Genomic DNA, 140638 nt, shown 5'->3' with positions numbered 1-140638 from the left:
CCTCTCTCTCCCTCTAGCTCTCCTCCTCCCCCTCCCTTTTTTCCTCCTCTCTCTCCCTCTAGCTCTCCTCCTCGCCCTCCCTCTTGCTCTCCTCCTCTCTCTCCCTCTAGCTCTCCTCCTCTCCCTCCCTTTTTTCCTCCTCTCTCTCCCTCTAGCTCTCCTCCTCGCCCTCCCTCTTGCTCTCCTCCTCTCTCTCCCTCTAGCTCTCCTCCTCGCCCTCCCTCTTGCTCTCCTCCTCTCTCTCCCTCTAGCTCTCCTCCTCCCCCTCCCTTTTTTCCTCCTCTCTCTCCCTCTAGCTCTCCTCCTCTCCCTCCCTTTTTTCCTCCTCTCTCTCCCTCTAGCTCTCCTCCTCGCCCTCCCTCTTGCTCTCCTCCTCTCTCTCCCTCTAGCTCTCCTCCTCGCCCTCCCTCTTGCTCTCCTTCTCTCTCTCCCTCTAGCTCTCCTCCTCACCCTCCCTCTTGCTCTCCTCCTCTCTCTCCCTCTAGCTCTCCTCCTCCCCCTCCCTTTTTTCCTCCTCTCTCTCCCTCTAGCTCTTCCTCTGGCTCTCCCTCTAGCTCTCCTCCTCTCCCTCCCTTTTTTCCTCCTCTCTCTCCCTCTAGCTCTCCTCCTCGCCCTCCCTCTTGCTCTCCTCCTCTCTCTCCCTCTAGCTCTCCTCCTCTCCCTCCCTTTTTTCCTCCTCCCTCTCCCTCCAGCTCTCCTCCTCGCCCTCCCTCTTGCTCTCCTCCTCTCTCTCCCTCTAGCTCTCCTCCTCGCCCTCCCTCTTGCTCTCCTCCTCTCTCTCCCTCTTGCTCTCCTCCTCCCTCTCAATTTATTCCTCCTCACTCTCCGTCTAGCTCTCCCTCTAGCTCTCCTCCTCCCTCTCCCTTTTTTCCTCCTCTCTCTCCCTCTAGCTCTTCCTCTGGCTCTCCCTACAGCTCTCCCTCTTGCTCTCCTCCTCGCTCTCCCTCTTGCTCTCCTCCTCTCTCTCCCTCTAGCTCTCCTCCTCTCTCTCCCTCTAGCTCTCCTCCTCCCTCTCCCTTTATTCCTCCTCACTCTCCGTCTAGCTCTCCCTCTAGCTCTCCTCCTTCCTCTCCCTTTTTTCCTCCTCTCTCTCCCTCTAGCTCTTCCTCTGGCTCTCCCTACAGCTCTCCCTGTGGCTCTCCTCCTCGCTCTCCCTCTAGCTCTCCTCCTCGCCCTCCCTCTGGCTCTCCTCCTCTCTCTCCCTCTAGCTCTCCTCCTCGCCCTCCCTCTTGCTCTCCTCCTCTCTCTCCCTTTTTTCCTCCTCACTCTCCCTCTAGCTCCCACTCTGGCTCCTCCTCTTCCTATGGCAGTTCCCTCACTGTTTCATCTGTTAACTCACATTGCTCCTCTGTAAGCTTTTCCCCAGCTAGGTTGTCGGGATCCAGCCGTTGCTCCTCCCCCTGCCTGCCCCCTATGCTGACGGAGGAGGAGCAGTGGCCTGGTGTGGAGCCCGAGGATCCGGAGGACATCGCCAAGAGACAGCAGCGGTGGACGGTATGATTCCCTCCAAGCACAAGCAGACACAAAATAAAAGCACTACTACTTATACTAACAAAATAATGAAAGACAATGTATGCGTCACATAATACCAAACTTAAATACCAAACCAAATCAATTGTCTGTTTTTACATGAATAACTTAAACAGAACAATGTCAACAATTACAGGCGGACCCCCCTCTGAGGACAGAGGAGCCCAGCCAGCCTCCTGAAGATCCCCCCATCCCTTCATCCACCTCTCTTGGGCTCATCTCAACGGGTCCGGAGCAGAAGTGGGTGAAGAAGGTGCGGGGACTTCTGAGGCTGAGGAACCAGCAGCGTGGAGGCTCCGGTCGCAAGCGTCCTGCTAGGAAGGCAGAGGGACCCCCTCCACCGAAGCGTCCGAAGAGCTAAGTGCCTTCATATAGATAAGAAATAATAGGTTAAGTTAGTATAAGTTAAGTTAGTATAAGTTAAGTTAGTGTAAGTTAAGTTGAATTAAAGGTATAATAAGTAGGATTTTTTCTTGCATTTTATCAACACATTCAAACTGGGCCCCTCCTCCTGGGCTCTTGGTCATCAGAAGCTCACTCTCACTCTCTCATGCGAGAACACGCCGCCGAGCAAACACCGACTGCATCACAATTACCTTTTGCGCTAGCATGCTAACCACCAGTTAGCCTGTCCTACCAGAGGCACCTATCTGTCCAACAAAAAGAAGGCCTGCTCTGCATCGCTCTTTCGCCATGTTCGCCGGTCTGAATGGGGCCCAGTTGCTAATTTGAACCACTCGCACACTCACCTATACACACTCACCTGTGATTGGCTCAGGGAACTACAACAGCACCCCACCTGAAAACGTCCTGTGCAAAGAAAAACAACAGAATGGATGCAGAGGGAAGGGTCTCACAAGGGTCTGCACACACACTCACCAACACACATGTATAGAGGCCCATAAGTGATGATTTATATTATATGTGTAAAAGTCCATATTTTACTTTTCTCGGAAAATCCTACTTATTATACCTTTAAATTAGAATAAGTTAAGTTAAGATAAGTTAGTTTTGTATAAGTTAAGTTAGTATAAGTTAAGTTTGTATACATTTAGTGTAAGTTAAGTTGGGTAGACGGTAGCTCAGTCTGTACGGACTTGGCTTGAGAACCGGAGGGTGGCCGGTTCAAGTCCTGATACAGACCAAGTAAGGAATTGGGGCTGGTAGCTGGGGAGGTGCCAGTTCCTTTCCTGGGCACTGTCAAGGTGCCCTTGAGCAAGGCACCGAATCCCCCAACTTCTCGGGGCGCATGTTCACGTGCAGCCCCCTCACTCTGACATGTGCATGTCCATAGGGTCCCGTTTGTGCATGTGTGTATTTCGGGCCTATGTTTGTGTAGCATGTTTGTAATAACGGAGTGAAAACACTGAACTTCCCCTCGGGGGTTAGTAATGTATCTCAAAAAAGAAAAGTATAAATTAAGTTAGCATATGTTAAGTTGAGTTAAAGGTATAATAAGTAGGATTTTTTCTTCAATTTCATCTACAACACAATCAAACTGGGCCCCTCCTCCTGGGCTCTTTGTCACCAGAAGCTTCCTCTCACTCTCCCGTGCGAGAACACGCCCAGTCCCCTGAGCTAACACCCACAGCATCACGGTTACCTTTTGCGCTAGCATGCTAACCACCAGTTAGCCTGTCCTACCAGAGGCACCTACATGTCCAACAGAAAGAAGGCCAGCTCTGCATCGCTCTTTCGCCATGTTCACTGGTCTAAATGGGGCCCAGTTACTAATCTGAACCACTCCCACACTCACCTATACACACTCACCTGTGATTGGCTCAGGGAACCACAACAGCGCCCCTCCTGAAAACGTCCTATGCACAGAAAAACAACAGAATGGATGCAGAGGGAAGGGTCTCACAAGGGTCTGCACACACACTCACCAACACACATGTATAGAGGCCCATAAGAGATGATTTATATTATATATGTAAAAGTCTATATTTTACTTTTCTAGGAAAATCCTACTTATTATACCTTTAAATTAGAATAAGTTAAGTTAAGTTTAGTTAGTATAAGTTAAGTTGTAAGTTAAGTCCACTACATGTGGTCCATCAGAGTGGAGTCTGGGTTCATTCACCAGGTAAGATTGTCTCTTTGTAGTGATCAATTCCCTACGCGTGCTACTGGATGCAGAGGAGCGTAGGAGAGACAGGATGTAGGAAAGCCCCAGGATGATGATGCCCGGAGAGCCAGAGACAGCTGAGGGAACAGGCCCGTGACGAGAGAGATGAGGACAAGATGAAGGACCGCTCCGAGTAACCATGGTAACTTGAAGATGAATGGCTCTATACTAAATGCACAATACACTTTATATTTTAACTTATATTTGAGTTGTTTTTTTGTATGTCTCCAATTTTCCACTGTATTTTTGGAGCCATCTGACACTTTCATTTCATTCAGGGTTGATAAAGTCCTATCTTATCTCTTATAGTACTTTGTTTCTAAAAAAAAAACAACTGCTATTACTTTTTCAGAGAATCCATGAAGTGCTCAAATTCACATCTGTCTTCACGAAACTTCAAGATGGAAATGATTGAGAAGAGCCCAGAAGAGCCCAAAGACGAGGAGCGACCCCAGGACGCAGAGGGCAAGAGAGACGACATGAAGAGCAAGGTAAGGAAGAGAAGTCATTTTATCATGCATCATTATCATCAATTCTCCTGGATCACTGCACAAACCTTAAAGATGGCTCTTTAGAGATTGTCGTTTCTGCTCTTCCTTGTAGCTCGTCTCCTAACTTTACTGTCCTTTCTCTTCAGGTTCAAGCGGCCCGGCCTCATTGTGCAGTCTGAAAGAAGAAGAAGAAGAAAAAAAAGTCTAAACTGCAGAGAAGATGCTCCGATCCAGAGACACTTTTCCAACCGTACGGTTGCCCAGCTGATGAAGAGGACATCCAGGAATAAATGCAGAGGAGCAGCTGAAAGACACAGGAGAGCGACGTGTCGACATGCAGGCTACGCTGAGAACACAAGTAAGTGAAAGGTCCCTTTCTCTTCAGGTCGCGGGCCGAGATCAGTTGTCCCTTCGTCGTCTGCAGTTTGTGCAAAATGCAGCCGCTTGTCTTTTAACTGGAAAAAGAAAGCGTGATCGCATAACACCAGTACTGGCCTTGTAGTTTCTGCTCTTCCTTGTAGCTCGATTTCTAACTTTACTGTCCTTTCTCTTCAGGTTCAAACAGCCCGGCCTCATTCTGCAGTCTGACAGTGAACACAGAGGGAACAGCACAGTGTCTCCTCCCTGGCCTCAGCAGCAGAACGCAGCAGAAGAAACAAAGAGAGATGCTCCGATCCAGAGAAGTTTCCAACCGTACGGTTGCCCAGCTGATGAGGAGGAGATCCAGGAATAAATGCAGAGGAGCAGCTGAAAGACACAGGAGAGCGACGTGTCGACAAGCAGGCTACGCTGAGAACACAGGTAAGTGAAAGGTGAATCATTTGTGCAGCTGTGTCTTAAATGTTTAAAAACTTTGCTTATAGACTTTGTCTGGGTTGTTGTTACAGAATACTTCCAGAGTGTCATGTGGTAGATGCAACTGATTGAGAAGACCGCAGAAGAGCCCAAAGACGAGGAGCAACCCCAGGATGCAGAGGGCAAGAGAGACGACATGAAGAGTAAGGTAAGGAAGAGAAGTCATTTTATCATGTATCCTGAGTTTTCAGGCAACCTTAAAAGACACAAGCAAACTGTATATACATATACATATTTTTGTCTGCAACATATGTGTATTTATCCAACTAACCTTTGTAATGTTGGTCTGTTTCAGCAGAGAGCACGGAGCAAAGAGAGGACCAGACGAAACAGTCCATCCAAAGAGGCAGAGGGACGAGTCAGGAGACAACAAGACAAGACGTGCACAATGTTTCGCACAATGAGGCTGCAAAAAAAAAAAAACCTTCTCAAATAAATGTCAAAGAACCTGAAAACTCTTAACAGGTCACTATTGGTCTTTTACTATTACCCTGAAATAAGAGCTTTAAAAACATTTGGTTTCCTTAAACATGTGGAACAGTGTAACATGTAGACTCTGCATTACTGAAGGTATTCAGAACATGAATGACTTATCGAACAATCTACTGCAGATACCAAACTCAAATAACTTCAGATCTTAAAACAAAGGAGTGAGTCTAACTTAACTTATAGAGACGGGTTCATTAAAGACCCAACGAGCATTAATGGGAGTAAATCATCATTATTTACTGAGTTCAAAGCAAACGATGAAGAAGATGCTCCTACCTTACAGCTTTAAGTGGTAGTCAGCACTGATCCTTCAGACGAGCAGTCCTGAAACAGAGCAAAGCAGAGGATCATCCACTAGAGGGAGCTACATGATCAGTAAAGTATGCTTTAAAGCAATCTAACTGGTGGGGAAATTATCATATTTCCTTCTAAGGGACAAACATCATCCTCATGGCTGTTATTATAGTTGTTAAAACGTATCTCTATCTGGGAGATCAATGCCGTTTGCTACCTGTAAAACAGCTTGTATTTCCACTTTACTTTAAGTTGACCAATGTTGTTGTGTTACTAAAGTTTTACCCTTATACCATAAACACAAATCAGCTGATGAAGTGTTCAGTTTAATTATTTTATATATATATAATATTGTTTAAAAGGCATCATGTCTTTTCATTCTGAAAAAAGCGATGTAAATGACATTAGAAACATCTTTATATAAAGCTTGCTGAAGTCTGTTTTAGGATTAGGATTCAAGATTTAGACACAGCAGATGGTAGACAGTCTGTGTGAGCATCTGAGGGACTCTGAAAACAACACAAAAACACATGACATACAGTTAAATATGGTTCAAATATTCAGTTGTCCACCACATTATGACAACAGAAAAAGCACACAAGAGTTCTTAGGGCTTTCAAAATCTTAATATAATATGGTACAGATGTAAAGAAGCCATGGAATTCCCTACTCTGTGTGTAATACAAAATATACTGGACTTACTGCACAGCAAACAGAAACATAGCAAGTTGACCATCATTTTATCAGATCCACAGAGGGTAACTTACAATCAGCCTATTCTCCAGCAAACAACAATGACAATAAAGCAATCTCAAATTAATTAATTTATGTCATTGCCATAGCCAAAGACAGTCAAAAATTATTAGTAAGCCTGGTTGCTCTTAATGCTCTTGTTTCCAGTTTTATGGGGGGCAGAAAACACTCTCTTAGGTGGCCTAAAAATTAAGAATAAAAATGCTAATATTTCTGTGTCAGGACAATGAAAAACTTCCTAAGTGGACTCATCTTTATCATAGCGGGTTAAATCAAGACAGCTCGGGAATATTATCCCGTTTTTATCATCCCAATGCTAACTTATGAACAAATTAATTAAGTTAGCCTACGTTACAAACGCACACACAAGCTATGACATAACTCCGCTCGTTTTGTGGAGTTAACTGTGTGTGGAGCTTTTGAACATTTAGTCGACATTACTGAGCTAGCTTGACATCCAAGTTATGTTAACCTCTGTGTAAACTAGCATTAACATTCGACAAATAAATGAAGAAACAAGACCCTAACACATCCAGCTAATGTTAACACACACAGCTAATGTTAACACACACATTTTATTAACTTACTCAGGCTGTAAGCTGTACCTTAATGCAATGTTATTGTTAACATTCGGTAAATGAATGCGAATGCCTGGCATTGAGCTGTCTGCTAACACTAGCATAAACAATTAACTTAACGCTATCACTTTAAGCGAGCGTCTATGTTAATGTCAGTTACCATAAGAACTCCCTGACTAAATATCACAAACTTTGACAGATATTTTAAGCAGCATTACCTCAAACTAGTGATAAAAGCTAACTTACCGTTGGTCTTTACATTTTCTTGCCTCAGCTCCCGCTGCCACAGTCAACAACCTTTACGTTGGGGCAAGTTTACATTTGACATGTAGTGAGGGGAACTATTGTCTCTCCTCCAATTTGACCTTTGACACTTTACTGTGTAACTTTAGGGCTTAATTTTTCTAAAAAGATGTGTTTGTCAAGGAAGGTTGACACAAAATCCATTATAAGTTAAGAACATCAAGTCTTTCAATTAGATTTACAAATTCTACCAACACTTTCTTGGGATAAATATCCCAAGAGCATTGTTGGCTGCAATCTACAGTTTAATGCCCATAAAGGGCAGACTCAATGTTCCTCATGTATGATAGTAAGAATATGTGACACATGGAAAGTCACTTTCAGAAAATAGAGAGGAAGATCAGTTCAGTAGTCTGTTTCTTTTAACAGGTACTTAAAACACAAGTCAATATAAACCCTCAAATAATGATGAAGTTTTCAGGAAATTAAGTTCATGGAAAAGAATAAATGACCTAAGTATGGAGAAAATAATAAATAATACAAATAATATTTTAAAACTTACATCAAAGTCCTGGCACTGTAGGTCCGCAGAAAATGATCTCTCTGCCTCTGCACAGTATTGTTGAATTACTCTGCCTAAGTTCAAACTCTGTTATCAGGTGCACAGTTTTCCTCCACCGGTGGGAGTAGTCCACTTTAGTTAGAATTTGAATACAGGGCTTATATTAACTGTGTAACTGGTAGTTTAAACTTTATAGCACACGTCAACCTTGCCATAGTTAAAAGAAAAGAGTTTTTGTCAAAGCAAAACGCTGCCGCCATTTTTGTTGCTTTTTTTTTAAATGTAAAACTTGGGGCTCTTTGACAGGGACAAAGGACAAGGAAATTAAGATTCAAAAGCAAAGCATCAAAGTAAAGGGGCCAAGAACACTTGAATTTTCTTCCCTAACATGTGTCAAGCTAAAAAAAATCCCCATACAATTCCCATAATGCAACAAATTCGTTTCTTTGGTAAGCCCATCCTGCCTGACAGATGGCCACATATTTAATACTTCTAAAAAGTTGGAAACTGTGGAGTAAAATTGGCAGCAGCAATCTTGCCTTAGAGGTACCTTGGAGGTAAATCCAGCTCTGCCTTTAACCTGAAGTAAACTATTTTATATTTACAATATATTGTTGTAATAAATATTGCTCTGTGAATTAAGGTTTAGAGAACTACTTTATCCACTTACCGGGCGTCATGTTTCTCCCTGGCCGGAGTTGCTAGCTTGAATTGTCCGGCGTGTTCACGGATTCCGCTGCAACTGCAGGTGTCACTGCTGACAATAGCTGGCTAGCTGACAGCACACAGTGCACTGAATGGATACAAACTGTGTGCAGTTTAAGTTCGCTAACTGTGTGGCAAAGTAGAGTGTGTGGGTTTGTTATGTGGGCATGCATGTCCCATGTCCATTGTGTGTAAATGATCTGGAGTCCGTTTGGTAGGATTTGGGTATAACTAAATGATTTAATCTAAATAAATAATACAGAAAATTAAGGATTTCTATTTATAGATAGCCTATTATTCTTGTAATTTGTATGCAATATATGTATTTTAAAATGCATTTGGCAATGATAGCGATGCTGTTAGATTTTAAAAGCTGTGTATATGGTTTGACAAGGGTACATTCTGAGTTCTTGTATTGGGCTGGTTTTGTCACACAGACCTGGCAACCCTGGCCGTATTCGTCAACAGAGCTGTCAATCATCCTTTTGACAGCATCAAATAATATTAATATTAATTAGTTATTAATTATGAATCCTTTTAATCGCTACATTATCTAAATATTAAAGGGGCTCCATTGTATAGTCTTTATAACATATCCCCTTCCCAACAGTCACAGTACACATTCTCAAAAGGTTTAAAGAGTAGCAGTGATTCTTCATTGAATTAAAAATATATTGCTCAAGTTTGAAGTTTCAATGTCTTCAGATGTTTCCTAATTATTATTTCTTGCTGTCATAAAAATCCACCATGCTGCAGGCCGCACCTCGCCTCTACGTGTTGGAGTATTATTCAAAGACACCTGCTGTGCCTCCACCTAGTGGCGGTAGCGGGTAATAACGTGTAGCTATATTTGACAGTGGACACAGCTTCATAGGTAGTGGACCATTGCTCCAGGGCTCTTTGTAAAAAAAATTCTGACTACCATACAGGCCTGCCAACATAATGAACATGTAACATAAAAGTAACGTGTCCTAGATTATGAGCTAATGAAATCCTTGCTCCTGAGTGGTCAAACGAAACTACACTCAGTGACGTTCTGGAACTATCTTGCAGCACTTGTAATTTACATAAATATTTCAATTTACCTGCCTACCTTTTATTTGCTAACTTTAGTTACTAATTAATGTGCTCTTATTTAATCACAATGTTTATTCAATACAGAATATTACAATATATAGCCCTTTATAGTTTAGGAAAACACCGTATTGATCCCAGGAGATACACTATCATTTGTTCATTCATTTGTACACATTCATCAATAATGTTACTCCTATGTAATGATTTATGTTATTCAGAGTACATTTCATATTTTTGGAAGGGGTCTCTACATTGACATATTTTAAAGCCTGAGGCCACTAAACAAGCTGCTGTAGACTGATGGCTTGTGAGTGAGAACGTGTGGATTGGCAGTGTGCTGATGAAAACAGAAAAGCCTTTGTGATATACGTTGTTGTACACACTCTCCCATGTACCGCAACTCCACGTACATCCACCATACCGTAATACAGAAATAAGTCTGACTTTTAACGATCTTGTTTCTTCATAAGATTTTGTTAATGTAAAGTCAAATCCTTACCAGTGAGGACAGTGAAAAACCTTGAATGTTACATTATGAAGCCCCTTTCCTTTTTCAGACTCTCACATATAAAGAAGTCTGTTTGGTTATTACAGAACAGCATTAACATTTATTACAATGAACGAGCAAACTGACAAGAAGTAAGTGATTTCTTCTTTTATTGTAATGCAATAAGGAAACATTACTTGGACCAAGATAATCTCATGAGACAGATATAAAACAACACATAACAAAACTCCATTATAGCTTTCCCCAAATGAATGGGAAAAAACACTATTGTCACTTATAAATCGTCATCTTTGCATTTCTTTTTGTGAAACAAAAATCATTTCCATACTGCACTAGGCCTATGTGTCAGAGGTGACTTGGTTTGAGGGAGAAAGAAAGAGGGATAGAGAGAAAGAGGGAGAGAAAGACAGAGATATACCTTACCATAGCTCAGCTCCTCTGAGAGGAGCCTATCACACCGATGAGGGACTGAGTAGAGCCACGCTGCTCCGGGGGCCTGGTTGAAATCGTCCCCCGGAGCAGCGCGGCTCTACGGTCCGACCTGGAGGGTCCAGGCCCCCGGAGCAGCACGGCTCTATACGGTCCGACCTGGAGGGTCCAGGCACCACGGCTCTATACGGTCCGACCTGGAGGGTCAGGGCACCCAGGGGCAGAGCGGCTCTATACGGTCTAGGCCCCCGGCTCTATACGGTCCGACCTGGACCCTCCAGGTCTCCGGAGCAGCGCGGCTCTGCGGTCCGACCTGGAGGGTCCGGGCCTCCGGAGCAGCGCGGGACCTGGAGGGTCCAGGCCTCCGGAGCAGCGCGGCTCTATACGGTCCGACCTGGACCCTCCAGGCCCCCGGAGCAGCGCGGCTCTATACGGTCCGACCTGGACCCTCCAGGCCCCCGGAGCAGCGCGGCTCTATACGGTCCGACCTCGACTCTCCAGGCCTCCGGAGCAGCGCGGGACCTGGAGGGTCCGGGCCTCCGGAGCAGCGCGGCTCTGCGGTCCGACCTGGAGGGTCCAGGCCTCCGGAGCAGCCGGAATGGACAGGAATGTCCTGGTCCACTCATCAATAAGCCATCCGTCAGTGTTTGACCACTTTGAGAGTCAACACATCACTGGGGAGAGACAGCAGGTTTCCAAAATGACTGAGAGTCTGCGGGGGGTAACAGAGACACAAACCTCACAGACAAGCCCTCAGTGGTTAACCATTTAAAGAGGCCAAGTTAGTCGGGACCCAGGAGGGTTAACATTGGTGACTTATGCCCCAGGACAATTCAGCTGAGCTTTCATAATGAGGAATAGAAGATGTTAAAGTAGCCCATGTATATTACAAATACTCAAATGTGACACAAAAGGAAACACAAGCTAAATAAGTTGTCATACAGTTATAGCCTCACAGACTTGTATAACTAATGCCGTTTAATTATTGCCTCAGCACCTTTGCTCACCACTTCAGCGAGCATGAGCTAACAGAGCGGCCTCCCACTATGTTTAATGAAGGTATCAGGTCCCAGTGGAGTCTGGTCTGCAGGGCAGTTCCTTGCGCCTGGTCTAATATTAGACCAACACACACTAGTGGCTCACAGTGTAACTGGCTCTAATATCTACATCATTCATCTGACACATGATGCAACAACCAGAAATGGACAACAGGTAATACAGGTATATAACAAGAAGACACCTGGACTCACCACCGCAAGAAAAACAACATTAGGACGGCCTTGCTCCATTCAGGTAATACTCTTATTTAATCTTATCTAATCATATTTAATGCTCAAACATAAAAAGTGCATCAAAATAGAAATCAAAACAAGCAAATATTGTCTTACATTAAAGATATGGCACCTTTATTGGATTCCCTTTTTGCAGGGAGAGGGTCACAAACTATACAGTTAACAAATCAACTATGTTATTTGACATCAATAAAGGTTACAAGACTTTCAAACATTAAAATATAAATGTAAAAGTTTACAAAATAATCCTTTAAACTGCAGCAATTAACTGCAGGCTGTTAAAACAGAACTGAAATATTCACCTTATATAGTTGATGTGGTTTGTCTTTGAATCCAGCAAACTATTCCTGCTTTTAAATCCTTGAATTTCAATGATTTTCTTACAGTGTGATTTCAATTCCTTCTACTGATTCATAAAGTATCAAGTCTGTGAGGTTTAATGCTGAATATCATGAGTCGCATTTGCTCCTGCAGAGTGTGTGAGTCCATGCTCCTCAATCTGTTGCCAACTTATTAGGCGAAAACATGACAAGGGCCGTTTTGGCTTCAATTCGGGCTTTGAGCAATGCAATTATTTTAAAGCAAACAATTCAACATCGACTGCATCATTACAGCACTCACTATAAACACAGTGTCCAATGTGGTAAGAACACGTGCCCTCTCCATGAAAGACTGCTTATTGTAGGCCTTCATAATAGTATACAGTGTCAATGCTTATTTTGTGCTTGAAAACTGCATTTTTGCACAAGGGCAGATCAGAGCAGATTTTTAGATATCTAGCAATGTACTCTAGGTTTTTAGATGTTCGCTGCCACTCACTCTGATACAATGATCCCTAATGGGGGAATGGCTGTGGTGCTCAAAGTCATTTCTACAATGGCCAGGTTTTCAGTGAAGTTTCTGTCACTTTCCACTGATATCATACCCGGGTTATGGGTGCCATGATGGTCTTTATCTTTCTCCCTTGAACTCCACCTCTCTTGGCATACGCCTTTATCAGGTTTGCAGAGTGAATATCCAGATCGGAGAAGAACTTTGACTGCAAATGGATTGTTGTGATTCTCTTGAATTCTGCAATCACCTACAAAAAACAAAACAATGGTAGACAAAACTTAGTTTGGCTATTGTGATGTCACTGTTAGGTACACGTTTGAGCAGTTCAGCCCGTTCAAGACATGTAAATGCATAATACATGTATTTATCTCTATATTAGTTTCCTGCATTCAAATGCCCCCATTTATCAGAGTGCCAGCAAAGGCTGCTGTTGCTGGCCTTCAGTAAATCCTAATCAGTTTGAGTTACTTCTCAGATTTTGCCAATATGTATTTTACATGACACATCCAGTGCACTCCATAAATAGTATATTCCAATAAAAGTAAAATGGGGATGTTCTTTCACACATTCATTCACTTACCTCTCGCACATGGAAGAGAGCTGGCCACCTCGTTTTGAAATCAGCCATCATGGGTGCCTCTCGAACTACCTCTTGCCTTCGTTGTGCAAAGGTCTTGTCAATCATTGAAGGCATTCACAGTAACTTCAGGGCATCCAAGCCGCCTGAGCTTTGTTCGGTAGTTACCAAGTTTATACTTCAGGCTTGTCTTCCATCAGCCATACCCGGTGACCGAACCTGGCTCTTTCAAACACGGATGTGTTGTTACAAGAGCTTCTGCTACCTCATCAAACTCCCCGTCAGAGAGGTACACTTTGTACTGGACGATCGCTTCAGCTAAGCCATCAAGAACGGCAGATTTAAGTTTAGTATCAGGATTCAACAAAGCTCCAGTTTCTTTGAAAGCAGCGTTGGCCCTGTCCAGCTGTAGCTGAGTATCGTAAGAGAACCGGGGCATGGGGAAGACAATGGGCCATGCAGTGGATCTTGAGGAGGTGGACTCAGGAGAAGACAATATGTCTGTATCAAATGAGCTACCAGCAGATGAAAGGGATGAGGAGTCATCTAGAGGGCAGGAGGTGGCAGCAGCTGAGTAGGGAGGGAGCAGGGAGGTGGCAGCAACTGAATAGGGAAGAGGCTGGGCAGGTGCAGCTGAGTTAAAGATGACCTTGATGGAACTTTTGTCCTGGATGTCTGATATTGAGACCAAGTTGGTGAATTCATTCCCAAACTCAGCATCCACGAATTGAAGCCTGAAGTCCCCATCTACTCCACACTGTCTCTTTATTTGCTGTGCAAGTTCACTGACAGACTCTGGCATCCCATCTGGAAGGATCAATCTCCGGGAATCGTTTTCTCCAAGAATGACTCTGAGTTTCACTGGAGCAGCCATCTCACGACAGTCTGATTGAGGAAAGAAAAGATTCACTGTTTTAACAAGGGTAGATCTGATTTCAACAGAGCAATGAGGGCAAAAGTATGGAATGCCATGTCCATTAAATATGGCTATGAAATAAATCCTGAAATAAACGAGGGAACTTTGATTTCATAATGCCACATTTATTTCCCAGCTGTTTTTATTTCCATTTCTAATATTCAAATGAATGGGGCCTGGTTATCACAGATTCAGACCAAAGCAACAAGAGTGGGGCAGCACTACCACCACCAGTTGGAGGAGAAGGAGGTGGAGGAGAGGAGAAGATGAGAAAGAGGAGGAGGAGAGGGAAAAGGAGGAGAGGAGGAGAAGAAGAAGAAGAAGAAGAAGAAGAAGAAGAAGAAGAAGAAGAAGAAGAGGAGTGGGGAGAAGATGAGAAAGAGGAGGAGAAGAAGAAGAAGAGGAGTGGGGAGAAGATGAGAAAGAGGAGGAGAAGAAGAAGAAGAGGAGTGGGGAGAAGATGAGAAAGAGGAGGAGAAGAAGAGGAGAAGGAGGGGGAGAAGAAGAAAAGGACGAGGAAAAGCAAGAGTAGAAGAAGAGTGCTGCTGTATGTGATTCAGTGCCATCCCTCTGCTGTTGCTATGGTCTGAATCTGTGATAACGCCCCATTCATTTGAATATAAGAAATCAAAATAAAAAGAGCTGGGAAATGAATGTGGCATTATGAAATCACAGTCCCCTGAAATAAAAGAGTCCTTTGAAAAAAAAAAAAGAAAAGAAGAAAAAAGTAGTCATTTGAAAAAATGTCCTAAAATAAATTTCACTTTAATGTAAATGATGTGTATTCATACCTGTGATTGGAACCAGTTGAGGATGACCCTTGCACAGTCACTGCTAAGCTGGAGGGACAGAAGATACAAGCAGTAATTAACAGGATGCCTAGAAACTGTTGGAAATATGTCATTATCAAATGAATAAACCAGCCTGTCACACTCCAACATCAAACTCAAGGATTACCCCCAATTTTTGAAAATGGCATCATAGTGTAGCAGGACAAACTACTGAAATAGCTTATATGCATTTCACCTGTTAATAAGTAAGCCGGAATAAAAACCAGCAGGTAACGCCACGCACAGCTCATGCATGTAATGTGAACAAGCCGTTGCAACCTCGGGAGCCTTGCGAGCTTTGACGCACCTGTGTTGCGTAGCGGCAACACAAAGCAGCACATTCAATGCAAACTACTGATGTGCAAGTCATGAGTCCATCGAAACTGGAGATTCACTTCAGTAAACCGGGAGTGCCGATTCCTCATCCCAGCTAACTCGTTCACTGGGCTTTTACACTAGGGGCCCGGGCACGGGTCTGCCCCGTGATATACGAGACTCCCTCGGCACTTGTTCGCTCTCCCAGCTCAGAGCATAAGACCCGCCCGGAGCGGAGCCTCTGCCTCGGGCTGCAAGAATCACTCACTCACCCACAAGTTCCATGCAACAGTCAGTAAATATCCATGAATGAGCATCACAACCCCCGCGAAATGACTTATTTCGCACTTATTTCGGTCCGATAACATTTGAAAAGTCTAGAAGAGCTGCACTATTTAAAATGAGTCTATCCCATTTAAGTTAGCAGAGCGCGAAACCGGAAGCTAGCCGGCTCAGCATGTTAGCATGCTCTATGGGCGTTGGGGCCGGAGGGACACGCGTGACCAAATATCGCTGAAAATGATGGACAAAATGCTGGTGACTTTATGCACGTCATTTTGCATTCAGATGGATGATAAAAGATTGTATCTTACCTTTTCCAAATGAACGCAACGCACGCCAAGTGTGTTATTCTTCGATACCGTCCTCTCGCGATGACTGCCGCGATATTCCCGGGCACGCTTGGAAACCTACCTGACACGCCAGATGGTTTGTGATCTCGCGTGATCTCGCGAGTCCATCAAGGAAATTAGAAACCACATTCTGACTACATTGTTTCACGTTATCTCAACATGACGGAATCTAACAAATGTTAAGTTGTTGAATGTCATGCAAATCCTATGTGATTTCATCACGTTCACCTTGTAAATAGGAAATTATCTTGTACAAAATACATGTTACACTTTTGTAAATGTAATAGCCAGCCAATTTCCCCTTTTTGAGTGCAGGTGCTGTGGCCAGCACGGAGCCCTACCCATGCAGTTGCGCTTATACTCCACCGGGTGGCGACAGAGCAACATCAATAATACAGTCACATCAATTTTGCATAAATTGAACATAAAGGGTCCAGGCCCCCGGAGCAGCGCGGCTCTACACGGTCCGAGGGCCTGGAGGGTCCGGGCCCCCGGGGCAGCGCGGCTCTGCACGGTCCGAGGGCCTGGAGGGTCCGGGCCCCCGGGGCAGCGCGGCAAGTCATGAGCGGCAAGTCATGAGCGGCTCCACGCGGTCCGAGGGCCAGGACCCTCCAGGCCTCCGGAGCAGCGCGGCTCCGCGCGGTCCGAGGGCCTGGAGGGTCCAAGCCTCCGGAGCAGCGCGGCTCCACGCGGCCCGAGGGCCTGGACCCTCCAGGCCTCCGGTGCAGCGCGGCTCTATACGGTCCGACCTGGAGGGTCCAGGCCTCCGGAGCAGCGCGGCTACACACGGCCCGAGGGCTGGAGGGTCCAAGCCTCCGGAGCAGCGCGGCTCCACACGGCCCGAGGGCCTGGACCCTCCAGGCCTCCGGGGCAGCGCGGCTCCACGCGGCCCGAGGGCCTGGACCCTCCAGGCCTCCGGGGCAGCGCGGCTCTATACGGTCCGACCTGGAGGGTCCAGGCCTCCGGAGCAGCGCGGCTACACACGGCCCGAGGGCCTGGACCCTCCAGGCCTCCGGTGCAGCGCGGCTCTATACGGTCCGACCTGGAGGGTCCAGGCCTCCGGAGCAGCGCGGCTACACACGGCCCGAGGGCTGGAGGGTCCAAGCCTCCGGAGCAGCGCGGCTCCACACGGCCCGAGGGCCTGGACCCTCCAGGCCTCCGGGGCAGCGCGGCTCTGTACGGTCCGACCTGGGTCCAGGCCCCCGGAGCGGCGCGGCTCTGTACGGTCCGACCTGGGTCCAGGCCCCCGGAGCGGCGCGGCTCTGCAGCATACGGTCCGACCTGCGTCCAGGCCCCCGGAGAGTGTCTCCATCGTTGAGGATTTCCGACCTGCACAACTCCTACTTATAACCTCGGTTGGGAACACATCGTGACGTCTTCGATGAGGTCACGAGCCGAACATGTCATGACGTGTCATGACGTGTCCGTACTCGTCACTATATGATGGAATGTTGTGGAATTTGTATAAAAACACTCCGTGTCTTTTACAAATACATGTCATTTTTGAACGATAACATAATTTTGATAAGTTCTGGATTTAAAAAAATCTAATCCATACTAAATATAACATAGTTAGAAATAAGCTTTATGTTCAATTTATGCAAAATTGATGTGACTGTATTATTGCTGTTGCTCTGTCGCCACCCGGTGGATTATAAGCGCAACTGCATGGGTAGGGCTCCGTGCTGGCCACAGCACCTGCACTCAAAAAAGGGAAATTGGCTGGCTATTACATCTACAAAAGTGTAACATGTATTTTGTACAAGATAATTTCCTATTTACAAGGTGAACGTGATGAAATCATATAGGATTTGCATGACATTCAACACCTTAACATTTGTTAGATTCCGTCATGTTGAGATAACGTGAAACAATGTAGTCAGAATGTGGTTTCTAATTTCCTTGGTGGACTCGCGAGATCACGCGAGATCACAAACCATCTGGCGTGTCAGGTAGGTTTCCAAGCGTGCCCGGGAATATCGCGGCAGTCATCGCGAGAGGACGGTATTGAAGAATAACACACTTGGCGTGCGTTGCGTTCATTTGGAAAAGGTAAGATACAATCTTTTATCATCCATCTGAATGCAAAATGACGTGCATAAAGTCACCAGCAGTTTGTCCATCATTTTCAGCGATATTTGGTCACGCGTGTCCCTCCGGCCCCAACGCCCATAGAGCATGCTAACATGCTGAGCCGGCTAGCTTCCGGTTTCGCGCTCTGCTAACTTAAATGGGATAGACTCATTTTAAATAGTGCAGCTCTTCTAGACTTTTCAAATGTTATCGGACCGAATTTTGATTGCGAAATAAGTCATTTCGCGGGGGTTGTGATGCTCATTCATGGATATTTACTGACTGTTGCATGGAACTTGTGGGTGAGTGAGTGATTCTTGCAGCCCGAGGCAGAGGCTCCGCTCCGGGCGGGTCTTATGCTCTGAGCTGGGAGAGCGAACAAGTGCCGAGGGAGTCTCGTATATCACGGGGCAGACCCGTGCCCGGGCCCCTAGTGTAAAAGCCCAGTGAACGAGTTAGCTGGGATGAGGAATCGGCACTCCCGGTTTACTGAAGTGAATCTCCAGTTTCGATGGACTCATGACTTGCACATCAGTAGTTTGCATTGAATGTGCTGCTTTGTGTTGCCGCTACGCAACACAGGTGCGTCAAAGCTCGCAAGGCTCCCGAGGTTGCAACGGCTTGTTCACATTACATGCATGAGCTGTGCGTGGCGTTACCTGCTGGTTTTTATTCCGGCTTACTTATTAACAGGTGAAATGCATATAAGCTATTTCAGTAGTTTGTCCTGCTACACTATGATGCCATTTTCAAAAATTGGGGGTAATCCTTGAGTTTGATGTTGGAGTGTGACAGGCTGGTTTATTCATTTGATAATGACATATTTCCAACAGTTTCTAGGCATCCTGTTAATTACTGCTTGTATCTTCTGTCCCTCCAGCTTAGCAGTGACTGTGCAAGGGTCATCCTCAACTGGTTCCAATCACAGGTATGAATACACATCATTTACATTAAAGTGAAATTTATTTTAGGACATTTTTTCAAATGACTACTTTTTTTTTTTTTCTCAGGGGACTGTGACTCTTGGGGACCGGACCGTATAGAGCCGCGCTGCTCCGGGGGCCTGGAGGGTCCAGGTCAGACCGCAGAGCCGCGCCGCTCCGGAGACCTGGACCCTCCAGGTCAGACCGCAGAGCCGCGCTGCCCCGGAGACCCGGACCCTCCAGGTCAGACCGCAGAGCCGCGCTGCCCCGGAGACCTGGACCCTCCAAATAGATGTCATTTTTGAACGATAACATAATTTTGATAAGTTCTGGATTTAAAAAAATCTAATCCATACTAAATATAACATAGTTAGAAATAAGCTTTATGTTCAATTTATCACAGCACCTGCCTCGGGCAAAGGGAACATGTCCTGAGCAGAAGGTGGGTGAGGTGTTGCAATGCTGCAGTCGATGTTGAATTGTTTGCTTTAAAATAATTGCATTGCTCAAAGCCCGAATTGAAGCCAAAACGGCCCTTGTCATGTTTTCGCCTAATAAGTTGGCAACATATTGAGGAGCATGGAGTCACACACTCTGCAGGAGCAAATGCGACTCATGATATTCAGCATTAAACCTCACAGACTTGATACTTTATGAATCAGTAGAAGGAATTGAAATCACACTGTAAGAAAATCATTGAAATTCAAGGATTTAAAAGCAGGAATAGTTTGCTGGATTCAAAGACAAACCACATCAACTATATAAGGTGAATATTTCAGTTCTGTTTTAACAGCCTGCAGTTAATTGCTGCAGTTTAAAGGATTATTTTGTAAACTTTTACATTTATATTTTAATGTTTGAAAGTCTTGTAACCTTTATTGATGTCAAATAACATAGTTGATATGTTAACTGTATAGTTTGTGACCCTCTCCCTGCAAAAAGGGAATCCAATAAAGGTGCCATATCTTTCATGTAAGACAATATTTGCTTGTTTTGATTTCTATTTTGATGCACTTTTTATGTTTGAGCATTAAATATGATTAGATAAGATTAAATAAGAGTATTACCTGAATGGAGCAAGGCCGTCCTAATGTTTTTCTTGCGGTGGTGAGTCCAGGTGTCTTCTTGTTATATACCTGTATTACCTGTTGTCCATTTCTGGTTGTTGCATCATGTGTCAGATGAATGATGTAGATATTAAAGCCAGTTACACTGTGAGCCACTAGTGTGTGTTGGTCTAATATTAGACCAGGCGCAAGGAACTGCCCTGCAGACCAGACTCCACTGGGACCTGATACCTTCATTAAACATAGTGGGAGGCCGCTCTGTTAGCTCATGCTCGCTGAAGTGGTGAGCAAAGGTGCTGAGGCAATAATTAAACCGCATTAGTTATACAAGTCTGTGAGGCTATAACTGTATGACAACTTATTTAGCTTGTGTTTCCTTTTGTGTCACATTTGAGTATTTGTAATATACATGGGCTACTTTAACATCTTCTATTCCTCACTATGAAAGCTCAGCTGAATTGTCCTGGGGCACAAGTCACCAATGTTAACCCTCCTGGGTCCCGACTAACTTGGCCTCTTTAAATGGTTAACCACTGAGGGCTTGTCTGTGAGGTTTGTGTCTCTGTTACCCCCCGCAGACTCTCAGTCATTTTGGAAACCTGCTGTCTCTCCCCAGTGATGTGTTGACTCTCAAAGTGGTCAAACACTGACGGATGGCTTATTGATGAGTGGACCAGGACATTCCTCCAGAGGCTTTGTTTGAGCAAATCAGGTTTGCCTGAAAAGTCAGAGGAGGGGGTTTGGGAACACTCAGATGATCTCAGGCTGGACTCGAGGGGAGCTTTGGGCTGTGGTTGCATCTGCGTGTGTCACCCTGAAATTGATCTGAAGAGCTTGTAACACTGACCAATCTGGATTTATAGAAGGGTTTAAACAGTGAGACTCAGGTTATCAGTATGGATACTTTAAAGAAGAACAAACATCCATGGATTCTTTATGAGAAAGAAGCACCACACAGCAGGTTTTGGTGAGTTTGCTTTACATTTTTCTTATTATCCTGATCTTGATCATTTAATCTTCACCTCTGTTAATAAATTTATATGGCCTTTTACTGCATACGAAGCCTGTATGTGGCATCTATCCTAAAATTTTTCTTCGGTCTCTTATTTCTACTATGAGGTACGTCTGCATCTCTCTGCTTCAGATTCACATATTTTCTCCAACATGTCTTTCAAACACAACAGCCTTCACTTTCCCTTTCTAGCACCTAATGCACTTTTATTACTTAATTATTTTACGGTTCCATTATTCCCCTTTGATTGTGACTAATGTGTATGATGTTAAAGAACCACTCATGCGTGTCCTGATGGACCAGGAAAAGAGCTCACAATGCTGAGACATGTGTAATAGTTTCCCTGAGCAACACAGCCACACAGGAGCTGCTGGTGGAGAGACACTTTGATTGTTTAAACACATCGACTAAATCCTAAATAACCCTACATTTCTCATTCTTCATATGCAACATTTACCAACTGCACGCATTAATATCCACTGTTCAGTTTAGATATATTGCTAGGTTTGTTACCGATCAATTTGCATCAAATAGGACTTCTTAATGTGATTAAACATTCTTGCTGGATGATGAGTGTGATGTACCAGTGCTGCCACTAGGGAGCGCTGTTTTCATTCTACATTTAGTCCACTCAAGGACAAGACATCAGTGAGCAACAAACACTAAGTAAGTGATTCTATATGACATTAAATTGTACCCTTTTCCCCTCATGATGCGGATTATGACTTCTAATAGTATAAACCGATACCGAGTACTCCTCTAACATAAGTGCAATAAAAAAAAATATAACATTAAACTACAAGTATTGTACTGATGTGTTGTTGTATGGTTTGTACACTGACAAGAATCTGTACCTCAATACAAGCTGAGTACCGAGAAACGAGCTAAGCTAAAGTTAGCGGTAGCTCGGCTCGCAGCCCTTCTGACATGCTGTGTCCACCAAGTAGCATTGGAGAAAAGCTAATTTTAACAAAAATATCATCTTTCTTTTGCATTTTTACCAATACTTATTATCCTGATTATATATTTAAAAAATACACCAAAAATGTGTGATTGGAAAATATGGTACTGATAGCTGACATTATGCTAGCTTGGACAAAAGATTCGCTCTCTGCTAGCACCAAACTGTTGTTATTTGCTATCGCTGGATTTGACTGAAATTAGTTCCTCTTTGTCACTCTTAAACAATTGTGGCAACTAGCAGCTATAATACTGTATATAATAATGCAGTGTAGGCTAATGTTTGGGATAAGAAGAATGGGCAATTTTTTGGGAGAGCTACTATATCATGGTATCAAGTTTACCGATACCTTATACCTGTTACCCCAGGTTATAGGCCTTAACAGAGAGATTTACAATACAATACAATAATAATATATTTGTCACTCTTTCCTACAGTGATCCAACCTGTGGAGTCAGCCCTGCAGAGAAGCTGACTACAACGCACCTGCAGCTCCTGAGAAATGCATTTACCTGTCCGAAAACTGGAGTACAGGTCCATGAAAACTCACCAAATAAAAGAAGGGGAGGAAATGAAGAGCGAGGAATGAAGTTAGAAGAGTTTCAGGAGGTTCTGAGGTCTGTGATGGGTCCTGATATTGAAGACACATGGGTTAAACGATTCTTCAGTGAGGTAAGAGAAACAAAGAAATGTCTATGTGAAATTACAAAAGGATGATAAGGTCACTGTGGGTCTATTTTAATGCACCATATCCAGGTAGATATCACCTGTAGCAGGGAGGTGAAGTGGCAGCAGCTGTGTTCCTACCTGCTGTTGGAGTACACTGAGAGACAGCGAGCATCCATCCCCAGAGCAGCACTCCTGGACACACAGCCGCAGATCACACACTGCTCCCATAACAAGGTGGGAATCCACAGGTTCAAATCTGTGCCTGGGAATGAATGGTGGATCTTCTTTGGACTCTCCCATGTTTAACAATTACACTGAGAAGCATATGAGGTTGCCAAAATTAGTTGTAGACAGTAGTTGTACCCACTCTGAGTTTACCAGCCCAGATTGAGATTAGAAAATAAATAGATGAAAAAACAAATATATTACAATTAAAGTTACTAAATAAAGTGACTACATTTAACTAAAAAAGAGTCTTTCATGGTGAGTATTTTCACTACAGCTCTACAAAGCTTTGTAGGATCTTTTAGCTATTTTCTAATTTAATCACTTTAATTATAAGTCCCACCAGTCTGCAGTAGCACTAAACACTAGTCCTTGTCTCATTTTCTAATCATAAGCAGAAGATTTTGTAGAAAAGCAAAAACTCTTCTAACACTTTATACAAACTGGGCCAGCACCAAACCGCAGACAGAGGAAGTAGCAATTAGCTATCAATCATAGGTCCGGTGTTAGCAACCTGAAAAGGCAGTTATTGTCCTCAGAGGTTAGCAGGCACTAAAAGAAAGCTAAAAAAGATAGTGAATATTGGATTTATTATGGTAGGGTGATCAGAAACATGACTCAAATGCAGAAAAATTGATGTTTTGTGCGTGCTGTACGGGTACATAGTCAACTGTTTTGCTAGCATGTTAGCTAGCTGCTTGTCTGCGAGCTTTTGAAAGTTCTCTTGCCCCTAATCAGTAAATAATTACATTTATGTTTCCCATTTATTGCTCTAGATTGAATATGTAGTCCTGGGATAGTATAACAGTGAATATTTAAAGGGGGGAAGTTGGTGGTGGGGGTTTTAAAAGGGGAATCCTGTCTGATTATTAGTTTTTATCGTAGCCTCATGGCTAATCACAGTCTTACAAATAGGCCTACATCACATTGGCTTTTTTTCACACCTTTTTAATAGTTTTCACTAGTGATATGGAAAAAGATGTTGCTTAAACAGCATAATGAAGGCTGTAGCATCAAGTTTTTTGCTTAAAAGTAGCCATAAGCCTTTGTGTGAGGTTATACTAACAGCATTTTTCCATCCTTCTGCACTCAGTTTTCAATACTCTTTTCTCTGGTTCTTTTTTCTTAAAGTAACACTTTTATTTCTCCGTTGACCTTTTTAAATTTTATTATTCTTAAACTCTTTCCCCTGCAGCGGGAGTCGACAGTGCGTGTAGTTACCATTTCCCATCCTCCTCCGCTCCGCTATATTAGTGTCAGTAAGGGGGGTCAGGTCACCGTCTGGAACAGCAGCCTACACATCCTGAAAAGTCTAGGGGTGAGTGACATCATCCACACTCACACAGAACACACTCGCACATTTTATTTTACACTTTAATTAATCCAGCTTGCAGGAGACCCAATGGAGGAGATGGCCAACACGAGGAGATTCAGAGGCTGGACCACGGATGCTGTCTATATGGGCAATGTCCACAAGGTTGCCGTAGCAACTGACTGCAGGGACTTGCACTTTGTTGATGTTTCCATGGCCGCTATTTTTCAGGATGTCCACTTATTTGGTAAACATGATTGCTCACATTGTACAAAACTAAAATGAACTAAAAACTGTTCAAAAATGTGAACTTCAGAAAATCAGAATCTTTCTCTCATCATTGATCACAGGGTTTCGCAATGTCCCGACTGCTCTTTGTTACTGGCACGATGTTCAGGTAGGACCATCACTCATAGGACATATTTTTGTAAAGTGGAAAACTCACCCTGACAGAAATAAAATCCTTACTTTATTTCTTTAGTGTCCAGAACAACCCTCTCTGCTGCTACTGGGGGATGAAAAAGGAGGAGTCCACCTCATGTGGTTCCTGAACCCGTCTAAAGGTCTATTCAAGAGTCCATCGAAGAGAGAAAGATGCCCACAGAGGATCTTTTTCCCAGTAAGCTGGACCTTCATTTAGTTGCTGAGCTCAATCTTCCAGATACATGTTTCCTTGAAGATTATTACGCTCCATTTGACAAACAACACTTGTTTTATCGTCATCCATCATAACAGGACCTCTGCGAACACAGTGACATGGTCTCCTACCGTCACATCCCCAACGTCCACCAGGAACCAATCAACAGAGTGATGTTTGAGCCCAGCACCAACGTCTGTATGACATCATCAGAGAGTGACGACACCTCTGTGGTCTTTATGAATGTGACAGTGAAGCGAGAGCCTTATGTTTGGAAATTTGAGCAGGTAACTGACCACACCAAGTGGCTTTACCTGATCTTATGTGCAATAGTAGGTGTGTAGAAGACCACAGCTCTGCATTTGATTGTGGTTTAAAGCCATTGATATCGACTATAACTTTGAGAGTATGTTTTGACTTTAATTCAAAATTCAAAGCAAGAAAGGCGGTGTTATGATACTTGTGATGCTCAACCTTTGATGTGGATCGAGGTCAGATGGACACGTGTGGGTCACAGCACTCTGGTCAGGGTGACACCGACCTACCAAGGAGGATCAAGCTTGAAAATCAACCATCACTCTATTTTAATCAGCAGCTGTAGAACAGTTGATTATACAGCACTTAATGTCCTTACAGGGCAAATGCTATGTTACAAAACCCTTCAGTTATTTACAGTGTTTGGGAGGAGTGAACTAAACATTATTTAACTATTAGTTCAAACCATAGACTGTATAAAAGACGGACATGACAGCTCCCTAAAAGTGAAGCCAAAACGTCTCTATCGCCCCCTGCTGACTGGCTGCAGTATAGTTCATAAAGCCCGCCTCCTCCATGTTAACAGATGGGACATGAGTCAAACTATAAAATCGAAAATACACGTCAAATAAATGTTTGTCAAACATTATAGTTAGTTATTATCATTCAGATGCATGTCCAAGTTTATTTTTAATCAGTTGTTTGATGCTGTCGTTGATGATTGACAGCTCTGTTGACAAATATGACTCCTATGACTTTTTTTTAAATAATATTTTTTAATAATTTGTTTTATATATTATCGTGAATTTAAACCTTTTTTAACAAAAAACTGGATCTAAAACACTTCATTAAGCACAAGAGTAGCATTGCTGTAGTTTAACTTCTCAGCTAGCTCTTCACCACTTATATCAAGAGCACAAATGAGATGTAAGTCACTAAGTTCACTCCCTACCCTGCAGTGGCAGACAGTACCGCTGACTGTGGAAGAAAGAAGTAATGCTTTTGCACAAAACATTATTAAAGTGGGCGGTGATGCTTCCTGTTATTCACAAAAGCTTTCATAAATGACCACACTAATTTTATACTGCAGTTAACTGTCTGGAAATTTGAACAATGAACCCACCCATAAAAAAGTCCCTATTTTCTGTTAACGCAAAGCTCATATTCTCTTCTCAGGGAGCTAAATGCTTTGACTACAATGAATCTCTGCAGCTGCTGGTCACAGGAGGTTGTGACCGAGCAGTCAGAGTGTGGACTCGTTTTGTGACCTCCAGTCCTTTGGCGACACTGCTGGGTCACCGCACCACTGTGTTGGATGTTGCAATCTACCAGCCTGTTGGGCAGATTTTCAGCTACTCCAGAGATGCTGTGAGTCATGAGAGTGCATCGTTGACCCTGACAATTTGTAGATTTTCGTTTAAGCGAATTTAAGCTAATGAACTGATGTTTTTTTTCTCTCTAAGGAGCTGAGGGTTTGGGACATTTCCAGCCATCACTGTCTGAAAACCATCACCCTGCAGTTCCCCTGCCTGCAGCTGGGTCGAATCCCAGAACACGGCAACTTCCCCTTCCTGCTGCTGAGCCCTCCTCTTCCTCAGCAGCCTCATTTAATAGTGGGATGCAAAGATTACCTGGCGCTGCTCAATCTGTCTGAAACAAGAAGAGGAGGGGGCGGATGGTTTATGGATGAAGGACCAAAAAGTGGTCCTGCCCTCTCCTTTGCTCTGTATAACTCCTCTCTGAGACAGGTGGTGACCGGACACGTTGACTCATCTGTGTGTGTGTGGGACGTAGAGACAGGGAGGAGGAGGCTGCAGATCTTAAACACTCATGGAGAAGAAGAACTCACCTGCATGGCACTGGACTCCTCCCACAGAAGACTGATCACTGGGGCTAGCAATGGCACTATCAAGGTTTACCAGCACATCTTCTCAGTGTCACTTTGTATAAAAATAATGTGAATTCAACCATAATTATTTTACATGTACTAGAAATTAAGTGTTGTACTCCTTGTGCAGGTGTGGAACTTGCTTAACGGTCTCAACCTGCACAAGCTGGAGCCCGTCACTGACTCTGAAGTCACCGCGTTGACCTGTCTCCATGAGAACCAGCTGCTGGCTGTGGGATGGAGCCAGCGGATCGCTCAGTACAACATCGCAGCCGCCAAGGTAAAATTAAAAGGTGTTTCACAAAGAGGAGCTAAACGGCAGGAGAAGTGGTGCACTTTCCTCTCTGTTTGGAAGTTTTTGCACCTGTAACCACACTGATCAGTGATGTCACAAGATCATGGGGTACATATACAGTAAATGTCACTGCAACAAAGAAGTGTGACCCCTGGAGGTCAGCAAAAAACAAAATCCATCCATCCATTTTCCTTTTGCTTATCTGAGGCCGGGTCGCGGTGGCAGCAGGCTAAGCAGGGTGAACCAGGCGTCTCTCTCCCCAGCAACGTTTTCCAACTCCTCCTGGGGTCTTCTGAGGCGTTCCCAGGTCAGGCGGGATATATCATCCCTCCAGACGGATGGGAAGGAAACTAATTTCGGCCGCTTGTATCGGCGATCTCATTCTTTCGGTCACTACCCAAAGCTTGTGAACATAGGTGAGGGTTGGAACGTAGATCAACTGGTAAATTGAAGGCTCAGCTCCCTCTTCACCACGACAGTCCAGTGCAGCATCCGCATTACTGCTGATGCTGCAACGATCCGTCTGTCAATCTCACGATCCGTTTTACCCTCACTTGTGAACTTAACCCAGAGATACTTGAACTCCTTCACTTGAGGCAGTGACTCACTCCCCACTCGGAGCAGGCAAACCACTGTTTTCCGGCAGAGAACCATGGCCTTGGATTTGGAGATGCTGACTCTCATCCCAACCCCCGTCACAGTTGTAGATTCAAACAAAAAAAAGGGAGAGGACCCAGATGCAGACAAAGCATTTATTTAGTTAATAAAAAAGCTAAATGCAAAACAAAAGGCTTACCGAGTTTCAGAGTCCAAGGGGTGCAGCCAAACACTGTCCAAAGGCAAAACAAGGTCCAACAAGACAGGTAACAAAAAATCCAAATGAAAACACATCAGAAGGTGAAACACACAGAGAGCAATGAGGAAAATCCAAAAGACTCCTGGAAACATGAACTGAAACTGAGACAGGGGAACACAAAGACTAAATAAACCTGGGAGGTGAGGCTAATCAGACACAGGTGAGACAATCAAGGAGCAGGTGAAAACAATTAGGGCAGCGCACGTAATCAACATACATTGGACCATTCCACCTCGCCTACTGTGTCCCACAATGCAAAGCGCTGGAACGTCACAACAGCAGTTGAAATGACAGACAGCAGCAGAAGAGCAGGAGGGGGCGCTATAGCTAAAGAAGCAGCTTTTTGCTATTGGCGAGCTCTTGTTTACTTCCGATCTCCAAACTGGAAACTGACGCCTGGCGTTGCACACTGCAAAATCAATTTGAACAGCTCCGTACTAAATACTACCGCTGAATGCAGTATGTAGTATGTAGAATATAGTATTTTAAACTCAGCCAAGGTGACAAAGTAGAACAGGAAATGATCGAAACAAATAAATGTAACTAAACAAGACTAAATTATGGCAAGAACACAGAATAAATCAAATACAAAACTAAACGATAATAATAAGAACTCATGACAAACCGCCCCCTGTGCCTGCTGGAGGTCCCAGTTTGATGAAGCCAACACATCTGCAAAAAGCAGAGATCACTACTCTTAAGCTTTCTGGTTGTAAATGCAACAGCAATGATATTGTTACCTCACATTTCAGGAACATTCAAGGTACACAGTGAACTTTTCTTTTGGTAAACAAACAAAATTATGTTTCACCCCAGAATGCATTATGTCCTTGACACATATTAAATGTGTTGAAAGCATTTTTTTCTCTTGAGATATTCTCATTCTATTAATGGAAATTGAAATTCCCTTTGTTTGTTTTTTATAGATTGCTAGCTGGTAGTTTCCTTCTTCCTTGCTTCTCTTTGGCGTAATGAACTCAGTGGAACAGCATGAAACCAGCAGCAGTCATTATTAAAACATTGCTCTACAGTGCAACCAGTGGTCAACACCTCCACAGGGTACATTATATTTAATAAACTCGAAGTAGTGTGGAGAACATTCAGGGTGATTTGTACATGGAAAACACAACAGAAATCAGACTGTTCAGTGAGTAGAAGCGTCAGCAGAGATCTTTACCTGATGGACAAGCAGGAAGAACCGCCCACTTAAACAGCATTAAATACATCACAGAAGCTTCTCACTGACAGGTAATTCTGGGAAGTGTCGCACACACATCCACTAATGACCCAACAGCTTAAATATATCAAGCCGCGCACGTCAACAGTCTTAACCCTCACACTCGTTCTGGTCCACAAGTTCTTCCCCAGATGTTGGATGCTGGATGCTGAGTCCCAAACAAACAGCGGTCCCCATAGTGACTAATCTGGTCGAGGCTTAAAACGCAGCGCTTTTCTTAAGCCTCAGAAAATATCCTGCAAGCAAATAATTAAATCTGACCCCTTATGTCTTTTTAATGCAAGAAGAAAAATGTCTGGAGCTTTTCAGAGCGTAAAAAAAGATTCATTACCTCCACCTACACACTTCTACACGCTGACCCTCAGGTCTGAGGAAATAAAGATGAAGTATCTCACTGCCAGGATAAACACCAGTATGAACCGCAGTGTGAGACAAAAGTCTGGGTGTGCAGACGTACATATTTTCACACCTCAAATTCTTGTGTTACATCTTACCTCTCGACCTTTAAACACCGTCTGCTCTGCGGTTACATTCATCCCTGCAAGGCGACAGTTACCTCGGCGTTCATGCTGCTCCAGCACATTCTTGTTCCTGTTTTTTCCCCCACTCTTATGTTTCTTATTGTAAAGCTCTCCGTGTGGGCACAGCCAGGCTCCTGAGGAAACATTTTCAGGCAAAGGAGGAGTAAAAGATATCAGCCAATGATCTGATTAAAACCTGCACCTGGTGAGATCAAAGACATCCGCGCTGTGCAAGAATTCTGCATGAGTATTTCTCTGACGTCTTTGAAGGATCTGACCACAACACTGTAGCCCAGGGGTGTAAACAAAATCAGTAAACCAGAGCAGGAAATAGAGCTGCTTTCCACAAGGAACACAAACAATTACCCGTTCTTTCAGAGCATTTGTAAACTGTCACAAGATGGGATGTGGAGTGCACTTTCACAATCTTATTTGCACCTGTCTGTCTGCTGTGTTGAGGATTTGTACGTAAGAGCAGACATGTCCTGGAAGTCCTGCGGCGTCCATAAGTCAGACATCCTGGCTGTGTGTCAGTGCTCTGCTCTGGGCGTCGTTGCCACATCGAGCCACGATGGAGAGGTCATCATCTGGAGGCTGGAGACACAAGGACCGCTGCTGAAGCTACAGAGGCCGACGCAGAGAGGGTGAGAAATCACAGCAGTGTGTGTTAAAAAAAGCATTGTTTGCATGCTGACATCCCAATATAAGCTCAATTTGAGTTGTCTCCTGACTTTGACAATCACTTACAGAAGTGTTTCCACTTAATTCTTTCTTATACTTCGACTTAACCACACAGCTGAGAAAATATTTGACGTGTTACTGCATTAAACATGCTTAAAGGCTTAAAATAAACTACAATGCATTGTTAAAGATTAACCCAGTAGTCTCTAATCTTTTTGGATTGTGGCTGGCAAATGTTATGTTTCGGGTATAAACAAAAAGGAAGGATTTATCAAATAAAACAAAAGACAAAAAAAGGACAAAAACCAAAATGCTTACTGTAAAAAACCACAACAAAAGTCCAAAGAAACAACTTAAACAAGCTCCAACGAAGATCCAACACAACAGGTAAAAATCACAGAAAGCCAGGAGGAAAAGAGGATCAGGTTTGACAAAGGTTTCAAAGAGATAGACGATGATGAACTGGCACAGAGACATGGGAAGACAAGTGCTGTTTTCGAAATCAGATACTACATACTACATACTACATACTGCGTTCGGCAGTAAAATGTAGTGAGAAGCTTTTCAAATTCATTTTGCAGTATGCTTCACCAGGTGGAAGGAAACAATCAAGGAGCAGGTGAAAACAATAAGGACGGGGCACATGATCAAACAAGCGGGAAAACACACAAAGGCAGGAAGTGGATCAACGAGAGACAAAGTGACAAAGTAAATAATATCTGAACTAGAGTATAAACTAAATACAAAACTAAAGAATAAATCATGACAAAAAGGCGACACACACATTGATCCTGTATCAGTCTTACTAATATTATAACATCAAATAGCCTATATATGTAACAGTGGGCATTTTTCTCAGTAAAGTTTGCTGCTAGTATCTTTGTTCTTTTATTTAGGTCGGGTTTTGAATGTAGGCTTTGAATGCAATAGAATATATTGTTGTTACAGTTGAAGGATCTGAATACTTCCTCATACTAACAAGGAAACTATCACAATAAATACCCAAATATCAACATCAATGACGACACTTGTAGTTAAAATTGTGGCCACTCTTTATTTTCATGTGTAAAGTTACTCATTGTTTTTGTTTGTTTGTCTTCCCTCTGATTGTCACACGTAGACCTCTGCCCTCTGTGGACGGCCTCTTGTTCCTGCAGCATCGGGCCGAGAACAGACAGCTGAGAAACAGAGGCGTCCTGGTGTCGTCGCAGGCCGGCTGTCTCTGCTTCTGGAGCGTCAGTGGACAGACGCACGTCTACGGTTAGTCTGACGCAGGGAGCATCGTTAGGAAGAACTACATTCAAAAGTACAAACACAATTTTATGAGGGACATGGAAGCACCAAACTGCACAAGCCTTTGACAAGCAGCTGTCAATTGTAATGACCCTCCCCTCAGCTGGATGCACAGACAGGCCGAGCAGTGACAGTCAGGCTGAACTGTCGACTTGGCCTCCAGCCTGTACCATTCCTGGCAGCCCACAACTATGTCTCTTTCCAGATCCCATCTGTGTTTAGTGGTGAGGGATTCATGCCCTGTGACCGCTGCATATGTGTACGAGCATGCATGTGTGTACGAGTGAGCCACATGCACTTGTGTCTGTGTGTATAGGTCTGTGTACAGTATGTATCCCAGCATTTTTATAGCAGTTCTTTCCTACTTATTCCAGGCCAGTTCTGTGCCCTGGAGCAGCCAGGTGAGCGTGTGCTTTCCCTGAGCTCAGATCAGTCTAAAAACACCATCCTGGTCTGTGGAGACACGGCAGGCTGGCTCCATATCTCTAACTATGCACTGGAGATCCAAAACGAGGTAAAAAGGCTTTGTCTTTGTCTTTGCAGAACTGATGTGAATACGTTTAAAGAAGTATTGCTTATTAAAGAATCTCTTCCTACGCAGCCTGTTCGTGAGCGTCCTCCTCTGCTGCAGTGTTGGAGGCCTCACATCAGAGCGTTAGTAAGTGTGGAAGTCCTCGAAGTGGCTGACGGGTTTTTCGTCCTGACGGCTTCAGCTGACGGCTCCGCTGGACTGTGGACTGTGGATGGAGATCATGTGGGTTCATTTGGGCAGGAAGTGGTGTGGAACATAACTGAGGCGAGCACCTACCAGAGGTGAGGTTTAGATACTCGTTTCTCTTTCATATTACGAATAATAATAATAATAAGAACTTTATTTATATAGCACCTTTAAAAACAAGAGTTTACAAAGTGTTTTGACAACCAAGCAAAGGAAAACACAAAACCCAAAAGGCAACAGGAGAACGCACACAACGTGGCCAGAAGCAAGACCAAGGACAAAAGAGGAGGAGAGAGGAGACAGAAAAGAAAGGCTAAGAGCAATAAAAAACAGTCAAAGAGAATAAATGAAGCAGGAAGAAGTAGACGCAATAAATAGAGATAAAAGACGTAAAAGCAATAATAGAAATAAGAGAGATAAAATAAAGGAAATAAAGAAATAAATGCACTAAAAAGATATAAAGTTCAAAATGATGATTTAAAGCCAATAAGAAGAAAAGGAAAGTGTTTAACCTTGTAAACATCTCCATGTGGTGTTTCTCATGTGCTACAAGACACATCAGGGACAGCATCAGCAGTCATCTCCATGGCTGGGCCTGACTGCTTTTAAACTGCAGTGTACCAAGGACAGGCTGAACAACACGTTTTCAGATTGGCAGGTTTGAGATGTCACAAACCTAAGGAGCCAATCCCGTTTATGGACGGGGTGACGCTATGTGTATCATTATGTGCAATCTATGGCAACCACTTCAGCGATGAGCGAGCCAGCTTTAACCCCCATCGTAGCTTTTGCAAACTCACTGCTGACTACTAACGTTAACGTCAACATATTGCCAGCTGACTGAAAACGTAGTTGTGCCGCTGCGTTCCTAACGGTAACGATGTAACAAGTTAGAGAGCGATACATAAAATACATCACCATTCTGACACGTCCACTTGTATGCGACCCTGTCCAATATGCTCCTCTTCTTCCTAATCGCTTTCTTGTTCGAATATATGAGGCTGAATTACCGCTATATTAACACTTGCCATTGTGTCGCGTACAGAAGCTAACGTAGCAAAATAGAAAAATCGAAACAAGCATTCAGCTTTCTGAGTTTGATGGGCAGAGTCGAAGGTGAGCTACATGTGCGAGGGAGGGGCCGGTTGGAAATGTGCATAGTGGGCGGGGCCTATGCAGATTCGTGATTTTTTAATGAGGGAGAAGGAGGAGATGCCTCAGGAGGATTTTTAAACGTATTTTGCAGAAAAAAACATATAAGACACAATTAATTATTTTAAGCAGAGCATTTTATATGTCGTGACAGGAGCTGGTCTTTAAGAAGCGATTTAAAAGATGTCACTGATTTTGCGAGCCTTATCTCCTCAGGCAGGTCGTTCCAAAGCTGAGGGGCCCTGATTGCAAAAGCACGATCTCCTTTGGATTTAATCCTCGACTTTTTACAAAGTATGAGGAAGAAAGAGGAGGTTGAGAAACAAGTAAAGCTGATCAGTTTCAGGATTTGGTTTACCCACTGAGGGTTAACGTTCGGCTCGCTGTGTGGCTAACTTTTGAGCTAACTCTTCCGTGTTCGGTGCATTAGAGGCCGTAAACGCTAAACATGTCTGAACCTACGCTGCCTGTGAACCATATTAGATTATAGAGTCCAAATGTGAAGGATGACGTGTGTAAACATGGCAGACTTTTTCAACATCTCTGCCAACACATAGTAGAGCGTGCGGGACACGTCCAAACAAGTTATGATGTCAACTTTGAGCCCTGAGTGCTTTGGGCCCAATCTAATATAGAGGACTACGTCATGGTTGAGTGTGTCCTCCAAAACAAACTCCCCTCGTTGTTTCCACTGACGCTGGAGTCTTTAACAGAAGCTGCAGTTTGGTTAAAGGTCATAAACTCTGGCGTGGTTCAGGCTCTTTTCTGCGCGCTTCACTGCGTTTGTGTCACATGTTGGGTAACATGCAGCAGAGAGGAGAAGACTAATTTAAGAGGATGAAAAAAAGTGCAGTGAAGTGAAAGAGTCAGCACATGCTTCGATACATAAATACACGTCTGCATGTATGAAGCTCACTGAGGAGCAAAATCATAACAGTTTAAAATCATAGTTTGGCTCACGTAGAGACTCGTGCTGATGGCTGCCTGTGGTCCCTAAATGAAGACGTACCACCTGGAGGACTGTGTTTAGATTCTAACGATTGTTTTTGGTGATTTAGTGCGAATGTGTGTTTAAGGAAGGTAGTCAATTATACTTCTGTCTGTTGCAGCCTCTGTGGCTTCTGATTGGTCAACCAACCAGACCAAGCAGAGAGCTACACAATATTACAACGTCTCTGTTGTCGCTCTCAAATAAGTGTTTGGGTTTTTGTTCTAGGATGGCTGAACATGTTGCTCCATAATTAAATATCTCAGCTATTAGGGGGGCCTGGAGCCTATCCCAGCTGTCAGTGGGCAAGAGGCGGGGTACACCCTGGACTGATCACCAGTCAATCACAGGGCTGACGCATAGAGACAGACAACCTTTCACGCTCACACTTACGGGCATTTTTAGAGTCACCAATGAACCTAGCATGTCTTTGGACTGTGGGAGGAAGTCGGAGTACCTGAAGGGAACCCACGCATCCACGGGGAGAACATGCAAACTCCATAATATACAGTACAATGCATTTTTCATGGCTTTTTAACATAAATATGTGCCCCTTTGTCCCCATGTCTAGAGAAAATAACATAATCTTTTTTCCTTTCTTTCTCATCTGTTCCAAATAAGGAAGTACAATTGGTGGCTGCAAGAGCAAAAAACAAATTGAACTGCCATCATCTGAGGATGGGAAGACCCGGTGCAATGAATTTAGTTTTGAAAATATTTCCACAACGGCTGCACGTTGGTGCAGTGGTTAGCGCTGTCGCCTCACAGCTAGAAGTTTCCTGGTTTGAATCCCGGTTCGGACGAAGGGACCTTTCTCTGGCTTCCTCCTACAGTCCAAAGACATGCTCGTTAGGTTCAGGGTGTACCCCGCCTCTCGCCCAATGACAGCTGGGATAGGCCACAACCCTTCCGTGACCCTGAACAGGATAAGCAGCATGGTTGGGTGGATGGATAGAAAAATATCCACAATGGCTGCACACTGGTGCAGCTTTTAGCGCTGTTGCCTCACAGCTAGAAGGTTCCTGGTTCGGATTCCTGTTTGGATGTAGAGTTTGCATGTTCTCCCCATGCATGCAAGGGTTCCCTCTGAGTACTCCGACTTCCTCCAACAGTCCAAAGACATGCTCGTTAAGTTAATTGGTGTAAATGTGAGCATGAAAGGTTGTCTGTCTCCGTGTGTCAGCCCTGTGATTGAGTGGCGATCAATCCAGGCTGTACCCCGCCTCTCGCTCAATGACAGCTGGGACCCTGAATAGAATAAGTGGTAAAAGATAATGGATGGACGGATATGAACAGTTGGAAAACTCTCATACTTAGTTTAATATTATAGTTTATGACCAAATACAAAAACATAGAAACTTCCCATCAGCCCAAGCTTCTAATATGCGTCTAATGTTAATAAGCAAATGCTAGCGGGCTAAAAGGCTAAACTAAGATAGATACTTAACATCGGCATGCCAGCATTGCTACTGTGAGCATGTTAGCATACTGACATCAGCTGTATCTCAGAGCTGCTAGCACTGCTCCAGACATTTGTTCTGGTCATACCTTGCTCTAAGCACTAAACACTATGCCCAAACACATGTTTAATAATGCAGAGGTGTAATCTTCCAAATAAATCTGCATCCAAGAATTCCAGATGAGCATGAATGCACCAAATGTTCTCTCCGACAAACATTGTTATGGTCCTAATTGTACACACATTTCTTAACCCATTCAGATGTCTTACAAACAGCTAATCAGCCTCTTTGGGTTCTTATTAGATGAACATTCATGTTTGCATTATAATCAGCCAGCTGTTATTTAACTAATAAAACAGTCACAGGCTCATACGTACACGCAGAGTGCAGGCCAGCTTCTCCACAGAAATGAATACCAGCTACACTTCTGTTTCAAATCATATCGAACAACAAACACTCGCAGATATCGGACTCTGTGACAGAACACCATCCAGCAGAGATCACTGATCGGTCGAGTTCAGTTGCATGAACAAAATTGCGAAACGCGTCCTTTCTAAAGTAAACAGCTTTGTGTTTGCACAAGTGAATCCCCTGCAGCAAAGAGTAATACCGTGTGACATCTGCAGGAAAACGGAGAAGAAAGTGAGAGAGGGGAGGACTGAAAGTGAAGAGATGAGGCTCAGCGGGGTCAAAGGTCAAGTACCTGACCTTGTCATCAGAGGTCAAACTTCACAGGGAGAATGCTGTTCAGAAGGTAACTATTGCAGGCAAACAGGTGTTTTAAGGTGCTTCAAACACACACACACACACACACACACACACACAGCCTCTCCTTGACCCAGAGTCACATTGGGCCGTGCTGTGGGAATGTCCCATCCAGTAATTACAACTGTCGTCAGAAGCCTTCGAGACATGCGTACGGGTGCTGCTGCATGAAAACAGGTTATAAGTACTGGTCAGTTTGGCCTTCCAAGCTAATTAAACCCGATACTCTGATTAAATTATGTCCAATTTCTCCACATTATGAAGAGAAGAGCCAAAGCATTCCTCACATACTCCTCCTCTGGAGTCTGGAGCTCGACTCGGGAACATTCGGGCAATGTTCTGCTCCAGAAACGCAAGCCAGATTTAAATTTTCTTTTCAAAAGCTCACAAACGCTCAAGGTCTTTGTGTGTGCGTGTGTGTGTGCGTGTGCGTGTGTGTGTATCTGCAAGACATTTCCTACACTTTCCTTCCACCGTCTGCCCGTTACTCAGAACCTGCCAAAATAAGCGATTAGCTGTGCTTTCTCAGCAACCACACCCAGGCAGACACTGTTATGTACACACACACACACACACACACACACACACACACACACACACACACACACACACACACACACACACATTAACTAACATTGTCTCCTCTCATCCACTTCAGCTTCATCCTCCAGCCCTGCAGACAGTGCCCACGAGCAGCCTCAACAACCCCTGGTAACCTCCAAACACACAATCAGCAGCTGATGAGTGTAAACACAGCGCATGGTTACATCACACTCGTCTTTCTCATCTCTATTGTCTTCCCTCCTTCCTTCCATGCACTCATATTCATCCGACCATCATCTGTAATCTATGTGTCAGTTTCTGTGTGAGGACTTTCACCAGACGGGAGCTTCGTGTCACAAGGGGAGACGTCTGTGTGATGAAATTCGCCACAGCAATCACTGCTGATTGGATGTTTGTGCGCCGTCAGACTTTTGTCCTGCAGGTGAATTTCACGCCAAATACTGACTCTGATTACCTGATTTTTATGTTCTGTTGGTGCTCAGAGGCTGCAATAACAAATAATTCAACTGTCTATTTCATCCTTTTTCACTGCACTTCTCTGTTGTTCAAAAAGACTCAAAAATTGTGAATTAAACGAACCTAAAAAAGAAATAGTAGGACATTTTCAACAGTTACATGGAAGGATTGTTATCTATATGATGTTTGTGTGCTCAATATGAAGCTTCAGCTTAGCTTAGCACAAAGACTGAAAACAGATGGGAACAGCTAGCCAGGCCCTTTCCAAACATCATTTTGTCATGTCACTCTTCCACTAAAATTACCTGTGGTGTACCACAAGGTTCACTCCACTCAGCCCAGCGTCCCTACGTCTCTTTTCATTGTTATGCAGATGACACACAGATACACCTTCCTTTGCGACCTGAGGACTCTAAAAGCCATGATACTAACAGACACTCTGCTGCGGTTTTTACATGTTTACATCTTTTGTCCTATTACTTTAACTTCATATTGACTGTACATTTGTATTGTCTTGCTGTGTCAGTCATGTTGTTTGGGTTCTTTTGCTACCCATTAACTGTGTCCCAATTCAGGGGCTGCATCCTTTGGAGGGTTTATTTGAAGGCTAACTGCGTCACAGCGGCGTTTCAAAGGCTGTCCCACTTTGAATGCTCCTTCAGATGCGGCCGACAAATGCGTCCTCCTGGAAGGTTACATGTGGTGCATCCTTCGCGGCCCAACGTATCCTGAGATTCATTGCACGCCAATTCAAACGAGATGGCAGACTCTTAAATGTCTGGGGAATATATTTTTAAATATTAGTTTGAATAGCTAGTGATACAAATGTTAGAAAAGAAAGGGTCCCTGAAACAAATTATCTTTAAAATAATAGGTTAAGTTACGTGACGATAGTCATGATAGCTAGTTAGCCCGCTAGCTACCTGCTGCTAGGTGACAGGAGCAGCGTTTGGTGAAGCAAGGTTAAGGGTGGTAACAGCTGGTGATGCAAACAGGAAATCCTCCGAAGACCAGAAGGTCACATTTCAGTTTGGCTTTAGTGGTCTACGCAGACTACAAATGACTCATCCTTTGTAGACCGCGGCCTTTGAAGGATGCAGCCCCCTTATTGAGACACAGCTATTATGTCCACAATTGCTTGTTTGTCAGCAAGCACTTTGTAAACTGTTGTTTTTAAAGCTGCAATATAAATAAAGTTATTATTATTGTGATGTTGCTAGCCAAACAGTGAAGACAACACAAGTGCTGGTGGGAGGATTTAGCTACATTTGGTCGGAACCAGGCTAGTTGTTCCTGTATTTCTAGTATTTATGCTAAGCTAAGCTAATGTCCAACTTCAAAACTAATCGACAGACATGAGAGCGACATTTATTAACTATCAAACTTTAAACTAAAGCCCTCACAAGTACATTTCCTGTAAATGAGCTTATTAGCATCATGAAAGATGTAGCATCTTAAGCTAGTATGTAACTTTTGTTACATGTTTTCTAACAATTTAAACACAAAACGATGTATCCTTGTCCCTTATATAACTCATAAAAAGCTGAAGTGCTGCTACAGTCTGACTTTGATTACGCTACTTGTGCTACTATAAGCTACATTTTAGCTTCCCATTTTAGCATCCCCTACCCTGTTATTGTAGCTTGTGGCTTCTTTTCAACTTTTAAAAAGCTCTGCTGCCGCATTGAAACATTTCTGATATATTTTCATCAACACACATTTTGCCTTGCTAGTGCTGCACAGCCAACATTATTTTCAATGCATTATGTAAACCCTCTATAGTGGGAGTGTTTATTATCTTTGTGGTATTGTAGGCTTGTAGACATCCAGTAGTGGTCAGTATAAAAATACTGGTCAGCACATGCAACTATAAAAAGTTTGATCAATGCTGGAAGAATGTGAGGGCGAAGTTTCACTTCCGTTCGCCCAGTGCTGTGGCTGCAGGGCTGCATGGTCAGGATGAAATTGTCCTATAAATGTGATTTATGAGGGAGAATGAGAAAGGGATAAAAGAAGGAAACGGGAATATTTCTATTTCGGACACATCTGTTGAGAAAAATTTCTTTCATCTAAGTGTTTGGGTTTTCACACTCTGACCACAGCCCCTTACTATTGTAGTTTGCTGCCACACTGCATTTTTAGCTGCCACTTCATGTGAACTGACTGCTGAGAGGTCAGACAGGAAGTTAAAAAACTTCCATGGTTTCATCTCACTGCTTTGGACGTTTGTTGAAGGAGGAGTGCCTCGCTGACTCTGCTCCATATTTATGAAACTTTTTTCCTGAGCCTGAAAAGTCTGTTCTTCATTTTCTTCCTTTTTCTTCTCATATTCCTTTTCCAGTAGATGCCTCCGCTGAGGATTTACCCACAATCCCCTGGGTGTGGTAGAGGAGTTTGACTGGCAGCAGTAGACTCAGCTCACAACAGCTGGGAGGAAAAGTGAGCCTGCTACCTGTCCAATCAGATATGAACTAAGACTCAGACATGGATGCATTTTTTCTGCCTTCCTCTTATTTTATGAAGTCGCCTTGAAACTGTAAAGTGTGTTTGTTTAAATATGTCATATGAATCCTGCTCTGGCAGAATTTCCTCTTCAAAACAACCTGTCAGTTACTGCACTGACTTTGTTTAATGTATTTTCTGCGCTGCATGTGCACTTTTTTCCTCTACTTTTTCTCTTGCATATGGCGTTTTTTCAAAATGTTATCTTTTATCTCATCTTTTATCTCTTTTTTTAACGAGTAGTTTTGTTTTTGTGGAATAAATATACATGCTGAGACTAAGATGAGAAGCAATCTCTGAACCCACCCGCTATCGTCGTCAGTGACGGGGAATTTTGCAGGCATTCTTGTTTAGCCAGCGTTAAGCAATAAGGACTTCAAGCCAACACCGTGTGCTGCTTTGTTTACAGTCCAGTTAGCAACTTGGGAATTTGAGTAGCGACCATGTGTTCAGAAAAGTGAAGCGTAATTCGCCCCTCAAGACTGCCCGTTCATCTGTTTCAGGTGAGTCTCAGTTTCACTGTAACACAGATGCTTCAGCGGTATGACCCCGAAAAACAAACGTTTTTCTTGTGATTTAGTTTAATTAACTACCTTTGCTGAAATTACAACATCATGCAGCAGATTAAATGAAGCTTTGTCAGGTCCTCACCTGAAGGTTGAACGGAGGTGCGTTACGTTCCTCCTGCTTTTGCTCTCCACACGGACTGTTTTTCCTGCATACGCCGCAGCCTGCTGATACGTGATTGGTCAATACAACTCGGACTACAAGCTTACTATAAATGGAAACCTGAACACTTCCCGTACTAAAAATCCACGCCCCTGCCTACAGATTCTACATTTCTACTTAGAATCTGTAGAGATTAGAAATTAGATGAATATTGCTGAAGATGAGTTAAAGCCAACCCGACTTTAGTTTAGCTCTAATCTCTACAGATTCAGCTTAAAAGTGTAAAATATGGAGGCACGGGGCGAGACAGGCTTTTGTGTGTGCAGGAAAAACAGTCTGTGTGGAGAGCAAAAGGGTCTGAATACAATCTGTCGTAATGCCATCCCGACGACCACCAGCGGTTATATGATGACGATTTAGCTTCTTATTAATCTCTATAAACAGAAATATGCATGTTAGTGCAGCTAACATCTTTAACATCTCTAATCATCATATAGTTCAACTCCAACAACATTCACGCTTTTAACGTTCCTAGTCGGACTGGAAACAACGCAGTGCACGGAAAATGAAGTCTTGGCTGGAAGTCCTTTACATCGTCATCAGAGGATAGCCGACGGGATCCAAGTTGAACTGTTGTTGAACAAGACTATGTTAAAAACTAGTATGTGGCTGACCGCATTAGGTCAATGTGGGCAATGTGTTACAAGGACAGGTGAGGACAGCGGTCGAGCAGCCCCACCTAGTCCCCGAACAAAGTATCCAGAGCCGTATGGACAGAGAGCCCCGTCAGTGGAGGTCCAATATGCTCCATGATCAGCCATTGCAATGTCGCAACTCTCTCTCTCTACGGCTGTGAAAGTACCGTCACTCAGTCACTCAGTCAGTCACATACAGACGCGTGTGTAGGGCTGACCCTGGCGGTCAGCCAAAAATAATGCCAAAAATTGTTACTTAAATAAATAGCTTGACATGATGGTCTCAGCTAGTAGCCAATTAGCCTAGCTTGGCACCAACGTTGGAAAATAGGCAATGGCTAATGCGGCTCTATTCAAAGGTTAAGAAAATCTACCAACCAGCTCCTCTAACAGCCAATAGTAACCTGTTTATTTTAACACTTAGTGTAAAAATAACTGGTTGTGATGTTAAAGGTTGTTATGCGAGTTTCCTCTTCCTGGAGTCTCCTCACTGTAAGGAGGAGTCAAGCTAGCTGCTTCCACTGTTTCCAGTCTTTGTGCTATGCTAAGCTAAGCTAAGCTAGAGGTTTTTTCCCTGGTTAAGTGCTGTTTTAAAAGCATGTTTCCACTGCATGTTCTTCTTGTGTTTATGGAAAGGCAGCTTTTTGTCGCCCGTATTGTTGTAGCTCTTTCATCAGCAGTGTCAAATGTCCTGATATTTGAGACTTCTGGTTCATCCAAGCAACCATCAGGACATCTGAGCCGTCAACACAACCGACCCTGAACGCATCATCACAGGTCCGCTGAATTGCACAAATTGGCGACACAAGACTCAAGGCTCTTGTTTCTGCTCGTCTTCTCTCCCTGCTGGATGTCTTTGCACCCTCTTTTGCATGTGCATGCCCGCTCATCCCTAAAAAGCGGGTTATTTTAAGCACCGGTCTGGATGTTTTAGCGGGGGAGGATGCCAGCGCCGAGCCTTTTCTCGAGTTTGTGTCTCAGGGATAAATACAAACAGACGCAGCTGCATCAAGTCTGCACTTTTGCCCCTTTAGACATCTGTAAGATACTGAAGTCCTCCTGTTGGACACTAAGTGATGACTCCTTTTACTGTTTTTGTGCAGTGGAATAAAAACTAAATTACATATTTATGTTTCCCATTAGGATTTACATTAGAGCCTTTTTAGATGCGGGGTAATTTGCCTTACAAGTCAGTGTGAAAATACAGCTTTAAGAGAGCATTGAAAGCACATTCAGTTGTGAAAAATGTGGCCTGTATTGAGAAAAGCAGATATTTTTCAGAGCGTGCATTTAGGTCAGGAGAACAACAAAAGCATCTCTTTGTTTTTGTAGCTGTGGTCTTTGAAAAAAACCATCCAGGAGGCAGACACACACTTTGCGTGTGTGTTTGTGTGAGGATGCAAAACAGCAGCTTCTCCACAATCCGGCTAATTATCGGGTTAAACCGTCATTTTACTCATTTCCAACATCAGCAACAGCTTCTCTCCTTCTCTGAGCCTGTTACGTCTTCAGAGCAGCTAAAACACCCTGGAGAACGACTCCCAGACAATGATGCGTAATTTCGCCAGACTTCCACGCACACACACACACACCCAAACAGACGACAGATGTTTCAAAATACCACAGTAACAACAACACAGATGCAGGCTGGGAAATGCCCTGCGAGGTCTTCATTTGCTCCAGAATAAAGCTGCTTTAAGCTTTTAGAGCGTGTGTGTGTTTTCACAGGATTCAGAGAGGGGAGGGGAGGGGGGGGAAGAAAAGGTGGCCTGTGAAGGAGGGGAGGCGTTAGTCCTCCCTGCGTGTTTCCTCATTTGAAGTTGTGCAAGAGCTTGGATTTTTTTTCTCCCCCAAAACATGCGTTTCTCTGCAGATCAGTGTGACAGGGAGAAAGTGAGGGATTCATGTGTGGGAAACTGCAGCAGGAAGGAGAGCGCAGCTGGGAATTTTTCGCCTGGAGCGAAACAGACCGGAGCCCTTCTGTGGCGCAAGAGGCAAGAGATAGAGGGGAGGAAGGAAAAAGAGAAGGAGGAAATAAAGAGGTAGAAAAGTTTAAAGACGCGAGGATGTGAAGAGAGAGGCGTTCGGAGGAGGCTCGATTAGATGAGGGAGGAGTGAAAGAGAGCGAGGAGGAGACGGGGAGATGACAGAGGGAAGGGAATCTTGTCTCTGCGGCGGCTTGGAGGAAAAGCAATGTCAAGGCAAGTCTCACACACACACGGAAATCCACACGCACACACGCACAATCTTCATGCCAGGAGCAGCAAAACACAACGACTTTTCCAAGTGTGTGTGCGTGTGTGTTTTCTCCCCTCGTTTTGCCCTCGCTCTCAATCTACTACCCTGTCATTTGAAGTCTGTGTACATACCTGCACACACACGCACACTCTCCCTCTCTACTATCTCTCTCTCACGCTCTCTCTCTCTCTCGCCGTCTCTCTCCAGCAGCAGGTCCCTGGAAGCAGCCAAACTGTCAGTGACTGTTGCGAACACATGCTCGCTCTCAGCTCGGCTCTTTCGCTGCCAAGGAAGGAGGAGGAGGAGGACGAAGAGGAGGAGAAGAAGAAGTGAGGCTGGAAGGAACAGACAGATAGAGGAGAGAGGGAGAGAGACTTGGATGTGCTTCATCTGACTGTGTGAGAGACTGAAGGCAGGGCGACAAGTGATGCCATAGCATCCAGGAATTAGTCAGGACCTATCTTTTATTCTCTTCCAGTTTCAAACATGAGGAGAGACCGTCTCTTCTTAGCCGCGACCCTCACTGCCATCTTCTCCGCCGACCTCTACTTCATCCTCCTGCCGAAGTTAAGGAGCGTGGGGAGAAAGTCGGGTCACTTTTGCTCGTGTGGTCCTCAAAACTTCAGCCTCCCCAGGCACGGGGGTCTGGCCACCCCTCAGCTCTCAAACTGGACTTCCTTGCCGCCCCTGTACGACACCACATCTGGACCCGATGATGGCATGTCGAAGCTGGAGCGGCTGTTTTCCCACCCTCTTTACAACATCCAGACTCTGGAGCTGGGGCCGGAGGAGAGGCTGCTGCAGACGGAGCAGCTGATGGAGTACTACAGGAGGAAGGCGTCGCGCTGGGAAAGGTCAGATTGAGGCGTCACTTGTCTTACACATTCAGATTTGGCTCATTTTGGCCACAGTGCAGCTGATTTTGCAACTTTATTGTGAAAGAACAGCACGTTGGAGCGCTCTTACTGTGTAAGCACGTGTTAGGGCTTGACTGTGGTCAAAGGGCAGGTTCACTGACATTACAGACAAACACACGCACACACACACACATAAACACACTTGGGATTTGGCCATGATAACGAAATACACCCACACACACACACACACTCACACACACATCAGGATGTGCTCAGACAATTCCGTGCGTCATTAAAAAAGAAGAAGTCCAAATGTCGAGTGGGCCACAAGCGCCACAAACATGTCATCCCCGAGAGCTCGCGTCTGAGGCGCTCTCTTTAAGGTAAACAGGGATTTAAAGCTGCTAAAGCTCGTGTTAATCTGTGGGAGACGGCGCTGTCTTGGCTTGTGAGGCTGTCTGTCTATCCCGACACTGGGAGATACACGATTTGGGCTCCAACGGTGGAAAATGGGAAGAAATATGAGGGTTGGATCTCCTCTCGCTGTGTTGTAAATGTGCATGAGGCTTGTTTGAGGCTTGCAAAATGTTGCAACAGCATCCAGACACTGACATCTAAGAGATTTTGTTTTTTTGCATGCTCTTAATCAACCTGCTCTTTTGTGTGTCCTCCCGGGCCAAAAAATCACAAGTAAAACATCCACTTCCTGTTTGCTATCTCCTCTCTGACTCTGCGCTCTGTGGCCCACACTTGCCCTGATTACTCTCCTCTGTCACTTTGCCGTTGACCTTTGACCAAACTCTTATTTTTATCCCTTCGCACCATTATCGGAGCGCTTTATCCAGCCCGTGATGGAGCTTGTTTGGGTCGTTGAGATGACCGTCCCACTCAGTGCGGTCGGCTCTGGTGATGCGGTCCCCCTCTCGCCGCAGGCTTATTTGTTTTGGTCTCTGATTATTCCTCCTTGGGCTTTAAGTACAGCCGAGAGGAGAGGAGAGGAGGCTGTGGAAACTAAGAGCTGTGTTGGAAGCAACAGGGAGCCCGTGAGATGACCAATAAAGATGAAAAGTGAACGAAAAAGTGGGCTACAGTTTTCTTAAGAATTCAGTAAAAATCACTCACCTCCTGTAGCTCCTTGTGTTTCCTTTTTTTTTTAACACATTCTGTTGCAAAGAAAACCTGTTGAGTGAACTGTGCAATGGATCTGGCACCAAGTGCTCTCGAGTCTCTCCAAAATAAAATACTGCCTCTACACGATGTTCTTAGAAGTGATTCCCAAGGAGCGAAGCTCTGCCGTCCAAGTGTATCTCGACCGCAGCCAGAGTCTATTTCAGTCAGCCGCCGACATGCCATTCAGAACGACTCGACATGAACGAGATATTATGTGAACTCTTTGTAAAGTATGTGTCAAATCATAAGCATTCACCTCCCTCCTCAGACATATGAAGATCTTCCGCGAGGCAGCGGCAGAGTCCAACATCAGTGTGACCGAGCACAAGGTGACCTTTGACCCCGACGCCAGCTGGGTGAAGTTCCACCTGGGAATAAACCGCTACGCTCTGTACTCCCGCGACGACCCCGCAGTGCCAAAACTCCTGAAGGAGATGCAGAGCATGACGGTCATCAGCGCAGGTGACGGATGGAGGGATGGGGTTCTTCTGTATGTCAGTCTAACAACAACACAGGAGACAAAACATTCTTTACTGAAGTGAAAACTTTTTTTTTTTTTAAATAAGAAAGTATTGTTTATCTTCTTTACTGAAGTCACAGTGACAAAGTTCAGTCTCTGATATGAACTCGGTATCAAAGTAAAAGTAGCTACAGGCTGATTCTGTGCAAAGCTAGCTGAACAACACGTCAGATGTGGGAAATGATTAAACCTAAATTTTTTTTTTTTAAAAACCAATACATCGAATACAATGAAAGTTGACATTGCTCCAGCGTACAGTTGGACGCAGTAACGGGAAAACAGAGTAAATAAAATGTATGAATGCATGTCTGCATTTAAAAACTAATTTTGACGCCTTTAATGGAATCAATCAATCTTTTGTCTCCTACAGATTACACTCAAGATGAGAAGGCCCTGAAAGGAGCGTGTGATTGTACCCAAGGTACGTTCAATGCACCACAGAACGACACGATGCTTCTCTATCTGTCCACGTTTCGATGCTCTTCATCTCGTCTGTTCAGCGTGTAACACCCCGGCTGTTCGATCTCTCACTGGCCCCTTTGTTTCTCTCTCTCCTGCCGTGTTCGTCGGTACCGTCAGAGACAAACACACTGCCGCCTTTGTGATACGGAGAATTATATTTTCATTCGGCACCAAAACTCAGATTTGACTGTCTGTATGAGACGCGTGCTCTGGGGCAAATTAAACAGGCGTTTGTTGGTGTTTAAAAGTAGAGCTCTTAATGAAATGTTTGATGTGTGTTCGCTGTGAGAGGAGCCAACGTTTCCAGGCTTTAACCTGCAACACCTACGCTTACCATCTCTTACTGTACCTCTGAGCAGGTAGCAAGACAAAGCTGCAAATGGATGGATAATTGGAAAAGTGACGCAGCTGTCTGCTGGCTTAGTGTGACTAATAAAGCTTTGGACACAATTGCATGTGTGAAAGCCGTTTTACACCCTTTTAATGGCAGAGATATACACACACTTGCTATAGTGGTTTTATATTTTATTTTACTGCTCTCGTACATGTTTGTCCTCTCTGTGCCTCACCAGCACGCTGAACTATCTGACCGCACAAACATCAATTAGTGAGGAAACACGACAGAACAATCCGTCTCGCCGGTTTAAATTTAACCTCAAAAGACTTTCTCATTATTCCAGTGACCGAAAAGCGACAGTTTTCATCCTCCAAAACCCAGTTCAGTCCTCTTTCCCAGTAAAAAGTAGTGATTGTAAAGCTTTATATGGTTGTTAACTATTAATATCCTCAAGTTTCACAGAGCACAGCAGGAGGGAGGCGGCGCTGCGGTTACTCTGGCCTCATGCTGCGACATAATATACAGCCAGACAGAAAAGAGCAGGGCTCAAGCTGTGCGACCAAAACCCCCAATTACTCTATCACAGGGAACTGGCAGATCGAGGAAATATTCCAGTTTGAACTAGCCTCTGGGGTGTTACGATGAAAACCAAATACTGACTCAGTTACCTGATGCTCGCTGTTTGCTTTTGTCAAGCTGACATTCAAAACCCAGAACCTGCCACAAAGTAAAGAAGGTGTGACTGTCTACATAATGTCCCTGTCTCTCTCTGCTGTAGTTGTGAAGCCCAGCGGACATCACCTGAAACTGGCTCTGAAGATGCAAAACTTTGCTAAAGCCATGTTCAAACCAATGAGGTGAGGACTGAACTATGATGTGTTCCTTCTGGTCGACATGAAACACGGCTGCTGGGGCTCGGTGGTGGAGTTGGTCGTTGACTACTACAGTCTGCATGTTGAAATGTCCCCGGGCACGACCCCAAATTCCTCCTGAAGGCACGGCCATCAGCGTATGAATGTGCATAGATCTTGATTAGAGATTGGTATACCAGCCTCTGCCATCAGTGTGTGAATGTGTGTGTGAACGGGTGAATGTGACGTGTAGTTTAAAATGCACTTTGAGGTCTGAAGACTAGAAAAGCACTATTTAAGTACAGTCCATGTACCATCAGTGGATTTTATGTGGGTGCCAAATAGGCTTAGACAGATTAATAGAGATTTAAAGGAATCTGTTTGGAATATAACATCCATTGGTATAAAATCATTATTGTATAAAATAGACTGTATACTATAAAAATCGAGTTTGCCATTATGGACATCTCCATGTTGGTTATCTGGAGCTATAGTCTGACAACGATATAACCCCTGGGGACAACAGTGAGCATGCCGGGCGTGTTGCCAGCGGTTAACGATAAACGACTTCCAGTCAAGACTTTCTTTCCTGCGTGCTGCATTGTTACAGAAAAAGAACTTGTTTTTCTTGTGATTGACTTTAATTAACGGGTCTTACGTTTGCTGAAATTTCAACATCACGATGCAGATTTGTAAAAAGTCAAAGTGAAGCTTTGTCAGGTCTGTCCTCAAGAGGAGAAGAAAACTACTTTTAAAATGCTCGTTTGTTGACAGAGGTCGGACTGATCATTTCCGATGCATTCGAGGAAGTCGGGAAATCTAAACGCTGAACGGCTTTTGTGACACAGCATCAGAGAATTTATTTCAACTTGAATTTTAAAACTAGAACGGACTGTTAGCTGAACTTGCTGCAGATGTCTGTTTATAGAGATTAATAAGAAAATAAATCGTCGTCAGATCACGCTGAGCCGGGATGTCATTAGGGCGCATTACGTTCCTCCTGTTTTTGCTTTCCACACAGACTGTTTTTCCTGAATAAGCCGCAGCCTGCTGATACACGATTGGTCAATATTACTCGGACTACAAACAGAAACCAGAACACTTTCTGTCCCAGAAACCCACGTCCCTGCCTACAGGTTCTACATTTCTATGTCGAATCTGTAACTAGAGATTATTTGGAGCCAGAAGTGACCATATTAGCAGGAGAGGATGTAGCTGCAGAGGAGCGAGGGGTTGGCAAAGCTATGGAGTCTACACACATGGTTGTTTCATTAACTAGCTACACAGGGTCAGCGTTAGATTATGTGTATGCTTGACACAGTAAGAGAGTCTGTCCTAAGTCCTGTCTTAATTTACCTCAGGCTAAATCATCTAGTATCCTCTCAAATGATGGTATTTGTGATGTTGATTACATACTACAGGCTATTGTTACTGACAGCTTGATCACTGTTTGTCTTGACTGTGTGTCTGTGTGTGTGTTAGGCAACAGAGGGACGAGGAGACTCCAGAGGACTTCTTCTACTTCGTTGATTTCCAGAGACACAACGCCGAGATTGCTGCCTTCCACCTCGACAGGTGCACCCCCCCCTTTCTCTCATAAAAGGACAATGAAATTATAGTTATTATTTTTTATTTGTTTTACTATCATTTCTTATCTCTGTGACACTGCTCTCTCACTGATGTAAGTCGGCGGGGTGCTTCCGGGTAATTTTAGTTTGTGTTACACATCTGTCTCTTTATTGCTCCCAGTATTGGCTCTGGTGCACACTGAAGTGCGACAACTGTTTTTTCTTTAGGCTCTTTTTTTTTAAAGCCCAGTATGTGATGCAAATATGAAACTAAAAACAAAAATAATAGCTGTTTCAAAAGCTAATTGTGTAGCACACTCATTTGAGCTTGTTAGTCCACTTCATGGGTCCCGACTAAAATATCTCAAAAATGATTGCCTAGATCAACAGTAAAATTTTGCACAGACGTTCATCGCCCTTAGAGGATAAACCTACCAGCTTTGGTGATCACATGACTTTTCCACTAGCACTATCATGAGCTTAACGTGTGGTTTTGAGTGCAATGTTTCAACAGTTGCTGTTAATACCAACGTTCATGCTCCCCACAGGGTGAATCGTAATAACTTTGATGAGTCACTGACTTTTAATCTTGTGCCGTCATCAGGTCATGATGACGTTAGTCTAGTGGCCAAAAGTTGTGTTTAGTTAGCCAATTAGCACATGTTAGCATGCTGATGCACTAGACTAACATGGTAAGCATGGTAAACAAACCTGTTTTGCATCGGCATGTCATGTGAACATGTTAGCATGCTAATGATCTGATCTCAATGATGAAGCGCTGAGCCAAAGAACTTACTTAAAGTGACAGTAGCATGGTGGTCAACCCTTATGATTTAGATATACAATGTATATGGCAAAAAAAAAACACTTAAAGTTGTAATCTCGAAGACTTCAGTTTCGTTCTCTTTGGCGGCACCTATGGTGATAAACGGTAATTGCGGGAGCACACCAGATATCCAGACAGTGTTGCATGTGTGCCGTCCACGGTTGGCTCCGGTTGTAACTCTTGATTTTCCTCGCTGATGGTCACTTTCCTTTTCAGACTGTTTGCTTCATCTGAGCATCAAATTTGTTTCCTTTTCTTTGGATTTTCATTTATTGTTGAAGTTGTATCTGTAGTCATCGATCTTTTCTTTGTTTGTTCAGCCATAGTAGATTACTGTTTACTCGCAAAACTTGCAGAGACCGGAAAAGCAGCCGCTTAGCTGCGCCTACCCTCTCTGGCAGACCAACCACTGCTGGGTGATGGAGAATGAGTCACTAACTGGGCGCCGCTTGTGATTTTTTCCGTGAAAGTCACACCAGACACCCAGTCTGTAATAATACTATATCTGCAAGAGCAAAGACTTTCATCAGTGAGCCATAGGCTCAATCACCATTGTGTTACCTCATTCAGCGATAGATAGATAGATAGTGACTCAACAGACTGTTATTCAAATGAAAATCTTTGAGATTATCACTTTAAGTTACCAAAAACATTCTAATTTATTGTTTCCTCGAGGAGCAACGCAGCGCAAAGCTATAAATTAAACTTAATCTCCTGGTGCCAACAAGTAAAGCCTCCAGCCTACACATGGATTGCAACATGTTACCAAACCCAGGATTTCCAAACTGGCCCGACCAGCACAAACCACACTCTGTGGACAAACACGAGAACACACACGTCTTTCATGAAATCGCACATAAGCTGAGGTGACCTGATTCACCCTGAATCACAGTCATCTGAGCGAGACGGTATCATTAAGAAGCCACACACACTCAATCATCGTTTCACCACGCAGACCAACAGGAGGGAGCGACGTCAACAACTCAATCACTATAATTACACACAGATATTACACTGAATATCTGCTCGTATTTTAAGTATTCATTAGTCTTTGAAATGTAAGAATCAGATCAGAAAACAGTTTCTATCACAGAACACAAACAGGAAGAAACTTTCCTGTCTGCTCTCGCCTATTTTTAATTCCTGCTGTTGTGTTTTTAATCATGTGGCTGTGTGTTTTCTCCTTGTGTTGTGTCTGTGGTGGCTGCCAGAAGCTCTCATTATCATCGCCAGCAATCAGTAGTTGGGGAATGCCGAGGATTTGAGAAACCGCCATTCAGCTCCACACTCTGATTGTGGTTTGATTGCTGTTTGCGAGTCATGACTGAAATATGGCCCTCAGGGAGACATAAGCTCTTGATAGTGTACTTGAACGCAGCTCAAGTTAAACAGCGTGGAGACTGACAATAAGGTGTATTCATTGATAAGAATCAGTAAGAATGAACCGTGGAATCCTGTTAAACAAAACACGGAGGTCGAGATAAGGACGCTATTATCTTCAGAGGGTTCATGTTACATTTACAATGAATTTATGAAGGCGTGAACTGTGTGACTGCAAAGTTCTTGCTTACCGAGATGACTTATAGCTTATTGGGGTTTTCCTCTGAATCTCTTCAACCTGTTTTTCAGGATCCTGGACTTTAGGAGGGTCCCGCCGGTGGCTGGCAGGCTGGTGAACGTCACAGGAGAGGTGCTCCAAGTCACCCACAACGAAGACCTGCGAGGGGTCTTCTTCACCTCACCTGGTGAGGAACAAGCAGGCCTTTTTTTAACTGCATTTTTATCTAGTTTTTATTCATACTTACTTTATTTTAATTGCCAGCTGTGTTTAGCATGTATAGACATTATTCTCAAGTGTTTAGACACTTAAAACAGAACAAAAAAAGAAAAATACCCCAACATAAATATCTTCTCCACAATGTATAAATAGTGATTGTCCACTACAAGGTATGAATGTATAGGTAAAAATACATACGCCATATTATCCCTGGGAAAAGATGTTATGTTATGTGTGTAAAGAGAGACTGTAAAAAGGTAGAAGGGCTGAGCAAAACTGGGTTAAAACCCCATTTTATTAATAAAATTGCAGCAGAGCTCCATCATTTAATAAAACAAACACATTTTTGGAGCCTTAATAAGTTTATCACATGAGCAAAACTTTAAATTTTGGGAAATAAAGTTATTTTCCTAACCCCCCTAAAAGTTAAACATGATTTATGCTGCTCTCACTTCGGTACACTAGGTACAAAGCTAACAGGTGGCTACAGCCAGTTAGCGTTAGCTTACAGTTAGCTAGGCTAAAAATGTGTTGGAAAAGGTTTGAAATGCTAATGGGTGGAAAGGACCAAGCGAAATCGGGTAATTAGCTTATTGTATTAATAAAGCCACACCAGAGCTCCGTGTATAATGTATTTTTCCCAAGAGTTAAACAACATAATTAATACCACTCTCATTTCTGTACACTAGCTAACAAGTACAAAGCTCACAGTTGGCTTTAGTTAGTTTTCAGTAAGCTAGGCTTAGCAAAGAAAAACAAGGGCAGGGGGGAAAACAAGTTGTGTTCTTCGTATGTATAAAACAAAAAACAATGTAATAAATTCATTCGTGAACTTTAGATGTGCTGGTAACTTTTAGACAGAGCCTGGCGAGCTTTTGCTGCTCCAACCCAGCTACTGTTTTGATGCTGAATTAAGCTAACAATCGCTGTTAAGTGTTAGCTCCATATTAACGAAATTGACACTAGCGTGTTAACATTAAACAGCAAAATATAACTTGATGAGCATGAAGTTTTCCTTTTTAGTGACCCTTCACCCAGCTGGAAGGAAAGCCAGAAGGGTCAAAAAGCAGGAAACTCATTCATCTCTTCTTCCCAACAGCAAACAACACGTGTTTCTTCTCCAAGTGCCTGTATGTGTGTAAGACGGAGTATGCGGTGTGCGGGAGCCCCGACGTGCTGGAGGGCTCCCTGTCTGCTTACCTGCCCGGCCTCAGCATCGCCCCCCGCATCTCCATCCCCAACCCCTGGATCCGCTCCTACACCTTCAGCGGACGAGAGGAGTAAGACCGCCATCTCGACACCGACATTTTATTTTGTATAGCAAAGATTTTTGTCTTGGTGATGGGAACATTGTGGCATTACATTACCTCAAAACAGGAGATCTCTTACCGACTATAATCACACTGCGGTGAGACAGTTTGTGGCATCCAGTTAGACTTAATTCTAGTGTTTTTCAAAATAAAATGAAAGACAAGATTTCCCACAAATTATGTTGATGCTGAATGAAATTGGGTGTTTATCTTTTTGGTCAGACGCTTTTAAAAATAAAGAAAAATGGTAGAATAGTGTAAAATGTTATCTATCTTGACAATTTGAAACTGACTTCCTGTTTTGAACCATAAATCTGCTCTGTAGAAGGCAGTATAGAGGCAGAGAAAGGCTGCCTATTCTTTCAGTAGTAATGCTTTCTGGTTACATCTACCTAAAAATAATATGGGCAATTTCATCCACAGCTTTCTCCAATCTTGTGATGATCAGTAAAACCTTTTAATGAGTTCTCAGGATTAGAACTTTAAATAGTCATCTCTGTCTCTTTTTAAAGGTGGGAGGTGAATCCCTTCTTCTGTGACACCATAAAGCAAATGTACCCCTATAACTCAGGCAACAGACTGCTCAACATTATAGACATGTCCATCTTCGACTTCCTCATAGGTATGTGATACCCACTCGTCTACTAGCCACATTTTGCTTTCAGAAATAATTTTTCTTATTATGTTTCTGATAAGTTTTTGGCCATACTGTTTATTACAGGCAACATGGACAGGCACCACTATGAGATTTTCACCAGATTTGGGGATGAAGGATTCCTTCTCCACTTGGACAATGCCAGAGGGTGAGACAAACACATCACAGAGCATAAAATTACTGTGAAATTATACCTTGTGATTTCATTTCCTGCTCACTTGTACTCAGTTTCGGGAGGCACTCTCAAGATGAGATGACCATCCTGGCTCCGCTGTCTCAGTGCTGCATGTAAGTGTCACGTTATAGAGTCTTTACATGTGTCTGTGGATTTATGGTGAAGATTTACTTACTTTTTTACGATGGCCTTGACTGAAGGTCAAGAAGGAACATTTCAAAAACATAAAAACATTTTGAATTTTGTAAAGTGTTGTGTTTTGTGATGTGTTGTTTTATATTGTTAAGTGTTGTGTTTTGTAAAGTGTCGTGTTTTGTAGTGTCGTGTTTTGTAAAATGTGTTTTGTAAAGTGTCACTGTGTTTTGTAAAGTGTTGTCTTGTATTGTTAAGTGTTGTGTTTTGTAAAGTGTCGTGTTTTGTAGTGTCGTGTTTTGTAAAGTGTCTTTGTGTTTTGTAAAGTGTCTTTGTGTTTTGTAAAGTGTCGTGTTTTGTAAAATGTGTTTTGTAAAGTGTCGTGTTTTGTGAAGTGTTGTCTTATATTGTTAAGTGTTGTGTTTTGTAGTGTCGTGTTTTGTAAAATGTGTTTTGTAAAGTGTCACTGTGTTTTGTAAAGTGTTGTCTTGTATTGTTAAGTGTCGTGTTTTGTAAAGTGTTGTTTTGTAAAGTGTTGTGTTTTGTAAAGTGTCTTGTTTTGTAAAGTGTTGTGTTTTGTAAAATGTGTTTTGTAAAGTGTTGTCTTGTATTGTTAAATGTTGAATAAGGATGAAGTTTTGTTGGGAAACTTAACTTCTCTTCCCTCCTTCCTCAGGATAAAGCGCTCCACACTGATGCGTCTCCAGCTCCTGGCCCGACGAGAGTACAAACTCAGTGATGTGATGCGGGAGTCCCTGGAGGGAGACCCCTTACAGCCCATCCTGACGGAGCCCCACGTCTTAGCGCTGGACCGCAGGTTACAGAAGGTCCTCCGGGTAGTCCAGCGCTGTGTCCGACGGCTGGGCGAGGACGAGGTGATCACGAATGACTTTGTGAAATCCACAGAGAGGCCTCAGACTTCCACAGAGAGGAAAAACGTGAGGTAACAGAGGATGAAGAGTCGCTGCTGCTGCTCATAGCTGCTCTTTAGAAGAGAAGACTTCACGATGAAGCTCAGATGGTTTCGATTAAAGGAACAAGCCATAAATGGAAGACGCTGTGAAATCTTCAGAGGGGTTTGTCGGGGAAGGAAGGAATCTCTTTGTGCAGGTTCAGAACATGAATCACTGAAGGCCTTGAATTCCTATCACAGAGGGAGCCATAGTTTTATTTCCTATTGTTAAGGGTCATAAATTCCCCCAAGGGTGCATTTTATGACGGGAATCTTACTTTACATGTTCACCTGCAACATCAGGGTGGTTTGATATGTTTAAATTAGGACCTATCAAGGAAAATTTAAAGACCACTTTTACCTGAGAAATTTGCTGCAGCAATGGAGAACGAATTTTGAAGAGAGGGATGTGATGCACTGGATCAGGTGTTTGTTAAATAAATGCTGGTGATTACAAGATTCGTGCGTCTGATTTAAAATGAGAAAATAAAGATTATTTATAGGATGGCATGGTGCAAGTTTTGAAAAGAAGTTATATCCGGCAGATTACACAACTAGAAGTTTGTGTCTGTTTGAGAAAAGTGCTACCCATTAAACAGCCATTTAGTTCACTCCACCCCGTTTTCCAGACTTGTAATCCTTCGGTCTCATCAGAGTGTTTAAACAGCTTTACGACGTCACTGTCAACTCAAACAGGCTGAGACAGAGAAACATTTATAACATATGATACCAATGAAATAGCTCTAAACCGAGCCAACTTCTGCGATAAATCTGTGCATGTATTTCCTCTTTGGCCTTTTACTTTTCTCTTTGTTCTTATCAGACAAGCCTGATATGTTCCAGGTCTCTACGTGATGTAAAAGTAAGACGAACAACCACAAGTATTTTTAAGAGACTTTGTGAGGCATGCCAAATAAAGTCAGACATCCGCCTGATGCAGCCGGCAGGGAGGCTGATAAGCGGCAGAGATCATAAAGTGTGCTCTCTACTGCAGCTTTTATGCAGTTTATCTACATGTAAACCTGGCGACAGGGATAAACAGACGGGGAAGTGAAGGAACAAACGCCAAAGAGCCATTTTTAGAGCAGGAATATTAGTGCTTCCCAGAGCCATGCACAATTGCTTATAATTAAGTTTTTGCTCATGCTTTGAAAATATCACTGCATGGAAAAATTAACTAAGTTGTCTTAAAGGGCCAGTTCGCTGATTTTCAACCTCAATCCTATCAAAAAATGCTATTTTGCTCTGTAGCCTTGTAGGACGCCATCTGCGCCATCTAGTGGAGGCCAGGGAGCTCGCTAAACTACACTTCCTCAATCGAGGACGCCCACATCCGTTGTCATGTCTCGTTCATAATCGCCAGATTTGAAATGTAGACATCAGACCTAAAGATTTTTTAGACGATCCACCGGTATATTCTCATCGTGTTTCGGATTCTGTACCGCTCTGAGCCATTGCCTGCAGCGATCAATGTCCTTGACTGGAAAACGGTAGTATTTCACTCCAGCAATGCATGCTGGGTGCTGTAGGAATGTAGAATGGGCGAAACCACGAGCTATTTGTACGACTTTCTCCACAGCTATGGCGCCAATTTCAAATATTATTGCTTCTATCGATTACAGAGAACACCAGCTTTGACTGACAGTGGCTTTTTCCAGGGGCGAACTGCTCCTTTCAGTCATAAAAATCCTGTTAATAAGAGTAAAGTGATACTGTGCATGATTAACAAGACAATGCATGTTTGGAAATATTGTAAACATTCAATATGCAGGTATAGACAAAAAAAAACGTTGACTATTGCCAAAGGTTTTGGTGCAGGAATGAATACCAGTTATCAAAAGGGGCTTTCGTCACTTAAAGTAGCAACGTGTCTCCCCCTAGTGGACAGATGTTGTGTTACATCTGTTTCCAGAGCCATTTTACCCCCTCTGTAACAAATACTAGTGAGATTGTCATTATAATACATCCCACATCATTTAAACTGGATACATAAAAAGCTCAGTAAACTTAAGGCCTGAAAAAAACAAAAGCGGACACAAAGCTGATTATTTTTACTTTTTTATTGCTTAAACTGCCATCTGGAACAATCTATACCAAAAGGATAAACATCTTTGCACATACAGGAGGTCAAACTGAATACAGGGTAGAATAGAAAAAGAATGGTCCTCTGATCGCCTGCAGCTCTCAGCGCTGCGGGCCTAACAAACTCACTGAAGGTCGGGCTAGCAGGAGTGACTGACGACTACTGAAAGCCCAGGTTAGGTAAGCTAAGGCAAACCGGGACGATTGCAGTGTGGTTAAAAACATTTTGGACTAAAACCGATGATGCTGCTATTTACATGAAAACTATATTTCGACAAAGGGTGAGTCAAAGCCTCGGACCCCGACAGAGCCGTTTCCTGTGGACTCGGATAAATCCACCAGGATCCAACCTCTCAGTTCGGGAGGGGTCAGATGAAGATGATGAAAGAAAAATACACTCACTTCCATTCACAAAAACTCCTCTCACTAACCTGACTACCCTGCAATCGGCACCAAAATCAAATCTTTTTGGACGCACAAACACACATCTCAATTCGAAGCGCAAACACGCGCTCTGAACGAGACAGAACAGACACATGACTGGTTCTGGTAACAGCTAGTGAGGCAGGAATGAAGAGTTAAGCCTTTAATCCAGAAGTCAACATCGTGTGATTTGGTAAAGATCTTTAGAAAAAAAAAAGAGAGAAAAAAGAAGATAGACAGACGAAACATTTTATGCCATCTAAATAGTCATGAAGCAGTTAAGCTAGGGAGTAACAAACCAAATATTTGCTCCTGCAGCTGCAGGGCACGCCTTTTTTTAATACACGCTTCCATTCATACCGGATCACTGGATGCCTAAAACATCATGCCAAGTAAGCATAGAGAACAGATCACAAGCTACTCTGATGAAAAGACAGCCACCTTTTCAACAGGCAATAAGCAATGACACTAGTTTTAAATAAATATCTGCTCGCTCTGCCCGTCGGCTCACGCGTGATGCTTTCATACATAAATACTTCTGATGTCCTGAATTCCTTGAACCATCTCGCTTCAAGACGTCACTTCATTAAAACCTGTTTGATCTAGTTTAAAAAGTTTAACCCATGACGTTTGTACACAATACAGTTACATACTGGTTTGTCAGCTGACAAGAAGAAGCTTTTTTTTTTTACTTTGTGGCACTGGACACCTAAAATAGAATTTATGGAAAAATAAGTGTTTACAAAAGACAGATAAACGTATTTATTTAAGATCACCATCACTCCAAACCATAAGCTCATCATTAATCAATGATAATAATATAACTATGATCCTTTGAACTATACTATGAGAACATTTCGGATTACAAACCATAGCAGAAGTGACCAAGTTATTTGGTATATACTAAAAAAATTGAATACTGAAATACACTTAATACTCTTTTTTTTTTAAACTTTCTTTTTATATTTTTCCCTCAGAGTAGTCAAGGCAGTTCTTGTATGGTCGCCTACAGAGGACAATAAGGGTAAAAACTACTTCCTGTTTGGAGCTGAAGAGAGCACGCGCTGCATTTCCACGGCTATGCATCCTCACGTTGTAACAATCATCAACATTTGGCACTAGCCTGGTAGCTGCACGTTAAAAGAAGAAGTTCACGCCGGATCACTGGATACTGATTAAAAGGAAAAACAACCACCGTACGGCTGAAACCAAAAAGCTAACTTTGATGCAATCACAAACTTCCTGCAGCTTCTTTGCTCTTTATCTAATCGCCTAAAAAGGAAACTGTAACGGGGAAGAAGCAGTCCTCTCTTCACTTCTACCTACAACACATATCTGAAACAAACTCCCCAAAAGCGCCACGTAAAGGTTGATTGTCCTGTCTCATCAGTCTGAGACCCTTATGTCTTCCAGATCTCCAAACAATCCTGCTCTGTGTTTAAGTCTAAAAAAGAAAGCGTAACCAGCAAATACATATATAACATAGGTAACATGTGGTGTAACTGTGCCTACAAGGTAGCGTACAGCAGCTGGTACAAGCGCTGGTGAATGGCTGAGAGTCACCTCTGCGTGACGGGTGGAAACAACGAAAACGATCTCCGTGTGGGAAATGATAAAAGGGAGAAAAGCGACCAGAAAGAAGAAGAAGAAAGTGACAAAAAAAGCAAATTGCATTGTGGACCCTGGGTCTAAAAGGAGGAAGGGAGGGTGAAGGGTGGAGGGAGAGGGAGAGGGTGGAGGAGGAGGAGGAGGGACGGCCCCTTCAGACAGACAGCGAGACGAAGCTGTTGTACTGTTGGATGTTACGTTTGAGAATGTCTGAACAGGGACCCAGGACGCGCTCGAAGCGAGGTCGGTCCAGCTTGACGCACTTCAGCGGGCCGCGGGCGACCACGGTGGCAGCGCGGGGGCGGTTCATCAGCAGAGCGATCTCACCTGAAGAACACAGACACACATGCACAGTTTAAAACCTCGGAAAACAGAAATCTTTCAACATCATAGAACTAGAAACGCATGCAAAGAGATGTCTGAGATATTTTACCACTAAATAATAATGTTAATGAATGAAACAGCAGACGGCGGTGATGAGGCTTCAGTTCTTACCAAAGTAGTCAGATGGTCCTAACCTCCCCACTTCCACAAACTCCTCGTTCTCTGAGCGACGCTGCAACACGGCTGCAGAACCCTGACAAACACACACATGAATATCATTCAATAAAGATTTTTATTTTGGCTTTTATTAATAGGACAGCTGAAGAGAGACAGGAAATGTGGGGCGTAGAGAGTGGGGGATGCACCAAATGATCGGCAGCCCGAATTGAGCATTTATTCGGGCATATGTGGGGACAGGTACTCATGATACATCCTGCATTCATTCATTAAAACACAATGAGTTACACACTCCTTACAACACTACTTAGCGTGTTCATTTTTATGAGAGTATTACCAACTTATTTTAGTAGGTCTAGAGTCATCACATTCACAAGGAGACATAATTATCATTGAAACAAATAAAAACATAAAACACTGAACTGAGCAGGTTTTCAATCAACAGCAGAAATTTGGCTTTATAAGTAATTTAGTGAATTTTTCTTTTTCTCTTTAAGAGAACAATACATTTTTTTATACATTTTTAATACTTTGATCAAATTAGGCTGTAAATAACACATTATTATTATCTGTATTAGGCTGTGTCCACACGTACGTGGGTATTTTTAAAAACATAGCTTTTCGTCTAGACGTGTAGATGGGGTAAACAGAGTTTTTGGCTTGTTATCTCCATGGTGACGTGTCACTAATGAGGCGACATTCCTTGCAGAATGACGGACGTAACAAAAACAGTGATGCGTAACAGGACTTTGTACATGTTTACACATATATGTTCAGTTACTCGTCCACTTCATTGAGGGACAAGGGCGTCGGGATAGATTTCAGAGTTTTGACTGGCCGTGATTCTTCTTCTTCTTTGCATTAACGGGTTATATCGCCACCTGTTGGTGTGGCATTCTCATGAAAGCGTTTCTGTTGTGTTTTTGCATTTTCTTTATGATGGGGATTTTTTATAACCGTGCTGTGTGGACAGGATTTTTTGGGGAAAGTAAGGAGGCAAAACCTGTGTACGTGTAGACATGGCCTTTATCTGTGGACCGTTATTCAAGCAATATCACATGAGAGGGAGTGATGTTCTACTGCGTATCAACACTGCTGTGAGTCGGTCGTAGGCTCGAGGCCGTAGGCCTTTGGCAACTAAAAGTTACCACAAATCAGCTGTTTTTTATCATGTATGTTTATGCGTAATTTATCATCAACCAGTGAAATAAGAGTCTGCTGTGTGATTCAGAGGTACCAGCCTGATTCATGTTGACATACACAGTCTGCTGTAGTGTTAACAGTATTCAGAACACCTGGCTGAGGCGGAGTGATACAGAGTGAAAAGTCCCAGGGATGTTGTTCTCTCTCATGAAATGCCTCTTGTCCAATCAGATTACTTGGTTGGAATTTTTATAATAGCGGCGTTTTTTTATGTTCTATTAATCCCACAGCCTGAAACCAAAATGATCGTATTCAAAAGGGACTGAAGCAAACATTTGTCCTATGGTTGACTTAAAAGTAGTTGCATATCGATTTTTGTTACTTCTCAGCTCTATGAGAAAAAATATGAGGCACTATTTTCACATGACCACCAGAGGGCGCACATGTGTCAGAGACAAATTGGGTGTACTAGTTTATAGACTTACAGCAAAAATATTAAATAGCATTAAATCACAAGAGGATCCAACACAGCCAAAATGGATTAAATTACACAACCAGAAAAGACGGACGGGGGGGACACGTGCTTCCAGTGACAGTTCAAAGATCAAAGGTAAAATGCTGGTATTGTGACTAACACAGTACGTATGAAAGCACGTGTACATGTGAATGAGGCTTTACCTCCAAGATGATGAAGAATTCGTCTCCGGGCTCTCCCTGCACAACAATCTTCTGTCCGTCCTCAAACTGGACGGGCTCCAGGGCGTCAGCGACCGTCAGACGCTCCCATTTGTCAAGAGACTCTGAGAGCGGAGGAGAACAGAGAGGAGAGGACTCAGATAAAGTGACAGAAGTCTCATCTGAGAAGGCTGTACCTGTGATCAGCTCTGTGTGGAGTTATTTTTATACTCTACCCGGTTATTTTTAACTCCAGCACCAAACGAGAGTAACAAGCTTTTATCTATTTTTAAGTTTCGGGATGTGACTGATTTGAAAACACAAACCCACCTAGAATGGACACTTTCCTGAGGAACTCCTCGTACATCTTCCTCTTTCTCAAAGTGCTTCCCTGCAAGAGTCAGACATTTGAATCGTTGTGATCGCATTCAAGTGAAACTAAAGACATTAAACAACATAAATGACAAACATTTCACAACCGAGCTTTACTAACAGGCTCGGAGGTACTTAAACGCGTCTCCTCACCATGAGTATTCTCCGGTAGCTGTCTCTGTCGATGCCCCACAGCTTGACGTTGGTCTTGGCTCTGACTGTGGCCGCCCTCGGGGTGCCGTATATCAGAGCCAGCTCTCCGAAGCTGCCTCCCTCCCCGATGCTGGTCACCCATTCATTGTTCACATACACCTGGAAGATTATCAGGAAGAAACCAAGGTGTTAAACATATTGTTTTTTTGTTATTTACCAAACATTGGGTTTTGAAAATCCATGATTAGATACTTACATCCATCTCCCCTTGGTCAATAACATAGAAATTGTCCCCTTCGTCACCTGGATGCATAAAACAAGACTGTTAGCATCACACAAAAACATGCTATAAATTGGATACATGGTGTTTTCTGAAGGGTGGAGTCTTACCCTGCAGAATAACTGTTTCTCCAGCAATGTAGGTGACTGGAAACATTGCATCAAATATGTCGCTGAAAAGAAACAGATTTGAAAGTTAATAAGTAACAATGATCAAAACTTTATTTATAAAGACGTTAAAACAAACAAACAAACAGGTACCTCCTCTCGTTGTCGTCCAGGTGTGAGAAGAGAACGTTCTTTTCAATGGCTTTGGCCAAGGCTGCCATCGTCTTGTAATCTTTAGGAATTACCTGAAAAAAACAACACAAAGGTTTGAAATGTTTTAACAGTTTCAACAAAGTAAAAGTTTCACAACACTGTTAGCATTAGCTCGTTGATGTAGCTGCCTGCACGCGTTTACCTTTCGGACGTAAGAGGCCGCGTCCTCCTCTGTGTAGACCTCTGCGCTGAACGCTCCTCTCCGCCTGCGACCCTTCACCACGGGGTTCATGGGGGGAGACACCTCCTCATCTCGTGAGTCTGAGCGGGAACTGCTGGCCTTCTGCTGGTTCTGGATCTGCTTGGCCTCCTCCTGGAAGAGAGGACGGGAGGAGGGGAGTGAGCGGACTGTCGGCCAAAAAGGTTTATAGCAGCTACAGTTCATTCAGGTTAATTCAAGGATTATTCAGAGAGCGCTGTTTCTGCAATAAGTGCAACACAAAGCAAAACACAGAGACATACAACATCTAGAAAAAACATACAATAAAATAAATGTTTGAAACTGCAATAAATCATGCGATCAAATAAAAAGTAATGTGGAATTCATATTACTTTTTTTTATAATAAAACATTTGAATGAAAAATCAGACTGTGCCTAAATAGTGTTATTACAGATATTTATGGAAAATGCAGAATAAGGTTTTGAACACAGCTTCTGCAAATATACATGTGACTCAGAAGTCAAAATCCTGATCAAAGCATGTGTGTGCACATCTTACTTTTCTGAGTGAATAAGTTAAAATGCCCTCTATGGTGTCTTGATGTTTTTTAATTTATTATTAAGTTAAATAACTTGCTTGTTATAAATTGAGCTCACTGTGGTTGTTTTACTTTTTTGCTGCCAGTATGTTTGTCCACTAGCTGTGTTCCAATCCACAGGCTGCAGCCTACGAAGGAAGCGGTCCACGGAGGATGCTCCATTCACAGTAGATCGTTAAAGCCGAACTGAAACGAGACGGTCTGGTCCACCCTTGCGTCACCAAACGCTGCTCCTGTCGCCTAGCAACAGGTAGCTAGCGGGCTAACTAGCTAGCATAACTAACGTCACGTAAATTATTTTAAAGATAAATTGTTTCAAGGATCCTTTCATTTTCTTAAACATGTGTAACACTCGCCATTCGACTGAGTTGAAAACAAAAACGTTTTAAAGCGTATTCGTCTGCCGTCTTAAAGTCGCAAAGGATGCACCCTATGGATTCTTCGGGGCCCGGGAAACGGAGGACGCATCTGAAGGAGCCTTTGAATTGGGACAGCCTTCGACGCGCTTCTGTGACGCAATCTGCCTTCAAATACGGCCTTCGAAGGCTGCAGCCCCCTGGATCGGGACACAGCTTATGTATGCCTTGTAATTGTAAAGCACATTGTGAACATGCTGCTAGGTATTCTTCAGTTTACATAAGGTTGATTAATTGTACACATTTTCCTGTAATATCATTATTTTTCAATGTGCACAGCTGCATAGTTAACAAAACACATAAAACCGAATACAGAAAAATAAAATAAATTGGACATAAATTTGCAACTGTCAATGTAAAGTAGGATTAGCATTCTTGTTAGCAAGCTTTTAATTAGCATGATTTCAATTGATTGATATTGCTCCTTGTTCTTAACCAAATAAAAAGGAAACATTCTGACCAAGTGTAAATGAAAAAAGGTACTCTTATTGTACAAATTTTTCATCGATACCTTTTATAGGGATGCACGATATTATCGGCATGTTATTGGTATCTACAGATTATGGCTTGAAAATGACATATCGGCATCGGAAGATATGTCATTTTTCTGCCAATATTTTCCGCCAATAAAACAAAGCTTTAATAACGCCTAAATGCTCGATGATTCCCTAAAAAAGCTTGACGTACTGCTACGACATTAGCTCGGCGCGAGTGCGCACACCACGCCTCTTCAGTCAAGCATGAAGAAGGGTGCAAGATGTCAGATTTTGGACAGCAAGGTTGCTATTTGCAATGGTTGCTCAGCATGGGTCATGTGAGGAGGGGCCAAATCTCATCATCCAAGCCTGTATAATTTTTACAAATATTACAGTTTTATTTTAAACAAAATGCTACAAACAAATAAATATGGCAGCTTAAGTAGTTCTTATATTGCCCAGTGAATGTGTAGGTTTTAAAAAGCAACTGTATTATGCTATTTCTGCATCTGCCAGTGGGCATGATATCAATTCCACTACAGGGGAGACTTGATGTTCTTTGCACTTAGGTGGGAAAAAAACGTGCCTAATATATCCAAATCGGCCATCAGTAAAAAGGGTTGAAAAATATCGGCATATCGGATATCAGCAAAAAGTCCAATATCGTGCATCCCTAATGTCTTTTTTTACACTTTATTAAACTTTACTAATTTTAATTTTTAAAAGATCCTTGACAATAGGAATTCTGCTGTTTTACTAGCTTTGCAGTTTTATATTATAAATCTATGTTCATTGTTTTGCACCAAAACACCAAGACCAATTACCTGCATGTGTAAACCTATTTGGCCATACACCTGATTCTGATTCTAATGATGGCAAATATTAGCTGGGTTATAAGACAGTAACAGCCTTGTGTGATTTAAGTGTATATAATGATCAGCTCTCACTGTATAATCATTTGTCCAGTAAGGAAAACAACACACACACACACACACACACACACACACACACACACACCTTCTCCAGCCTCTCGAAGTACTCCCTGAGGAAGGCCATGGGCCGGTCTGGCCTGGAGGTGCACAGCTGGACAATGCAGTCCTTCAGCAGCTGTTGAATGTTGTGTTTCTGCACGTACTGCTCACACTCCCTCAGGCTCCGCTCCTCCTCGCTGCTCGTACTTCCAGATGCCATGACGACAACGGCGACCCTGCTCTGTGACCTCTAACCTTTAGTACTGGAGAGAGTGGACAGTAACAGTGGGGAAATGGGGGGATTAATTCAGATCATCACCATACCACATGGATTCACTGGAGCAAAACAAAGTAGGGGCTGTCTGTGTGTTTGGACGGGGAATGGACAGACAGACAACATGAGAATGTGAGAAAAATAGAGCCAGAGTGAGAAGGCACTGGGAGATGGGGTGTTGTTTTGGCACTGTGGAGCCTGAGTGCTTCTCAGTGTCAGGAGTGAAAACTGGTCATATGATGTGATCACACAAATCTGACCAGGGACGACAAACCAGGACAGGCACGCTGTCTGTCCGGGGTTTATTTACTCAAAACAATTCGACTTTTTCACCAGCCTGAACAAAGCCTTCCAGCCTTATATTAAATGAATGGTAAAAGGAAGAGCAGCGAATCAATCCACTGTGATACAAACCAAACCATTAAAACAGCAAATGTACTCGCTTGGGGTTCTAACATTTACCGTCACAATACCGCTGCAGAGCAAAATAGCCTGACAGATCTCAGATCATGTGATATAAGCTTCTTCAGATTGCTTGATCTCGCTGTGTAGTCTAAAACAGGAAGGCCTGCAAAGCCGCGATGTACCCAGCATGTGCAGTTTAGATCACTAATTGAGTGAACCAAGTCCTGGGGAGCAGAAAGACACTCAGATCCTCCCTGTCCCTGTGTTTCATGCATGTGCATCAGTTAAATAGGATTTTGGTGGTTTCTAATCTGAAAAGGGAAAGGGAAGACATGTTTTCAAAGATTACGCTAGCCTAACCTTTATGCAACTACCTACACTCGTGGTGGAAACTTGGCACAAGATGAACAAAGTAATACTGTTGTCATACAAGGTGTTATAAATTAAGAGCTAAACAAAAAGGGTTTTACTGACTTTAATAATTTGTCCTTCTTGTTTTATTTTGAAATATCTGAGCTAGTGAAAGCATATAAATAAAATGTAATTCTCTAATTGAATCACAGCTGCAGCGCCCCTTCTTCTGTCAATTTAATTAGAGGAAACACTGCGATGCACAAATGACCTTGCTGAACAAGTGATAACGGGTTATCCTGGATGTTACATGGAAATTATGCGTCTAATGGTCAACAAATTGAGCAAATGGTTTGGCCCCATAGAGACAGTATGAAGCTAATGCCCTGTCTGTAACACCGTCTAGGTCAGGAAGGCTTCATAGGAGGATGACGGCTGCAGCAAGTAACTTACAGCAAGCGGACCATTGCTAAAATGCTAACTACTCTTTGTAACAATAACCAATAAACACCAATTACAAATTAATAATAATTTGTGTGTTTTTTATTGACTATATCAGACCAACGTTACGTTGAAGAGTGTGTCCAATTTGATGCATAGCTTGCTAGCTCCGTGCAAAGGCAAAGCTCTCCTCCAATGACGCCATCTTGAGTTCTATCATAAACAAACGAGCGACGGAGGAAACAAATTTCACCTATCCAGAGGTCATGTTATTCGTGTACCGAAAAAACGAAAATACTCACAAGAAACTGTAAATTCCTGCCGAGTCCTTCGTTAGCGACTCGGGATGGGTGCAATTTCTCTTAGCGTACCGTTACCAGATCCTCCTCGCTTCGATTTTTTTCCCGAGCCCTGGACCGCTGCCCCACCGGATACGGCTGAGAACCAATCAACAGCCGTCACTGACGTCAATTCTCCCCGTTCTGACATGTGAGCCCGTAACCCATGGCAACCTTAAAGGAGGCGCACGGAAGCCGTGACGTCAAGGAAATAGTTCAGAAAAGAGAAAAAAATCGATTTATATCTGATTAAAAATTACCCTGATAAGAGGACTCTTACATCGGGTCACTAGATCACTGCAGCGTGCATAAACTGTCTAACTTGAGGGTATGTCGTGGACAGATATCTGGGAGAGAACAAAAAAGTCAGAAGTGGGCTCCCCCGGAGTACAGATTTTCTCATTTCTCTACAGGCCTGCAAATACACGGAAATAATTAATATGCAAAACAGTGTAAAAAAAAAATCACTTAGAGTCAAGATAGTGTAAGAGTATGTATTTAGAGCCTTTACTTGAGTAAAGGTAGCGATACATCAACATAAAATTACTTAACTCGAGGAGGTTATAGGTCCTGCATTCAAAAATGGACGTTTTTATTATACATTATTATCTAAATGCACTTAAACTATAAATAGAAAAAGTACTAATTTAACAAAAAAAAGGTTTTATGTAAAATCTGCTGTAGAAAAATTTAGTATTTAAAGTAACACACAAAAAGTGAAAAAATTAAGTCAATACAAGTAGCTAGCAAAAAAAAAATATTGACACCTGTTTATATATACTTATTACATTTCATCGATTCATTGTCTGTGGCCTGTTAAACATGTTACATTTCAGGGACAATGTTTAAGTATTCAACATTTTCATATTGGTTTAAACATGAAAAAGGATTTATTAAAAACAAATAAACACATACCCAAATTTATGTAAATATAAGCTGAACCATCAAACAAAAAACAAAATATTCTTATTTTAAAATATTATATGAACACAAAAGTAGCTTTGTGTAGCAGGTGAGCACCTCTCACATGGTGGTTGGTGTGTCGCTGCACGGATGGGCAGTAAAAAAGCTTGATACGTCTTTTATCCAATGAAATCATCAAAACAATTCCTCGTGACAAGACTGAAGGTATAATTGGCCAATCAATCGGTTATTCCCCTAAAGAGGAGGACCTTATTTGATTGACATCTGTGTTATCAAACGAATGAGAGGCATTAAACAGCTCGTACAATAGAACCGCTGCAGTCGAGGTTTTGGCAAGTTGTCGCCAGCCAATCGTGAAGCACCTCAGAGTGACGCATCCTCCCATCAGCTGTTTTTGTTTTGCTGTGTGGATATTGAAGTTAATAACATAATAACAACAGTGTCGACTGACTTAAGAGAAACTGCTCCTTAAGGAGGTGTTATCGATTATCTTCCAATCGCTCTGATTTGGGATTAATCACTCGGTGTGTGATGTTTTCCTTTTGAACCAGTCTGCCCGGACATTCCTCTCCCCGAAGAGTGTGAGCGTGGCGCTTGGAGTCGGGGGAGCAGAGGAGGGGAAGCGGGTTCCGGCGGGGATCGACCCGAGCCCAAGGCCTCCGACCTCGGCCGGCGACAGGAGAGGGAATTCGGCGACTCGGATGGAGCCCGAGGAAGCACCGGACGGCCCCGTAGTGCACCGAGGCTTCATCTGTGCCTCGTTTAACCAGGACACCACGTAAGCGACCTGCGGGCTGGGCCCAGCATGAACTCAATCTCCTTGATACACCTGACTGTTGCATAATTATTTTCAGTAACATTACATACTCTGGTTTATATTCTGACCATTAGCTATAGCGCAAACAAAGCAGCTGTGTGTGTTTACAAAATAAAAGCGTCTGTATGCCTCATTAAAACTTGCAGATTAGTCCATACCAGCTGAAAGTGAAGTAGGCCACTGTGTTAATCTTTAAGGCCTGTTGCACATTAAACTAGATATTTAGTAACCAAACTTCTGACTGTTGTGTAATAAGACACAGATTCAAACATTGGTTTAAAGCAGGCCTATTGTGCAGTATAATGTCTGTCATAAAATATAGCATGTTTATACTAACAGTAAGGGCATATGTGGTATTTTGTGGTAGGTTATAGCAACATTATTCAAAGCAGCTTCCTAAACAGATGTTCCTGTGGTTTGTCTCGCCTCAATAATCATTTTGACTACCACCTGCGCTGCTTATTACCCCAGATCTTGCTGGACTCGCTGACTCGTACAGCTACAGGTGTGTCCCCTTACATAAACACCTCCTCTGGCTCTGATAGTAAAACCAACCAGGTGGACAAACAGCCACACCGAACGTCTTATCTCTTTGTCATTACAACCTCAGCCGTGATAAGATAAGAAAAGCTTCCTTTGGACAATTGATAGATTTTAATGCAAGCTGTGTTGTCTTAAGAAGGTGAGATAGTCTGGAAGAAATGGTGTCATGTCAGGCTACCTCCTTGAGTGAGATAAACACTGGATCTGACCTGGTGTCTCTTCCTCATTCTGTTATCACAGCCTGGCCAATCATGGTTCAGTTATCAATAGTAATGTAAGAAGTCATCTCAGTTCATAGACGACAATTATAGAGCAATACACTGTAGCAGAGTTCATGTGGAGTTGTTTCAGGATCTTTTTTTAATCACTGTAATTGCAAAGTATAATTACAGTGTTATTCAGGTATTTTTAACCTTGACACTGGTGGGTGTGGCTGGTAAAATAATCTGTGTGTTTATTGTAGCTCTCTGTCAGTGGGCACCAAGACTGGCTACCGGCTCTTCTCAGTCACTGCCGTGGACAAACTGGACTGCATCCATGAGGGAGGTGAGGAGGACACTATACTTCATGTGTTGTTGGATTACAGGAAGTTCAGCTCCCCTGCACGGCGATATCTACACTAAATAATGTGCATGTTTCAGGGCTTATTTATAGAAACCCAGTCACGCATACACTAAGTAAACTGCCCCCTCCCTAAGGTGACACGACTCAAGCGTGATAGATGTTTTCACAGGTTCATTTGAGCTGTGGTCGGAACAACATGGTCATACAACAGCTCAGACAGGCCGCAGTGTTTGCTCTGCTGCATGTAGAGCTTTCTAATCCTCAAAAGCAACAACGAAAGAGAAAGTTTCACACCAGTTTGAGGAAGTGTGAGCTTAATAGTGTTCTTTTTGTCCGGGGACTGACGGTTTATCTGATAACAAAAGGGCCATTGTCATTTGCAAGATTTATAACATAGGAATTTACAACAGAAGATTCTGTATTTGCCTTTATGACTAACTGTACATGCACTACTGAAACACTGAAGCTTTTCAGAGTAAAAGCATGCAATAAGCAGCAATTAATGTCTCTCTTCTGTCTCTCTCTAAGTCGAGTGTCCAGACGTGTACATCGTGGAGCGTCTGTTCTCCAGCAGCCTTGTGGTGGTGGTCAGTCTTTCCATGCCTCGTCGAATGAACGTCTACCACTTTAAGAAAGGCACAGAGATCTGTAACTACAGCTACTCCAACAACATCCTCTCCGTCAGGCTCAACAGACAGGTGAGAACAGGAGATAGATCTTTCCTTTCCTTAAAGCTGTTGCTTCTGGTTTGTGTTTTCATGTACATTCTCTTTTGTCAGCGGCTGGTGGTGTGCCTGGAGGAGTCGGTCTACATCCACAATATCAAAGACATGAAACTACTCAAGACCCTGCTGAACACACCCACCAACCCCTCAGGTACGCTCATGCTGTCAAACGGACATCGTTACTGTATGTAGACTAACAGCTTGTGCCTCAATCATCGTCTGTGCTCTCTCGTAGGTCTCTGCGCTCTCTCTGTCAACCACAGTAACTCGTACTTGGCGTACCCCGGCAGCGCCACCATCGGAGAGATCACCGTCTACGATGCCAACAACCTGGTGAGGCTGCGTTAAACCCTGTAACACAGCAACAAAGGAATGAAAACACAACTGCTGTCATGTCTCTTGAAAACCCCTGAGGTCAAGCAGCGCTGTGTTTTTGCCCTTTTAGAGCACTCTGACGCTGATCCAAGCCCACGACAGTCCCCTGGCCGCCCTCACCTTCAACTCCTCCGGCACCAAACTGGCCAGCGCTTCAGAGAAGGTGAGGACTAGAATCCCTTGTTTCCCCTCCTTCTGTTTCATCCTCCACCAGCCTCCGTCTGAACACTTTCTCCTCTGCAGGGCACCGTTATCAGAGTCTTCAGCGTCCCTGAAGGAGAGAAACTGTTCGAGTTCCGCCGAGGGATGAAAAGGTTAGCGCTCGCATCTTCACATAGTTCATTAAGAAAGTATAAAAACATTATACAACTTTAACAGTGTACAGAAAGATGCCGATTTAGACTAAGGGCTCAATACAGGAAGGTGAGCAGTTAAAATTAGCCTGCTATTCTCAACACTGGTGGTTCAGGTGAGTAAGACACTTTACTCCTGCTGCCTCAGAGTATCAGTGATTAAGGCAGCAATGTGAGCGGTTGAATAGTGGAAATCTTAGATTCAGACAAACATTTAAGATGCTGTTTCCACTCAGGTTTTAACATTTGCAGTGTCTCAGGTTTATTCCAAAACATGGATGAAAGTCTATATTTAGACAGACACATTATTCCCCCCCAAAAATGTTCTGACCATTAAAAAATGGGTGGCCTGTAGCCTGTAAACAGTCCCTCCAATCATCTCATTTGGACCGAATTCAATTATTACATGGCCTACCTGACTGTCTCCGTATCTACCTGCCTACCTGCACAAACTCTGCCCGTGCACTCTAGCTATTTAAATGAAACACACAAAAGAAAAATATTGAGAGAAGGAGAAAGAGAAGAGTTTGTAGAGAGAGGTGTGTTAAAAACAATATGGAGAAGGCAGCGCCAGGGTGAGGTGCCCTGTCCACCCCCTCTGGACCGGGCTGTACGCTCTACCTTCCCCTTCTCCCTCATTTTCATGACGGAAGGGAGGAAAGAGGAGAGAGCAAGGAAGATGGGGGGGTTAAGGTTAGGGTAGAGGGTAACCCTGACCCTAATGATAAGCGCTCAGTAAAGAAACCCCTCCCCTTGTGTCCTCATCCCAATACTTACAATTAACCAACCACATGACCCTTAGTGGTCACCACAACCCAAACAGCATTGCCAACTTCAACAGACCCAGGCTCTGTTCATGCAAGCTCCAGGTATTGACAACGCCAATACTACCTACCCTACCACATGGCTTGTAATAGCCCCACCAACTCAAACTTGTAGTTAGATGGGCAGCGAAAGCCAACGCATCAACAGGGTTATTAAGTGGGCCCCTCCATACACCGGTGTTTCCTCAAGTTAGGCCAACAACTAAAGCTAGCCAGCAAGTTAGCTAGCTCAATACAGTTAGTGATGACCATGATACACTGCACGTTATCTACCCCAGCTTTTATCCTAACAGTTTTGTCCTTTTCTGTTTTTTTGTGATTGTGTTGCAGATATGTTAGCATCAGTTCATTGTCCTTCAGCGCAGACGCCCAGTTCCTTTGTGCCTCCAGCAACACTGAGACGGTTCATATCTTTAAACTGGAGCAGCACAGTCCCAGGTAAACACATACACACATTATGCTGCTACTTACTGTAAGGAAGGAAGCTAGTGGTTTATTTTCTGTAGATCAAATAATGAATGAATTCATCTATACTGGCGAGGAGTATTGTAGGTCCTTTTGTCCAGATCAAATAAAACCTGGTTATTTTCTGTCAAAAAGCACTTTTGATCTCTTGAAAATGTTTTCCTTTGAAGGATTAAAATAACATGAAGTTGTCAGAATCTTTCATCCAAAGCGACTTACAACAGCAGATACTTTCTCTGTATTAGAAGTGATTTAGCCTTGTCCCTCTCTGACCCTGGCATGGTTCAGAGAGGGACAATGCATGGTGTGACCAGCTCCCTCTGCTGTACTCATGAAGTAAAGCAATCCAGCAATGATCCTATGAAATGTCACTAACTATTAAAGAAAGCTCTCCAGTGCTCTCCTTTATCTTTGCATATTTACCTGCGATCTCATTTCCTTTCAGTCGAGAGGAGGAGTCTCCCACATGGTCAGCCTATATGGGTAAAATGTTCACAGCAGCCAGCACCTACCTGCCCGCACAGGTGTCCGACATGATGCACCAGGACCGAGCTTTCGCCACAGTACGACTCAACATGTTCGGTCTGAAGAACATCTGCGCCCTGGCGACGTAAGGCAGAGCGAGAGAGAGGAATGTATGTCTGGTATTCCTGCGCAGGTTAATTTATATCATGTGTGTGTTTACTTTGTCAGGATTCAGAAGCTCCCTCGCCTGCTGGTGGCATCCTCAGACGGGTTTCTCTACATTTATAATGTGGATCCACAGGATGGAGGCGATTGCGTCCTGGTGCAAAAACACAGGTGTGTGTCTTATAGGGCTGAATCACCTCTTAATGCCTACATGTAAACTTTACGCTAGGAAAAATACAAGGATTATGTTAGGTAAGTTGACAGTATTGTAAAGTCTTTGTCTGCTCTGCTCCTGCAGGTTGTTTGAGTCCAGCGAGGAGCAGGTGGAAGAGCAGGAAGAGGAGAAACAGGAGGATGTCTCTCCTCAACCAGCCAGCCAATCATACGCTGCCACTGTGGCGCTGCCCTCCACCCCTCCCTCCTCCACCACTCTCATGGGTACAGTGTTCTTTATAAGTCCTAAACATACACTGCTGAAAACCTTTTCATTGCTTAACACTGGACTATTTAACAGTTACTCCTTCAGCCCTTCAGTTCACTGTTTTATTCTCGCTCTTATAATAAATGTGCTATGTTTCAACTAAGGCTTAAGATTATCCTAAAATTGGTTTTGTTTCATAAATACTATAATCAAAAAGTTCTACAATATCTGGCAGATATGTAACTAAGAAGAATTTACTTTTAGTCATTTTAAAAATCATGTTTTACAATATAACTGCTTACAATATAAAGGTTATTGCTATTACTTTCAAATTACAACCACTTAAACGGGTGGTTGTAATTTGTCAGAAGATGTTATAGTTTTAAATCAACTAATATATCATCTGAATTAAGATTGTTACGATGAAGAGGTGAAAATATATGTAAATATAGCATACTGTTAAACAGATATGTTTTGTTATATGCAGGATTTTTTTTAAGTCGCTAAAGTGCGCGTTTCTCATAGCCCTGTCTACAGCGGTACATAGCTTAGCCTCCATGTTGGTACTCCGGCCGGGTTCACCAAACAGGTGCCTTGCTGACTATGATATACTGTACATAGTACACTTACTATTGATAAGTACCATAGACTGTATAAAACGTGTCTCCACCAACTGTCATTGTACAAAATACCCTGGAGGCCGGCGCTGCCATCTTACACTGGTGATGTCATTTGGACCCAGAGAATGCTATCCTTCCGCTAACCAAAACACACTTTTAACTTCATGAAAAGATTTCGCATGTCAGCGTATTTAACAGCAGAGCAGCTTCTTTGTGTTGGTCTGAAGCAGACGTTCACAGATATGGAAACAAGTGATTGTTTTAGTTCTGTTTCCTTCTCGCCGATCCCCCTCGACTCTGCTAATCCAGAACAGATCGTAAAGCCGTAAAGATGTCAACAGAGCTGTCAGTCATCATTTTTACAGCATCAAATAACTCATTAAAACTAAACTTGTCAGAAAAATGAACACTTGGACTTAAATCAGCATGACAAGAACTAACTATAATGACAGAAACAATGTTTAAGAAAAATGTATTTGATGTGTATTTTGATTTTATATGTAGTCTGTTAACATGGAGGAGGCGGGCTTTATGAGCTATACTGCAGCCAGTCAGCAGGGGGCGATAGAGAGGGTTTGGCTTCACTTTCAGGGCGATGTAATGTCTTTTAATACAGTCTAACCCCCTTCAAAAAAAAACAAACCATCCCTTTAAGCTTTAGTGTACGACAGATATTAAAGAGTTTAGATTATAAAAGTAGGGATTGTCAGTAGAGGGCAATGTTTGAAAATGTCTTTGTTTTAGGCAAACCAGCTGCAACAAAACCATGTTTTTTTCTTTTTGTTTTTTTGTGTACTACCATGAATCCTACACAGCAGCAGGTATACACTGAGTTTTCCCTTCTTCTTTTCCCAGGTTACTCCGAGGAAGGTGGAGCCCAGAGGGGCGAGATCATCCCGGAGCACGAGTTCGCAGAGAGTCCCGTGTGTCTGGATGACGAGAACGAGTTCCCTCCAGTCGGCAACTAGAATAACTAACCAAACCCCGCCTCCCCTCCCTTAATCATCCAATCCCTGCTTAACAATCAGACTCACTTGTTTCAAGCAGGGACGACGGACAAAAATATTCCTGTGTTGAGATATTGTGGCAACCCCACCCTTCATGTACCCCTGCTGGCCTAGGGTCAAATGTCGCCAAGATGTTACTTCCTGGTGTTTCTGTATTATGCGTCCCTGTCCCTTTTTTGTAAGGAATTAAGATAAAAAAAAAACACTAAAATAGAGTGGAAGGTCCACTCATTATTAAATAAACATTAAGAACATCTTTGGAGCTTTCTTAGACAGGTTCAAAGACAGTCTAAGAGTCCCACTTTAACTCCTCCCACTGTTAACACCAACATTACGCCATTAACAAACAGTGTTAAACCTTTTTTAAACAGTGACTGTTCACAGCAAGAAACCCTGACAATGCAGTGATAAAATTGTTGCAGTTATTTTCATGATAGCTAACAAATGAGGATGTGGTCGGTCCAGCACAGGATCATTGAGATGACTGAATATAACAACGAAGTAGAGGAGACAACAGGTGGACGTGGCCTGCAGCTTTTGTAGAGCAACCAGGGGCCAGATTCACACAAATGCTCTTAAAGGGCCAGTTCACCAATTTTCAACCTCAGTCCTATCATGCTATTATGGGGAGCTAATGCCATAATGGTAGGAAAAAAAAATGCAATTTCGCTCTGTACCTTTGGAGGACGCTATCTGCATCTGCAATGGGCCCTGGAAAACCTCCGCCAGACTACGTAAAACGCGTCATCTGGTGGAGGCCAGGGAGCTCGCTACACTTCCTCAATCTAGGACGCCCGCCTCTGATGTCATGTCTCGTTCAATATCGTCAGGTTTGAAATGTAGACTGCAGAACCGAAGATTTTTTAGACGATCCACCGGTGTATTCTCGTCGTATTTCAAATTCTTGATCGCTCTGAGACATTGCCTGCAGCGATCAATATCCTTGACTGGAAAACGGTAGTATTTTACTCCAGCGTCTCTCACTGGACCGTTCCTTTTCAGAGTGAGGGGTGCAATGCATGCTGGGTGTTGTAGGAATGTAGAATGGGTGAAACCACGAGCTGTTTGTACAACTTTCTCCACGGCTATGGAGCCAATTTCAAACATCATTGCTTCTTACGATTACAGAGAACACCAGCTTTGACTGACAGCGGCTTTTTCCACGGGCAAATTGCTCCTTGAAGAGAGACAAAAGATAATTTTCTGCAGCTTCTAAAGATTCCATCTGCAATCAGATGATAATTTGATCAAAGCAGTTAAATTTCATAACTTTATGTTTTGTTTTCTGTCGTTTAAAACTCTGAAAATCTGTCGTAAGTGCATTTTTGTGAATCAAGCCTCTGGAATTTCGGAGCTTCTCAATGGGCATTAAACGTGTCACACCTCAGGAAAGAGGAGCAGCAGCTCACTCACTCAAGAAGGAAAAGATTGTGGGTGCGGCACTATTTGAATCATGATGCATGCAGTATGTATTATATGAGATGCAGCTGTCATACTAGTCATGGTGGCGATAGATGCGGAGTAACAAATGTAACCTTAACTTGTGTGTGGAGGTCTCTGTGGGAGGAGCAGTCAGCAGCTGAATGTGACAGTCTGATGTTGAGCTGAAGTTACAGGTCCTTACGTTTCACTGAAGACTGAAAACAGTTTGTTAACATGTGAGTCATTTTTACTTTGATGTATTAAATATTTTTTTGCAAATAAGTATTACACGTCAGCGCATAGACTTCCCATGCGTGAATATATATTGAGGATTTTTACCGTGTGTATAATGTATATATAACATTTATATATAGTACTGTTGTAATAAGTAACATGGTAATACCATTTGATTTGCCAAAAGGTGGCGCTGATAGGACACCCTTACGCTGCATTGAGATGTTCATTCTGGGCATTTCCACCAGAGGCTAATAAAAGCTGAGACATGATTCAAACTGTGTCGTCTTCTTTAAAAAAGATGTGTGCTTTATTTTTATGTTTAAATCCTGTGTTAAATCTCATTAAATAAAGAACAAAATTATAAGTTTGTTTAAAGAGGCTTGGTCCGTGACACTTTATTTGTTTAACAGACAAAACAACGATAATATGTTACAAAAAAATTGATCCTTAAAGGCTTATTTTCCCTCTTAATATCAGCTCTTCAAAGCACCTTTCTGCCCTCTGTGCTTGTTTGCATGTCTCCTCCTGCATCTGGACATTGAACCCTCCCAAACAACACGCTCAACAAACAACCAGCTGAGCACATCGACAGGAGACATCTGTCTCCGCATCTGTTTGCTTACATCAGAGCTCCCCTCTTTTTGTGTAAGTGTTTGCGTGTGATTTCCCACCCTCAGCCGAGCGTGCGGCAGCGGCAAACAGCCTGTCCGGGGTCACAGCAGGGCGCTGCTGAATCGTCCGTGCTGTAATCTGCTGCGGACACAGACGGGTCGGTGGCGATGTCCCACAGAAACTCCTCCCTCTTTCGGGCGATCCTCTCCGCTGCTGACTTGTATTCAGGTGTCTCGACCGCCAGAGGTGTTTCCTCAGCCGCGTCACGGTCCAGATCAAATATCAGCGGCGGATCATGGAGCTGCTGCCTTCCTGTTGCACCTCCACACGCCTCGGCTGCACCTGAAACGAAGACATGTGTTTCTCTTATTAGCCTTTTAAAAATGCTTTTCCTTTCCTTTAGACGGCTCTCATTAAGACACAGGATCTCATTCAAGAGAGAGCTGCCAGGATATTTAAATATTTATATTAATGCAGCTTGATGCTTCCCTATGAGAATGAAGCTGCTATCAATTAGACTTAAGCTAAGAAAATATGCCTGCAGAGATAAACACACAGTCCACTTGACTGGTACCGCCATTTTGACATAATGTCATGCATACCATCCATCATGGTGGCAGGCCATAACAACAGTTTGAACTACAGTAATAACACTGCTGTAGCCTACACTGTAATGTAGTGAGGCTGCGTTTTGCACTGTGGACACATGTGACCTTTATTGTACCTGTGATGTAGAAAGCTTTGTGTTTCCCTGTTCGGACTGTCTGCAGGTCACCAAACCTCCCCGCAGCGCCACTGTTTGGGTGGAAGAGGAACTACAAGGAAGAAGAGAAGAGCTAATCTCAACTTGGGAGTTCCAAATACTGAAAAATATGTGCATAAATCAGTTTAAGATTAGTACCTCATGACCAGTCTGTTCACCATGTAGGAGGATATTTGTAGCGTCAATGCCATCATAGCGTCTGTCTGAGGGGGGAGTTACACCTGCCAGGGACAGAAGGGTGGGGAAGATGTCCATACCACTGCAGGAGCAGAAAGAGAAGAAGAGAGGATGTGTGGTGCAAATTGTTTTTTTTTTTCCTCTGTCAAGGGCCAGGTGATATTTATGTGTGCATGTCTGAATCACCTGATAAGGAGACTCTAATGGCTCACAACTCTATGGCAACAACGGCTACATTAGCATGGTCTATAGTCTTGCTAGTGCTAGTTATGAATTCCTTACATATGCATGAGGTCTATAAAGTACTCTGTAAAATGGGAGTACCTGAGCAGGGCAGAGCTGGTGGTGTTTGCAGGGATCCTCCTGGGCCAATAAGCTACTGTAGGCACCCTGTGACCTCCCTCCCAGGTGGTGCGCTTAGCTGAGCCTCCACCTAAACCAGAAGCAGAGGGTTACATAAGGACTATGAGGACATACAGCAACAACATGTACAGTAACTTTTTTTTTAATTTCTCTTACCTCTGCTGGTCTGCCATTTCCCCATGAAAGGTCCTGCACTTCCTGCATATTGGCACTTCTTCTCCCAAGGACCGTTGTCACCTAAAAACAACAAACACACACACACACACACACACACACACACACATTTCTAGGGAAACAATTACATTAGCAGTGTGGAAGAACAGTTCAGTCCAGCCAACTAACCGGTGAACCAGATGAGAGTATTGTCTTTGTCCATGTCATCAGAAGCGCTCTTCACCGCCCCCACCAGGTCGTCCATCTCTCGCAGGCTGGCCGTGTACACGTCGCGGTCAGTAGTAGAAGCATCTGGAGGGAGGGGAGGGGCCAGGGGGACGTGCATGTGAGCTAACGCTAAGTAGAGGAGATAGGGCTGCGCTCGCTCCCTGCAAAGATAGGTTGAATGTCAGACAACACAAACATAAACAGAAATTTGTTAGTCCACGCTGCCATTTAATTTTTCTTTGTAGGAATGTGAACGTCTTGGACCAGAGCATCAGTGACTTTGAAGTGGCTTCACTGAATCAAAGCCTGCATACTTCTAGGTCTTTGAAGCACATGACTGAAAACCGCCGCATGAGTTCACATGACCCCGTGCTATAGCATGAAGGCCTGATTTTCACAGAGAGCTGCAAACAGCAGGGTTTACTGCTGTCCTCCTCTGCCTTCAACACACAAACACACACAGTCCTTGTAACACATTGCCCACAAAAGCGCACATTGACCTGATGCTGTCAGCCACATACTAGGTTGTTGTTGTTAAGAGTAGGCTAAAACTTTCCTTTGGATCAGCCCCTGGTTGTGTTGCTTTAGGCTTTGACCCCAACTGCTATAACTGTTATAATCCTTATGTACCTAATATATCCATTATTGTAGCTGTTAATGCTAATATTAAGACCTGTTTGACTTCAACTGCTACACTTATTATTATCAATCACACTTAAATTGTAATTACCAAACTTGTCATTGCTAATAGTACACATTGTGGGGCCCCGGTTTAGCTCAGCAGTTAGTTCGCACGTCTCGTGTACAGACGCTCAGCCCTCGATGAGGCGTCCCCAGGCTCGACTCCTACCCTCGGTCCCTTGCTGCCTGTCGCCCCCACTCTCTCTTCCTCTGTTTCCGACACTATCCACTGTCCTCTCTCTCAATAAAGACATAAAAGGTCCATAAGTCTGTATTATCTGTTGTTGTTGTTGCTCTGTCTGTTGATCTCTCTCTTCCTGCTCCTCTTCCCTCTATCCCACTTTCTCGTCCCATCAAATCGAGGAAGATGGCTGTCCACCATTTTTATTTAAATAAGTATGAAGACTTAATATACTGTGTACTTCCTCCCAGCTGTTATCAAGCACTTGCTCATAGTCTATTTGAATGGGTCTCTGTAAATAATATTACTACTAGTAGGGTCTACACCTGCTCTAAATATCAACTGTAATCAGATAAACTGTCTGTATGACAGCACTATGATGCTGTATAATGTCAGGTGTAATTGGACTTTCTGCCTGAGGCTCCACCCTCTTGACCTCTTGATTTATTATGTGTTGTATTAATGGGTTGTTCCCTAACAGCCTACTATAAACTAACATGTTGTCCTCTGTGTCTGCTTGCAGCTGCTGTGTACCTTGCGTTGTGAATAATCCTGGTTGCAGCAGACTTGTATTGCTCTGTGAGCGTCCACAGGTCGAGCGGCTGCTCCACAATACTGCTGTTCTCAATCAAAGGAAGGCCCACTTTGGAGTAACAGCCTCCATGTACACTCCTCTGCAGTCTACACATCGAGAACAATAGAGCATATTTACTTTATAAATCTCTTGGTATTTGGAAGAGGGTTGGGTGGCAAGAGGGTGTCTTATATATTATAGAAATGAAGAGCAACACCTGATTACATGCGGCCCGTATGAGTAACAGGGAGGGCACCGAGGCAGGTCGTATCCTGGTTTGTCGGTACAGCCCATGTCATTACTGTAAGGGATCCCTAAGTAGTAGTCAAAACCTGCTCGAGAGAAAATAAACATGACATGAACACAACTGTATTTACTTGTTACCATGAGAACATCAAACACACATCGGTACCAAGACAAAATACTCCTCAAAATAGAGTTTTAGCAATCTGTATGATATTAATCTCCTACAATAAACTGTAATAAATAATAAATTTTCCCAACTGCTTTAACTTTACTCATGATTTGCCCATTAAACATCATAATCACCTTTAATCTGGTGTGTGTTCTGGCTTAAAATAATCTTATACGACCTCTGTGTCTCTGATCGACAGTGTGATCTAACTTGAAACACTTCCCAGGCACCTTATAAACCTTTTTTTTCGCTGACCGCCAGGGTCAGCCCTACACATGGGTCTGTATGTGAGTGAGTGAGTGAGTGAGTGAGTGACGGTACTTTCAGAGCCATAATAAAGTACAAAATAAATAAATAACAACAACGGCCTTAATAAAAGCATTGTGTACAAAGAATTAGAATTCCAGATCGGGCTTTTACTTTGAAAAGGCATACGGAAGAGGCAAAAGGAAGAGATCTCATCACACTTCATTTTCACCGCGTATTTTGGCCGAGAACCGCGCGCGAACCTTCTATTCTCTACATTTTCGGTGCGTGAATTGCGTGAGATACGCGCGTGTCAGCAACATGAAGACTCTCATCTGTTTTCATGCATTTTAAAAAGAAGCTCAAGACTCACTTTTTCAACTTGGCTTTTAACTGATTTATCCTGGTCTTTTAACTATTTTATTCTATTTTTAATATCTAATAATTTTATTGATTTATTCTTAATTCTTTTTGCACTTTATTGCTTTTATCTTATTTTTTCTATTTTTATCATTTTATTTCTTACATTTATCTCAGCCTATCTTATTGTCTTTTAGCCTTTTACTTTTTAGCTCCAGTGTTTCCTCATGGGAGCCCTCCACACTGGGAGTTGTGTCTGGTCTGCCCGCAGGGACGTCATCCTGGAGATCCCTCAGGCCCGGAGGACTTTGTGCCCACTTTGTGCAGAGTCTATCCCGGTCTTTCCGGGTCGGGGTGGTCTCTGTGGGTGGCACTCCCTGCGGGCGTAGACTGTGACCCCTCCCGATGCGGATGGCTCCCATAGGTGGCGTTTTCCTCACCTGTTCCTCAGTGTCCTGCCATGTCTCTCTACCATGTTTTATCCTGAGTGCGTGTGTTTGTGTGTGTGGGTGGGTGCATGTGTGCCTCTGCGGGTGGGTCGGGAGGGGCAAGTTTCCAGTATTTGTATTATTGTGATATGTTTTTAATTCTAGTGATATGATTTTAATTTTTCTGTGAAGCACTTTGTGTTGCATTCTTTATGCATGAAAGGTGCTATATAAATAAAGTTTGATTTGATTTGATTTGATTTAAAATGTAAAATGAACACGTCCCACAGCCGTCAAGCACACGCCTAGGTTTTGACCTAGTCTTGTTGTTCTTGTACCAGCACGTGAAACACCAAGTGGTACATTAGTTTGCATTTTTCCTGTTTGAATATATGTCATCATGCCCTGGAGCTCTGCTGCTGTTAAATAGCATCTGATGCAAAGAACTTTACTGTGAAGATACTGTATAGTGTGTTTGCACTGAGCTTCACACCTTTCAACACCCTTCACACTAGCGCCTCAGAGTCATGACTGTAGGGACCCCGCAGTGATCCCTCACCAGGTTTCCACCTACTGAACAGACAGCTATGCCCATTGTTGGTCTAGAGATGTCAACTCTCGTTCACTTCAGTGACCCGGATCTTCGGATCTCGTTCAGCTGAACGATTCGTTCATTACATTCGTTCACCAGGTCGTTCAGTGACTCACTCACTCTCACTCGTTCACGAAAAATAAGTTTAGTTTGTGTTCATCTGTCAGTGGTTTACACATCTGTGAATTGACCTGTATACACAGATGCACCTAATCGGGTCGCTCGCTTCGTTCAGTGAACGAGAATGGTCTTCGTTCAGTGAACGAGAGCGAGGGAGAGACAGAGAGAGAGAGAGACGATCGGTCAAGCGATACGTTCAGTCGTTCTCCTAACCAATGATGGTGATTTGATACATTAGATGTGATACAAACAGCCCTCCTCTGAAACGCAATTGGCTCGTGCTAACATCAATCAGTCTGGTTTCCTAAAACAAGAAGTGGGGAGCCGCGAGCGGAGCCAAGTGAACGAAAGGAACGACTTTGATGCATGAAAGTGAACGGATCATTCCGTTCACTGAAAAGATTCGTTCTTTTTGAACGAATCGTTCAGGACCGAAACATCTCTATGTTGGTCCTGCACAAGCTGGAAGCAACGGCAACTGGGAATCAATACTTAGTTAAGACTTTGCAGATGCCTTTGATTTTAATAATAGGTGGGTTTCTTTTAAAGCCCAACTTTGCATTTTTACTTCTACATGTGTATTTTTGTTTTACTTTAATCTTGTTTTTCTACACAACTATAAAACAAACAAAAAAAAGAAAGAAAAAAACATGGTCCATGCGGAGGTATGTAAGCACCTTGTCCTCTGCTCTGTAAGAACTAGAAAATGTGTGAACAAGAGGCCAACAACAGCATAATGGAGGACAGACCTGAAGATCTTATAATGTGGATCAGAGGCAGAGGGTGTTTGAGGTGAAGAAGGAATAAATGCGGGGCTAAGGCTTTGGTTGACGGGTAAGTGATAGTGGGGGTGGGGGTGTTGAGTCAGCTGTAGGCAAAGAGTCAGGGGCGAGTGTGTTGTCTCGGAAGACGCAGCTGCAGACAGTTGTTTGTTGTTTAATCTGTTCCCTGGTTCGCTCACACGCTCCATGTGGCTGGAATGACCTAGAGAAAAAACTGACGCCACAACACTGAACTGGAAAGATAGAATCGTGTTGGCTAGAAAGATGATTGTGTTGGCTTGTATATCTTTGGTTTATGTGGCATATAGAAACGTTTGATGTCCTTCAACTCATAAATAATGCTCGTTTGTTTCACCGTATTTGCATCCCTGCAATGCTGCTGATGCGTCTTTGCTAATCCTCAAGGCTGGACTGTAACCATTGAACAGTTTTACCTTAAAACCAGTCACCCTCCGCTCTTATTTACATCTTCCTCCTCTATGAATTATCCTATTGTAGCTTGAGGCTGTAGCTTATAGGGTTTCCTGGGGTTTCAGAACACTCTGTTTTACCTCACCTGAAGGTTTAAATAGGTTGTTTTCTGGGCTGTGTGATTATAAAAAGGATACCGCAGAGTTAACAGAATCAAAACACAGCTAATAATTGATGGGAAGAGGGTATTTTTGCTCTTAAACTTTGGTTCATGCATTCCTGCTGGAAATGTTTGCCTACCCTAACCCTAGCCCAGAAGCCAATTTTTTACTTACTTTTAATTTTAACAAGTTTTGACAGTAAATCTAATGATTTAGGCTAAAAAGATTATGGATTAGATTGACGAAAATTCACACAAATCTTCTGATATTCCTGCCTTGTACGTGCCTTTTTTGTTTAGTTGGGTCCCCATGGGTCTGGGAGGATGAATGTCCAGCTCCCTCTTACCTCTGTTAGTTGGACTGTATGGTCCATTGTGACCGAGATGCCATTTCCCGATCATGGCGGTGTAGTATCCCGCCCCCTGCAGTAGCTGAGGTAAGGTGGCTTCAGACAGAGGCAGACCGGCCACAGAGCCAACAGCAAAGTTGTGAGTCACCCCGTTTCTGAGGCCATAGCGGCCTGTCAGGATGGCGGCGCGGGACGGGGAGCAGGTCGAGGCTGGAGAGTGGAAGTCTGTCAATCTGGAGAAAAGTAATGACATTAGTGCTACATAACAAATCAGGTGTGAGGCTGATTAATAAATGATCTACCTGAGTCCTTGCTCGGCCATGAGGTTGAGGTATGGTGTGTTGATTGCTTTCTCCTCGGGCAGGTTAGCATCCAAGTCTCCCCAACCAATATCATCAGCCAGTATGATGATGAAATTCGGCTTGTTTGTTGTGTTATCAACACTGGCTCCAAGTTGGGGCAGCTTGTGGAACAGCAGACCACACATCAGCATCCCAGACAGAAGAAGCCAGGTGAGAGGCTCCGCCATTTTGGATCAAAATCTGGAATGAGTGACATGAGTTATCTTTCACTCTTAGCTAGTATTCAGTTATTTCAACCATCGGCAGAACTGCATTGCAAAACACTGTGACTACAATGCAACATATTACATGTTAAATGTCCTTCTCCCCTTTGAGTACTTCTGACTGTACCGTACAAGTAATGCAAAAATGAAGTAAACATCGTATTTTTGGATCTGCAAAGCAATCATCCCCACAAATCTGTTTCTGTAGAGTTTAGGTACACTCTGTACTTTTTTAAGCTTTGAAAACACAAATCTGTTGACTAAAATAGCATACCAAATACGAGACTATATATGTTCACTTGATGGGTATTGCAAAGTCCTACCAGTATCAGTTCAGTTTTGACTATGATTTAATATGTATCTCTTGGGTGCTAACCAAACTCAGAGCCACAAACAAAACAGTTTATTTCCTTTAGAATAATTAGAAAACACTCAAAGATTTGGGAGAAATGATCCCTGACAGAATAAAGAAACAGCAATTTAATGTCATTTAAGTAAGACAAGTGGTGCTTAAAGTTCTCCCAATGACCTGTCTCCTTGAAGGCAGGTAAAAAAGTGCTGCTAATGAAATCAGATAGGTCTGGTGAGAACTCTTGATTGGCCTAAAGCTGTTTACACCTGTAAATTGTGTCTCTCCTTCACCAGACCAGTATATCAAGCTAAACGTGCCCAGAAACACCTTAATTGACAAAAATAGCCTAGTCAAAACAGAAGCATTGCCGGATGTGAATTAAACTGAAACAGTGTACAAAGTAAAGGAGTTCAAGAAACTACTGGAAATATTTAAGTTTGCTGATAGACTGCACCCTTAAATAAATGACAAATACTCCTCTCGGCAATGTTCTTATTTTCTGATTTAATTAAATATGTCATACCAAATTAAATCTGAAAGCCACAAAATCATTCCCCCACAATTTGTCTTCTATTCGCTCCCTACACATCAGCCATGGTAAACAACTCTGCCCCCCACAGTTTGGGGGTTGTGAGGGACTCAGCAGACGGATCTGTCGATAGAGAACTGGCTAAATCCAGATCTGTTTAACCCTTTTCACCCCCCTGCCTGCACGGGAGGGAGGGAGGGAGGGGTGTCATGCATACAAGCATGGACAGACAAGCATGGTAGTATGTCTCCCAACGTTTATGTGAGTTTGCGGACATATGCACGTGGGAATATGTGTAAGTAAAGTTCAGGGTCTCATTCACGCAGTACGCGACACTAACGGGATTATCGCTGCAGTATTTGAGCGAAGGAAGGACTTCAGTCTGACATAATAGCTACAGGTGAGACGCTGTTTCTTTATACGAGTGAGTTTAATTGTGAAAAGTAACTCTATACGGCTACATATTCATTCAGCGCTTCTTAAATTTAACACACGGCTCAGACAAGGCGACGTTCAAGTACTTACATAGTGTTTGTAGCATTTTATAAAGTCACAGTGTGCACTGAGAGCACGAGCCGCGGCGCAGCCTGACTGGGAGCGTTGCGTCACCCGCGTGAGGACGGACATATGGCTCCGGCTTTCAATGGCCAACCCCTCAAAACATCTTCACCAGAAAATAAAGCTAACAAATTGCCGTTTTAAAACCAAATTACCAAGGCAACAAAGTAAAGCAAAACGTGCCTTGTGTGTATGTGAAGTCTTAAATTATTTAATTAAAAAAAACAAGGGAAGGGATTTGTAGCCTACGAACGGACTGGCTGTGATTACTTCATAACAGAACTACAATGTTTCTTTATGCAATTAAGCTTAAGTTAATTTATGTCAAAAAATTAAATAATAATTTGGTCCTAATGCAACTACTTTAACATTTTATTCTCAAATAGTAGGCAAAAAAGGTAAATACTTAAAGGAAAATTATTTTATTAAAGTATATCAAAAAGCGGTACTGTTTTCCAGTTAGCGTTCAAATCTCATCCTGCTGTCTTTAGCAGTCATATTGCTCACTTTACATGTTTGCCCTGGAAAATGTCAACAAAGGCAGTGTGCAGTTAACTGCTTCAGTGATTTCAGACATTAAAAATAACTATATAGAAATAATCAATCTTGTCACTGATGGTCTGGTTTGCTTTTGTAGGTCATGTAGAGTGATCAGAATTAATATCAGTCTGTTTCATTACTAGCAAAAAATGTATTGTTAGCAGGTAAGTAGGCCAAGCATGCCAATTGACTGCTCCCTCCTAACTTGTAATAACTAGGCACTGTCTTGGTAAAACTGCATTTTTGTTACCGGCCAAGACACACCTGTATAATTTCCTGATCTGCCCTCCCACTCACCATTCTTTTCCTTCTGCTTTATATAAATATTAAGTGCTACGTGAGCAACTGTGTTTCTTTAAACTGTACAGCAGGTTTATGAAATAATACAAGGACACAAGTGTGATTTTGCTCCAGTGTATGCCAGGTAACATATAAAGTCAGGTTTTTCGCTAATCTCTACGTACCAGTGCAGTATAGGAAAATCAAATGTAATGACTATAGCTCTTGTCTTTGAAAGACAGGAACAACTGAGGTACAACACATACTCACGTCCCATACTATATGTGCAGTAGCTCTTTCCTCTCCGTCAGGACTCCGTACACTTCTGTATGTGTAGGACCAAGTGAGCTGAAAAGAAACAACAATTTATTGTGAAATTTGAGCAAAAGACTTTGGGGGAATATTACACAACAGGTTTCTAACTTTGAAGTGAATCAAAGTGCACTGTAGATAACAAAACCAAATAAATTCTTTCTGCATTAATCACTTTGGTGAAGTCTTGTTCAGAGAGGGCCTGAACTTTTCTGCTTCTCTTCCTCTTCACCATCTCTGGTTACAGCACTGACAGTGTTTGTTTAGAGTGATGCACAGAACAACTTTATTTTAAAAGCAAGCGGCTAACAAAAAGTAATATATAAGAATCAGAATCAGCTTTATTGGCAGGTATGTGGGCACATCCAAGTACAGACACACATAAACAGACATACTAAACTTAAAAACAAGGACAGGTTAAATAAAGGTAACACAGACACTTAGACACTAAAAACTAAATCTGATACTACTATATACAGACCTATGGATACAAAAATATTTTACAAATTATTAATATATATATATTATTTAAAGAAAACACAACACTTATAGACAATAGTGCCATGGTGCAATAGAGAGTGCAGAGAAACATATGGTTGTGATCAGGTTGTTATGAACAAGAGGTAGCTGGGTGTAGTATTTACAGAGAAAGTGGATTGACCTTCGATGTAGTGATAATATATACATGATAAGAGGGTAAGTTAAGCAATGACAACAAATAATAAATAACATATTTCTCATGCACAGTGGATGTTTGTATAACTCACATATGCGCGTGATTAGGTTATTACACATTTATAGACACGGTGCTGATGAGGATTGTGTGTGTGTGTGGGGGGGGTGCGCTTCTCCTAAAGTCCACTGTCGTCTCCACAGTATTGAGCGGGTTGAGCTCCAGGTGGTTCTGACCACACCAGAGGACTCGTCTTTGTCCCAGATGAGGTGGATGAACGTTGTGTCATCTGCAAACTTCAGGAGTTTAACAGAGGGCTCCCCTGGGGTGCAGTCATTCGTGTAGAGGGAGAAGAGCAGTGGAGAGAGCACACACCCTTGGGGGGGGGGGTCAGTACTGATTGTCCGGGTGCTTGATGTGCTTGACCGACCTGTTTGCCCGGTAGGCAAACTGCAGGGGGTCCAGCAGGGGACCTGTGATGTCCCTCAGGTGGCTCAACACCAGTCTCTCAAAGGATTTCATGACCACAGGCGACGGGCCTGTAGTCATTCAGTCCTGTGATGGAGGGTTTCTTGGGGACCGGGAGGATGGTGGAGCGCTTGAAGCAGGAGGGGACTTCACACAGCTTCAGAGATCTGTTAAATATCTGGGTGAAGATGGGGGCCAGCTGGTCAGCACAGACTCTCAGGCAGGAGGGAGGGAGGTCCTGGAGCCTTCCTGGTCTCCTGCCTCTGAAAGAGCAGGAAAGAGGGGGAAGGATCATATGAGTTAAGGTTTTCCACATGTAACTTTACCTAACCTTTCTCTGATGAGAAGAGATGCGCCCCAGACCCTTCAGACGCATTGAGTCCATCTTCTTCACAGCTGAAGAAACTGCACGCGACAGGCTAATGACACAAAACGGGCAAGCGCACAGCTCGATAGTGTCTGTTTTAAGCTAGGTTTGATCCGAGTTATTAACTCGTTAATTCTACATAAAGTTGTGGACACTGCGGCTGAACTTGCAAGAAATGTGGCTCATTTAAAATTACAAAAATGTACGTATGTCTGTGTTAGAGTAATTTGCTGTTTCTGTGAATAAATACAAAAATATAGCTTGATTTGTGGCGAGTAGTTGTTACGTGTGTGCGCTAGGCTAAAGTGGACAAATCCGACGCGCGTGCGTTCAATGCGCAGTCATGCTTTATCAAGCACACTACATGACTTAAATAGTAATGGGAATTTCGGCTTATTTCAGTGAAATAGGTGATAAGATGTCTTACTCATACAGATATTTAACGTTAATAAATATGTGTTTATTAATTATTTTCTTATTTGTTGTAAGACATAAATATGCAATATTCTTTATATTTAATACATTGGAAGATCCGGTCATATGGATGAATAAAAAGTGAATGTAAAAGAATACCTATCCTTTTTGTGTAACAAGCACATCCTCTCTACATAATGATACTGGTAATAAATAAAAATTAAAATCTTTACAGGCAAATATTTCTGCTGTGTACATTTAAAGGGCCAGCTTCTTAATGTCAACCCACTTGCAACTGACACATCAATACTTAAAGGTTCTTAGCTGCTTGAACATATGTCAACATATTTTTCTTATTTTACTCAAGTCACTCAATCACTCAAAGTACACACATTGTATTTCTTTCTTTATATAGTTTCACCTACCTCTGACCACTTTACAGGCCATGGCACAGTGTGGATTCAGGAGACCGCGTTTCCTTGGGCCCAATGTGTACACAGAGGCCCCTGATGGAGGCTGGGGATGGGTGGTGGCCGGGTCCTTCTTCATCGTAGGGATTTGCACATATGGCACCATCAAGAGCTTCGGCATCTTCCTCCAGGACCTAATGGCCGAGTTTGGAGAGACCAACAGTCGGGTCTCCTGGATTGTTTCAATCTGTGTATTCGTCATGACCTTCAATGGTGAGTCCAGTTCATGTGGCTGAGTAAAGCTATAGATTGAAAATGACAATAAAGTTGTGAGAATGAATGCACCCTAAACAAATGTGTGTTCTCCTTTTGTCCTCAGCTCCTCTCTCTGCTGTGATGACTAACCGCTTTGGCTTCCAGCTTGTTGTGATGTTGGGAGGATTACTTATTTCCTTGGGTACCATTGCCACCAGCTTTACCCACTCTGTCAATCAGATGTACATCACCTATGGAATAGTTGCAGGTTTCGTATAGCTTTCCTCTTCCCTTTTTAGACACCACATAGTACAATTAACCTTTGGATGTATTTTTCTGTGAAACTAGAGTTAACAACAATGCATCTTTTCCATTGTGCAGGTATTGGCTACTGTCTGACCTTCCTGCCCACTTTGACCATCCTTTCTCAGTACTTTAGTCGCCGACGGTCTCTGGTCATAGCTGTTGCCTCCACTGGAGAGTCCCTGTCAATGTTTTCCCTAGCACCAGGTGAGTGAAGAGCTTCCACTGGGATTTATGTGTACAGCTGAAGAAGACGAGGCTTTATTGGGGGAGGGTGGGACACCATATTTGTTCTGGAGTTTTCAACACCCTGATAGAAAAATCAGAAAAATTACACACCCCTGAAAATTTAGATGCTGAATAAAAGACTTATACCATAGACTGTATAAAAAGATGGACAACATGACAGCTCCCTAAAAGTGAAGCCAAACCCTATCTATCCACCCTGCTGACTGGCTGCAGTATAGGTCATAAAGCCCGCCTCCTCCATGTTAACAGATGGGACATGAGTCAAACTATAAAATCAAAATACACGTCAAATAAATGTTTCTCAAACATGGTTTCTGTCATTATAGTTTGTTCTTATCATGTTGATTTACAACCAAGTGTTCATTTTTGTAACAAGTTTAGTTTTAATTGGTTATTTGATGCTGTCAAAAGGATGCACCCGTTACGGGGCTATTTTGGCTTTAATTTTTTACAATGAGAGCAGATGAAGACGCGTCGTCCATCTATATATACAGTCATTGACTAAAACCAACAATAAAATGTATCCAACTAGTATTCCCAGTGTAATGGTCCAAAAACTTTAAAAAACACATCAACAGCCACACTTGCACTTGGTGTTATGTTTCTTACTTAACCTGGACATTTTTATTTTGGGTCAATCCCACATAGACCACCCTGCTCCCATAAATACTCAATGTACTGTAGGTGTAGGTAAATGTAGGTAAATAGTCCCTAAAAATACACTACTTACTCCTGTTTATCATATGTTAGATAAACACTCCAGTGCACAGCTAAAACCAAACTGTACTTATCCTAAACCAATTGGCTTGGGCTATGTGCCACAGACAGGTATTGACAGACCAACATTTTAGTCTATTTTTAGACTTGTTGACAATAACAGAGTTATAGAACATTGCTAGCCTTGTCCTAATATAGAACCATGTGTACCACTGACTGCCAATGTGAATCTCCAAGTGCTCTATGTGCAAAATCTTGAACACCACATACTGAAATAGTGGTAAATCATTTCATTGATGAACCCTCACCTAATACCTACTTTTGCCCCCAGCCTTTTCTGCACTGAGAGACCATATTGGCTGGCGACGCACCATCGCAGCGATAGGAGCCATGCAGAGCATCCTCATCCTCTGTGGTATTCTTCTTCGGCCAATCGTTATCAAACCCAGAGCGTCCCACGGGGCAGAGACTGACATAACGTCCCCAAAGGAACTGGAAGCCCTCAGTAACAAGGACAATGTGGAGGGCAAAAACTCAGAGGACCTTATGATGAACAATACCTCACATGCACAAAATACCTACAGTCAGGACAATGAGCTAACCAGAACCTCTGTGAGCACCGGAGACTCTGGTGTCCAGTCGCTAAAGGAGGCTGACCAGAGCAGCCCAGAGGAGAAGAGTTTACTGCACAAAGAAGAAAGGGCAGAGACAGAGCGGCCGTCTGTGGAAAACAGTGTGGGAGAGATTACAGATTGTGAAACGCAGGAGAAAAACAACAAAGATGCAGACAAACAATTGGTGACAAATGAAAAGACACCAGGGAACGATAAGCTATCAGCAAAGAAGACAAAACTTCTGGATTTCTCCATCCTCAGAGAGTGCAGCTTCATTCTCTATTCTCTGTTTGGACTGTTCGTCACGCTCGGCTTCTTCGCCCCTCAGCTCTTCGTTATCGAGCTGAGTGTGAGTCGAGGTGTGGAGCGAGAACACGCCACTTACATGCTCTCCATCATGGCCGCGTCTGAAATCGTTGGCCGATTTGCCATCGGGTGGATCCTGACACGGAGGCAACTCAGGACGAGGAAGCTGCTCGTGCTTCTGGCGTGTGTCGTTTTCATGACTGCTGATCTGGTGGGATTTACTTTGGTTACTGAGTTCTACGGCCTGGCTGTGTGCTGCGTGTTTTACGGGATCTTTATGGGAACCCTAGCGTGCACACACATCCCCATGCTGGCTGAGGATGACGTCGTGGGCATAGAGAGGATGTCTTCGGCTGCTGGTGTTTATGTGTTCATTCAGAGCTTTGCTGGGCTGGCTGGACCGCCCCTTGGAGGTAAGAGTTGTCTTGTCGTGCAAAGATTATAAACGATGACTATGGTTTCACTTTATGACAACTTTTATCATCTGAGTACCCACAGAGCATTCATGTTTTAGATATATTACATTGATTTAAACAGATACGATGTAAATACTAAACTCTAAGCTGAAAGATGATAAGCTAGACAGGAAGAAAGACTCAAAGACTTAGAAAGTAATAATCTTGCAGATTTTCATTTAAATAAATGTCTGTTAAGTCTCTATCTGTCGCCAAATGAGGTAACACAATGATGATTGAGCCTATGGCCCACTGATGAAAGCCTTTGCATTTGCAGTATATAGTAAGGTTTTCCATCAGCCAGCAGTGGTTGGTCTGCCAGAGAGGGTAGGCGCAGCTAAGCGGCTGCTTTTCCGGTCTCTGCAAGTGTTGCGAGTAAACAGTAATCTACTATGGCTGAACAAACAAAGAAAAGATGGATGACTACAGATACAACTTCAACAATAAGTGAAAATCCAAAGAAAAAGAAACAAATTCGACGCTCAGATGAAGCAAACAGTCTAAAAAGGAAAGCGACCGTCAGCAAGGAAAATCAAGAGTTACAACCAGAGCCAACCGTGGACGTCACACATGCAACACTTGCCAGAAGGTGCTGCCAAAGAGAACAAAACTGAGATCTTTGAGATTAAATCTTTAAGGCTGGAATGCAAAAATGCTGTTTTAAGGTATTTTTAGAATGATAGTTGTACCATGTAATATAGGCTGGAGCTATACGTATGTAACATCTGATGTTAGTCCTATGACATAAAATCCTATTTATAGAACAGCAACTACCTTTTAAATCATAATCAGGGTCGAATTTATAATTATTATGGCCCTAGTTCTAATACCAATAATCGTAAATCCAATACAGTCAAAATGTGGTAATGTGGCGAGTAAGCCAGACAATGCACCATATGCCATAATTCATGAGTTCCCCCCCATAAAAAAATGTAAAAATTTACTTTTTAGAGTCTTAAAGAGTAACTGATATTCCAGTACTTATCACGTGACAATAGCAACAACAACAGTGCGATGCTGGCGCCGATTGTATTGTTAGTCAAAGCAAAATGTCAGTAAACAGGTTTTTCCCGTCACACACGTAAAGGATGTTTGTTTTTTTAAACTTAAGATCATTTAAAAAGGAAAAAAAATAAATAAATAAGGCAGTTTCTTGTTAAAAACAAGGTTTCTATGACCATCGCTGGCAGGCACAGGACATCAGGAGGGGGGCTAAGGAAGTCAAGATTGGCTAACGTTAGCTCAGCTGGTTTTTGGGCTAGGATTATTTCAGTGTAATGTGTCAGGCAATACAATATCAACCACATCACATCTATACAGGTTGAGTCGTACACAACTCTTTAAAATGGAGAGTCAGAATCAGTATCAGGAAGGAAACAAATAGTTAATTTATTGCTGATTTTAAAGCTTTCGTCTGGTACAGCTGTTTGCTGGTTTAAAGGGCATCTCCATTTTTAGTATCTAAGCTCACTGATGTAAATTTGAAACACACTGAGAGACACATTAAAACAGAAGAATGGGCAAAATTGATGCAACAGATGCCGAGATATCATTAATCCTTAGTGTGGGTCATGCTAAAAGAAATCATACACTCCAACCGAATCCTACAATTCCCACAATGCAAATGGGTAACTCCTTTCATTAGACCCTCCTCTTTCTAGTAACGTCTTGTACACTGCATATTTGAAATTGTCGGAGTGGTCCTTTAATGCCTCTTTAACTCATCCTCTATCCGCAGGTGTGCTGGTGGATGTGACACAGAACTACGGATCAGCCTTCTACTCGTGTGCAGTGGGCATGGCAATTAGCGCCGTGTTCCTGGGTTTGGTTAAACCTGCTAAGAGGGGAGTAATCTGTGGGAGGAGGAACTCAAAACACCCGGAAGACAAACATGAAGGAGACAAGGACACAGAGGAAAAGGATGCAGCGCAAACACCAGACAGGAGAACTGACAGTGCTGTGGATTGCGCTGAAGTGGATGACATTTCAGTTCATGGCGAGGCGGAGGCCACAAAAGACGACCCGGAGGTTATACATTTTGCTTAAGATGATAACGGTGTATAAGGGTTAAAAAGGATCAAGCCATTTATGGATAAAAGGCTTTCAAAGACTACTGCTGGGAACTGCTGACGTGACAATAATACAGTGAAGAGAAAGACCAATATTAAGTGTTTATGATGCGTTATTTTATGGGCTGAGAGAGCCATGTGGGGAGCTTTAAGGCCAGAATATGTGCATAGTCATTGTGCCATACATACCTTAAGTACCAAACAGTGTTTTTCTAGAGTCAATACCATTAAAATAATTATTACTTAGCTTTAAGTGAGTACGATTTGATAAAGTGCAGCTTTAAGAAACAATGGTGTGAGATATGGCTGGGGAAGTACATTGTAAATGGACCACGAGTGATCCAGTGTTAATGGAGGTGGCTCAGATTTAGTTATTCCAATATACTGTTTAACCCTGTTACTTGATCAACTAATTAACTGCTGGGGATCAAACCCATATTGGTAACCAGAGAAAAACTGTGATGAAAATGAAGCTGCAGGAGCAATACATTGCACTAAATCTGTAACGTGTGTTATAGAAAATAAAAGCTCAGGTGATCACATGTGATTAAAAGTATTTTTTTTAAGTCAAACTGTCTCCATGCTGAAGATGCACTATGTCAGACTCAAGCTATTTTTGTAATGAAAATGTGTTTAATAACACTAAAAGAAACGTGATTTGAACCTCTTAATTATGTGTATTGGTTTTTTTTTTAACATCAAACTTATTCAACTGCTCGCGTATACATTCAATTCAATTCAAAATATGTTAAAGATTTAGTCCCAGAATGCTCAGAGGCAACTTACTGTACCCATGTGCACCTTTAAACATGTCTTAATATATTTTGCATCTTTCATACAGAACTGCTCAATATAAATGATCATAATTCCTCGACAGTCCTGCTGTAAAGAGCATTTTCTCCTAGATATAATTATTTTCAGATACACATTTCAACATACTAAGGCTTTTGTTTTGTGATTATAAAGCAGCAGAAATGTAAAGCGCAACGAGTCCCAATCATTATCCAGATTTACTCCAAATGACTATCGGTCATTTATTTTCCAGTATGTGTAGACACCTGCGGAGCCACAGTCTGGATGTGTTAAAGGCTTCAGTGGGTTTGTGAAAGTGGAGCACAGACTGAGCGGCAGAGACCTCCTCTGGTCTGGATGTCTGACTCTGATCCTCCTCCATCCAGTACAATAAGGCCTGTTGAACAAAAAAATAACCCGTCCCTTTAGTGAACTGATCTGTTCATAAACCTCATCAAAAATGATTGTAGAGATATTGTTCTAATATCGCTCAGTCATTAAAGCAGGGGCGCTAATTTGCAAAGCAAAATAAATTCTTATATTTCTCTCAGTTTGTATTAGCTCAAAACTTTAAAGTCAAGGTGAAATGAAAAATGTCATTTTAATCCTTTTAGATCACATCGCCGGTAATATTGTGCATCTATTTGACAATATAGGCCAAAAAAAACACAGAAATTCAATTTCTTCGTATTCTCAAAATATCATAATCCGATCATTTTTTCTTCCTGTAAAACAAAATATAACGTGTGCCTACGTATGCTAGGACCAACCAATTTTAACCAATCAATCTGCAACATTTAGCCGCAGAGCACCGAGAACGCTCGGTCAGTTAGCTAGCTACTGCACTGTGGAGAACGTCTGTCTCCGCCCACTTCTCAACGATCAAATCAAATCCCTCTAATGATATGTCCCGCCTGCACGTCCTGTTTCACTCGGAAATAAGTCACGATACAGAAGCTAGATACTCAGTGTCTAGTGTCTCAGTGTTTTGCATGTTTGGTGCTACAAACTGGGTGGAAATAATCTGGATTATTTTGGCATATGAGGCTTGTGCTGTGTTCCACACAACTAGGAACTCAAGTTTTTCCGACTAGAAAAATTGCTCTGGAACGCCATTCAAAGTCGGTGTTCCTGCTTGTGAACTCAGAGCAGATTCATCTAACCCGACTTCACAAGAATCAGATTCCTGATGTCACACAATGGTCGCACCCGTGGAGAGACACACTGAGAAGTAACGTTATAAATATATTTGCCTGAATTGAATTGAAAAACAACTACTATCATATAGTAACACATGCCAATGTAATAAGGTAGCTTATTACCTGATACTACAGTCTACTGATATAAAAAACCTTGCACTTTATGATGCAAAAGATGAATTTAATATATTATCATCCTAACCAGGGTTCCTCCTATGTAAAATGTATTTTACCTTGTATCTTTCAGCTATTTTAAAGCCGACTGCCACTTGCAGCTTGCGGAGGCAGACGGGACAGAAATCCAGGGGACTACGATCAGACTCCTCCAGGTGGTTCGAGCCCTGCATGACACAGTTCAACCACTGGCAATGCTTTATTCCAAACATGTGTCCAATCTCATGAGTCATTGTCTAGAAAAGAAGGTTTTAACATCAGGGTTTTCTGACAGCAAAAAAAACAACCACAAAACAAACAGTATTGAGTTTTTTATCAGCAGTACTGTTAAAAGGAATGGAGGGCCTTTAGCAAGACCACTCAAGGTCCATAGTACCAACATTGAGTGTTTGTGTTTTGTTAGTAACCTGGCAGGATCGAAGCAGCAGGGTGCTGCTGATGGGGGGAGTGTAGTATCCGTCGAACACAGAGTAGTCCCCCTGCTTTGGCTTAAGCCGTGTCTTCAGCCTCCCAGAGTAAGTCCTGCTGTAGAAGTTGTCATCATACCTGGCAAAGCTGAAAACACCCATTCCTGCAAAACAGGACAGACTGTCCATAACAAAATCTTCTGGGTTGTATTTGAAGCACTTTAGCGCCATCTAGTGGCAGCTCAACCACATTACACCACCAGGGACTAATGCTGACTGGCAACTGACGCTCTCCTCTTTCATATTGAGCTTGCCCTAGACATATCAGTGTTTCAACAGTCGATTTAAGGGTATTTGAGTGTGGTATTATTTTTTTTAATAGTGACAGAGAAAGATTTTTTTTTGTGAAGGCTTTGTAGTAAAATCTCACCCATACGGAGAGAAGCCTCCCCAAAAACAAAGTTCCAGGAGTCTTCGGGGTAGAGGTCAATCATTGTGATTCCAACAATACAAAAAGCATCTTTCGGTTTCCTTTTCTCCAGGAATCGTAACAGGTCACCTACAATCCAAGAAAAACAATAACAACAATGCATTATCATGCATATTAAAGGCAAGTTTCTCATCATTTTACCCCTCTTTTTCTTATATTACTACCGGGAGAGTGGCTCAAACCTCCCAACCGAGATGATACACTGAAGGCTAGCTCCAGATCTCTTACTTACCAGTGAGGATCTGCAGGTTGTGTGAGTTACTGTTAACCCTGAAAGAACATCTTGTCTCTGCTACAGTAACTGCAGGCAGCAACTTTACAGAAAGCCCGTAGAAGAAGGCCTGGCAGTATTCTCTGAGCCACTCAACATACAGGTCTGTCTGGGCCCCCACCTCCCCAAAGGAACCTACAAGAAACGCATATATTACATAGTTTAAGTGCTAGTGGGTTATATTTTATTGCGCAGACTTTGAGAAATAGCAAATATGAACATGCAAGATGTCTTCTCATTAAAAAAATGTAATATAAAAAATCTATAAGTGTCTCTTAAACACACCCACACACTTCACAAGTCCCAAACAAATATTGGCTGTAAATGCACGAGCCACAGACATACTCACCTATGGTTTGAATGTAAATCGTTCTGTGGCTCGCATCAGGGGTCTTGCGATAAGGGTCTATGTAGAAGCTCTCAAAGTCTTGAGGCTCCTCAGGGTGAGCAACGATCCAGTCTGAGTCAGAGTGTACCGTGATGGGCTTGAAAAGGGAACCTGGCTGCCCTGAGTGAAATCCTTCCTCCAGAAGATGACGCTCTTCTTTTGAGTACTTGCTGTAAAGTGTAACCAAGTCCTGGCGTTTAGAGATCAAAGCTGTTTGCAGTGTCTTCACAGAGTGATGGATCACCTTCATCTGTATGGGAGACATACAGCATTAACATTGTAGCAGATGAAGTCAAGTTGAAATGTACAAAAAGCTCTTGTTATAAAACAGAGATAATTTGTTCCTTGCTACAATTTTAAGTGTCTGACCCCCTCTACCTCTCTACCTAAAGCTGTACAATTAACATTGCATTGTGCAAATGTGTCCTAGTTATACCTACGCTCTGTCATATACACCTTTGTAGGAGCCAAAATGTGACGCTAGTAAAGGCAAATGCATATATGTTACATAAAAACTATAGAATTAGTTAAAGACACCTATAAATAACACGTGTCAACACGAAAATATGTATGTTTGCTTAATAGCTTTGTACATACATGTTCAGAGGACCACACAAGTGCACAAATTTGTAAGTAGATAAATTGTGAAACCTGCCTTGAAAGACAGTTTTCATATCCATTCTAATGCTGTCTGACAATAAATTACCTGACGAAGTTGTAACACTTCTAAACCCTAGTCAGCATACAATGCTTCACAAACCTTCTGTTCGACAACTACAGAAAGGACAGTCCTCGAGACTTTTTCAAAATCCCTCTCGGCCACGAAAAAAAAAGGGGGGGGGGGGGGGGGAGCTAAAAATGTAGATAAAAAGCCCAAACGCAGACAAGTGGTTCACCCTGATGTTGACCCCGGAAATCGTATCCACTCCACAGTTACGCTGCATTCACGTGCTCCTTGGATGCTCGGGGTTTCAGAGCTGTAAAGTCGTCCTTCCGACTTCGGTGTTTTCATGTGCTTTTCTGTGGGAACTATATGGAAGCCACTTGTGAGATGTGTAATATTTCTTTGCTCAGTACTAATCTTTGTTTCTGTGAAGGGACAGCTAATAATTGTTACAACCTTAGACGAATGAGCCAAGTTTTTTTCCACCACCAAGCCAACATTTACTTAATCCACCATGTGTCTGCGAAATATGATGCTAAGTCTGTCAACACAGCAGTCGGGTACTCCGATTTTCCGAGATGTTCCGACTTCAGAGAGCCTTCGCCTGAAATTTCCCAGTCGGAAATTCGTTTATCCGATTATTCCAACAACACGTTAACGCAGGGTTATTCTAATGACGTCAAGTAAACAGAGGGGTGGAGCTTACTTCGTGCGACATTGACGACCAGCAAAAAAGACAAGCTCACTACCATGGCACACCTAACGACTCCGGAGTATTCATGATCCTACTTCGGACAACATATAAATTAAATATTCTGTTAACTTAACTTATTTAGTTTTTTTTACGCTGAACTGCTGTCAATTCCGGGAACAGTTAACTGCGGTTAACGGCGAGTAACGGGAATACGAAAGCGGAAGAACTTTCAGTTAGCATAGTGCAGCAGGAGTTAGCTAAAGTAGTTAGCTTGACAATTAGCTGATTATACACTGGAAGTTAGCAGCTAGCGGGCTAGCTTGGTCCTGTTTCTGTCATGCCCTAAGTTCCTCCAGATTTCACTTAAACAAGGATAGATAGAAGTTAGCCGGTTAGCTTTTAGAAGCACAGCAGCCGTCTGTACCAGCACCGAGACGTAGGCAGGGCGGACTGGACTTGGAGCAGTGACAGGTCTGAATTAACCACAGCAGAGGTTTGAGCTTTACTACGGCGACTTGTGCTTCAGCCATCAGGATTGCTCATTCTTACATCGCAGACTTTCTGAGGTTATGGGACTGAGCTGAGCCACACTAATGGTCGTGGAACTGTAACATTGCCAAAGCATCCAAACAAGATCACCCAATCCAGCTCACAAGGAGCGACAACATTTCAGCCAAAAAACAGACTGCAGACATGCTGACTGACAACAGGTAACTGGAACAACCATTGTTACACATGTTGGCGTGATACAAGCTCACCAGTCCATACAGTGTAGCATTTAATAATTATAACTTTATGGTAATGCAACACACTAGGCATGTGTCCGATTACAATAATCTAAATCCAAGGTACTATCCTTTACTATTCAGTCTGACATTGCAGTTTCAATGTAAAATCGACACTATGTACAACCTCTATAAAAACCGCACTGAAGGTATGTTAATCAATGTGTTCTCGTAGTGGGAGTGCCACATGTCTGATCATGTAACGAGTGTGAGATGCTATTTTTGGTTCCTCTTCCTATGATCTCTTTCTGGTTCTCTGCTTCTCTCCGCCCAATTTTTCTCTCCCCGTGTCTGCATAGTTTCTGTCAAACCATCTCTGTCACTTTTATGTTCACTCTACCAGCTTAAAGCACGCTCTGATCCTTCCATTTCTGTTTTGCACAGGAAACGACATCGTAGTTGTGACAGTGAGGAGGACCAACAGCTGAGTCCTCAGGCCAAGAAGTCAGGAGGGGGTCCCAGCCTGCTTGTGTCAGATTTGGATTCAGAGGTGAGGCTGACTTGATCTTGACATGTATCTTTAGACCATCACACAGACACACTGTAGGCTAACCCCGATTTCATCTGATTGTATAATTAGAGTCATCTTTTAGGAAAGGATATATCTGTTTGCTAAGCTAATTTATTCTCCACCATCTAGCTTATGTTTTAAAGCCTATTGCCATTTGTGGATATAGCCTGCAACTAGGCATCATGCATATAAATACACGTGACTCTGCGTTGCATTTACAATGCACCATGGTCAGAAACAGCTCTGAATGTTTTATTTAAAGCATCTGCATCCATCCATCCATGAAGCCTCACTTCAGAGCCTGTCTCTGCTCTGTGTTTGCAGTCTTCCAGCAGCGACAGCAGTAATGGGATCAGCAGTCCAGATAGAGCAATAGTGGTCACCACCAGGCCGTGCATACACAGCCAGAACAACTGCATCACCCACAACTCGCTCAGCCCAAAGCCTGGCGATTCTGCTAGCTCCTCGCAGCATGGTTTCCATGGCGACAGCAGCAGTGTGTCCTATGACGACATCAACAGAGTCCTGAGGGAGGCGCACTTCAGTAGTCTGCAGACCAGAGGGCGTCCGGGCTCGACATGACCAAGACCTCTGACCCCTCTCCTGACCTTATGTCCCTCGCTCATCAGTGCCGACCGGCCCGATGGCTCCTCTCTGAAAGCCTCAAGGGACACCCTCGGGTCAGGGGGGCGGGGACGACGTGTGGGGAGGTTTACAGATTTTTGGGCACAAAGGCTCATCCCCACCTCGCCATGTACCATTTGTCAAAACCATAAGCACATCCGCCTTTCCATGGCCCAGCCACTGTGGTTTTCTGTGCAGTATTGATGTGTGTTTGTATGTGCGTGAGCGTGTGCGCGCACCCTTTGCACTTTATAAAGAGGCATCATTCTCTTTACATGCGTGCGTCGATGCGTGGACATTTCCATTGGTGCTAATCACAAGGAAAGTGTGATGAACCAAAGTGCTTGCAAAATTCAATAAAGCTAAGCACTTTATTCAATAACTCCTCATTCTGTTTACTCGACTGCTGGAAGTCAGTCGCATGTTTGTGTCAGTAAAGAGCGGGTTTTAGTGATCGCATTCGCAAAGGAAGTTCTTCGATTTACATTTAAGGAGCACTATTAAAACAATCCAACAAAATATCATTTCAGCCCTTTTTTGTTTTCTGTAACCAAAGCAGTGAAGTGAAGGTTACGTATGTTTGCAGTTTCACTCTCTGAATGAATCTCTAATGTTTTAGTGTCGCAGGTCAGCTGGTGTAAGGTAATGCAACTGAGATTCATCATGAGCCTCACCACCAAAGTCCAACCTCAGATTAGACTCTGGCTAATTATAGAGCTGTGAGAGCAGCACTGCAGTCTGCAGCTCCAACGTCACGCTCAGCTCAATGCTCCTGAACACAAAAACAGCCTGAAGGAAAAGCTCTCTGAATCACGTTGTGTTTACTTCCTCAACATTTTACACATCATGTGTACATGTGCGTGTGTGTGTGTCGTAAGCTTGTCGGCCATACTTGTTCATGTATGGTTCACTAAGACCAGCACACTGTGTCGCAAATAAAATGAGATGTGAAAGTAATTCATATTTTATGTAAGCGTTCAAATCATTTACATTGGAATAAAAGCGTTGCTGGAGGTGATGTCACCGACACCATGTAGAGCTCTGTTGTACGTAATAAAAACAAGAGTCAAATATTAAGTAGTTATTGCTGTAACAGAAATACAGCATGTTTTATTGTTCTGCAGCAAGTGCAACAACGCAGCTTGTTCTCACTGAAAGAAAATGCATCATTAGCTTACATCAGTAGGTTGGATTAGCGTCCGTGTATGTAGCTTGCACTACATTCCACAGCACAGTATGCAACTGAAGTAACAATAGTGTAATGGTGAACATAATCTGCTTTTTATTTGGTTACATAAGCAACCGGCTATTTGCATTATGCTGATGTTGTTTTCACACATAATTTCACACATTTATTTGCACACAGAATCTTAATTATGTATTCCTCTATTAGTCCTCCAAACAGCTTTTAATCACAGACATGCACACTTCCACCACTCTCACATGTATGGTTTGATCGATACGGGGTAGACGTCATAAATAATTTGTAAATTAACACTCAGACAACATTTACAACAACATAATAGCTTAGTACCAAAAGATATGGAAGACAACTCTCATTTGTAGAGTTTATAAGAGAAGCAACTGTAGTGCAAATTACAAATCGAGGGGATCTTCCCTCAGAGGTGTAGGCCGTGCTGCGGAGGCGTGAGAGTCTTTTCAGTTGGTTTAAAGGAAACCTGAGATAAAGCAACTGTCAATCATAACCTGTAATTCATTCTTGGGCAATACTGCAAAAATAACACATCAGCCAAACAGAAACACGGCTAACAGACCAGTCTTAACTTATGACAGGTAAGAGGAGTACCAACTGAGGAGTGCACGCATCCACACTACAGTCCTTAAAGTCTCTTAAACCCAGTTTGCTCGTTAATACAACTTCCAAGTAGGCACCATACAGACAGCTGTTCATAATAACAGAACCCTACTATTAAGTGAATCTGCTTTGTTTATATATATTAATAAAGTTGCAGATCAGATCTTGGTTTAGAAAATTAAATAGATTTCTGTAAGCATATACATGATGACATCATTAGTTTAACTGTTACAGTCCCAGCTGTTAAACGTCAAAAGTTGAGAAAGGAGAAGGCCGACACCGGTGGGCTAATTTCAGATGGACCTGAATTACAAATTGAAAGAGCGTCTTCATTAATGCTGTTATGCACGACATGATTCTCCATTATGCTGTCGTCCATTGTGTCCGTCTCTGTTTGGGATGCTTCTCTTCCACACAGGGGCCTCCCCTTGGTCACCAGCTCCATACCGCTGAACAGGGACAGTCTGCTGAGACAGGGCTGCTCACTCTGGAGCTCAGCCAAAGGGGAAGAGTTCAACTCGGATTCTTCAGCGATCAATTCAACCTCAGCAGTCCTGACTGACTCTATCTGAACAGGAGAAAGTGTCTCCTCATCCTCATCGTCGCCGTTCATCGGCTCCTCTGAGGAGTCTCTCTGATCCGAGGACAGACATGAAGGGGAAGATGAGTGATTTGGTGTTTGGGTGACACCTGTAGGGGGGATGTCAGGCTGATGATGGTTGAGGTTGGTGCTGTCAGCAGAGTGTGTTGGGAGTAAAGGGTCTGAGTATACGGATGTTGGAAGCTGATTGGTTGATGTCTGATGGCTGTTTCTTGACTCCTGTTTGGGTGCGTGTAGAGATCCACCCGTCAGAGCCTCAAACTGTCGCAGGATCTGGAAAGAGGAGATAAGAACAACAAAAATACAGCCCAAGTTTTAGTTGTAGTTCGTCATCATGTGCAGCTTACTTTTTACATCTCTCTTACCTTAGTAGCTTTGTTGGCCACGGGTCCAGCAGCCCCCTCGCTCAGCTGGCGGAGCCTTCGTTGCATCGCTCCAAACATTTGTTCCAGAGACAGGAGGTCAGAGGTCATGAGGCATGACACAGCACAGAGTGCGCGCTGCAGGATTGAAGGAAAGCAAACATACATATATTAAAAGTGCAAAACATCATCAAGGAAACCTGGATCATCAGTGAAGCCTGCTATTGTTACCATCTTCACAGCGTTTGAGGGATCTTGAAGCTTGCTTGAGAGCAACTCCACCACGACCTCACAGTTGAGAATGGAGCACCTGACGGATTAAACGAGACAGAAATGATGCCACAACAATACGACAAATAAAACATTTAATGAAGGGACAATAAGACCTCATTTTAAATTCACTGACTCTTTGATGAAGTGCTGGCTCTCCTCTCTCGACAGAAACACTCTGGATCCTTCCGTCAGTCTGTTGATGAGCGCCATCTCCTGGCCACAGTCCCCTAACTGCAACGCTTCCACCCTGGAGAAAAGACAGAAATCATGTAGTCTGACATTTCTAGCTTATCTAGCTACATCTGCTAGCTCTCAAATGAGCCTGAACTGTGGTTTAGCTTTGTGGCTCACCGTTCTGATAGGTCCCCGCTGCTCTCTCTGCTGGCTCCTGATTGGCTCCCCGTACCTGCTGACTTGCTGCCCAGAGAGGCCCGGCTGTTCACTGCGATGTCCTGAGAGGAGTTGTGAGAGGAGCTGTTGCCGCTGTCGGTCTCCTCCCAGCCGCCTCCCACCTGCCCCGGGCACCGCTGGGTCAACGCTTTGGCAAAAGAACATTTAAAATCAAGCATACATATATCTCGTTGGTCATGATTCATACACTGCATGTTTACATGGTACCGATTATGTCTCACCTTTTGTTCTGCGGGGAGGCATGTTGTAGGCACACGCAGGCACAGCCACCTCTATAGGGGCAGAAGGTGCAACCACAGCCCGGTAATGGTTCTCATGGAGACGGATGCCCTGGTGTTCAGTTGGGGGAAGCACAGCACTGGCCACCACCTCTGCAGCTTTCTGGATCTTATCCAGCAGTGAGTCACTGCCTGCTGGGAGGGACAGGTACACATAAAGTAAAGACATAACAGAAGGTAAGCTTGGTTGCTGTGTGTGCTGGTGTGAGACTCACCTGTCCCCTGCTTCCCGGGACTGTATCCAAAGCCTTGCATACCCGACCTGTGGGTGGCTGCCGAGCCCATACCTGCACAGGAACGCACAGAAGACATATTACACTCAGGGCTTTAAAATACACGTAACATTATGTATAAAAGCTTCAGGAGACACTCAGGCTCTCTCTAATATTTCATAAAGTTTTGATTTGTACTCCAAGACCTACACGACCTATTATCACTCACCCATTGTCGGGGGTGCTAGGTTGAGCGGGGCGTCGCTTTTGGTTGAAATTGTATCTGTGAAAAGCAACCTGGCCACTTCCTGTAAGTAAAGAAAGTAAATTCTGAGTGTGTCACAGATGATTTGAAATGATGTTTAAATTCTACCTGAGCCTCACCTGTGCTGTATTTCTCACTTTCTGGTACAACGCGGTGCCATGGATGGGATCAGGAGGGCCGCTGTAAACTTAAAGAGCACAACAACACACAACAAGTGAGTATTCAGGTGAGGGAGCAGCAACAGAACGATGAGTGTTAAGTGGAGATAAAACAATATGTCTAACCTGACGCTTGCTGGATGAAGGTGGAGTTTCTTCGAAGTTCTGTGAGGAAATGGTTTGAGCCATGACCGCAGAGATGCACAAAGATCTTCAGCACCTGAAACAGCAGAAAAAACATCAAGAGCATCAAGTTACTCACAGACAGGAAAGGGAGGAAAAACACCAACGTGTAAGTCTTTGTAAATTCTCACCTTGAGTTTGACGTGACATGACTCCACCTGCAGCCTCTCCAGGAGGTACTCCAACAAACACTGACCACAACCTGAAGACTCATGGGAGATTTCTACAGTGTGATGATGGTTGAGGATATTTCCATAGCGCGATACACTCAGTGTTTGTCAAAGTAATTCTTAGAGTACTAGAAGATGACAAAATAACTATGAAGAAAACATTCTTTCTTAACGCACTGGGAAATAAGGGATGTGCTTTTTTAGAACTGACTTCCTGCTTTTAGAGTGACATCAAAATTAATTCCTTACACTTATTTTTACTGAAAGTTTCAATTAGTTATGGCTTTCTAGAAAACCATACTTATGACTAGAACCGGTGTTCTCAATTAAAGAGCTTTACAATCCTTTACAAAAGGAAAATACATCAATGAACTTTCCTCCGATATATTATTGAGCAATGGATTTCAACACTTTAAACCAGTAGTCAGTTAGCTTCTTAGTGTCTAAGTGTCTGTGTTACCTTTGTCTAACCTGTCCTTGTTTTTAAGTGTATTATGTCAGTTTGTGTCTGTACATTGAGAGCTAAGAAAACCAGAGTCAAATTCCTTGTATGTGCCCACAAACTTGGCCAATAAAACTGTTGCTGATTCTGAATTCATATCAGCTTAACAACATTATGTGCCTCTATGAGCCACGTGTCATATTTACGTCACCTTATAACCATAACAGAAGCTGCCAAAGGATACTTCCAATCTCTTGGAAAAGGTAACCAGGACAGGGGTTTTCATCATCTGCGGTGGCCTTCATCAGAGTCGGGACCTTGAGGTGGTGAAAAAGATGAAGGTTTAAGAAAATGGGATTCTAAATCAGGAGATAAAAGCTCACGGTAAGGGACTGTGTTATATTTCATGAGAACTGCATGTTCCATGTACCATTTCAACATGACCGCACTTGTATACTTTACAGTTTAACGACGAAACAGATACTGAAATTGACACGAAGTTGCAGGACACCAGGGTCTGATTACCAGATTAGTTTTTGCCAAACATGCACATTATATCAGAGTTATATCAGTGTTGCATGCTTATCTGTAGACTGTAGATCTGTAAACGACTCGAAGGCAATTACCAGATTTGTTGTTCATGCAGTTAGCTCGCAGGCTGCTAGCAAGCTACTGATGGCACAACTTAAACAGATTAAAACAGTCACGATTACGTGCGCCATATTCGTCATGCTTCTTACAGCTCATAGCTAATAGTTTTTACAACTAGTAATGACTGTAAACAACACTTACTTTCTGAAGAAAAGCTAACCGTTCCATAAATGTTGCCATGATTTAGCAATCCTGACTGTTGGTTACTCATCTTCCTCCGAGGGGTACGAGAAGAAGGTAGTGCTCGAGGTGACAGCTAGCCAATCACGGAACAGCAAACACCATTCGCAAAGTCTATTGGCTTTCTGGGTACGCCCATGGCTGAGAAACAGCGAATCAACTTGAAGAAAGCTAGAACGTACTATTTGATTGACAGGGACATGAGCGAATCACATCACCGAATATTCAACCGGACGTTTCCTTGATGACAGGGTCAACAATATGGCGCTGTCCATGGTTCACAGTGGCTGGTTGATGTGTATTTTTCATTTAAGTGTTTCATACGTTTGCTAGTCCATTTAAAATATTGTGAAGTGGCGCATCTGAATTATCGCTTCACCTCTATCGTGCTCGTCAGCTGAACAATAAAGGACCTCTGTTAAGGCCTGGGCAGGAGCCATGTCTGGGTCACATGTTTGGAGTCGCAGTCGAGAGAAATTAAGACTTTTCCCCGAACTTTTGGCACAGTGTTCAGCAGAGGTAAGCATTGACTAAAGGTAGGTATTTGGATGCTGTCATAGCTTAGCAAGGTCTGTTCTGTGTCGAACTCAGATACAACTCATGACATTAAAATTCATTTCAGCCAGCTGCAGCCACTTGAAAGGATCTCAAAACAGTTTTCCCTCAGAGACTTAAAGCTCCTGTTAGGAGCTTTTCACTGGTTATGAAACAGACTGAAATTCATTCTGATGTCTCTATATGACCTACAAAGCACACCAGACAATGTGAAACAGATTAACTACACGCTGCCTTTGTTTACATTTTCCAGGGCAAAAGTTTAAAGTGAGTGATACATATGACTTTTAAAGAAAGCAGGATGTTTTGTTAAAAACCACCACTTAAGCATGTGCAGGACAAAATCAGCAAAGAGTTAAGAGGTACAGCTTTGTCCACAGGGAGCGCCAAAATCAACATAAACTGAAAGTTCCTCACAGGAGCTTTAAGGAGGATGCATTTTTTTACAGTTATGAAAAGAGCACATGAAATTGCAAGTTACAAGAATGTTTATGAAAATTATCAGACCTTTGGATCCAAGTGTTGGTTGTAAACCACTTGACTATATGTACTTACTTAAATTTTAATTCTGTTAATTTATATAATATTTTCCCAAATAATAGCCAGTGGTCAAATAAGTCTTGAATAATGGCTTGCCCAATAAAAACGCAAGGCCCATCCCTAAAACATGCTGAAAAACAAGAGTGAACAAACTCCATTGGTTTTCATGTTTTGTACTTTCCATTTAAGAATATCTTTTCATTTATCTTCCAATGGTTAAATTACAAGAGCTGTACAGGAAATGTGCAACTCTCTGAATATTACACAACACGTCACATCAAATGTTTCACAATAAAAGCTTAGTTAGGAAATGAAGGGATTCTATCTACTGATTTCCTGTGTTGAGCTTTTGCAGTATAATGCACTAACTTAAACAGGACAAACTGGAGCAGACAAAAACAAAGGCCTTGTACTTAAACATGACCAATAATACTGATCAAACAGAGTGAATACGAATTACAGGCCTCTGTCTTTCACAAACCTGTTTCAAATAAAGGTCTGGTACCTTCTGCAGTTGAGGTTATGGCCCCGTACAAACCCGAGTTAAATGCACTGAACAAATCAATGAGTGGATGTGCCATAATTTTCTTCAGTTGAACAAAGACAAAACTGAGGTAGTTGTTTCTGGAGCTAAGGAGGAGCGATTAAAAGTCAGCGCACAGCTTCAATCATTAGTGTTGAAAACCACTGACCAAGCCAGAAATCTGGGTGTAGTCTTGGACTCAGACCTGAATTTTCAAAGCCACATTAAAACAATTACAAAGTCGGCGTACTACCACCTCAAGAATATATCCAGGATTAAAGGACTTATGTCTCAGCAGGATCTAGAAAACCTGGTCCATGCATTTATCTTCAGTCGACTCGATTACTGTAACAGTGTCTTCACAGGTCTCCCTAAAAAATCAATCAGACAACTGCAGCTGATTCAGAACGCTGCTGCTTGAGTCCTCACTAAGACCAAGAAAGTAGATCACATCACTCCAGCTCTGAGGTCTTTACACTGGCTCCCTGTCTGTCAGAGAATAGACTTTAAAATACTGAACAACGCGCAAAGCGGTGAACGGTCAAGGGCCAAAATATATTTGTGATCTACTGACACAGTACGAACCATCCAGACCCCTCAGGGACAGGTCTGCATTCTGTCCCCAGAGTCAGATACAAACATGGAGAAGCAGCATTCAGTTTTTATGCTCCGTATATCTGGAACAAACTCCCAGAAACATGCAGGTCTGCTGAAACACTCGCTTCTTTTAAATCAAGCCTGAAGACTCACCTGTTCACGGCTGCTTTTTATTAAACTATTTTAATAACTGTTCTAATTTTTTATATCTGCACTGTAGCTTTAACTCTCATCTTTTTATATTTTGGCTTCTGTTTTAGCTGTTTTTAGTTTATCTTCACTTTGCTTTTTAATGTCTTATTTTATGATGCGTTTCTTTGCTTTTGTTGTTCTGTGTAAAGCACTTTGAATTGTCTTGTTGCTGAACATGTGCTATATAAATTAACTTGCCTTGCCTTAAGGCCCTAAAAACAAAAAAATAAGTAACTAATATTTAATCGAGTTTTATGTTAGTGAATCGTGAATAAAATATACAGTATATATAAGTTTAAGTTGTAGTGCAAAGCAACTTAGTAGGACAGTAGAGTACATACAAATCACAAAATGTTCTTTTAATATTTCAAATGGTCTTTTAAATCAAGTTAACTGATGATAACATACTTCTGTTTCTCCTTCCTGATGCACACTTGCGTGTGACTCAGGCAGCAGTGTACGGGAAGTGTGTGGCAGCCACTACAACAGGCCGACAGGAGCTGAAGAAAGACCTGTGTGCCAAGGAATTTGAAGCGCTGAAGACTTGCTTTATTAACGCAGTAAGTGGCAAAGATAGTTATCATCATTCTGATCTAATGTCAAAGTGACAGTTGGCCATAGTTCAAACATTTTTTTATTTCTATCACAGGCCAAGAAAAAACCTAAATGAATGGAAACTGTCCTGACTTTCTAAGAGCGGCGAACTGGGCCGACCTTAGCTGTCACATCAGCTGTTCAGAGCTGAGGGAGAAGATGTAAAGTGTGGATTAACTTGAAGATAATGTCTTCTTATTGGCACTTTAAATGACACGAATATGTGTGATGACATTGTTGAAACGGAGCCATGTAGAACTGTAGCAAAGGTGAATAAAGCATTTCTTACATTATCCTCATTTATTGTCTGAACACAAACCAACAGCCATTAATGCGATAGAGATGTTTTTATTTATTTTTATCAGCAAAATGTACAGAAATACAATGCACATAGAAAAATAGTCATAAAAATAGCCTCTTGTACAAAGCAGAGATCCAGCATGTGTTGAAGTGCTAACTGATGGAGTTTTCAGAACAGTTGGATTACTAAGAAACACCATGAACACGGCCCATGTTTCCTCATGTCCTGAACACAGTGTACAAAGTTCTCATAGTTACTGTACTCTTTACAGTAAGGTCTTATGGAGGCAAACTATTTAGTTTGATAACATCACCACTGCAGCATATTGATTAGAAGGCACTGATGAATCAACAAGGAGGAGATACCGAAGGTGGAATGATTAGTAACGGCAGTCATGGATCCGGATGGATCAAGCTGCTTCATGGTCCACAGTTTATCAAACAGTAAGGCTACACTATTATTATACCTCGTAGCTCCAGCGTGAGGCTGAATTCAGTTACTTTCATTTGAAAGTATAGAGAAACAATTCAAACAAAGGCGCTTGAACCCACAATTCATCCAACACATGGTTTAGTGCGGGTTGAAAGAAACCCTTAACATTGATCACCCCTCACATTTACAGTATTTACACTTTAAAGTAACAGATAAACTCAAACAAACCTGCACAGGAGACGATAAAGCGAAGGCAGACTCCACAAAGCTGGTGAATGAAGAGCGTCGGTGACTCTAACAAACCTTGTCCAAACATTCAACACAGAACGGTATTTGCATAGATTTAAACACATTTCAACAGTAACCTTATGAAATTCTCCCCAACACAGACAAAAATAAGTTAATATTTACAGACACTTTGCTCTTAAATAAAGACTTCGGGTTATTTTTGGAGTACACAGTATCAAGAAGGAGAAAATGTTCCTCTTAGTCCATAACATCTCTGAAGTCGCGAAAGAATATAAGGCAACAATATTGCGGTCCACAGTATCACAAGTTTTTTTGCAGGTGTAAAGTATGCATCTGGTGTGTGTGTTATTTTGCTCCATCGTCCTTGGAGGCCTGTTTAATCTGCCGTGAGTGCACCATCGCCCCGGCCAGCAGCCGCTCCTCCAGGGCCGCGTGCAGGTCTGAGCCCCCGAGCTCCAGCAGGGGCTCCAGCCCCGCCACCCCCCTGGACATCCCGGGCTCCTGCGGGGGCCCTCCAGGTCCCAGTGCCCTGCGCCTCCTCCTCAGATCCATCTCTCCCTGGTCCCTGACCTTCTCGTGGGAGCCCTGAGGCTGAACTTTGGCTTTGACGGCCGAGTCTTCTGCACCTTCTCTGGGGTTCGCCTGAGCTACAACTTTCTCTTTGAGGTCTCTTCCTCCGTTCTTCAAAGCTTCTCCGTCTTCTCCTTCGGCCCCCTGTGCAGCCATTCTGACTTCTATGTCTCGCTCCACCTGGGCCAGCTTCTCCCGAGTCTCCTCCTCTGCTTTTTTCTCTTTCCTCTCTCTCTCAAGTATTTCATTCTCTGCTTTCTGTATATTCTGCTGAAGTCTTTCCTCTTCTGCTTTCTCCTGTGCAAGCTTCGCTCTCTTTTTCTCCAGCTCCTGTTCCAGCTTCTCTCTTCTCTCCCTCTCCAGGCGCTGCTTTTCCACACTTTCCTTCACTTCCCTATCAATCCTCTCTTTCTCAACGCGCAGCTTTTCTAACTCCTGCTCTCTGACCAGTTTTTCCTTCTCCCTTTCAAGCTGTTCTTTTTCCAGTCTCAACTGAACCTCTTTCTCTATTATTTCTTTGTTCTTATCCACCCTTCTTTCTTCATCTTTAAGTTGAGCTACCTGATTGTTTTGTGGTGCAGGCTGATTGTTTTTCTTTCCTAGTGGAACCCCCCTCGCCCCCAGCTCATTCTGCTTGTGTTTGTCTTCTCCTGCTGCAACAGGGACGTCCTCCTTATAAGCTGCTTGAATGACCACTTTAGGAGCCCCGACATCAGCACCCTCATCCCCAGCCTTGACCTGATTCTGGGCTACGGCATGAGGCTCCACTACTCCGCCCTGTGGAGCTCCAGCTGCAGCTCCAGCTCCCACATTGGGCTGCTTTAAATCTGAGGCCAAGCCAGGCTCTTTGGGTTTTGCTGCTCCGCCTTCCACCACCTCCACGTGTTCTTGGATGCCTTTCTCTGCCTCGCCTTCACCAGCCCCTTTAAGTTATAAACACATGGGTTTTTAAATTACACAACAACCTACCTAATGTTTTTGTGCTCTTTGTCAAGTGTTATGTCTGCAAAATGTGTGTACGCACCAGCAGGCTGTTTCTGGTGGATCTCCTTGTGTTGCTCTTCTATGACAGCCAGCAGTTTCTCCTGCTGGTCCAGAAGTCTCTTCTGCTGCTCCTGCTGGTCCCGGAGCACTTTCAGCAGCACGGCGTGGTTGATCTGGCCCTCTACATGACAGAAATGTGAATTAAAATAAGTCACCAACAGCTCTGAGAACATTAAATTAACTAAGAAGTTTAGTCGGGTGGATGTAGGGCCAGTGACTAAGTGAGAGGGGAATGTCCCACTAGATCTTAGTGCTGTCTCATTGATCAAACTCGCATACAGTGGAACGGGCTGCTGCAAACACACACAAACTATGTTAGGGGGCAAGGTGAGTGGGTGGATTCTACAGTGGCGCATTATTATAGTACACTATTGTTATAGTTTTAAGATAACAACATATGTTAATATACTGTATTTGGAAGATACCTGGCCCACTGAGTGAATGACAAAGCGACAGACGGAGATAAAGAGGAGAGCACAAGAAGGAATTCATACCTGCAACCAGCTTTTTTATCACTGTGACAGGAGTCCCGCAGAGAAAGGAAGAAAAAAAAAAGGGGGTAAAGATGGAGAGAGAGAGAAAGGGCAAAAGTAAACAGAACGAGAAAGTCAAAAAAGCCAAAAAACGAACCAGTAGGAGGACTGGAATTACACCACTGCTGTGCTTTACATCGTTTGTACCATCAAAAAGAGGCACAGTAAGCAAGAACAGATCACACAGGTTAAATTATGTCAAATAAAACAAGCAAACAGAGTGGGAACACGCAGCAGCAGAACACTGTAGATCCATAACTTTGTTACAAAGAAGCCATTCAAAAGAATCTTTATTAATTATTAATTGCATATGTGATGTTTCTGTACGATGAGTATTTGGGCCACATTGAAGAAAACAAAATCTAATATAACGAGAAGAAAGTCGTAATATTACAAGAAAGTCGTAAGAGAAGAAAGTCGTAATATTACAACAAAGTCGTAATATTACAACAAAGTCGTAATATTACAACAAAGTCGTAAATTACAAGAGAAAAATAGTTGTTATATTACGGGAAATTAAGTCGGAATTTTAGGCTATTATTGGCTTATGATGGGGAATATCAGAAGAGCAGCATGCGCTAAAATGAGAAGCATCTTGTCAAGTTACGCTGGTAAATGACAGGACGCTTAACGCCGGGGACACACTGGATGCCGAAGCACTGCGAAGCGCCGCGCAACGAAAATCGCGCAAAAAATAGACCAGACGCCGAAACGATCGCTGCAGGGTGCGAGCCGGCCGTGAGCCGGCCGCGGAGGTGGGCGCTGCGGCGCGTCTGGTGTGAACGACACAATCGGTTAACATGGGCGCCGAAAGGAAACGGGCTCCGCTCCGCGGCTATTCGCGGAACTTCGGCATCCGGTGTGTTCCCGGCGTAATACCTCTTAAGCTGGAGCTACATTTATTAAACACACCTGGTAGCATATAGCAGATGCACAGCTTTACATGACAATACTTGAGTATAGGTTTAATCTTTTGGTTAAGTATTTGATAGTATCAGGACTCTGAAAAGTGATTTTATTTGAAAATGACTTGTGATTTTAGTCATTTTCGAGCAGGCGGCTGGCTGCTCTGCTGATATTCCCTTTCAAAATAACACATAGGCCTAAAATTACGACTTTTTTTCCTCATTAAATAACGACTATTATCGCAATATCAGATTTATTTTTCTTTAATGTGGCCCTAATACTCTGTGATTAAGTGTTACACTTGTGTTAATTTGTGTGCCCTTCTTCTTCCAACCTGCCTCAATCCATTTATGCTTCAGTTCCTACACTGTCCAGAGTGAGATAGGAGGACTCTTGTAGTGCCTGTATTTTTCTGTACACTGTATACAAACTGCTGTGTCTTGCAGTCCAAGGACCACTGTATCTATTAGGCTTAAACATGACCACACAGAGCTGGGGCTGCATTGTATTCTGGTCAATGGAGGCTACTGTTGGTGCAAAGGCAGTGGCAGTGCATCTCGTTTGGCCAAAGATTTCTACTCCACTCACCGTCCAACTTCTCGTCTGCTGTGTCCTTGCTGTCTGCGGCTGCAGCCTTCTCTGCAGCAGGCTGATGCTCTCCTCCTTCAGGAAGCGGGGCTGAAGGATCCACAAATATCACAAGGTCAATGTTTTATTTCACACATTAAACCACAGTTATACAAAAACAGCAGCATATACCCACCTTTCACTGCAGAATCTGGAACTTTGCCAACATTATCCACTTGTACTGCTGCTGCCTGTTTGTCACCCACAGCTATATTCGCAGGATCTTTCACCGCATCGAGCTTGTCGACTTTCTTTAGAGGGGGAACTTCCTGCTTTTTGCCTGCGTCTGCAACCTGCTTGTCGAGCACCTCGTTAGACAGGATTTCACCTCCACCCAAATCCACTTCCTCTTTCTTCACAATATCTGCTTGCTTTGGTTTCTCTTCAACCTTGTCTTCTGCCTCCGCTGCTTTGCCTACACCGTCATCTTTCTTTGGGTTTTCTGCTCCTGCAGGTTGTTTTTTGTCCTCCTCCAGCTCTGCGTTGTTCTTCCTTGCATCCACGATGACCTCGTCATGAGGGATGGGAGGTTCATGGCGATGGGCCTCTCCCTCTGGCAGTGCGACACCTGAGTTAATTGTCAAAACATCCCTTTTTCTTCAGAATTCAGTGAAGAATAAGTTCGATTTAATTAAAATCGTGTAGTTTCCTTACCAGCATCAGGGCGGTCTAACTGCACCTCCTGCTCCTTCTTCTTCTCCTCAGGTACGTCCACAGGTCCTTTAATCTGGGGGGGCTCAGCCTGGTCCCTCTCTGGGGGTTTTACCACCTCCACAACGGGAAGGTTAGGCTTCTCCATCTCCACTGCCTTCTTGTTTTTAGGATTGTCTACATGCGGACACACAAAACACAATGTATTATGACAAAGGGACTGGATATCACCTCGATGAAATGTCACATATTAGACATTCAAAAAATAATATATTCTCAAGATCCTTCAGCATTTACACTCAGACAGGAGCAGTACTAAGCAAGAGTAAAAAATACCTATCATTAAAACAGCCCCTATATACAGTCAGTTGGAAACTATAAGACACACTACCATGACTAAATAACAATAAATGTGACGCCTCATTTATTCCACCGTTTCTCTTGTCTTAGTTAAATGACTGTATTCTAGTGCTTTACTATTAAACGCTGGCCCTGACGTATACTCTTTATTTTCTAGTACAGTTGTGTTTATTACACACATTAACTGCTGGCACTAAAATAAATGAACACCTCCGTATATATCACAGGAAGCATGCGCACAGATACGCCCAGATGTAATTAATTTCAAGCCGAGTTTTTTTAATGTATGGATATAAAACTATACACCGATCAGCCATAACATTATGACCACTGACAGGTGAAGTGAGTGACATCGATTATCTCGTTACAATTGGCACCTGTGATGGGTGGGATATGTTAGGCAGCAAGTGAACATTTTGTCCTCGAAGTTGAAAAGCAGGAAAAATGGGCAAGCGTAAGGATGTGAGCGACTTTGACAAGGGGCCAAATTGTAATGGCGAGACAACTGGGTCAGAGCGTCTCCAAAACCGCAGCTCTTGTGGGGTGTTCCCGGTCTGCAGTGGTCAGGAACGACCAAAGTGATCCAAGGAAGGAAAAACTGGTGAACCAATGACAGGTTCATGGGGGGCCAAGGCTTACTGGCTGGTCTGTGTGGATCCAACAGAAGAGCTACTGTAGCTCAAACTGCTGAAAACGTTAAGGCTGGTTCTGAAAAAAAGGTGTCAGAACAGTCAGAGCATCACAGTTTGTTGCATATGGGGCTGCGTAGCTGCAGACCGGTCATGGTGCCCTGCTGACCCCTGTCCACCGCCGAAAGCGCCTTCAATGGGCATGTGAGCATCAGAACTGGACCACAGAGCGATGGAAGAAGGTGGCCTGGTCTGATGAATTACGTTTTCTTTTACGTCATGTGGATGGCCGGGTGCGAGTACGTCGATTACCTGGGGAAGACATGGCACCAGGATGCACTCTGGGAAGAAGGCGAGCCGACAGAGGCAGTGTGATGCTTTGGGCAATGTTCTGCTGGGAAACCTTGGGTCCTGCCATTCATGTGGATGTTACTTTGACACCTACCTGAACACTGTTGCAGACCAAGTACACCCCTTCATGGAAACAGTATTCCCTAATGGCAGTGACATCTTTCGGCAGGATAATGTGCCCTGCCACGCTGCTAAAGTGGTTTGAGGAACACCTCAACTAGTTCAAGGTGTTGACTTGGCCTCAAAACTCCCCAGATCTCAATCCAATCTGTGGGTTGTGATACATGGAGGATCCACCATGCAACTTAAAGGATCTGCTGCTAACGTCTTGGTGCCAGATACCTCAGCACACCTTCAGAGGTCTAGTGGAGTCCATGCCTCGATGGTCAGGGCTGTTTTCCTACCAAATATTAGGTAGGTGGTCATAATGTTATGGCTGATCGGTGTATTTCCACTAGGTGGCAGCAAATACTGACACAATTGGTGCTGTATAATAAATAAGCAAGAGAGAGAAATAAGAGAGGGAGATGAATGAGAATTAAAAGTGACAAACAGGAAACAGATGAGGGGGTCAGAGCACATGGGTTTCACCTGCTGGTGTCAGTAAACAGGTTAAAAAAATACAATTGAAGAACCAGGAGGTGACTCTTAATATGAACTGGAAGGGTTCCTCTACATCTCATCTTCATTTGTTTTTAGTCTGCACCCCTCTACCCTCCCCAAACCCTGATATCTCTCTCCCCTTTATGCTTCTGGAGCTTGCAGGCATTTTATAGCTGCCACCAGAGATATGGGGGGGGAGACGAGGTTGTAGACAATGTATTTTTGGGGGGAGGGGATGGCAGGAGATATGAACAGAGATGGAGGGGCAGGGGGGGAATTACTCGAGTTTGAAGGGCATCACTCTCGCTCCATCAATGTCAAGCACTCAGCGCTGCTCTCTGATATTATCAAGAGGTTATCTCCTCACCCCGCCTGTCTGTCTACCCGTCACTCTGTCTGTCTCCATCTTTTCTTCTCACACAGATGAAAGAAAGCTTTTCTTGTCTTTTAGTACCTCTGGCCCCTCGCTTCAGCCTCATATTCTCCTTATGTTGCTGTTTTAGGCTGCTGCAGACAGTCAATGAATTTCAAAACAAAACAAGAAATAAACATGTCTCTCGTGCTGCCGCTGCCTTTTGCATGAAATATTTACATGCAGTGCTAACGTCCAATCTTAGAAGCTGCAGACGACTCTGGCTACGTACCGTTGAGGTAAATGTTTCCATGGCTCATTAGTTTACCACTTTCATCTACATCCCATCAAGTAAATAAGCGATTCCAATCCATTAGCACATGTCGTGATCTTTACCGTGCAGGTCAGGGAGGTCTGGTAGCAGCAGGTTGTTCTTGTCGGCTGCAGGAGGAGGAGGAGCTGGGACCTTGGTTCTGGGGCCGCTGGCTGAGATGGAGAGGGTGGTAAAGGTGCTGATCAGCAGGATGCCCAGACCCACACAAAGCACCAGCTGCAGCGCAGAGAGGAAGAGGAGAAGGACAAGACGTCAGAAACAGTGGATGACATATTATCACTGACTGAGAGCACTTTTTTCGGATTATGTCACCTGAGCGATGAAGCTTTTCTTCTGGATCTTTCTGTAGATGAGAGCAGGGCATATGAAGCAGATGAGGCTGCCCATGGTGGCTCCAGTCAGACCCAGAATGGTTTCCACTAAAGAAAGAAGAAAGGGGAACACAGGGATCATATTGTGTTCCTGTCGAGCAGTGACTCCTAATCAGGGATACAGGGAACAGGGATCAACCCAAGGGGGTTAAATTGCAATTGTCAGGGTGTATGTGGCAGTGTTAAATAACCAGTTGAATGAGTCACTAAAAGTCAGAACAGGTGAAATTGTAAATTGTTACCTAAAAGTAATGATAGATGGATGACAATAGAGTTGAAAAAGTTAGCTAGAAGTAACAGATGTACAACTGATATAGTTAGCTTAAAAAAAAAAAGTAATGCAAAGGAACTGTTACAGTTCGCTAAACGCAAAGAAGAGAGAGCTCAAACGGTTAGCTAAAATGAATGTACTGTTGAAATAGTAAGCTAAATTAACGGACATAGAGTTAATAGAGTTTTCCAGATGTAGTGGATAAAAAAAGCTAAAAGTAAGTGATAAAGAGTTGATCAACTTAGGCTAGCTCACAGTGATGGATAAAGAGTTGAAATACTGTAGTTAGCTGAAAGTAATAGAGATAGAGCTGATAGAGTTATCCAGAAGTAATGGATAAAAAAGCTAGCTTAAAAGTAAGGGATACAAAGTTGATAAAGTTGGCTAAATGAGTTAGCTAATATTGAAAGAGTTGAAATAGTTAGCTTTGATAAAAAGTAATGAAAAGGAACTGCTACAGTTAGCTAAAAGCAAAGAAGTGAGAGTTCAAATGGTTAGCCAAAATGAATGGACATGGAGTTGCTAGAGTTATCCAAAAGTAACTGATAAAAAAAAGCTAGCTAAAAGTAAAGAGTTGTTACAGTTAGCTAAAGTATGGCTAAAGGAGTTGGCTAATAGTGATGGATAAAGCTAAACAGGCATGTACAAGCTTTGTAAATGATTAGCTTAGCGTACCGGGTAAACAGCTCAAAAATGTGAGCTTAAGTAACAGATAAATGTTTCATTTCTAGACTGCAATCTTGATCAAACCTGGATATTGACTATCATTTGTAAGCTAAAAATAATACAAGTTCATTTTAGTGGTGTAACGTAACATGCACATTAATATCAAGTGAAATATACACATTTGGAAACTGTTGGGTGTTTGTGAATGGGTACTTGAGCTCTTCTTATGGGCAGGTCGGGGTGTCTTAATGAAAAACGGTTGGAAAGCGCTGCTGTAGAGTTTTCAGCTCAGGACAAAGCACAATACTCAAAGCAATCCTATTGTCTGCGCTCTACATCTCCAGCTCCATTCATACCTGCCTCCGCCATTTATAATTGGCAGTGGCCCATCCCATTCTAACATCCATGGCACCCTGCTCCTGGCAGCAGCGAGCCCTGCTGGCCCCGCCCCCTGTCCCCGAGGACCGGGCCGGCTGGGCGTCGGGCCTGGAAACCCATCGTTCATCCAGAGGACGGACACCATATTGTCTCCCTCAGATTTAGTGTCCATTCTCTCCAGGGTCTTTACCTCCCTTCTCCTCAGTCTATTAGTCTGATTAGATACACAAAGAGCTGGCCAAAGCCGCTGTGTGTGTGTGTCTGTGTGTGTGTGTGTGTGTGTCCACCCAATCAAGTTTAACAAACAGCAACTGTATAAAAGTATGAATAAAACATAAACTCATGCCAACCTTTACATCTCCACCATTTTGGAGCTGTTTGTGAGTGTGAGGAAGACTCAAAGAACCAGACAGGGAGCCAATGAATGTGTGTACATGGATTTGTGTGTGTGTGTGTGTGTTGTGAGAGTCTGGGAGAATAATAGCCCTATCTTCCCGTCTGCCCGTCTTAAAAGAGATAAAAGTTAGGGTCCTGATTTAAGGACTGTGTTAGAGTGTGACAGTCACTGACTCGTAAAGTCACATTCACACACGTCGTAAAGCTGCACAGCTACTCCGCCCACATAAAGGAGCACATGCACCTTAAAGACCTCCAGTCAGGGAGCCGTACACAGACGCACACATACGATTTCAATCCTTTCAATCCATGCATGATTGTTTGCACACACAAACACACAGAGGATGTACCGTTGGGGATGAGAATGCCTCCCAGCATGGTGCCGAACACAATGCAGAGGGTGATCATCTTGAAGCGCAGAGGAGGCATGTATCCTCCGGCGGCAAACGTCCCGTCCTTCTGCTGCGAGACGGAAACAAAGAGGAGGATGAGGATGCGTCTTACAAATGTCTAATTCACAATTTTTGAAGGTCCAACATTCTTGTATCTTGTCCTACACAGTAGAGTCAGTTCTACTGGTCTAGTTCTTCATCTAGAACATAAGCAGCCAGCCAATATACGGACGGTTTTAATACCAAAGATGATTTAAATTCCCTCTTAAACTTGTAATAATGTTGTATGTGGGTTTAGGAAAGTGTGCATGTGACAGGATTTGAAGGCAGAGGTGTTTATGTGCCTGCAACATCTGGATAAGATATCACATCACAGTTAAACTCCACAGCTGGTGTTTCCAGGGGGGCTCTGTTTACATTAAGCAGCATGTTTCTGTTTTTATTGTTATTAAACTGCAATATAGAGAGGGTGGAAGTGTTGGTTTCACATTTACAAGGCATGTACCTACACTGTATATTTCACGATATTTAAAAAGAACAAGGAATTTGCAGAACATAGGATTTAAAATTTTATACATTACACACTGACCCAGTTTTATTATCATGCAAACGTTCACACCAGCGTGTTTATTAGCAGCATTCAGGCTCACCTGCTGCTCAAAAAGCATGGTGTTGATGGCCTGGCGGCAGGGCAGGATCATCATGGGGAATCCGACGGCCACAGACATCATGAATCCCACGCGGATCATCTCCGTCACCAGGTTGGACGGGAAGTTCATCAGCACGTTGCCGGCGATGTTCTCCGTGAAGCTGACGTAGCCAAAGAAACCCACCTGGTTCAGAGGGAGGTGGAGGGAAGCAAACACAGGGTCAGAAGGAAAGTGGGTAAGTTCCTCAATGCTTTCTAAATGAGACTAGGTGTTCATACCTGCAAGATTAAAGAAATAAAAGGTACAAACATTTAAAAAATCATGATAAAAAACTGAATAGAAATACTTTTATGGCAGATGTTCGGGTAAAAAAATCAGCACAAGCAGACACCTAATATCCCAAATCCTAAGGTTTCCATGCAACAGCAAAATAGCATTGGCTGTCCACTCACGGTGATGTAGAAGATGGTGACCACGTTGAGCGCCGAGGTGAAGATGGTGCTCATGCGTTTGACGGACGGCTCGTCCAGGCTGTCGTACGTCGGCAGCACCTGCCTGTGAGAGACAAGCAGCCCAACAACAAAAACTTTTGTCTGCCGCATGAAACACACTGCTGCTGCTGCTGCTGTGATGCATTCATGTGCTGTCTGGATTATCAGACATGCAACTTGTGCTGTTGGAAGTGGCAGTCTATCAGAGAGTCAGGGAGAACAGTCCCAGCAGAGTCTACATGCCAGTCAAGATGCTGACTTGTTTTTTGGGGCCGGTAACTGCTGCAGATTTCTTTAATGTGTGAACATATGGAGGCCCGTTTGTTCCACTCAATCAAATGATGCATCTCTCTCGCGTCTCGTTCTGTCAGCATCCAACGATGACAAGAGATTTCTTTTTGTTTGTTTCGTTTTAACACTTTGGGAGTGCGATCAGTAACACAGACGAATTAAGCTTCAGATTTATTGTTGAACTAATTGGACAGTAGAGATGTTCCAATGTCCAGACTTGAGTATTGGCCGACATGAGTAGAGTAACACTAAATTCTTACATTGCTAGCTTTGACTTGCAAACCAACTTCACACTGTCTGCTAACATCGCACATAGACTGTATAAAAAGATAGACGACGTAACAGCTCCCAAAAAGTGAAGCCAAAACATCTCTATCGCCCCCTGCTGACTGGCTGCAGTATAGGTCATAAAGCCCGCCTCCTCCATGTTAACAGATGAGACATGAGTCAAACTATAAAATCAAAATACATGCCAAATAAATGTTTCTCAAACATGGTTTCAATCATTATAGTTAGTTCTTATCATGCTGATTTACGTCCAAGTTTTAATTGTTCTGACAAGTTTAGTTTGAATTAGTTATCTGATGCTGTAAAAAGGATGATTGACAGCTCTGTTGACAAATTAGGCTCCTGCAGCTGATCTGTTCCGGATTAGCAGAGTAGAGGAGGAACGAGGAGAGGAGACGTAACTAAAACAATCACTACAGACATTGAAGTTTACATATCTTTGAACGTCTGCTTCAGACCAACACAAAGAAGCTGTTTTTTAAGTTAAGTGTGTGTTTTGGTTAGCGGAAAAGGCTACGGTGGTTCCACCTACTGCGCAACTCTGGCTCCAAATGACGTCACCAGCGCAAGATGGCAGCGCCCGTTACGGGGGCTATTTTGGCCTCAAATTTGAACAATGAGAGCAAATTGAGACGTGTCGTACATCTTTATATACAGTCATTGTTTTTAACATATTCAATTATGGTATAGGATCAGTGCATTGACTGGTGTCCCACTGCTACCCAATACTGCTTATTAGTCTGTCTCAAAGGCTAATTCTGATACTGGTATCTGCATCTGTTGGACAGCCAGTCATGCATACTACTTTACTTGTCAATAAGAACCAACATTGATCCTATAAAGTGGCAGATTTTAACCATTTATTACCTGTTAAAATGCCCCAGAAAGCCAGGATAGCTACAGTTAGATGCTTGTAAATATGGACATCAGCATATAAGTTGTGTGTCTGTTCTTCTGACATGAACGTGAATGCAACACGTTTTTCAGCAGTTGGATTTTTTCATATAATGAGCATAACATTGATATCATTTGCAGTGTAAAACGAGAGCAGATGGAAGTAATGTCATGGCAGTGGGGGTGAAGTAGGAAGTGTTTGTCAACTTACGAGTGTGCGCATGTGTGTGCGTGACAGTAGTCAAGGCTGGCTGCGGGTTGAACCCGAGTCTGTCCGTCTATAAACGCAGGTGTGACGTGCCTGCCTCTGTTGCTCTCTGTCCTGCACTATAAGAATGCAGCAGTGTGGAGGAGACCGTCGGCACATTAACCCGTGAATTTACAGGCTTTGTATAAAACAGCGAGTGCCCGGCAGGGTTTAGAGCATTGTAAACTTCTTAGTGCTTGCCTCCTCTCTTTCTCTCGTGTATATATGTGAAAGGAAGAAACGGAGAGAAAACAGAGAGAGAGAAAGAAACCATAACTTTCTCTGCCTCTCCTTCTCTCTTTCTTTCACACGCTCTGGTTTTATGAGCACGCGCTGTCCCGTGGTGCTATTCCTCGATGCTTGTTTAATCCGCAAACCAGTAAATCTGATGGCCAAGGTTAAATAAAAGTGCATATAGTAAGTGGGGAGCTAAAGCGCTAATGGTCACTCAATAGTCCTGACTCGGGGGCTGATGTGTTTTTTGGAGGGAATATGACGGAAAAGTGAATGTGGGGAGGTGTGTTTGGTGGGCCTGAGTGTGTGCTGGAGATAATATCATTGGCTTGAGGGTGAAACGTGCTGACAGTAGCATCACAGAGGGACAATTTGGCTGCACATGCTTTTCTTATGTCTCGCTATTATGAGCTAACTGCTCCTCGCTTTTCAAACCGCGCAGCCAAAAAACAACGGGGCCAGCTCCCATCCCTCCGTAATGGTGATGTTAAGTAATGTTTTAAACGAAAGTAAACACATTTCATGAACGTAATAAAAATCCAATGTGCTGAGAGCTGTTTAATCAGCCCGTGAATACATCAGTGTGTGTCTGTAACGTGGCGGCAGTCCAATGTGTTGATTAGTGGTTTGGCTTAAGCTGCCTGCCGCCTAACGGAGCGCTCGCCTCGCTCGACCTGACCGCAGGCCAAGAAATCGCCCTGCCAAATATCACTCAACACTGCTAGTGGGAGCCCACGCACAAAACACACACACATAAACACACTTTCTTCTTCTTCAGTCTAATAAGCGCACACCTCACTCCTACGCGCCCGCCATACCGTAATGTTACGTTAGCTTTGTGCGATTATATTAATTAAAGTGTCGTTTGGGTCTCAGGGCTGCAGTCGCCCACTCCTGCCACTTACCTCACCCTCACTCACACAAACAAGCCCATACAGGACCACCACCCAAACATCTGGCTCCTAATGACCTAACTGTAACACACCCTACGTCCTTTTAAAAGTGGAACCTTCAAATCAAAGATAAGACTTTGTCTGTACACCCAGATCCCATTAGACCTTCACCCGCTCGACTCACCGCAAACCCAGAGCAAGCGCCACAGCGTGAGAGGACAGGACAAAACAGTGAGAGAGCATGCAGACGGAGGAAGGTGGAGAGATGGATGAATAAGGTGACTCGAGGAAGCTCCGATTAGTGACAGGAAGTAGTGTAATCTCTGTAGTCTTTGTGAGGAAATTAAAGGAATGCGAAGATCTGAAGGAAAACTATCTCACCCTCTAAATGTGTACGGAGGATCTGACCCTTATTTTGATCATTTAAAGTTTCATATCAAGTAAATTGATTAGAAACTGATCAAAAGGTTATTTTTAGCTTGCACTTAAAATATGCTGACTTTGTCTTTAAAAGTTGCATGAAAACTGAATGGCGTTGTTTTCCATCTAACTGTATACTTGTCACATCAGAAAAATACAAAAACAGATGAATAAAAAGCAGGTTAATCTTCAGGTTAATTGTGGCGGGGGCGGATCTAAGGGTGGAGCAGAAACAGATGAGCTGCAAAAAGCATGTTAGCATAAAAAAAAAGCAGCCTCCTTTAATTACCACTACAAATCCCTCAACAACCCATTATCTTCACCACAAGTTTGTGTGTCTCTTTGTGTGACAAACTCACCCCAATCCCTCCGCTCTGGCTCAGAGGGATGACGCCAGTAAACATGCACTTATTTTGTTTCTACATGCAGCAATGAAAGATGTAATTCAGTGTGCCGCCGCAGGAGTTAGACAGTGGAAAAACCCACCACATGATTTTAGGACTACTGTCAGATTTTCCCTCTATTCTAAGTCCTATTTTTTTTCCTCTAACATTAGTTTCATTGCATTGGTCCTGTGCGGGTGGAGGGGGCGGGAGGAGTACTTACGACTGACAGGCGAAGGCCATCCCACAGATGGGGAGACAGCGAAACACACCCTCCAAGCGCACCACATAGACCTGCTCTAGCCACCAGCCACTGAGCAGCCCGTGTTTGAACGAGGACAGCACCATCTGAGGGGAAGGAGGGGGGAGGAGGGGGGGGATTACGGCCCGAACCAAATGAAGAAAAGTAGGGGAAGAGCACGAGGAAGAGGAAGGGAGGGGGGGCTGCACCCATGCGGACGGCTCACAGAGAGATAATGAAAGTAATGAACGAGGAGAGGAAAGGAAACGAGAAAAAGACAAGAAAACGCAAACCGAACAAAAACCTGTTGGGTCATGGAGGTGATGCAAAATGATTTAAAGTAAAGATCACAAATTTGATAGGAAGGTTATGAAAAGATAATCAAGACAAGAACCTCACAGGTTTACGATCAGCATGTGTTTCTTAGGTCTTGCTCCTTTAAATTACCTGATTACGTCCCAATCGACAGCAGAACCCTCCACCACCTCTGGAGGGAGCGGAGGTGGAGGACTGACACTTTCACTTCAGTATTTGTAACTCCTTTGCCTTATTACTACTGCCACCAAAACACACACACACACACACACACACACACTCATAGAGCTGTAATGGCTCAGACCAAACCCGAATTAAAAGGTGAAAAATGGGGATGACTGAGAGGAGTGGGCGGAAGGATCAGGTAGGTGGGAGAGGAGTTTAAGGAGCGGGAGGAAACAGCAGGCTACCTTCACTCTCCACCTGCCGTGACAGTGGTGTTATTCTGGGGGTGGTGTCCGTGCTTTACTTACGGGTGACAGCAGAAGGTTGTGGCGATAATGGGCAGGCACTGAATGACGCCCTTGATGCGCCACAGGTGAACCCGCTCCAACCAGGAGCCCGATATTAAGCCATAGCGCAGTGACGACAACACTATCTACAGCACCAGCAGCAGGAAGAGGAGCGGTGGGACAGAGGGGAGCAAACAAAAGGGTGCACAGGAGGAGGAGGAGGAGAGGAGGTAGTCGAGGAGGAGTGAGGGAGAAGAAAGGACACAAGGAAGAGAGAGAGGTAAAGTGGTGTGATGAGCAGAAAGGAATAGGAGGGAAAAATGACATCACTGTTAGAGGGTTAGGGGTCTGGGCTGGGCCGGGCCAGGCCTGGGTCTGAAGCCAGACACACACCACACCAACGCTCCTGGTTATCTGCATGCTACAGATCTACAGGTCACATTGCACAGAGAGACTGTAAACAGCAATGAAACGTCTGTGGAAGCAGCGCTACACGTCAATGATTTGGAGAAACACAAACTCTCTTTGTGCGAGTTTAAAGAGGAAATGAGCTGAATCACATGAGGCAGAAAACTGTGCTGGTGGTAGGTTTGTTACAGAAAAAAAGGTACTCGAAGATGTCACTGAGGTAGCTTAGAAACCCCTTTAACATTTTCATATGTGCTAGAATATTATTCACAATATTAATAAGGCAAAATCGGTTTATTGTCACCCTTGTTTGCACAGTGGATGTATTGTTCTATCCTTGCTAACACATCTAGGATCCTGTAAAACAACCTGCACAGTGGAAAGAAAATGAAAAATAAAAATGTTTTAACAGCACTGGTTGGAGTTCAGCCTACTTTAAATGTGTCAAATAAAGTCTACACTACAGCTACTTCACCTTGAAACTTCTGTTTAGGGAAATATTTTCAGGAGTCAGCTCCCGCACAAAGGCAATAAGGATGTTATTTAACTTATGATCAGAGAGTATAAAGAGGACTTACCATACATGTGTTTATTTGGTAAAACATTGACAAATATAGACCCATAATTCCCTGAAGTTGCGAGGGATTGTGATTAAGCAGAGCTGACTATCTGACCTGCACTTACAGAGCTTAAAATGTCTCTAGTGGCCATTTCCCAGTGGTGTCTCCTTCCCATTTGGGAAAGTCTTGTTTCAGCCTTTAACGAGCAGAGGAGCCATTGTTTTCAGCCTGATGTGATTCAGTGCTAATTTGCTCTTTATATTAAAGAGGAGCAAGACAGTGTATTGGTAAGGAAAACACAGTTCTGTACGATGGAGCAAATAGGGAAGAATTAACACAGAATATAACATTTTCCAAAAACAATATTTACAAAGGATTTAAAGGCATCGGTAAAAGGGAAGGGATTAGAGGTATCAGTATTCATATGTACTTTGTATTTGTGGAAGAAGAAGATAATAAACAGTACATTGGCTTCACAATGAACTCTGGTGCTTTTCTGCTGCTTTCACTGTAAAGCTGAATTCATAAAAGTATTTTATCTTCTACAAGGACATTTCTTCTTTATGCTTTTTGATAGTCGAGCTGTCTATCTGTCTGCGCGTTGGCGGGCTCACCGTAAACATGAAGAGGGTGTAGAACATGAGGGCCATGGCGGAGAAGGACTGGATGGAGGACATCATGTTCCTCTGCAGGCTCAGAGGGAGGACGATGAACAGGGACACGGCAAACAGGAGCAGCACGCGGAAACCGAAGGTCACCTGTAGAGGAGAGAGTGACTTGATTCAACCTTACATTTCTAGCGTGTTTTAAAAGGAAAGATAAGGAGAATAAAGAGAGCAGATTCATAGTAGTGTTAAGAATGTTTAAAGGTAGAGGGAAGAATACTGATGTCAAACCTGTAATCCTAACAGCTGAGCGAAGAAATTGGAGCCCAGATCAGCTATCACAACGTAGAAGGCAATACAGGTCCCCAACATCAAACCGATCATACTGCAGGCAGAGAAGTGAAATAAGAATTACTATTAGAGGGTATGGTTTGGGAAATAAATCACTTAAGTTGTTATATATCTATTTTAATTGTTTCATAGAAAAATCAGGCATTATATCCAATCAAAGAGAAGTAACGTGAGGACTTGCCTCGTCTCCACCAGAGTTTTTCCTGGTTTCCCGTAAGCATGGAAGGCTGCAGAGAAGGAATGACTTATTTACAAGAGTACAGTCATCATTAGCATCATTGTGGGAAGTGATGTGGTTTCTGTTCTGTTGCCGACAGTTTTTCTTTCTGCTCAGTCATGATGGCTATCATTGCTCCTGCAACTACCAACTCATTCCTCTATTTCAACACGTTAATACATGAAGTGCAGAATCATTGAAGTAATGTCAGCAATAATTAAAAGCAGCAAATTTAACAGAAATATACTTTAAGATGCCACTCTATGATTTAAACTCACCCAGTCCCGCGTAGGTGCGTCTTTTGGTGTTGCTCGCTGTGTGGACCAGGAACATGCAGGATTTGTGCGTCATCCACGAACAGAAGAACAACAGGATAGTACCCAGCACGATGCCACACTGGGAGAAGACAGAGGGGACACGTAGCACCATTTACAACAGCAGTCAGAGAGGAGAGCTTTATATTTAGTACACTCCAAACAAGAAGGTCTATAGAGGAAGGATTTGAGAAAGAGTAATACACACAGTATACTTTAAAACTAAAGAATGTGCTGTTTCTATGTACTGGATACTCACAACATGAAATATACAGACCCACACACCATTATCCCCCCACAAGAGTGTTACACATAAGTTTGATCTATAACATAACCAGACCAATAGCTTTTAAAGCAGGTCATAAATAATGCACGCATGTTTAATGAGGCTTTCTTCTAGTGCCAAATCTAGTATTTTGAATAACACAACATTATATTAATCATTATTAAGTGTGACCCACCTGCATTGTTAAAGTGAAACAAATTAAAAACAAAAATTGTCATTGTCATTATTAGTTATATACTGCTATTACAATTAAAATCTGTGTTCGGATTACACTTAATTGAAAGTAAAAATAGTATGTTATGTTATGTCGTATTTTCCACATTGTTGTAGGAGAGTAATGCCTTGCCCTAAAGTATTTTGACAGAGGGTACTTCAGCTGACAGCGACAATACTCAACTTGTTAAAGTTTAACAACAAATGTTAATGCCGTTTATGTTCAACCAAATGTCCTTTCATATCATAAGGAAGTTGCCAGTGTATAACTTGTCACCAACCAAATTTCCCTTCACGCTGCTATCCTTGTTGAGCAGCAACACGAAGCACAACAAGGCCAAAGTGAAGCACACTGTAGTCGATATCAAGTGGAAGGTTGTTCAATGTATTCGGTGTTTGTTTAACTGGTTCAGCGAGATGTATCGACAACGTCATGATATCTGTGGGGGCTGTATTCAGCGCTGCTTTTGATTTATGCATTTAATTAGTAAGGTTGGAGGAATATTAGAAACACCTCTTTGTCCTGACGTATTATATACAGGTGTCAGGAACCTTTTCTATTAAAAGGAGCCTATTTACCCCCCCCTCCCCGCCAAAAAAAACGTCTGGAGCCGCAAAACATATTTGAACTTTACAAAACAGATAATGCAGCCTATTATGTCTAAGCTTATTAACATTACTAATAGATCTCAATGAGCATTCAATTATATGTTTTACCACTTTATGCATGCCGACTCTCCATCGGGCGATTATATGATGAAAATACCATGTTTTGTTGCATTTATGGAATTACAACTACAATAAAGAAAGCGGTTTACATATTTGTTATTTTTATTGGGGAATGCTGTTATCAGCAGAACACAGAAATGAACACTGGTGGGGGAAAAGGTCACTGGAATGCCGACATTAGCTAGACTGGCAATGAAGAGCTGCCGGTTTACTTTGGGTTCTTTTTCATGCAAAAGATTTATAGATTAAACATAGTTGTTCGCCAATTTGCACTTTTAAATTCGCAGTTTTCATATGAGACTTTTCTTTTTATTGATTTGACATCCATGACTACTCAAGCCAGTGAGACTCATAACTAGCCACCGGTAAGTCTGGAAAGTTAACCTGACTTTTCCCATTTTACTACATTAAATGTATATACTACTGTATTTAAGAGTGAAATATTAAAGCAACTTTACATTCAAGTGTATTCGTCATCCAGCTACAGTTTTACCTTTTCTAATTAAAAGTTCAGATACAAAACATAACATTTGTACATAAACTATGTACATTATTTAAAGATTAACTACCAAACAGTATATGATGAAGCTCCACCTTGAGAAATTACAACTCTGGCATTTCCAACAAATACATTTAACAACAATAATGACCCAGTAACACATGATGAGTTAGGGTTAGTACATTTTGTTGCCAATACTTCTGTTGAAGTAAAAATTAAAATGCAAGACTTGCTCTCCTTTAACTTGAGTAAATAACTGACCTAAATATCTACATCTTCCACCATAGCGCATGGTCAAAAAAATACGCTGGTGTTTCTGGGAAGGATTTTATCGCGGCGCGTGCAGCTTCAGGTGACGCACCTGTTTGAAGCAGAAGGGCATGGTGAGCACACTGACTCCGACGATGCTGTTCACCACGTTCATGATGAGACCCCAGTTTGATGCCGTCATCTTGAATGTCTTGTTGACTGGTCCTCCTTAGGTGAGAAAATGTCAAACAGCACTGACAGCTGTGTCAAAGCGGGGCTGTGGGACTACTTTATGTTTGTCTCCTCCGCCTTTCAGTGACGTGGCGCTCTGGGAGAAAACACAGAGACAACTTAGTTATCATTTGACACACTTACCGTTTTTCACCGTTATTTTTTCGTTTTAAAAACCCAATAAACAAACTTTAATATAAGATACATTATATTAAAGTCAAACAAACCGTTAATAATGTAGCTTTTAGCTAGCAAGCTAACATAACCTTTAGTAGTTAAATTAACTCACCTTTCTCTACGACTTCTGCGCCCTCCGCCTCGCTGTCCTGTTTACGTTATCATCGGTGATTTCTTTCTTTCAAACGATCATTCGTCGTTAAAAAACTACGTCTCCGTGTCCGTATATGCTACAAGTTGGCGGAAACTCAGTTTAAAATGATAACTGTGGATCCAACCTGGCTGTTTTTCTGAACGCGTATCCAGGAAGTGGAGCTTACAGTCGAGGAGGTGAGAGAAGACAACACGGCCTGCAGGCTCATCACTGTGGAAATACTTGGGCGCCCACTAGTGGCCACACGGCAGTCATGAATTTGGTGCCATAGGACAAACTTTGAGGTTTAAAATCCAGCTTTAAAATGATGTCCCTCTTTCTTTTCTGTTGTGTTTGAGCTTTCCTTTAAATAATGTTTTTCATCATTTCTGCATTAATGCATTTCAGAGGGAGGATTTGTATTGTTTAAACCATTATATGTGTTTGTCAGCTGGGGCTTCAAGCTACTTTTCAGATTAAGAGACAGCGACAAGATTGATTATTTCTATATAGTTATTTTTAATGCCTGAAACTGCTGGCAGGGGGTAGGTTTTAAAGTGAGTGATACATATGACTGTTAAAGAAAGCAGGATGACATTTTTTGTTAAAAACAACCACTTAAGCATGTAGAGGACAAAATCAGCAAAGAGATAAGAGGTACGGCTTTGTCCTCACTCTCAGTTTTTTCAGGGGGTCGGATTTAAAAAAAAGTCAGATCAAAAGGAACTCTGAATTTTTGGCTTTAGAAGGATTTTACATGAAGGACTTTTATTGCGTTGTTGTATTGCTACTTTTACTCCACTTCAGGACCTGAATAGCTTTACCACCACCGACCTGCTCTGTTATAACAATACCAACGGACATGCATGAATCCTGTTTTTCCAGATGCCTCAGAGATCCCCTCCAGGAAAGGGAAACAGGCAACAGAGGGATGCAGGGCTAAAGGTGTGAGGAGGGGGGCGCAACAAAGACTAAAACAGAACAGGCCCAACGTGCATGATGACGTCAGAGAAAGTGGTCGGCCCGAGCACCTGAAAATGTTGCTGGCAGTATAACCGGGTTTATTTCCGTCATGCAAACCTCCTGCCCGGTGCCCTCTCTAATAGGTGACTATTGTGTTGTTTGACCAGGAAAGAGGAGAAGGAACGAGAGGGGGGAAGAGGGGGTGGGCTGACCTGGGAGATTTCCCCCGGCCGGGTGTGCTTTCCCCACGGGGACGAAGGATTTTGAGAAACAGGGATGTGATGGAGGTTTGAGAGGAGGATTGTACAGACGTGTGCTTGCGTGTGTTTGTTTGTTGCAAGTCTATAAATCACACTTTTATAGACTTAAATATAATCATATGATATATTTGCATCCTTTGATGCACTAATTGAGTCTGATTTTTCTCGTGCGGCCTATTTTGGCCTCTCATTGTTTACCATTCTTGCATTTGACCCAGTCATAAGGCCCTTATTTAACTCTACCTTCTACGTAAACGATATAAATAAAGTTCATTGTTATCATGTGTGCATGTGTGCGAGTGTGTGTGTGCATATGTATGTGATCAGAGAGGTTAAGACAGGAAAACCCTGGCCATTGTGCACCAGTGACCCCTCAAAATCAATGTGACAGACCGGTTGATTGGCTGGAGGGTCCTGTCTCTCTGCACCTAATCCCTCAAGGTAGACCCTCAGCCAGGCCTGCTGCGCTCCTAAGTGTGTGTGTGTGTGCGTGTGTGTGTGTGTGTGTGTGTGGATGTATCTGCGCTTGTATGTGTGTCTTTCTGCACCTAATCCCTCAAGATAGACCAAAGGCCATGGGATGGGGTATTAGTGCAGTTACAGGGGGTCAGGCCAGCATGTGTGTGTGTGTGTGTGAATGTGTGTGAGTGTGAGCACTACTCCACAGTAGTCCAATTAGACGGCAGAGTACCTGTGTGTGTCTATGGGGCTCAGTCATGTGTAGTGGGCTTTAAGGTGGGGTTGGGGGGCAAATTTTAGGGCAGATTTGGACGGATAACCCAGTCGGGGCGAAATTAGACGCAGGCATCTGGATTTGACCCCCGGGCCCTCGCCGTGACCCCAGGTCACTCGGGGGTCACGGGGCACAAAGCAGAGCGCTGACCCTGCACAGGTCAAGCATGCGGGCGGCTGAAAGGACGCCTTTGTGGGGCCTGGCATGCTCACTATTTCCCATGAGCACCAGGGGGACTGTGTCTGCCCAGGAAGCTGGGCCGGAGAGCGGGCCAGACACGATGTGTGTGTGTTTATGAGAGTGTGTGTGTTGATGGAAACCATAATTGATTTTTGTTTATATTCTGCCTGTTTGCTTTATGATTATCGCCGACTGAAGGTTAAAGTTTAGCCTGATTTTTATTTACGGCTCGGGACTTGGAATGTGTCTGTTTTTGTTCACGATTCTGTTTTTTTTATACGACTAAAACTGTCGTGCAAAAACCTAAAAACATATTTAAAACTGTCGCTGTCGGGAATATCTCCCCCTCATTTAAAAAAAAATCCCCCATTTTCAGCTTTTCCGTCTCAAATCCTGTCCTAATTTTCTTAGCGCCTGCAAAGCTGACATTCTGTTTATGTTTGTGTGTTGAGATATAGCTAAGAGTTGTAGGTATGCCTGTGGTCGTTGCTTGTGTGCATCTGTTAGCGCCTCCTTAATGAGCGCATGCACGCTGCCTGCAGTCCTGTGTGTGGCCCTCAGAGAGCGAGAGAGAAGCCCTCTGCTCCAGTAATCACATTTAATTACGGCAGCAGCATTAGACAGCGTATGAATGGGGTTTTTAGGCAGGCCTCTCACACAGAAATTGGCTGCATCCAGCTGAACATTGCCCACCTTTGTCCTGCCGGTCCTGCTATATTCTATTAAGACTTTGTCATTTGACCATCAGCAAAGCACTAACAACTGCTGGACTAATGCTACACATTAAAAACGGAGAGGTAAAAGGGAACAATAGGCGTTTTCTTGGCTGAACGGCTCGCGTCTGCCCCATTAATGAAGCAAATGGACCACACATTAGACTCCATCCACAATTACATAGCACCTCGACTCACAGATAAAGAAGGTGCAGTAAGAAAATCCTCCACGTCTGCTTATCTGAGGCTCGAGCAGCAACATAAGTGGGTGTTTCTTTATTTACTTTGTTAATCTCCAGCGGGGGGTTCTTACGCTGGGGAATCAATTTTTAAGATGACGTGGGATTTTAGGTGGAAGAGAGAGAAAAGTGTCAAGGTCCCACCTGCGTGCATGGGTGTGTACTTGTGTGTGTGAGTGCGAATAACACACATTAATCACTGTGTTTACATGCAGGAAGAATTCTGGTCTTACGCACACGAGCAGGTTTTAGGTCAGCGAGTGTAAACATCACAACTGGGATTGTTTACAGCCCAAACTAAACATGTTACTGTGAAACTATTAAACATTTTAGTGCTTTAAATTATTGATTACAAATGAGCACCCCCAAAGCATTATGGGTAGAATTAAATAGTCTTTATTCCCTTTTTGTATTTGCTTCTACAAGAGTGTCTGTTAATTTTCCCAGTATCTGACAACGATTAGAACCAAACCACTAAAAGAATGAAAGGAAATATGATAATAAACATACTGTACGTGTTTTAAGTGTTTTTATAAGCAAATAAAATATGGTCAAAATATTAGCTGCATGGTTTTATTTGTTTAATATAAGACAGGATAAAACCAGCATCAACAACCTACAAGAAACTTAGCAAAATCAAACTTGTACGGAAGGCCAAGTGGGCCATTCTTTAAATGTGTTTCTTTATTTTCTGTTTTCTCCCCCAAAAAGGTTTATTGTCATTTTCTCGTTATTACATCACATCAAAGAAACAAACAATCACAAAACAACAGTTTGAGACCAGAAATGCAAACATTACACACACCCACAAGTACATGCACACACACTCACACTCAACTAGCAAGGATATCAAATAGAGTAAAATAAATAAATGAATTGTAATATTAATAATAATAATAATAATAATAATAACAATATTTTATTAATGATAATAATATATGAAAAATAAATAAATAATAATAATAATAATAATAATAACAACAACAACAACAATATTAAATTAATGATAATAATATATGAAAAAAACATAAATAAAATAATAATAATAATTTTATAATAAAATATTAATTAATATTAATAATTTAAAAAAAATACCATTTTACAATTTCCTTTCAGGTGAAGGCTACATTCTCAGTCTCTATGATGTTCATGTATGGTTCCCAGAGCTGTCTGTCCTCTTGCCTTTAGCAATGTAAGTTTGTCTTTCCAGACCGATACAGTTCCAATGTTCCTTTATCCACATTCTCAATGATGGAGCGTCCATACTCTTCCAACATAATGCTGCAGCTCTCCTGGCGTGAAGAAGTCCAAAGACTTTTAGTCTGTTTCTGTGTTTGGATAAAGTCCTCCGGATATATTCCGAGCACACAGAGTTTGACGTTCAAAGGGAGTCTGGTGTTAAACACCCCTGACAAACATTTTATAACATCTTTCCAGAAAATTTTGGACATTTCCACAGGTAGGGAAGAAGTGTTCCTTTCTCGTTCTCATTTGGAATATTAGCAGACATAAGTTATACTGAAGTATTTAAATCTTGTATTTATTGTCTGCTTTTGCGCCTTTAAACAAGCCTCATTCCAATCTGCCTCGTCTATATCTTCTTGTATATCAGTTCTCCAAGCATTTAGTTTATCTAGTGTTGAATGTTTAGTGTATGCCACCAGTGTGCTGTAATATTTAGATAGGCTGCCCTTCCCTCAGACTGTCATCTGTAGTGTTATAGTGTAAAGGGAATAACCCCTCATCACCTACGCTGTTTTGTGTTCCTCTTTTGACAGCAAGTAAACACTAATTCTTTACATTAAGGTTTGTGTTGAGTGAAAAAAGTGTTACACACACGCACACACACACACACACACGCACCGTGTTGGAGATAGCGCCCAAACTGACCATAAATCGAGTGTGTTTTTAAAAGGCCAGACTCATAAAGAGAAGAGGTGACAGAGCAGCACTGATGGGTCAATACGGCCCTCATCCTGCCACACACACACACACACACACACACACACACACACTCTCTGATGTCACAGATATACATGCATGACCACACGTACACACACACATTAGCATCAGAACAGACTCCATCGCATTCATATATTCAAACATATCTAACCACACACAGTGTATACTGAAGCACATGGAGTACAGTATGTAAAGACACACACACACACACACTTACACAGGGCTAGTGTGTGGTGAATGGTGTGTTTGACTGGAACAGAATGACTGTGGGGATTCATGCTGGCTTTCCTCTATTAAACTCTGCAATAAGGCTCACTGTGTATGGGAGTGCTGACATCCCTGCCCACCTCCGTGATATACAGCCTGTCCGCGTGTGTGTGCGTGTGTGCGTGCTAAACTCTCTACCTGTTCCCGATGATCTACAGCTCCGGGGGACATTTATACACCATATACGAACATTTGTGTGCATTTGTGTGTGTTTAAATCAGTGTTTGCGAGTGAGCGTGTCCACATGGGCGTGCGGCCGCGTGCTCCGCGCCTCAGGTCCGCGATGGTTTGAGGTTTTGGCTCACAGAAGGAGGGAATTCCTTCAGATTTGGGGCCGAGACAGAGGAGGGTCTCACTGGTGACTCCAAACGTGGGACGGGGGAGCGATAATTTACAGCCGGAGCGGGCTGCGACTGAAGGGGACTCAGTAAAGTGGTGGAAACAGGCCGGCCCGTATATCTCTCGGTAATTGACGGCGTCCGAGTAATGTGCCGAGTTCAGAGCCAGGAGGGAAGGTTTTTTTTTTTATCCCAGGTTCTCCTCAGGACTCCTCCACAGCTCCTTTCTCTCTGGCAGACTGAAAACAGGCCTTTCATTAGGAAGCTGCTTTAACGGCGCTCTGGTGCCAGCGGCATCATTAGGATTTTAGGAGTGGCACTTATCACATGAACAGCCGGGTCCTTACCCGAGCAATATTCAGATTATTCCTGCTTTTTTTATTGCTGTGCTGATTTATTATAGACAAGGACAGAGGAGACAACAGCCTGAACTCCCCAACAAGCCCGGTAAATAGTCCTGTCTCGTGTGACAGAGCCCAGACCGAAAAAACTAGCATGTTTGTCTCCTGAAATCGTGATAGGATTTTTCCCAGCCACGAGGAGATAACATACATAGAGGAGACATGACGAGAAACAGACAAAGAGTTGACATTGAAGTAAAGTTTGTTTCTTTTGGAGGTGAAATAAGAATTCTTTCAGTGTTCGTAGGTCTCGTCCACATGGAGGACTTGTATTAAAGGAAGTTAATGTCGAGGTTTCTGTTTGGATTTTCACAATAAAACTGAACTTAAGTTTGTCTATCGTTTCATCTATCTGTGCCAAGAAGCCATGCATCAAGCCAGCTGCTTGTCTTTACATGTTATGTGACTACTGTAGGTTTAAAAGAGTCTAAAGTTTGGTTCACCAAAATAAAAGCGGTAAGTACGGATAAAGTGGTGCTGTTTGTTTGCTACTTTTTTCTTTTGGTTTTTACACATCTGTCTGTGTTGGTTAGCTGGAGATCAAGCAGGCTGACATTGATGCTGATGCCTCTATATGACCTACAGAAGCACATGACAACATCATTAGATATATAGATAAGTCTATTTCTATATATAAATCTTTATTGTTTCTGCCTCCACCAGCTCGGTGTCGGATGAAGTGATCGACACGCAATCAACGGTCTTCACAGTAGCTTTAAGATGAGATAAGATAAGATAAACCTTTATGATCCCACAACAGGGACATTTTCAGTGTAAATAGCAAAGAAGCAACAAAGATACACACAGTTAAAGAGGGGGTATTATGCTGTTGACATATATATAATGTTACAATGTTGGATGACCAGACTAAACGTGGATGAAGTTTCCAATCTGTAGGTAAAAGTATGTTGGAGTAATCCCCAGGCTTCTCAGCTCAGTCTGCAGGCTGCTGCGAACGCCAGGTTTCACACTTTGTGACGTCACAAAGTGCAGCCTCAGCAGGCTTCGTAGTAGGGGTCCAAAATTCCGTGCCCCAGAAATGTGCGACCCAGAACCGAACTGGACCTGCCTCTTATATGAAAGCTGGGACCCAGACCTGCACAGAAAAGAGAAGTGTCGGACCCAGCCCGGGATGGGCAGAACAGACCCAATCAGCACCGACTTCAGAGCTGATTACTATTAACAAGTTACCGTTTGTCAGCTGTCAAAACAAAAGTTTTTGTCCTACCTGTGTGACGCAGCCTTCTCCCCTGTGCCTGGCTGTGCAGACAATCCATCCTCCACCAAGAAAGTTCATAAAACACATCCATGTTTTCTGCTTTCAGTGTCGTGTAGATAAAAACAGCAATGCTAATCCGATAGTTATTTCAGATTAAAAGTCCACTTGCTGTCAAGCAGACGGATGACAAACGCGCGGCTCGTTTAGAAGCTGCTGGTTTCACCTCTTTACATTTGTTTTCTTTCAGCGAGGAAGGTGGGCTTTAACTTTTGTCTGAACCTGCAGTCATGTGACACGTCACTCAACTCGTTGTTGCTCTCTCTCACTCACACAGCACTTTAATCATGACCAGCGCTTTCTAATCACGGCCAGGTTTTCCCAGATCCGTTCGGGTATTCCACATAATGTAGAACAGACCCGGAACCGGGGGTTATAGAACGAGTCCCGACCCCGACCCTTTTGGGTCCTAGTTCGAGTCCCAGGTCC

At 43.0% G+C, this 140638-nt stretch overlaps 11 protein-coding genes across 14 annotated transcripts; 6 read left to right on the top strand and 5 right to left on the bottom strand.

Annotated features, from left to right (window-relative positions):
• Positions 1-21215: 21215 nt before the first annotated feature.
• Positions 21216-32760, top strand: LOC138593672 (cilia- and flagella-associated protein 337). The gene is made up of 15 exons (XM_069664757.1): positions 21216-21220; positions 22512-22746; positions 22831-22977; positions 24164-24286; positions 24356-24527; positions 24631-24677; positions 24762-24899; positions 25016-25204; positions 26349-26540; positions 26636-27085; positions 27191-27340; positions 30429-30613; positions 31771-31910; positions 32318-32457; positions 32545-32760. Exons 1-15 carry the CDS (start codon positions 21216-21218, stop codon positions 32758-32760), a joined length of 2529 nt encoding a protein of 842 aa, XP_069520858.1.
• A 10962-nt stretch (positions 32761-43722) lies between these two features.
• On the top strand, positions 43723-56184 carry fam20a (FAM20A golgi associated secretory pathway pseudokinase). 2 transcript variants are annotated; one of them, XM_069664339.1, is made up of 12 exons: positions 43723-44113; positions 44361-45004; positions 46446-46639; positions 47068-47118; positions 48275-48353; positions 49830-49922; positions 52371-52486; positions 53618-53798; positions 54341-54450; positions 54550-54631; positions 54712-54771; positions 55467-56184. In XM_069664339.1, the coding sequence occupies exons 2-12, from the start codon at positions 44637-44639 to the stop codon at positions 55735-55737; spliced, it is 1605 nt and encodes a 534-aa protein (XP_069520440.1). In that variant the 5' UTR covers positions 43723-44113; positions 44361-44636; the 3' UTR covers positions 55738-56184. The 2 variants fall into 2 exon arrangements, with proteins under 2 accessions (XP_069520440.1, XP_069520441.1); XM_069664340.1 differs by having other exon boundaries at positions 44358-45004.
• Positions 56185-57787: 1603 nt separating this feature from the next.
• On the bottom strand, positions 57788-67807 carry LOC138593465 (cAMP-dependent protein kinase type I-alpha regulatory subunit). The gene is made up of 11 exons (XM_069664484.1): positions 67695-67807; positions 65968-66184; positions 63442-63612; positions 63240-63331; positions 63090-63151; positions 62956-63002; positions 62700-62858; positions 62505-62565; positions 62178-62299; positions 60351-60432; positions 57788-60182 (listed from the first exon to the last, which is right to left on the bottom strand). Exons 2-11 carry the CDS (start codon positions 66139-66141, stop codon positions 60010-60012), a joined length of 1143 nt encoding a protein of 380 aa, XP_069520585.1. The 5' UTR covers positions 66142-66184; positions 67695-67807; the 3' UTR covers positions 57788-60009.
• A 1265-nt stretch (positions 67808-69072) lies between these two features.
• On the top strand, positions 69073-77980 carry LOC138593173 (WD repeat domain phosphoinositide-interacting protein 1-like). Its single transcript, XM_069664058.1, has 12 exons — positions 69073-69432; positions 70478-70560; positions 71107-71276; positions 71358-71454; positions 71539-71636; positions 71749-71841; positions 71922-71992; positions 73186-73293; positions 73766-73930; positions 74014-74121; positions 74249-74388; positions 75847-77980. The coding sequence occupies exons 1-12, from the start codon at positions 69356-69358 to the stop codon at positions 75957-75959; spliced, it is 1323 nt and encodes a 440-aa protein (XP_069520159.1). The 5' UTR covers positions 69073-69355; the 3' UTR covers positions 75960-77980.
• Positions 77981-78022: 42 nt separating this feature from the next.
• Positions 78023-87287, bottom strand: arsg (arylsulfatase G). The gene is made up of 11 exons (XM_069664057.1): positions 87225-87287; positions 85556-85795; positions 85251-85486; positions 81607-81721; positions 81350-81496; positions 79915-80114; positions 79729-79809; positions 79534-79642; positions 79171-79291; positions 78994-79084; positions 78023-78611 (listed from the first exon to the last, which is right to left on the bottom strand). Exons 2-11 carry the CDS (start codon positions 85780-85782, stop codon positions 78331-78333), a joined length of 1608 nt encoding a protein of 535 aa, XP_069520158.1. The 5' UTR covers positions 85783-85795; positions 87225-87287; the 3' UTR covers positions 78023-78330.
• Positions 86985-96338, top strand: LOC138593170 (monocarboxylate transporter 7-like). Its single transcript, XM_069664056.1, has 6 exons — positions 86985-87099; positions 90753-90993; positions 91100-91243; positions 91357-91485; positions 92576-93577; positions 95358-96338. Exons 2-6 carry the CDS (start codon positions 90756-90758, stop codon positions 95663-95665), a joined length of 1821 nt encoding a protein of 606 aa, XP_069520157.1. The 5' UTR covers positions 86985-87099; positions 90753-90755; the 3' UTR covers positions 95666-96338.
• LOC138593174 (archaemetzincin-2) lies at positions 95020-100188 on the bottom strand. Its single transcript, XM_069664059.1, has 7 exons — positions 100170-100188; positions 99371-99659; positions 98983-99156; positions 98691-98819; positions 98261-98424; positions 97913-98089; positions 95020-96877 (listed from the first exon to the last, which is right to left on the bottom strand). The coding sequence occupies exons 2-7, from the start codon at positions 99657-99659 to the stop codon at positions 96719-96721; spliced, it is 1092 nt and encodes a 363-aa protein (XP_069520160.1). The 5' UTR covers positions 100170-100188; the 3' UTR covers positions 95020-96718.
• Positions 100189-100796: 608 nt separating this feature from the next.
• Positions 100797-103721, top strand: LOC138593772 (protein VCF1). Its single transcript, XM_069664861.1, has 3 exons — positions 100797-101477; positions 101937-102042; positions 102388-103721. Exons 1-3 carry the CDS (start codon positions 101461-101463, stop codon positions 102643-102645), a joined length of 381 nt encoding a protein of 126 aa, XP_069520962.1. The 5' UTR covers positions 100797-101460; the 3' UTR covers positions 102646-103721.
• A 73-nt stretch (positions 103722-103794) lies between these two features.
• Positions 103795-108725, bottom strand: tepsin (TEPSIN adaptor related protein complex 4 accessory protein). 2 transcript variants are annotated; one of them, XM_069664663.1, is made up of 13 exons: positions 108651-108725; positions 108103-108175; positions 107378-107469; positions 107190-107283; positions 107025-107092; positions 106870-106948; positions 106644-106715; positions 106372-106563; positions 106091-106277; positions 105873-105986; positions 105698-105776; positions 105470-105604; positions 103795-105377 (listed from the first exon to the last, which is right to left on the bottom strand). In XM_069664663.1, exons 1-13 carry the CDS (start codon positions 108687-108689, stop codon positions 104754-104756), a joined length of 1848 nt encoding a protein of 615 aa, XP_069520764.1. In that variant the 5' UTR covers positions 108690-108725; the 3' UTR covers positions 103795-104753. The 2 variants fall into 2 exon arrangements, with proteins under 2 accessions (XP_069520764.1, XP_069520765.1); XM_069664664.1 differs by having other exon boundaries at positions 106372-106560.
• A 221-nt stretch (positions 108726-108946) lies between these two features.
• On the top strand, positions 108947-111956 carry ndufaf8 (NADH:ubiquinone oxidoreductase complex assembly factor 8). The gene is made up of 3 exons (XM_069665018.1): positions 108947-109208; positions 111546-111656; positions 111746-111956. The coding sequence occupies exons 1-3, from the start codon at positions 109128-109130 to the stop codon at positions 111764-111766; spliced, it is 213 nt and encodes a 70-aa protein (XP_069521119.1). The 5' UTR covers positions 108947-109127; the 3' UTR covers positions 111767-111956.
• A 102-nt stretch (positions 111957-112058) lies between these two features.
• On the bottom strand, positions 112059-133036 carry slc38a10 (solute carrier family 38 member 10). 2 transcript variants are annotated; one of them, XM_069664330.1, is made up of 18 exons: positions 132857-133036; positions 132449-132664; positions 130325-130442; positions 130011-130056; positions 129770-129863; positions 129488-129631; positions 127121-127245; positions 123209-123311; positions 122757-122939; positions 122065-122176; positions 119945-120051; positions 119695-119848; positions 117007-117180; positions 116489-116905; positions 116314-116403; positions 114781-114801; positions 114267-114407; positions 112059-114165 (listed from the first exon to the last, which is right to left on the bottom strand). In XM_069664330.1, exons 2-18 carry the CDS (start codon positions 132536-132538, stop codon positions 113018-113020), a joined length of 3267 nt encoding a protein of 1088 aa, XP_069520431.1. In that variant the 5' UTR covers positions 132539-132664; positions 132857-133036; the 3' UTR covers positions 112059-113017. The 2 variants fall into 2 exon arrangements, with proteins under 2 accessions (XP_069520431.1, XP_069520432.1); XM_069664331.1 differs by lacking the exon at positions 114781-114801 and having other exon boundaries at positions 116489-116920.
• Between the last annotated feature and the right edge of the window lie 7602 nt (positions 133037-140638).

Source organism: Semicossyphus pulcher, unplaced genomic scaffold, assembly GCF_022749685.1.
Source record: "Semicossyphus pulcher isolate SPU_LCO1_2020_fin unplaced genomic scaffold, fSemPul1.0.p SCAF_16, whole genome shotgun sequence".
Lineage (NCBI taxonomy): Eukaryota > Metazoa > Chordata > Actinopteri > Labriformes > Labridae > Semicossyphus > Semicossyphus pulcher.
Note: the sequence above shows the minus strand (reverse complement) of the source record. Positions and strands in the feature narration are given on the sequence as shown.

Coding starts and splice junctions, on each gene's coding strand:
- LOC138593672 (XM_069664757.1), top strand. Junction 22,747..22,830: donor TTAAACGATTCTTCAGTGAG/GTAAGAGAAACA, acceptor CACCATATCCAG/GTAGATATCACCTGTAGCAG. Junction 27,341..30,428: donor ACAACATCGCAGCCGCCAAG/GTAAAATTAAAA, acceptor TGCTGTGTTGAG/GATTTGTACGTAAGAGCAGA.
- fam20a (XM_069664339.1), top strand. CDS start 44,637: ATGAGGAGAGACCGTCTCTTCTTAGCCGCGACCCTCACTGCCATCTTC. Junction 45,005..46,445: donor AAGGCGTCGCGCTGGGAAAG/GTCAGATTGAGG, acceptor CTCCCTCCTCAG/ACATATGAAGATCTTCCGCG. Junction 54,632..54,711: donor CACTTGGACAATGCCAGAGG/GTGAGACAAACA, acceptor ACTTGTACTCAG/TTTCGGGAGGCACTCTCAAG.
- LOC138593465 (XM_069664484.1), bottom strand. CDS start 66,141: ATGGCATCTGGAAGTACGAGCAGCGAGGAGGAGCGGAGCCTGAGGGAG. Junction 62,300..62,504: donor CAGGAAAGTGTCCATTCTAG/GTGGGTTTGTGT, acceptor CTCCGCTCTCAG/AGTCTCTTGACAAATGGGAG. Junction 60,433..62,177: donor AATTCTTCATCATCTTGGAG/GTAAAGCCTCAT, acceptor TGTGTTTGTCAG/GGTTCTGCAGCCGTGTTGCA.
- LOC138593173 (XM_069664058.1), top strand. CDS start 69,356: ATGGAGCCCGAGGAAGCACCGGACGGCCCCGTAGTGCACCGAGGCTTC. Junction 71,455..71,538: donor CACACCCACCAACCCCTCAG/GTACGCTCATGC, acceptor GCTCTCTCGTAG/GTCTCTGCGCTCTCTCTGTC. Junction 71,637..71,748: donor TCTACGATGCCAACAACCTG/GTGAGGCTGCGT, acceptor TTGCCCTTTTAG/AGCACTCTGACGCTGATCCA.
- arsg (XM_069664057.1), bottom strand. CDS start 85,782: ATGGCGGAGCCTCTCACCTGGCTTCTTCTGTCTGGGATGCTGATGTGT. Junction 81,722..85,250: donor ATACAGTCCAACTAACAGAG/GTAAGAGGGAGC, acceptor TCTCTCGAGCAG/GTTTTGACTACTACTTAGGG. Junction 79,810..79,914: donor TACTCTCATCTGGTTCACCG/GTTAGTTGGCTG, acceptor TGTTGTTTTTAG/GTGACAACGGTCCTTGGGAG.
- LOC138593170 (XM_069664056.1), top strand. CDS start 90,756: ATGGCACAGTGTGGATTCAGGAGACCGCGTTTCCTTGGGCCCAATGTG. Junction 91,244..91,356: donor CACCTATGGAATAGTTGCAG/GTTTCGTATAGC, acceptor TCCATTGTGCAG/GTATTGGCTACTGTCTGACC. Junction 91,486..92,575: donor AATGTTTTCCCTAGCACCAG/GTGAGTGAAGAG, acceptor TTTTGCCCCCAG/CCTTTTCTGCACTGAGAGAC.
- LOC138593174 (XM_069664059.1), bottom strand. CDS start 99,659: ATGAAGGTGATCCATCACTCTGTGAAGACACTGCAAACAGCTTTGATC. Junction 98,090..98,260: donor TGCTGCTTCGATCCTGCCAG/GTTACTAACAAA, acceptor CTTCTTTTCTAG/ACAATGACTCATGAGATTGG. Junction 96,878..97,912: donor AAATAGCTGAAAGATACAAG/GTAAAATACATT, acceptor TTTGTTCAACAG/GCCTTATTGTACTGGATGGA.
- LOC138593772 (XM_069664861.1), top strand. Junction 102,043..102,387: donor TGTCAGATTTGGATTCAGAG/GTGAGGCTGACT, acceptor CTGTGTTTGCAG/TCTTCCAGCAGCGACAGCAG.
- tepsin (XM_069664663.1), bottom strand. CDS start 108,689: ATGGCAACATTTATGGAACGGTTAGCTTTTCTTCAGAAA. Junction 107,470..108,102: donor CCTTTTCCAAGAGATTGGAA/GTATCCTTTGGC, acceptor ATCACACTGTAG/AAATCTCCCATGAGTCTTCA. Junction 106,564..106,643: donor TCCCGGGAAGCAGGGGACAG/GTGAGTCTCACA, acceptor TGTCCCTCCCAG/CAGGCAGTGACTCACTGCTG.
- ndufaf8 (XM_069665018.1), top strand. CDS start 109,128: ATGTCTGGGTCACATGTTTGGAGTCGCAGTCGAGAGAAATTAAGACTT. Junction 109,209..111,545: donor TGGCACAGTGTTCAGCAGAG/GTAAGCATTGAC, acceptor CGTGTGACTCAG/GCAGCAGTGTACGGGAAGTG. Junction 111,657..111,745: donor AGACTTGCTTTATTAACGCA/GTAAGTGGCAAA, acceptor TTTCTATCACAG/GCCAAGAAAAAACCTAAATG.
- slc38a10 (XM_069664330.1), bottom strand. CDS start 132,538: ATGACGGCATCAAACTGGGGTCTCATCATGAACGTGGTGAACAGCATC. Junction 129,864..130,010: donor AAAACTCTGGTGGAGACGAG/GCAAGTCCTCAC, acceptor CTCTGCCTGCAG/TATGATCGGTTTGATGTTGG. Junction 119,849..119,944: donor AGAAAAGCTTCATCGCTCAG/GTGACATAATCC, acceptor TCTGCGCTGCAG/CTGGTGCTTTGTGTGGGTCT.